Here is a 121,896-nt window from a genome sequence, read left to right as displayed (position 1 = left end):
CATCCTTCTAAACTCCAACAACTACAGACTCAGAGTCCTCAACTGTTCCTCATATGACAAGCTCTTCATTCCAGGGATCATTTTCATGAACTTCCTCTGGATCCTTTCCAAGGCCAGCATATCCTTCCTTAGGTATAGGCCCAGGACTGCTCACAATACTCCAAATGGGGTCTGACCAGAGTCTTATACAGCTTTAGAAGTACATTCCTGCTCTTATATTCTAGCCCTCTCGACATGAATGCTAATAAATGGTGAAAGAAAGATTTGCACCTGTATTGCAAGTTTACGTCATGCTGCTCAGTTGTTTGGATGTATGTGCTGTAACAAAATCCAGCATTGCTTTCAGGGGGATGATTTGATTCAATACACACCACAATATCCTTTATTCCACATCACAACTGTATATGAGAGAGATTAGTTTTCAAATCTATTAATCTCAGAATTTCATATTAAAATACTTCACATCTGGCATCAGGTAAGGTCTTGAAGTAGGATTTTGATGAAAGTTTGCAAGTTGCTCTGAAAGATTGTTTGGCACTTCAATAAAATTAACAGTTTTTTCCATTAATTAATGAGATCAGCTTGTCAATATTTAGGCACTGCACAAAACCCCAAGATGACATGTTCTTTTTTGAAATTCTGATTTCAGTCTTCAAGAAAATGAAAATAACTTTAATGTTTTGACACAAACAAGATGTCATTCAAATATGTAAAATTTGTACTTATAGTGCACTGCTTCATTAGAAGTTGTAGAATTGTCTCTAACTCACAGATCGATAATCAAGCAGCAATAATGAATACATACTGAGAGTGTGCAGCATTGAAACATCATTCTGCTATTAAATATCAATGTCCAGCATTGGAATTTGGAAAAACATTTAGTGTCTGCTGCATTTTGTAAATCCACTACTTTTTTACAAACATTCACCACCTTTTGACAGGATACACAAAACAATTGTTCAACTACTTTTCTTTATTGCATTTTACCATTAGGATCTTACAAGTCAAAAAGGTACACGGCTTTTGTGACTGCTCACATGTTATAATGACATCCCACTAAATTACCAAACAAATGAGATCCTTAGCATACATTCCTGTTTACAAATATTAATTACCATTTTTTGGCATTGTTTAAAAAAATTCAAATAAACCCAAGAAACCAATGAGCTTCTTCTACCGGAACCAGCACCAGTCTAAAATACTTTTTAACAGTGGCACATGGAATTGCTTTCACGCTTCCATTTTGGAAAGGAAAAGCAAAATGGGTGTTTCAAAGTCAGTAAGGAAGGACAGGGTGTACACTCATGTGGACACACATGTATACACAGACACACACACACACACACACACACTCAGACCTAAGCTTTTATAGTGTTCTCACTCTTTACAGGACCAATCAGAACACTTATGTCCCCTAGCCAATATTTTAAACTGCACAGTGTCCAAACAGTTTTAAAACAAAACAACAGATCCTGAATCACAAAACGTTACAAGAGCGAGCCCTATTCATAAACATAAACCTGTTTGCAGGCACTTTGGTTAAGGGATCAAGTCACTGTACAGTGAAAAGAAAGGCTCTTCATCAGTTGCTACCAAATTAATGCCTGACGATTTGGCTACAAAATTTGAATAATTTCTGTTACAGTACTTGAATATATATAATGTCTGACACCTCTTCCCAAATATGTCCAAATATAAATAGACTGTAGAGTTCGATTGTCCTGAAATATTCACACTGTCCTTTTTACAATAGCCATTTTCATTTTGCAGTTGAAAGTTATAGTTAGATACGAGGTTATTAAAGTCATTTTCTATTCAAGTTTCAAGTACACAAGTTTTTTTTCCTCTTCCTTTAAACATAATTCTCCACTTTTCCCCACATCCCCTCCCCCCAAACCAATATAACTGACAAGAACCATTTCAATTATATCTTGTGTCTGGTTATGGTCCTGCTGTAGAGCTGCCAGCAGCAAGAAAAAAGGTTCAACATTTCATTGCCCCTTCAGAGAACCCTTATTATCATCCCCATTAATTATGGAATGTTTTTATAAAAGCAAAGGAAATCTGGATATCACCAAAGTACTATAAACATATTCCCATGATCATACTCATTTTCAGTCAGAAAATAGTTTGAGTAAACAGTGTTTAAAATAAAACATTTGCCAACTAAGAATTGTTTTTAAAAAACGATCAAGGGAAATTACTCAATTCCTTGGAACCAGGTCAAAAGCCACAGATGTTTGAGGGTCTTCAGCATTACACATTTCAATTGTTCCTTTTATGCTCCACTTACTTAAGTCTATCCGGTCGGTCTTCCCAGCATGCTTCAGATTCAAATCCAAGTAATCATCAGCTCCATAAATCTAATTGCATCAGCACCATCTTTAATCCATTAGGTTGCTTAATTTTTCATTCAGTTTGGATGGAATGCTTATGCAGCAGAACATTTGTGGAAGGGTACGTTTTTATTATGAAATCACAAAAAACAAGAGTTCTACTCATTGTGTGAATCCTAGGAATGTTCGAGTGTTTCCTGTGCTTCAGCACCACAAACAAACTTCTCTTATATTAACAGTGGTGCATGCAAACCCAGCTATAAAGGAGGGAGAGGGAGCCCGCTATGAGGAGCAGCAGCCATTAATAGGGCCAGTCGGCAGTATAATCAGTCAGTTTAATCACAAGACAGTAACACGCAAGCCGGCTGCTACACAGCCTGATTCTGCACTACAGGTGATGGCTTTAATAGTTGAGCTTTGTGACTGGTCGCTCCCGGCTACCATCCACTTGGCTGATGACACGCTTCCGATTACGCTTCAATTTGAAATCTTTATCAAAAACCTCTCCTGAGCGTAGAGCCGAAACCAGGTCATCAAATTCTCCTCCCTCTTCACCACCTTCTTTTGCCTTTTTTGCTTTGCGCTCTCTCTCTCGTTGTTCTTTAAGCTAAAAGAAAAAATGTGAAAATCGTTTCAACCGAAGTTAGATGTTTCATAAATTATACATGTGCGTAGCAGAATGCAGTACTAATCCAATGCCTCACAATATACCTTGTAACGTCGAATATGTTCAGTAAAACGTAACCATTTTTAGGCGAATTTAATTTAATATTCACTATAGCAAGTTATAAGGTTAAGGGAGCCATTTTAAGTTGCACGTTGCATTCTGTAACCATTTCACACACTGTACTTTGTTGATCCTGTATTCAGACAGTCAAACAGATGACTAACAGTGCACCTCAACTGAAAGATAATTGACGATTTAATCATTAATTATCTTAAATGATTGGGTTATACTTAAAACGCAATTTATTTTTAAATTCCATTGTGCAGTTTCTGTAAGAAGGAATGTATAATCAAGATAAGGTGGTCAGCAGCGAGTTCACCAGGGCCTTGATCAAATCTTATTTGGAACTGAACAATGAATAGAACGTATGTACAAAATTAGACAGAATAGTTCCATTGTATTCCTGTCTGGGACAATTTTTATAAATGGCTGAAACTAATCAAATCAATTTAGTTATAAAAATTACCAAACATCAAGTTATAACAAAGCTTATTCAACCCAAGGCTGAGAAAGGCCCATTGCTAAGTGTGTATGGAGGTAAAGTATCCAAAAAGGCTCTGATCAGAATTATTGCCAAAAGGGGTACAGCAGGTTACGCTTCTTTGACCTGATCAACCAGACTCTCAAAAGTCTGCTTTGAACTGATCACTACTTTTTTCTTTCTGTACGGAGATATTTGTAATAAGAAAATTTTCTGACTAGAAAAGATAGTGAATTGATTTATTTGATTAAGAGTGCTTACTGGAATGAATCTCATTCACACCTTATACATACACGGGCTTAAATGATTTTTACATTTTAACTCTTAAGTATTTTGTTTAAATAAACTTCTCAGTTTGATATCAGGGTTCTGTTTTACCCTACAGGTTAAAAGTAATGTTTGAATGTTAATGAGTAAAACAAACCAATAGTGATTAGGTTGATTACAATTGGGCTCAACTGATATAATATTTTTCAATGAACACAAATTTCCTACACCGTCAAGTACAACGTTATATTTAAATCATTTATGAAAGATCTTTACAATTAATCAGTACGCACCCTATTGTAGAGGAAATATTATTGATATTGATCATAAAGACAAAACGGACACTTTTTAATTAGCTGATAGGAACCTCCCAAAAGAGACATCAAAAGATAGGTTGGGGGAAAATAAGACTGAATGTCTGATAGGAAACAATTTGAATAATACTGTCTCCAATTATGACTCATATGATGAGTTACCAGATTTGTTAGTTACTGGTATGGTTCATATGTCTATAATAAGACACAATTTCTGGCAAAGTTGAAATACCCTGTCTTTATTAAAAAGGATTTTCAATTAAAAGCAGATCTCCAAACTGGGAAACAAAAGAGATACTAATCCACAAATTTTAATCCAATATCAGCTAATGTTAATATTAGTATCCAGAGATCAAAACTGTCCTTGGCTACAAAATGCACTTGTCCAACATCAAATCTTCTTTGTCATATTGATAGGATAAGATCCACACCAGATCTACAACATTCTAAACTCAAAAATCTGAACCGCAATCATTTAGAAACATTTGGCTTTAGAACAATTTATTACAGGACCTTACCTAATTTTTGTCTTTTTTCTGCAAGTGTGATGCCACAAACACTTCAGTACATGAGGGGTGGTAAAAGTTTGAAACCCGCCCCCCCGAAAAATGGCAACTGATGTCAAGTCCAATGTTAATTACTGATAGATTCACGTTAACAAAAAGCATGAAGGGATATAAGGCAAAGTGAAGCTGTAGGTCAGCTACAGTCTCAAATGGTGCAACAGGCTTAAAAGACTAAATGGCCTACTCCTGTTCCTATGGAAATACTGTATCTGTTCTTCATAAATGCCCCCTTAACCATATGAAGAGTTTAGAAAATGGGCATTTTAACTGGAAACAGCAATAATTATTTCTTGTACATTGTTGATACAATCTGTCAATGTGTGTTCACTAAGTAATTCAGCAGCCTTTTGGTTGGTATTCTATCAGATATCATTGTTACATTGATCTAAAAGGCTGAAAAGCTGGGTGTAAAACAGAAGGATAAAACAATTATGACGACAATCATTGAAAAAGTATTAGGAAAATTAATGGGAATACCGGCTGACATGCCCCCAGGATGTGATGGGCTGCATTCTAAGGTCTTAAAGGAACTGCAGAGACACAGGCCGGAATTTTCTGTTGTTGCTCCAAATGAGGACGGAGAACTTGGTGCTCAGCGAAATTTCCAATCTCTGCAGCAGGACCAGAAAATCCCATTGGCGTGAAGGGTTGGGAAACTCCCCCACTGAATTCATTGGTTGCATTCTTTCAAAATTTCAATTCTGGAAAGCTCCCAGTGGATTGAAAAGTTACATACGTAGAAAGGAGAGACACAGCAGGAAACCAGGGGCCAGTTGGTCTAATGTCTGTCACGGCAAAATGCTAGCATCCCTCATGAAGGAGGCAGTAGTAAAATATTTTGAAAATCATAATGCAATCAGACAGAGTCAGCATGGTTTTGTGAAAGCAAAATCTTGTTTGACCAATTTATTCTTTGAGGATGTAACAAGCAGGGTAGATAAAAGGAGAATAGTAGATGTTGTGCATTTGGAGTTCCAAGAGGCATTTGATAAAATGCTACATAAAAAGATTACTGCATAGGAGCTTATGGTGCTGGAGATAATATATTATTAACAATGAATAATTGGCTAGCTAACAGAAAAAGTGTTGGATAAATGAATCATTTCCTGAGAGGTCCACACAGGAATCAGTGCTGGGCCTCAATCATTTACAAGCTATATCAATGACTTGGTGAAGTGATGGACTATATTGTAGCCAAATTTACCAACAATATGAAGATAGGTAGGAAAGCAAGTTGTGAAGAGGATACAAAAAGTTTGGAAAGAGATATAAATAGTATAAGTGAGTGGGCAAAAATTTGGCAGCGGTCATAGAATATAGGAACATGTCAGTTCTTCACTTTGGCAGGAAGAATAAAAAAGCAGAATATCTGAATGGAGGAAGACTGCAGAATGCTGCAGTACAGAGGATTCTGGATGACCTTGTTAGCATGCAGGTACAGCAAGTAATTAGGTAGGCAAATAGAATGCTAACCTTGTTGGAAGGGGAGTAGAGTATAAATATAGGGAAGCTTTGTTACAATTGTGCAGGGCGTTGGTGAGACCACACTTGAATACTACGTACAGTTTTGGCCTCCTTAAGGAGAGATGTACTTAATCAGAAGTAATTCAGAAAAGGTTCACTCGCTAAGTCCTGGGATAAAATGTCACCAAATGAGGAAAGGTTGAGCAGGTTGGGCTTATACTAATAGGACATTAGAAGAATGAGAGGTTATGTTATTGAACCATAAAAAGGTTAAAGGGATCTTGAATGGGTAGATGCTGGGAGGATGCTTCCTTTCATGGGGAATCCATTATGGGGAATTAGAGGCCGAGTTACCTTGGATAAGGGGCCTCCCATTTAACATGGAGATGAAGAAGAATATAGTGTTAAGAGGATTTTTCTTTTCAAAAAGAGTTTAGTTTTTGAAATTCTCTTTCACAGAGAGCAGGAGAAGCTGGCCATTGAATATATTCAAGGCAAGCTAGATCTTTGCCTGACAAGGGAGTCGAGGGTTATGGGAGAGTTAAGGCCACAATCAAATCAACCACAACTTACTGAATGGAGGAACAGGCTTAAAGGGCCAGATGGCCTACTTCTGTTCTTCTGATCATGTGAACATTACATTTGCAAATGAATTTTCAAAAAAATCAACTACGGACTGACCAAAGTGAAAACCACTTCAGGCCATGTGTGAAATGCACCCAGAAAATTGTAATCATAAAAACTTGTAATTTGTTATAACAGAAACAAAAAACAAATATAAACCAAGAAATACCACCAACTCAGCAGTTTTGCTGGAAATCTGTAAATGGTCCTTTGGACTTAAATATCTGTTACATCCTAACCTAAGCTGAGTTCACTTCATACTTCGAAAACAATAAGCCAGGAAGGAACAACTGTGCTTGAGGAAATGACTCAAATCTGTATGCCCAGTTCTCCAAGTACAGAATTTCCAAAGGCATTGAGGTAACTGCCAACAACAGAGCTATTTGAATAAAGTTGATGGCACTCTGTCAATAAAGAATATGGGAGCTATCCTCTGTGCTGCAGCCAACATTTATCCATCAGTCACCATCACAAAAAATCTGGTCATTATTACGTTGCTATTTGTGGGAATTCGCTGAGTGCAAATTTTTTTTTACTGCGCTTCCAATATTACAACAGTGATGACACTTGTTGCAAAGCATCTTATGGAGTCCTAAAGTTTTGAAAGGCACTATATAACCGAATGACCGTCTTTCTTAAAAAATGCAAAGACATGGAATGATTAGCAGAATATTAGAAGTCAATTCACTGGTAATTTCCAGATTGATTTAAAGAGCTTAGTAAGTACAAGCACAGAGCTTAAAATAATTGAAAGTCACTCCTGCCACTGCCTTCTAATGTTTTCCAAATATAAAACTAAAATAATGACTACTTAATCTGAAAGTGTGATATTATTTGATAATTTGTTGTAAAAATGAAAAGCATGCAGAACAGCAATGTCTGTGGCTATGAATAATCAATCATTTGCACACTAGAGTTTGTTTCTTTCAAATTCATATCTTCTAACCTGTGCTTCCATTTTTGCCCTGCGTTCCTCCTCCTCCTTTCTCCTCCTTATGTTCTCATTTTCTTGTCTGGCCTCTGTGAAAGCTTGGAGGAATTGATCAAACATCCCAAAGAATTCATCAGGTTGTATTTTGCCAGTTTCTTCTCCAAAGTGCTTTACAGCTTTTTTAAACTGGGAGCAGTGTGGTAATGGAGGAGAAAAACAAAAAAATTCTTCTACATCAATGTATAAAATAGCAAGCAGATTTGACATAGTTATGCTGTAATTGAAACTGCTCAAATAATACCTTCAAACAATCTTTCAATGGTACGATCAGAAAATCCAATTTATGATCAAGACACCAAATCTTATTTTTCACAGATTTCAGCTCAATATACAAACCTGTAATCTAATGCACTTGGACGAGCACCAGCGGCTAACACAGGATGTAATTATTTCTGATGACTATATCTATAATAAATTTCCCAATGGATAAATTTCACATTATGTGAAACAGCAGTGAGATTTCCTGGAGACCAATATTCAACACAGGAAACATTTGAAACTTCATAAATTTCTTCCTCATCCTAATTTTTAAGTTTTGCTGGAATTTTATCTGCCCTTGTATCAATCCCAAACTACATTCAATGTTATTCTGGTCTTCTGGTCAATCATTTGATATTTTCCAGCGCTCAACCTCTTCTGGGAGAATGACCCCATCTCCACCCTGCCCACCAATGTATCATCACCAGCTAGAGATCAATAAAATTATGGTAGAAATCCTAATACAGTATTTGGCACCATTCTGTGTCTTCCCAATCCAAAACAAAAGTTGACTGCTTGTCCACAATATTCAACTGCAATATTCCAGCAAAGTTCTAGTTATGCCAGAGTCTTCGAAGAGACAGTTTCATAGTGTGCACAGAATTGAGGGGGCAGGATTTCCATATTAATTAATATGCAATCTAGTTAGGTTAGTATCCTTTGTTGCTGATTTCAGTATGCCTCTTTAGCCGCCATCCATTCCCTCCTTAGTCTTGTTGTTCCCCTCATATCTATTCTTGCTTTGCTTAGTTGAGATCTAATAAAAGCAGCAGTAAAAAGAGTAATACACACTATGGTGCTCAGTAATTCTTTCTAGATCATAAAACTATAGTAAACATTTTATTAGTAAAACATTCATTTCTGAAGTTGCTTTGATGTAGCTTTTCTTTCCATCTTATCATACAGTTTCGCTATTAGTACCATCTGTACACATTTCTTTAATAGTCCTGAGGCTAACATATTCATTTTATTAAAACAGGAACCAGGCATGTAGTCAAGCATTCGCATAAGGGATGTGTAACCACAAAGTCCTGAGAACACCAGGTGGTCAAACATATATTGGTTACTGAGCTAATTTCTACATGGACAACATGTGTGTTCAGATATTAATAACAGGATTCTACAAAAGGCAGAAGCTTTTCACTTCCTAAATTGATATGGATGCAAACAGGCAACCCAAATTTATAGAGAAGCTTGCATCATAATTAAGTCTTTAAAATAAAGTACATTAAAAAAGCACTGATTGCCATTGAATTTCTAAAAATCTGTGCTTAGCAGCAGGGTCCATGAAAGCATTACTTCTTAATAAAATAACCATGTTCAAACATTGCAATAATAAAAAGCTATCATTTTGAATCAGTTCTTTTCCCATAGTGTCTTATACAAATTATTTTTAAATACATGTCCCATAAACATTTCTTTTGCATTTGTTGCATTGCCATAGATCTTAATCTGATGGATTCAGTTTTTTCTCCTATGTAAGCACTGCCCAGAAACAGCCACCTTAACTGCAATAATGCAGGAAACAAAAATGGTAAGTTATTTATACTGACCTTTCCAGCAAATATCTGGCTTGAGTTATGTAACTCTAAAACCAGTCAACAATAATGTCAGTGCTACATTGCCCAATGTTATTACCACATGACACCATGTGATAATAAGGTAGATATGGAAGGAGATCCCATTCCATAGTTTTTAATCTGAGTCAAAAGGTGCAAGGAAAGAAAGCCAGAAAAAAAAAGGCTCTGAGTTTATATAGTGGGGAATACAAAACTGAAAGGAAACTTAAAACTGTGCATGCTATTTACCAGATCTTTAGCTTCCGTCAGAAGATCCTCTGCATCAGAGAAGCTGAAACTTGCAACTGTGATAAACTGACTCACAACAGAGACAAACTTGTCACCAGACTGTGCAGGTTGTGATTTTTGGTATTCCAGCTCCTATGAACAGAAGAAAAGCAATAAAGAAATCTATTTTTCTAATAACCTAGTTTACAAATACGCATAGTTAAATATTTCCCCTTTGCACAGATCTTCACAGTTGTAATCACTGATCAGTGCTTACAAAACACCTTCAATACTGAGACCCAGGATAAAGAAGTTTTGGGGTGGGCTTAGAATGATAGCAGTCAAGTTTTTCTGTCCTTTTCTAGCTTTGGGAGACCACATTACATTGTGGATGAGGCACTTTTGCTGCAACAATTACTGGTAATCCTGGTTGAAGTGCATTCTAATAGCGTATTTTTTGTTTCTGTGAAATTCATAAATTAGGGATGTTCCTGGAATAATGCTGCTTCCATTTTAGTGTGGCTACTGTGCATTCTCAGTCCTTTTTGAAACCATAAAGCACTGCTTCCCCCCCCGCCCCCGCTGGAGCACTTCTTCTGGAACCCTTTTCTTGCTCGCTGCTTCCTCCTCTCAAATCGTTTCCCCTATCCCACTTGCCACTTCCCTCTACCAATTTTTCTGCTTGCTGGCTTCCTCCTCTCGAATGCTTATAGTGAGCAAGGCCTTGGGAAAGAGGTGACAGAAGACACAGAGCCAAGGAGAAAGTGGAAGTGAGTGTGATGGGTGGCAGGAAGTGGTAAGCAGGAGGGTCGGGCAGGCAGTTGGTGAGGGGAGTCGAGTGATAGCAAATGGAAGGCAAGCAGTAAGAGTAGGCAAGCTATCAAGAGTTCTTAAATTAGTACAAGTTAGGATTTTTGGATCAGCTAGGTTCAAAGCAACCAATAAGTTTTTAATGTAAAAATTACAGATCAGGAAATTGGCTCTCACTACATTGTTTTCTTAGACAAAAGTGATTTTGGTTTAACATGTTTTTGAAAAACAAGGAGAGCTAAACAAGGGATAGCTGTACATGACAATTGAACAAAACCACTTTTAAAAGCTGCATAATATAAATAGAGAACAAGCGTATTGTCTCTTTCCAAGTTTTTTTTGTGCTATCCTCCCACTCTGTCTTTCATCCTTCGCACTTCAAAGAAAACAGGAATAGTGCAAAGATCACAGCGAAGCTTGTTACAAAAAAGCCACCCGTTTTGAATAATGTGCACTCATTCCCATCTGTGATATAGTGATATAATTTTCAGCACAAATAACGTGGCCCTTATTTTAACTTAAAAGTCAAACTTTTCCTTTCAAAATACCATAACTGAATTCCAATGAAACAATGAAAGGGAGACATTACAATGTTACATTCTGATTTATTTGTCACAATACACAATTCTTATAAAACTCACTAAAATTTTAAAAGATTGTCTAATTCTCAAAACGCAAACTAATCTAGCTTGATAAAGTGCAATTAGATGATTTATCATATTGCATTTCATTATATTCTATAAGATAGTCAAGAGTATAGTTCAAGAATATAGAGAAGGACAAACCATCCTGAAAAACAAATGACAAATTGTTTCCCCCTTTTAAATGTGTGCAACAATAGAATTACACAGGAAAGCTAAAACAAACAAAAAAAGCAACAAGCAAAATCAGAGTTGGCCAATGTGCATCCTGCAGCTGAAATGTGAACGATGTACAATGTACAATCCCTGGTTAGCTCAAAGTGTCAGCACAAGAAAAACGCTGAAATATTTTGTACAAATATGAAAAAAACATTTAACTAGCAAACTTATTAAAAGGTGCATTTGATAAAAAGAAGTTAGGGTGTTCTGGTGCAGAAGTACACTATATGGGAAGGAATAGGTACATGTGTAGTATAACAAGGAAGGAAGCACACTTGATGTTAAAGGAAATAGGATAACACTAATGACTGTCACGGCTTCCCACCCTGACTTCCTTTGAATATATAAAGAAAACATCTAACAAGGATTACAACAAATAAAAGTAAAGGGAATACTTACATTCTCCACACACTTCAGACCACTTTTCAGACTATTGAATTCTTTTTCCAGCTCAACCAAACTACAAAAAAACACATCTTTGATAAATGGACATAATTTAGAGAACAACTTCTCAATTATTAAATTCAACTTTGCGTTTTAATTTCCACTTTCCCAAGTTTAGAGGTTGATATACTGACAAAGGCTTTTGGAATGGAAAATTAATTCTGAAATAGTTATGAACACACAACGCTTCAGCAACCCACTCATTTGAGCTGTCCTTTAATACAGCATTTATAAAGTTAGGCAAAATTAACTGCTTAACAGTCATCTCCCCAATTGAACTCTACACCACCCCACCAGTGTTATTAGATCATGGCCTCCACCACTAAAAAAAGACAATGGCAACAAGTGCATGGTAACACTGCCACCTAAAATTTTCCTTCCAAGTCATAATTTATTCTAAAATGGATCAAAATCACAATCTCCCTATCTACCAGCGCCATTGGAGCATCTTCACTGTGTGGATTGCATTAATTCAAGAAGATAGCTCACCAGTACATTCTTAACCAAAACCAGAGATGGGTAATCAATGGTGTTTGTGCTACTGGTACACATACCCCAAGAATTAAGTTAAAGGCATTGCATTTGATATATTATACATTATCAAACTGGCATGAGGAATGGAAGTCAAGAGCAGAGTTTAAAAATGTTTATTTATTAGGGTCACAAGTAGGCTTCACTGCAATGAAGTTGCTGTGAACATCTCCTAGTTGCCACACTCCCGCAGTGTTCAGGTATACTGAAGGAGAATTTAATACTTCCAATGCACACAACCAGTATATCTTGAATACTGACAAACTGTCATTATTACTGCAAAAATCATCTCTAGAAACAAGAAAACGTGTTTGAACTGGAGAAAACTAATGAACAGTGTTTAGGTGCGCCCTGCAATGACTTAGTTTGCAAACTTAATGCTTGTGGGACTGTGGGAGGAAACCAGAGGAAACATATGCAGGGAGAATGTGCAGACTCCACACAGGCAGTGACCCAAGCCGGGAACTGAACCTTGGTCTCTGGTGTTGAGAGGCTACAGTGTTAACCACTGTGCCACCATGTCATGAGAAGGGCTGCTGATATTTTTTCACTTGCATGAAACAAAACTTTTCACTCCTACAGCTGTATACTATCAAAGGTGACACCAGAACAGAAACGATGCTGCTCAGAACAGAGGGGCAGCAGGGAAAAAAAGAATCCCTTTTCCTTGCTGTCACCAGCACTCAAAAGTGGGCACAACGTGTGTCATTCTGTTACCAGCTTGATATGTAAAGATCAAGGGTTCGGATTCGCAGAATGTCTATAATTCAGTTGAATGAAAAAAAAAATGAGTTAACCAAAATAGATAGATATGGTTCAATCACTGAAAGATTAAACCACTTAACCAAATTTTCAAAGGCTTTTTCAGCAAGGATTTCCAATCATGTAACCACATGTCTTGAAAACTTACTTTACTTTGGCTGCATCAGGAATGCTATGCAAGTCATCATGTATGTTCACCACTTTCGGGTATTTCTTCTCCAAAATTGTTATCAAATAGTGCAAAAGAGTAATGTTCCTTAAACAAGAATAAGAACGTTCATTATTTTTAATCAGTCGAAAATACAAAGCAGCAAAAAATCTATGACAGCATCCAACAGAATCTTTGAAGTGATTTGTGATCTGCAATCACAAAACGGGCAAGATATTTTAATTCTTCTCAGTTTTGATTGAAGTATAATGTAAAAGAAACTCCAAACACAACTAGTTACCCTGATGTGTTTAACATTCAGTGTCTGAATGTTCAGAATAAAACAGGTACTTCCTTCTGGCGTAATCATCTTTCAAGCAACATCTGCTCCCTCTGACATTTAACCATTCTGGAGATATTACACAAGATGCACATTAAGACACAATGTCAGCAAGGGCAGATTGAGGTGTCATGAAATGGGCAGGGAGCGAGTGGGAAAGATAAGCAACAAATTTCAGTGGGAAAAATGCAAATTTGTGCAAGCTGTATTCTAATACAGGAGTATTAAAAGCACAAAAAGCATAGTTTAACTTTACAATGTAAAAACATTTAATTGCAAAGGGATGTAAACAGGCAAATGGAGTTCAGGTGTGAGGTCACGCATTTCAGATTCAAGAGAGAAGCAGTCGAGAGGACTAAAAGCTGAGAGAGAGTCAGGAAATTTAAGTGTCCATAAATGCAATTTATTAAAAGGGCACAGGTAGAAAAAAAAATCAAAAAGTCTAGTCGAATGTTGGCTTTTATCTCAAGGAAGTTGGAATTCAAAAGGCAAAAGGTGATGCTTCAAGTTCTACAGAGCCTTGGTCAAACCATATACAAAATGCCAAACTGAGTTTTGGGTGGAGCAGTTTAGAAAGAATACACTGACCTTGAACTGGACAAAGCAGTGATTTACCAAAATGATACCAGAGCTTAAAGGGTATAATTATGAAACCAAGTTGCATAAGCTTGGTTTGCATTCCTCCAAGTTTAAAAGGTCATCATGAAATCTAAAGTTATTTAAAATGATAAAGACTTTGATTGGGTAGGCATAGATAATTTCCTCTGGTGGGGGAATCCAAAAACAAGGGGCACTATTTTAATACAAGAGCTGGGACTTTTAGGACTGGAATCAGAAAACCATTTTCACAGAGTAGCAGAAATCCTGAACTCTTGCGTACCCTCCACAAAAAGTCATGCACGGTGGGTCAATTCAAATTTAAGCTGAGATTGATAGGTTCTTGTTAAGCAGACGCACCATAAGAGATATGAAGCAGGTGAATGGAGTACGAGCTTATGATATGGCAAAACAGGCTTGAAGGGCCGAAATTCAAAAGGAGTTGGGCTGCAAAATATTTTCATGAAAAGGTTATTGCAAAAGAAAATGGAGGCATATTTCCATAATACTCAAGACCAAGAGGATTGTTGCACTAATTTCAAAGATTAATGCATAAACTCTATCCCTGGCTTTGAACATTAGGACAACCAACCTCGAAGGCCAATTTTTTTTCAATTTTAACATTAGTGTTTTATGCTTTGGCTCTAGAGGTTAAAGAAAAATCATTGCATGAAACAGGGACCTGCACTGTCTCTAAAATTGGCAAAGCAGCAATGAACAATTTCATTTTGAAAGAGCAATGTCTTACTTTTCAATACTGGATTTGGTGTCTGCAATCTTGTTGAGACTAGAGAGTTTGAAACCATAAGCATTGCCTCTTTGTCCCTTGTTCATGTAATTGCCAAAAGCTAAAACCACCTCCAGCAGCTGCATCAGGTTTTTGCTTTGCAGAATTTCCTTGGAACTCAAATGAATAGCTGGAAAACAAGAAAACAAGTCACGTTAGTGAAAGTAGGTCTGTTACTAGTATACCAAATCCTAACTGAGGTACATAAATATTTAAAATCAAGTGGACTAAAGCTTTAAGCAATAAAATTGAAATTAAACTCAAAACATGTTCTGATGTTATTTAAAAATATGCAATAAGCAACAGTGGTTTTACAAAAATGGAAGGGTAAATTTACACCAGATTTACACCCTGTATTTTTACTAGTCGGTGAGTGGTTAAATTGAGTGCCATTCGATTTTTTAAACTTGTGCTGGTTAAAATTCATGCACTTAAATGCTTACATCAAAATCTGTGGATATTGAGTGAGGTTCTTAATTTAATACAAGAAGAAAGGAGTCAATTTTTCAACTATTGCACAAAGGATTTAACAATTACTTTCATGAACATTTTTTCCAATCAAACAAATGACTGAACATATTTTCACCCATTTCAACCTGCTTGGGATATAGTTAGCATGAATACAGTGCCCTACAATTTTGATATACTATTTAACCTAACTGGATAAAAGCATGGTTTAGACCAAAGGTCACGTAAAGCTTTAACCTAGTAGAGCCCTTTTAGCAGCTGTAAAGAGTGATTTTGTGTAGGAAGTTTCCATACTACATTTAAGGGCCCCTTGGTACAGGACTAATCTAGCAACTCACTCTCCTCAAGCATCATTCTATCATAGTGTACAGATGCTTCGTTTCCCTTGTGGCGATGTCAGCTTACCACACAGAAAACCCTAAATCTGCAAAGGCTTACATGTCGGATGCTTTGCAACAAACTTTGGACAATACTTAACCATCAACAAGCACTAAAAAGTTGAACTTCTGCTGGGGCTCTCCTGTTCAACCATAATGTGATGAAAGAGCCACGGACAATGGCATCTTTCTGGAGTTTTTGGAGGTCATCTGCCAAAGTTAATTCAGATGAATAGAAGCCCATGGAAAATCATCCCCATCATATACTTTAGTAAATAATTATACATCATTGCCACTGTGGTGGTAATGTTGATGTACATCAGAAATACACGAACGTGCAAGTTGCGAGACTACCTTCAGTGGACAGTTTTATACCTTGAGGTTCACACTAGGTAAGAACTTGACATGTCCGCAAACAATGTTTTAATTCTAATGTTTTGGGTACTATTTGTGGAATGCTAAAATTTGAGGGTTCTCAAATATTCACCACTTTTAGTTTTCTACAAGAGTGGGGGTTCATTGAGGTGGACAAACCAAAGTTCTAAGTACTTTATACTTTTTATCAGCATGTCGCCAGATAATTTTAGCGGAAACTTCCTCTAGTTAAAAAAAATTTCAAACATACTGAAGTTATAACTCTTGTATGGGCGCGGTATATTGGAGTGAACTAGTACCAGAAGAAAATTGGTGTAGCAGTACTTTGATAAAGTGTATTGTATTTACATGCACGAACCAAAAACCATTGAGCTTTTTCGCTGAATGTTGCAAATTGTATATGCTAAATAAAAATATGCTTATTGCAAGACTACTGGCAGTATTTTAACACATAGCTAGACAATATAAATAGCATAAGCTTGCCACATGCAACATTGAAAGAACGACAACAGTTTTTCATTGCTGATTTTAAGTCACGATGCTTGTTTTACCTTGTTTAAATGCTGACAGAGCTAAAAGCCATTGTACAGCAAGAGGATAAGAGCAAAAGATGTACCTTCAACTTTTGGTTTAACCTCTGCAACTCTTTCAGCAAATTTCTTCTTGAAATACAGGGTGTGTAATCTTTGCTGGTAGTGAGGAATTCTAATGAAATTGCAAAAAAAAACAATGTAAACATGAACAGAGTATTGACAACAATTTTCAGATGGAACATGTACTATCACTAAGCAATCAAATCAGATCATTCCACGTGAAGGTGCACATTCTTTCTACCAATGACACTTTACTTTAGGGCGTGACATCCTCAAACTTAAAAATGTATTTTAAAGCAAATACCTGCAAAACTAATATCCTTTACACACACAAATAAGGGAGTTCTAAAATCAACCTGTTACTTTCAGTTATTTATGTCTTTGGGTGTGAAATTCAGCTTTGATCACAAAATGAAATTAATCACACATGCACCCAAAAAAAATGTTCTTTCTTTCAACTTCAATGAAAAAGGAGAATGGGGGCAGGCTCTAAAACTGATAGCAATCTGTCACTGTTCATTTTCACCCCCACTGAAGCCAAATTTCACCCCTTTTGTACACAAGTCTATTCCTTAAAGTAATTTGTTTGAACAGTTGCCAGTCTCCAGTGTGTCAAATCAGAAATGTATCTAATGTCTTTTGATTTATAACATTACCAAATAAAATTACTATCTAACATATCAAGTACAAAAAACATTTGCTTCGGACTATAGTTCAGTTTCAAGAAACAAAACAAAGCCTTTGTGCATTTGAGCACTTCTATTGACTGCAGGAAGTTTTGACTTATTAAAAGAAATACAACTGCTTTAGCACATTAAATTTTTGCTCAGGTTCTTGAGAGAATCTGTGTTTTTAAATTTAATTTGTATTTTTTAAGACAGATCATAACTAAAAACAAACTGAAAAGGGAACAGAAAGGGAAAGAGCAGGGAAATGAAAAAGACACTCAGTTTCTAACAAAATGAAAACAAACTTGAAGTTTGGAAACCAAAATTTCTGGCAAATAGAACTTGTTTAAAAATTCATAGAAGAACACAGGTCAGTCTGAACTGGACATTACAAGTTGATGAGTGCAGGCAAGGTGAAGGAGACTTGAGGAAGGCAGTATCCAGATCCAGAAGCCTGAGAATTTGCTGCAGCAGTTGTTGTTTCTTCATGGTGACATTGATGGGCCTCTCTCAGATGAAGTCAAACAGGTTCTGCAGATGTGTGCCATTTATGGTGAAGAATGCGCCTATGGACCTTGCGTTGGTTATGCACTGCTGTTGGCTAGAGAGTAGGCCAATTGCTAAACGGACAGGAACTGAAATGCTTTGGGAGAAAGTGTGTGTTCAGGACTTTGAGAGTGAACACGATTGCAAAAATCTGAGTGGATTGCTCAATTAATTTGCAAAACATATTTTAGATACATCTATATTCAATCACAATTTGTCTATTAATTCATGTTTAACGCATCAATTCTTGATGTTAGCATGAAGGGTAGATAGTATTTAATGTTTCCTTTTTTAATTCTTATATGGAAAAAATCTTCTGTCTTAAACATTGGAATTTTGTGACTGTATTCTCCTAGCAAAGAATTAAGATTTTGAACGTCTACTTAAAAATGTTATTGGTCTCTACCAAGATCAAATCATTCCTTTAACCCGTCTTTTTCTTTTTCTCTGTCCAAAATGAAAAAAATTTGAACAGATTACAATTTCCGTGAAGCGTGCCCTGCAATTTACCTCTTTAGCTAACACAAAGATTTCCACTTGGGAATCTGCAGTCAAAAATACATGTCCTAATAGCATAGGGAACAGCATGTTGACACAAAAGCTCTGTGCCATTTAATTACTTTTCCTATGATTTCTGGTTGCATTGTTTTGATGTACATACCTACTCATTTCATACAAGAATCTGTCTGCTTTTGCCATGCGCTCAATTTCATGCTTGTGTTCCTCCAGCATATCAACATCACTTTTCTCAGGGACAAATTTCAGCAGCTAAAAAGAAAATCAAAATTCATTTCTGTAAAAAGTACAAATTATTTTATCAAAACCATTTATAACAGTTTGAATATCTCAATTTAGTTTTTACTAAGTTTGTGAAGAAACATTCAAAAAATTGACTGAGTTTCATCACAACAAAGAGCCTCTTCATCGTGAGAAAAATAGAACTGCACAAAAATCCCAAGTCTCATCCCCAAACACAGCACTTCCCATTTGCGCAGGGATGGGATGAGGCACATTTTATTCATGCACATTTTAGAGGCAGCTGTTTAAATAATCAGATGCGTTCACAGAAAAGGGATGATGATAGTCTTAGGGTGTAAAACACAAATGCACAGAATAGACCTGGTGAGAGCAGATCTGGACTTTGTAGATTTGTTTGGATAGTCAAAAGGAGTTGTCAAGGCATTTAAAAGTCCTGTCCTAATTGTTAAAAAAAACCTTACTATTTCACTCATCTGTTGAGGTAAACCTGAGTGTTTCCATTACTGGATTATTGCCAAGTGACTGATTTCACAACCATCCATTACCACAGTAGGGTGCAAATCATTTCACAGTTCGATTGATAGCTGCAAGTGGTTATAGATTGTTTAATGTTGCAATGCTTGTTATAAGGATTATGCATTTATAATTAAATATTTGTTACTTAGTTGAAAGAATGTAAATGTAGTAAATGGGTTTTTAATGAGTGTTTTTTCAATATAGTTAAGTCTGCAATAGGGAATTAGAACTTAATTTTATCTCTACATGATTCCCAAGGTCTGCCCATGATGGGTGGGGAACATGATTGATACCAAGATGGCACTGGATTAGAAAGGGCTATGGGGTGACAGTGGGAAGTTTGGCTTGGCACTGAGTAACGAGGGGCCACAAGATGTTGGTGGGGCACAAGTTGGGGTAAACGGGGATTGGAGTGCATTTGGTGAGTGGGAGGGGAGGATGTTTCATTTGTTTTTTCAAAATATTTTGGGCACAGTGTCATAGACTTGAGGTAGGCCTTCTGCCCAGCCCACTTCCACACCCAGCATTCTCCTCAATTCTTCCAAGATTGCCACACCAACTTCTATCCCAACCCGCACTCCCAAACCAAAAATATGACATCCAAATAACCATTTTGAGAGTTGACTTTGTGGAACTGGGAGTTCTCCCATCTCTGCTGCACCAAACCAGGAGCAAAAATCTAGGCCCGAGTTAATTTACAGAAATTTTAAGTTAAAGATCCAATAAGCTTCTTAGACCAAATGTCACTAATTCTTTTCACTTCAGAGTTGTATCAGACCCTTAGCACCCTCCAAAGGTTTTTTTTTACATCCGGAGTATCCCGAGTATAGATACGCAGAGAGACCTGGGGGTGCAAGTGCACAAGTCCCTGAAGGTGTCGGTGCAGGTGCAGAATGTGATGAGGAAAGCGTATGGTATGTTAGCCTTCATAGGAAGGGGTATAGAATATAAGAGTAGGAGTCTGATGTTGCAGTTGTATAGAACGTTGGTTAGGCCTCACTTGGAGTACTGCGTCCAGTTCTGGTCGCCGTACTACCGGAAGGATGTAGAGATCCTGGAACGAGTGCAGAGGAGATTTACCAGGATGCTGCCTGGTATGGAAGGGCTGTCTTACGAGGAAAGATTGAACGAACTTGGGCTGTTTTCCCTTGAGAGACGTCGGCTGAGGGGGGATCTAATAGAGGTTTATAAGATTATGAAGGGGATAGATAGAGTAAATGGTGGTAAGCTTTTTCCGCTATTAGAAATGGATAGAACGAGGGGTCACGGGCTTAGGGTGAGGGGGGCTAGGTATAAGACAAATATTAGAGGGCAGTTTTTCACGCAAAGGGTAGTGGGGGTGTGGAATGCACTGCCGAGTAAGGTGGTGGAAGCAGGCACGCTAGGGTTGTTTAAGAGTCACTTAGACAGCCACATGAGCGGTCTACATATAGGGGGTTATAACAGGCCTTACTAAACATTGTAGGCTTGGGATTACGTTTTTGCCTCAGGGATGTTACAGTCTTTGCCTGTTTAATAATGAATTTTTTGTTTCCACAGGCATTTAAGTCCACCTTGTTGACCAGCAAGGGGCATGCATGCGGCAGGTTGTAGTGGGCTGCTCTTGGATGTTGCTTCGGGAGTTGCCTATTGCTTCATGTCGTTAGTGTGCTTAAACTGGACCATCTCGAGGGCAACATGACAGCTCAGAGGCTCTCTCTGTTGCTGTGCGAACACATGGATTTGGGCCTGTGTCTGTGGGAGTTTGCGCGTTCTCCCCGTGGTTGCGTGGGTTTCCTCCGGGTGCTCCGGTTTCCTCCCACATCCCAAAGATGCGCTTTTAGGCTGATTGATTGGGTAACAAATTGTCCCTATATTGGACCTCCCTGATCCTCGCACATTAGGCGTAGACTAAAATCATGAATAGGTCACTGAGACAATGGGACGGCGGCGCGGGCTCGTTGGGCCGAAGGGCCTGTTTCCCGTGCTGTGTTGTTCTTTGTTCTTTATATAATCCAAGACTTTGGTTCAGACAATTTAACCTTAACTTGTGACCTTAATGATCTAAGCATCAGTAGATTCCAAGGCCCATAATACAAATATTTTACAAAAGAACTTAGTACTTGAAGTAGTTACGAAATTGCATTTTTCTCCAGTTACTTGGTTTGGGTAACTGGTAACAGTTGGTAGTGACTGGTGCTTTTTAAAGCCTTTCCTTCATCTTAAGGAATGAGGACCCTTGATCTGGACTATATTACAAAGCTCCCAATTCACGCAAGCTTGAAAGAACTACTACTTTATTTTGTTCACATTTTAAACCGTAACCAGCTGTGTCCACTCTGTTGCCTAATGGCAGTCAGATGTGGCAGCATGAAGCTGTATTGATGAAAGAGAAGTGATTAAGGTGCTAGGAGATTTCTATAAAATAACGAGCCAGCTTCTGTCACCCTAAAGCAATGTTATATATGTCAAACACGAACAGAAAAGCTGTCCATAGTTTCAAATAATTGTAAACCACATGCAATCCATAATCCACTACGCAAACATTTTACAAATCACTTATCTGTATTAAAGAGGTCTTGTATTTCAGATCAAAAGATTCAAACCCACCGTAAAGAACTTCTTTAAAAAAGTGCAAGACTAATTAAAATATGGTGTTAACCTTTTATTATCAACAATTTTCAAATTGAATGTATCAAATTTTGAAATGAACCTTAACGTACACATTTCTAAGTAACTTGGTTTATTGGCAGTTTTATTGCACATATTAGTTTTGGTACACAAACAAATGCAAAGAAAATCTTAAAATTGTCCAAACATACAACGTCAAGCAATCTGGCACTAATATACTTTAAAGGTTTGCCCTTAGTAAAGCGTGGCTCGCTTGAAATTTTAAGCTTAAAAAATGGCCCTTGTTTCCAACTTAAATTTTCATTATAGTGCCAAGTAATTGCTGGTAAGTTTTTTTAAAATAGTGTATTGCATGACATTTTACAATGCGACATTTACTCTGCTACCATGGAAGGGGTGATGTGCAAACACTGGAATGCACTTGCTTCAGTGTAATTTAGGACAGGCCTGCAACTTTAATGGATTTATAATAAAAAATCTGGACTGATACACAATCAACCGCGTCCAAATAAAACTCAAAAGGCTCTATATGGTGGCAAAGCTAATAAGTTTCTGTTGTGGTATGGAGTGGGAGGATGGTAGCAACTTTGCAAAAGTCCCTCAAATCAATTTCCTGATATTAGCCACACCACCTAGCATTTCCTTCCAAGAAGGAAAGCCCAGCTGGTGCGTCATGCTGTGCTATTATAGTGCACTTCCCAGTCATCAGCTTAATTACAAAGGCTTAGGCGTAGTTCAATGCATATAGTTCTGGTTACAAAACATTTGACACATCACATGGAGAGAATGAAAATACTTTTAATAAAGGATAGTTGTAAGCTGTTAACGCCACTCCATTTCACTTTTCCAAATTTTTATACTCTCCTCTTGCTAGAAATGTTTGATGGCCCTACACGGTCGCTGAAGACAACCTAATAAATGCCATTCCATAGAGTAGCACTACTAAAAATCCAAATGTGTTTCCTTTCCCCGAAGTGATGTTCATTTAGTCATCCCAATAAGAACATAGCTGAATAGACCTGAACATAGACACTGGAAAAAAGTTAAGTCAGACCACAGCAGCAGGAAAACAATTTTCTTAAAAGTGTTCTACTGTACCAATGCCAAAAACTAATTGGATTTCACAAATTTTCAGCATCTATTCCTTCCTATTTAAAAAAGTGGTATTTTTATAATAATGGATAGCATTTTCAATGATTACATTGTTCCAACCTTACAGGCTAGTAGCCATTTGTAAATAATTATTGTTTTATAAATAACAATTTAGTTACCAACTTCAAAATGCAGAACAGCTAAATTCTGATTTACAGTAACCATCATAGAATCATATAGCACAGAAGAAAACCATTCGGTTCATTCTGCCCGTGTCAGGTTTTTTTTTGAAAGGGCTATCCAAATACATCTCTCCCCCTACTGCCCCGCGCTTTCCCCACAGCCATGCAAATGTTTCTTTTAGAAGTATAGATCCAACCTCCTTTCCAAAGTTACTAGTGAATCTGCTTCCATCACTGTTTCAGGCAGTCCATTCTAGATCATAACTGTAAACTACTCATTTTCTGCTTGTTTGTTTTGTTAATTCTCAAATTGGTTGATGTCTGCTTATTTACACAGTTTCTTCCTATTCACTATAATTCTGCTAACTCTGCCCAGGACCTCCTCTGCCTTAGGTAGAAAACTCAGATTACAGAACTACTTGAAGTCCATTATCCCTGGTACCATTCTGATCCTCTGCAACCCCTCATGCCCATGATGTACCCAGATGTGGACGTGGTATTCCAGTTGAAGTCTAACCAGTGATTTATAAAGATTTAATATAATTTCCTTGGTTTTGACTCTATATGTCTTTTTATAAAGACAAAGATATGCTTTAAAAAAAATAAACAGTTGTATCAATGTGTCATGCCACTTCCAAAGATTCGTCAATCTGAACATCCAGGTGTCTTGGTTCTTGCATCCCTTTAAAAACTGTCATTTTAGTTCACTAACTTTCATTTTTTGTTCAAATCCCTCCACACTTTTCTACATTAAATTGCAATGACCATGTTCCAGTTCATTTTAAGTACATCTGTGACCTCTTGTAATGTCTGCTCCTATCCACCATTTACAGTGCTTGCACCAGCTTTAGCTCTCAAGCAGCCTAGGAATTTTACCTAAGTCAACAGGACATGACAGGAATTTGTTACAACATTGCCAGAAGTGGCTCAATCTTTAACCAGAGCCCACATCCAGCCTCAGGAATTTATGCTATTTCTATCTCCACCCACAAATGTTTTTGTAATATCTCTGCTGGTGAAGAGCTGGGAAATGCAGTAAGAAATACAGGTAGAAATGGGTTGGTACATGGGACACAAGTTCACTGATTACGGATAGGAAAAACATATGGCTGTTTGAAATGACTACAAATCTTCAGGGATATGTAGGAGTGTCTGGGACATTAAATAAACAAAAAACCAATTAGTAAATAAAAGACTAATAAAAGACTAAATTGTTGGATTTATTTTCTGGCTGTAACTATTTTCATTTACAGGTAGGGGAGGGGAAATTTTAATTTGAAAAGCTAAACATTACTTTATAGGACATACACAAACCACAGTGCAACAACCAAATTTATTACTACTATAAAAGCAATGTTCATTCCTTACTCAACATTTAACATTTCTAACACATGACTTTTCTATCTCTGAGCCAGCCAACAAGTCTCAAACTTCAATCACTGCTGCAACTGGATCTGATTACTTTCGTTAGCAAATCCAGTTCTATCAATCTTGTTCACAAGACATTTTTCTGCATCAACATGAAAACCAGTGTTTGAATGAACTTCTGCATACACGTGTTTTAAATCGAGAGAAAAAGATCAAACTTCCATTCGTGATTAGAGCAATGCAGATTGCGTCTTAGAAAAGTTAAAGTTTATTATTAGCCACAAGTTAAGACTTACATTAAAACTGCAATGAAGTTAGTGAAATTCCCCTAGTTGTCTCACTTCGGCACCTGTTCGGGTCAATGCACCAGCACGTCTTTCAGACTGGAGGAGGAAACCGGAGCACCCAGAGGAAGCTCACACAAACTTGGAGAGAACATGTGTCCATACAGTCACCCAACCTGGGAATTGAACCCAGGCCCCTGATGCTGTGAGGCAGCAGTGCAAACCACTGTGCCACCATGCCGTAAACACGTATTGGAGTGTTTTGTACCCTTTACATTGCTATTTAGAAGAAAAAATAAACATGGAATTGGTGATGATAATTCCTTTTTTGGAGAGAAGTTGAAACGGTATACCAGTGTAATGCAAGTAGTAAGAACCAGCTTGTTAACGTTTTTGATTCGGGGAAGCTGCAGGTACTATGCATCAAGGTGCTTGCAATTGTAGGAGTCCAAAACTACGAGTCAGATTTTGACTAATAAATTTAATAATTCAGGAGAAACTACTACACCCAGAGCATGGTTAGAGTGTGGAACGTCATGGAATAGTTGAGGCAAATAATTTGAATGCACTTAAGGGGAAGCTAGCTATACATGATGGAGGAAAGAACAGAAAGAAACGGTTGAATGAAATAGGGTGGGAGAATGTTCCTGATGAGCAGAATCACCAGAGGACAATTCAGCCAAATGGTCTGTTCTTTTTGTGTGCCATGAATGTTATGTAATAGCGATTGTTAACAGACCACACTTACTGCTCCAATTAATCTGGAAATAGGCTGGACCAATTGATTTCAGGCTCTAGCTTTTAGTGCAGTGATAGCATACTCACTCAGGTTCTGGGTTCAAACACCACTCCAGGGTTCGAGTACAAAAATTCAGGCTGACACTCCAATGCAGTATTGAAGGAACCCTGAATTGTCAAAGGTGCCATCTTTTGGGTGAGATGTTAAACGGGAGCCCCATCTATCTGTCTGCTTGGTAGATGCATTAGATCCCATGGAACTATCTTGAAGAACAACACAGGAATTAATCCTGGGGTCACAGCCAAAAGTTATCCCTCAATCAACCTCAGCAAAAAGATTTTGCTCCATTCACCTTCATATTCCAAACAAAAACACATTTCGACTTCTCTTCAGTTCTGAAGAGACATATGTGACTTGAAGCATTAACCGTTTCTCTTTCCACTGATGCTGCCGGCCCTGATCAGATTTTTCCAGCACCTTATTTTTGTTTTAGATCTCTAGCATCTGCAATATTATGCTTTTACAAAACATATCCAGACTCAAAACGTTGGCTCTATTCTCTCAGATTCCAGCATCCACAGTATTTTGCTTTTATAATTTTCTGATCATTTTCACATTGTGTGAAAATTTGCTGAGCATACATTTGCTGTCGCATTTCCTACAACAGTGACTGCACTTCAAAAGTACTTAATTGGCTGTAAAGCACTTTGAGATATCTTGTGGCTGTGAAACGCGCTATATAAATTCAAGCATTTTCCTTTCTCCAAAAGTCACTGAAGAAAAAACATTGCTCTGAGCTCCATGAATGAATGCCTCCAATCTAATTTCCACCCTTACCATAGTATATAAATAGCTTTGATCAAAGTCAAAAATAGCGACAGTAACAAAGGTAAATTATCTGTCCTAGTTCAATTTGCTATCTTGCAAGAGTCTATGACACAGCAGTCCACTCATCCCTCCTCCAAAGCCTTTCCATGATCAACCAACAGGGTGGGACTGCACTCAATTGGTTCCATTTTTGTCTGATCATAGCCAGAATATCATTTGCAATGGCTTTTCTTTCCACACACACAGCATCAGTTCTGGTGCTCCCCAAGGATCTATCTTTGGCCCACTCATTTCTTATCTACTCAACTGCCCCTTGGGAGATATTAAAAAGCATTGCACTAGTTTTCATATATGCTTTGACAACACCCAGCTCGACCTTGCCACAACCTCTCTTGACTTCTTCACTATTGCCAAGTTATCAGGCTGATAATCTGACAATTTTCCTCCAAATAAATATTTGGAAGACTAAAGCCATTGTCTTTAATCCCCAATGCAAACTTCACTCCCTAGCCATCAACTCAAAGTTGTAAACGGTCTGGTTCAGTCTCAGAAATTATCAGCTTGTCCGCTGCTGAACCCCTCATCCATGCCTTTGTCACCTCTGGACATATTCCAATGCACTCCCTGACGATCTATTTTTATCCTTTGTAAACTTGATGTCATGTTGAGCTCTGCTGCCCACATTTTCCTTCATCCGTCGCCCCTATTCTTGCTGAGCTCCATTGGATCCCAGTCAAGCAATGTCTCAATTTTAAAATTCTCATCTTATTTTTCATTCCTTGCATGGCCCTGCTCTTCATTTTCTCTGTAATTGCTCCAGCCCCACAACTCATATCTGCACCATCTAATTCTGGCCTCTTCAATCATAATGTATATAAATGATTTGGAAGGGGGAGTAGGTGGTGTGATCAGCAAATTTGCTGATGACACAAAGATGGCTGGATTGGCAGGCAGTGAGGAGAAGTGTCTGGCAATACAGCGGGATATTGATAGGCTGGTTGATTGGGCAGATACGTGGCAAATGGAGTTTAATCCGGATAAATGTGAGGTGATGCATTTTGGCCGGAATAATGTAGGGGGAAGTTATATGTTAAAGGGTAAGCCCATAAGGAGTATAGAAACGCAGCGAGACCTGGGGGTGCAAGTGCACAAGTCTTTGAAGTTGGCAGTGCAAGTGGAGAGTGTGGTGAAGAAAGCCTATGGTATGTTAGCCTTTATAGGAAGGGGTATAGAATATAAGAGCTGGAGTCTAGTGTTGCAGTTGTACAGAACGTTGGTTAGGCCGCATTTGGAGTACTGCGTCCAGTTCTGGTCGCCTTACTACCAGAAGGACGTGGAGACTCTGGAGAGAGTGCACAGGAGGTTTACCAGGATGTTGCCTGGTATGGAAGGACTGGGGTACGAGGAAAGATTGAAGAAATTGGGGCTCTTTTCCCTTGAAAGACGCCGACTGAGGGGGGATCTAATAGAGGTATATAAGATTACGAATGGTATAGATAGAGTAAACAGAGGTAAGCTATTTCCTATAATAGAGACACGTCGGACAAGGGGCCATGGACTTAAGGTGAGGGGGGAGAGGTACAACACAGATATTAGAGGGAGGTTTTTCACAGAGGGTAGTGGGGGTATGGAATGCTCTGCCAAGTAAGGTGGTGGAGGCAAACACGCTAAAGTCCTTTAACAGTAACTTAGACAGGCACATGACTGAGTTGGAGATGGGTGGATATAGGAGATCCTTTTAAATAAGGGTCATTAGCATTGGGGTGTCCCTGGTAATGTAAACAGGTATAGTAGGATAATAATGTTTTTTCTCTTTTCATTCACAGGTTTTAAGTCAGTCCACCTCATGTCCAACGAGGGGCATACACGCAATGGGTCATGCTGGGGCTGCTCTTGGTTGTTCGAGATTGGCCTAGTGCTTCATGTCGTTAGTGTGTGCCTAAACTGGACAAGATACTGGGCAAGACAACAGCTCAGTGACTATCGCTGATTGCTGTGCAGACACATGGATTTGGGCTGGTGTCTGTGGGAGTTTGCACATTCTCCCCATGCTTGCGTGGGTTTTCTCCAGGTGCTCCGGTTTCCTCCCACACCCCAAAGATGTGCTGTTAGGCTGATTGGCAGGAATAAATTGTCCCTAAATCAGTTTCCCTCAATCTGGATGGCCATAAAACATTAGACAGGTGTCATGGGTAGAGAGGTGGACTGGTGTTGAGATGGCGGCGTGGGCTTGTTGGGCTGAAGGGCCTGTTTCCCAGGCTGATTTTGTTCTTTGTATAGTGAAAATTGCACAAAAGTAGGCCAGCCATTCAGCCTACCCAGTCTATGCCACTTAATACAATAGCAATTTTGCTTGCTGCACTCCTTGCCCTGTGGCCCTTCAAAATTTCTCCTCCTTCAAGCATTTATCCAGTTTCCCTGTGAAATCCACAAGTGAATATGCTTTCACCACACTTCATTCCGGATTGTAACCGTTGGCTGCGCAAGTTCTTCATGTCACTTTTGGTTCTTTTGTCATTGACTTTAAATCGGTGTGCTCTGGTTTTTGATCCCTCTGCCAATGGAACAGTTTCTCTCCGTTTGGGCCTCTGATGATTTTGAGCATCTCTTTCAAACGTCCTCTCGACTCTCTCTGTATGGTGAAGCAGGGATGAGCCACACCTCCATGAAACAGAGTACACAGCAGTCTCAATTCTCTTTGGAAAGTGAATTTCCTCTCTGTATTCCTCCTACCAAAAACTACCATTTTGCACTTCTTTGCTTTAAATTTCAGCCACGATGAGTCCTCCCAATCCACCATGTTGTCTTGAAGACCATCTTTAGCCACCTCACAATACTTCAGAGCTTTGCTCATTAGAAATTTTTTTTAAATTATGCAGAACACACCTGTACTGATTGCCCCTTTTAAGGATCAATCTTCAGAGTAAAGGTTACGCGGCCCAGGGAAATACATCGAAGAGCAGGCTGGGGATCGCCCTAGTAAGCGTGGTTTTCTATACTCAGTCATCTTGGGCGGTGATTGCAAAGTTTGAAATGGAATGTTATCAATACAAAGGTAATCACGCTCCTGAATTCAGCAGGCATAAGGGAGTTGACTTTTTTTTGGTCATAGGAGAGGCCACTTAAGGCATTGTTGCAGTGCCAAGTCAGGACATAGAATCCCTACAGTGCAGGTGGTGGCCATTTGGCCCACTGACGTGCACTGACAACAATCCCACTCAGGGTTTATGCCCATGTATTTACCCCGCTAATCCCCCTACACCAAGGGGCAATTTAGCATGACCAATCCACCATGCACATCTTTGGAGTGCAGGAGAAAACTGGAGTACCTGGAGGGAACCCATGCAGATACGTGGAGAATCTACAAACTCCACACAATGACCCAAGGCCGGAACGGAACCCAAGTCCAAGTGCTGTCAGGCAACAGTGCTAACCATCGTACCACCTCGCTACCCTGAGTAGCTGATTAAACAATGCGTCATTATACAATGTAGAAGAGTCTAGCAACAATGATTTAAATAATCTCTCACTGTTTTCATATAAAAGAGGGCAAGATAGCCCCTATTACTGTAATGCTCTGGGTAAATGGGAAGTCTCTTAAGATGGAAGTTGATGCAGGGAATCAGCTACTGTGATAGTTGAGCATATATATCAGTACTTGAGAGGAGTCGTCCAACAATTCAATTAGAAAAAAGTACTGCAGCCAAATAAACAACTTATACTGGAGAAGCAATAAGAATAGTGGGCACTTCAATGCACCCGTCTGTCCAACTCCTAGTGATCATAGTGACAGGTGAAGGGCCAATTATTTTCGACCACGATTGATATAAGCAAATCAAGTTAAACTGGACTGAGATTTTCCAAGTGTGGGAAGGAGGACTGCTTGAACCAATAAAGAAATATGAGTGCGCCTTCAAGGATGAATTGTGCAAAATAAAAGGCCTGCATGCGAAGATCTGTGTGGATCCAGAGGCAACCTCTCAATTCTTTATGGTGAGACTAGTATTACTAGTACCAGTGGTGTGCCTCAGGGATCAGTGCTGGGCCCACTTATTTGTCATTTGTATTAATGATTTGGTTCAGAATATAGATGGTATGATTAGTAGGGTCGCAGACGACACCAAGTTTGGTGGCATAGTGCACAGTGAAGAACGTTATCTCCCAATTGCAACGGGATCTTGATTAATTAAGCCAGTGGGCTGACGAATGGCAGAAGGCATTTAATTTAGACAAATGCAAGGTGTTGCATTTTGGTAGATTGAACCAGGTCAGGACTTACTCAGTTAATAGTAGGGCATTGGGGTGAGTTACAAACAAAGATCTAGGGGTACATGTTCATATTTCCTTGAAAGCGGAGTCACAGGTGGACAGAGTGAAGGTGGCATTCGGCATGCTTGGTTTCACTGGTCAGAACATTGAATACAAGAGTTGGGATGCCTTGTTGATGTTGTACAAGACATTGGTAAGGCCACACTTGGAATACTGTGTCCAATTCTGGTCACCCTATTATAAGAAGGATATTATTAAACTAGAAAGAGTGCAGAAAAGATTTACTAGGATGCTACCAGGACTTGATGGATTGAGTTAAGGAGAGGCTGAATAGACTGGGACTTTTTTCTCTGGAGTGTAGGAGGCTAAGGGGTGACCTTATAGAGGTCTATAAAATAATGAAGGGCATAGACAAGGTAGATAGTCAATATCTTTTCCCAAAGGTAGGGGCATCCAGAAGTAGACGGCTAAGGTTTAAGGTGAGAGGGGGGAGATACAAAACTGTACAGAGGGGCAATCTTTTATCACAGATGCTTGAGTGTGTCTGGAACAAGCTGCCAGAGATAGTAATAGAGGCAGATACAATGTTATCTTTTAAAAAGCATTTAGATAGTTACATGGGTATGATGGGTATACAAGGATATGGGCCAAATGCAGGCAATTAGGATTATCTTAGGGGTTTAAAAAAAAGGGTGGCACAGACAAGTTGGGCCAAAGTGCCTGTTGCCATACTGTAAACCTCTATGACTCTACATGCTTTAGGAGAGAAAGTAAATACTGAAGATAAGAAGAACTGGGCATTATCCAATCAGTGCAGTTCTTGGAATGGGAGGCATCCATAGTTCCCATATTGAACTTGGACATTCAGCACTAGCCAGAGTAAACAAAGGAATATATATGGTTGTTTTTCTCCTGGAGGCTTAACATGTGAAGTGACTTCCCCTAATTTATAAGGTGAAGAAGTGTAATCCAAACAGTAAATGGTAGTTTTAGATTAAAATGAACCAATATATCTCTGTAAAGCGAGCTTCACCCATTCACATGACTGTGACGCAGCTAAATTAAACCCTACTCTGAAATCCCAGGGGACAATCCTAAAAATAGCAAAACTGCATTAACTCAGATTACAAGTGGTGATTACAAGTTAACAATTAATCAAGCTGGATAAACATCCAATCCCAAAGATTGAAAACCTGTATGGAAAGCTGGCTGGGGGTCTTAGCAAATGCAAAGCACTTAGCCACCTACTTTTACAAGAAAGTACCACAGGAAATTGTCATGCCATTGAAAGGTTTGGGCATGTTGCCAGTCTTGGTGAAGCAAAATAGGTACTGGACAAGTCGGGATCCACTTCTGTCCAAACAGACAAGATACTTACAGGTTGGTTCAATGAGCCACTTTCTAAAGGAATGAAATTATTTGTTACCTGCAAGGATGAATAGAGTTGCCAAGATGGCATCCTACTCTGGGCAGCAAGAGTGGTTGTCCCTGTATCAGGGGAAGTGCCATTTCTTGTGGAATTACACAGTGCTCATCTGGGCACTTCAAAGATGAAGATGCTCGGCAGAAGTTGTGTGACAGTGGCCTGGCATTGATGCCTGCATCGAGAGCCTTGTCAAGCACTGCAAACAGTGTCACTTGCAACAAAGGTTGCCTGCTGCAGCCCACTGCACCCTTCAGAACGACATGTACACAGTTCTGGTTACCACACCACAACAATACTTCCAGCAGCTCATTCGAAGTGGCATGGTAGAGATTAATCTATGCATGGTGGCCCCTCACATTCAAAATGTAAATTACCATGGAGGCGGCACCACTCAAGTGTAGGGAAGCACAGTGGTTAGCCCCACACAGCACCGGGGACCTAGGTCCGATTCCCGACTTGTCTATGTGGAGTCTGCACATTCTCCATGTCTGCCTGAGTTTCCTCCCACAGTCTCAAAGACATGCTGGTTAGGTGCATTGGTCATGCTAAATTGTCCCAACAGACGAGTGTGGCTACCAGGGGATTTTCACAGTAACTTCATTGCCGTGTTAATGTAAGCCTACTTATGGCTAATAAACTTTAAAGTACATATATATTAATACAACATGCTTCATGACCAATAGTACCTGTTCAAGCATGTCCTTCGGAAGGTCTTCTTGTTCATCCATTGTTAAAATAGCACGTTTTATCTCATCGTTGGATAGCTTTAGCCTAAGTAGATAATAGATACATAATTCAAAACAGTAGTGGTAATGTAATTTATCATATACACACTTTAGCTGGTTCAAAGAAAATAATTTATATTTCTACATTCATAATTAATTAGCAATGGTTCTCCATGCTAAACCTCCAATTGCCAACAACCTCAACTTTTTCCCCCCCTCGAACTACTTGTTAGATCTGTCACCTTTGATTGAAATGTAGACTAAAGCATATGCAGCAATTAGAATGTGGTACTTTCAAACTTGGAACCTACATTTAGAACAACCCTTGATTGATGGCTTTGTGTGCCACAATCAGAATGAGGTCTGGGAAGATCAAATCCCACTTCGAGTATGAACAAGTTGAGAGTATAATTCTGTTACATTCAACAACAACATAAAAGTCAAATCTGTCAACCAGATAGTCAGGAGGGAACCCATAAATCACCAAACCACTGGGCGCAATCTTTCCAGAAGAATTTTAAGTGTCATAAGAGTCTGAAAACTAGAGCATTTCATTCCATTCTTTTGGGCAGGTTTGACATTGCAATCTTCCTCCAGATGTTAATTTCTTTGATGGTTGGGAGTTTCACGCTGGGAGGCAAGGGTTTCCTGAACACATCTGGGAACTCTTGCCCTCTTGCTTTCCAATCGCCACTACAGTTCACTATCGCTGCAACAGGTCCATGGCAGATGCCATCTCCCTGGTGATACACTTAACCCGGGAACACTGGATAACTAGGACACTTACGTTAACTTCTGTTTATTGACAACAACTGAGCCTTCAATATCATTATTCCAACAAAACTACTAAGATTACTCCAATATTCTATTGGACTATGCTTCTGGCTGGTATCCCACATTCCAACATCTATAAACTTGAGGTCATGCAAAGCTCTGCTGACCATGTTTTAAGTTGTTCCAAATCCTATTTTATGTCTCAACTCGCACCAAGTCACATTCACCTGTCACCCCTATATTCCATAAGTTGCACCTGCTTCCAATCGAACTTCCATCCTAATTTTCAAAACCCTCCACAGATTCACCCTTCCTATCTCTGATCTCCTTCAGCACTACAAACCTGCTATCTGTACTGATCAAATTTTAAGCTATTGAACTTCATTTTGCATCATTCCACTTTAGGTGACCACACCTTCAGTTTGCCTAGGTCCCAAGCTCTGGAATTCCCTCACCATACCTTTCCACCTCTAACTCACGTCCTCCTTTAAAGCACTCGTTTAAAAAAAATCTTTGATCAACTTTGTCATCTGACTTAATGTCCAAAATAGCTCTGTCACATTGTGTTTTAAAATGCTCCAATGGACAGTCTTAGGAACACATCTGGAAACTCCTGCCCTTCCAGTCTCCCAAATTGCCACTACAGTTCACCTGTCACCACAACAGGTCCACGGCAGATGCTATCTCCTTGGTCCTACATTCAATCCTGGAACACTTAGATAACTAGGATACTTATGTCAGACCTCTGTTTGTTGAATACACTTATATTGATTAAAGTTGCTACACAAATGCGAGTTGTTGATTTACCAATGCTTCTTCCCCACCCCCTTCCCGGCAGAATTCAGTCAGCCTGGACATTTAGGGGAATGCCATAAGGATGGCTGGCAATGAAAAAGAAAGTTTAATACCAGTGCAGTAGAGGGTGCTGAAGGTTCACTGGAAGACAACATAGCCACATCAAACTAGTGTCACACAGAGTGCACGTAATGGAAAAGTACATATTTTCCAAAGACAGATAGCTCTGATTATGACATCCAAAAGGGTCACCATTTCAAAAAGGAGTTCAGCAATTGCCTGGCTTTGCTATAAAAATAGTTAGCAGCCCTTTTCGTTATTAAAGTGTAAGGCAGCTAGCAACAGGAAATTACTGTCCACATTTCCCAAAAGCTGTTATATTGGTAGACTAAAAAGAGAACTGGCATGAAAATATATGGATCATCATGAAGCTCCTGTACATACATGAGATCTAATTATTTAATCTGCCAGAAAAATCTTGGGTTAATCTGTTCCAGCGTAAGTATATGTTCAGTCTGATAAGTTTCAATTACTTTCAAACAATCTCTTTGACACTGACAATTAACCAACGGGTGCAGACTCTTATTCCTTGGTTTTAATTATTCTGACAGTAGTGAAGGAAAGGCAAAAGCAGCTGGGAGCTGGCTTCAGGTAAACATCAGAGTTTGGCCGCCACATTAAACCGTCATTTTCAAATAATAGCAAAACCAGAGGTTTGATGATGTTATAAGCAAATGAATACTCTGACAAGAATCATGAACTAGTGCAAATGTTCATGTTTTCATACTCATTTCCACAAAAAAAAAAGCTGCCACTATCCTCAACTAAAGCAAGAATAGGCAACAAAAAAAATAAACTTCTCAACAGAATACATTGATCATGCTAGCACTGGGCTAGGAGACAATCTTCTCCAGTCAAAAATATAATGGAGTCTGGTTGCTAGTGGTACCTAATTACCCAAGAGATTAATTGGTTTGCTTTATAATTAACAAATTTAAAAGGCAGCTAATATTGACATGTTTTGAAAAAATTAAGAGTTAACATTGTTATAACGTGTTTTAAGGCTCAATGAAAAATCATTTGCAAATGCTGAATATTATTACCAACCTGACCTACATAGATACAGCTTAACTGGCCATGACCTTCAGATGGTTGCATTTACAACAGAGCTATTACATCACGGAAACAAACAGAGCAGGATATTAATGAAATTGATGGGTCAAAACAGAAATCAGTGCCAAGCCATTTTTGTAAAACACACCTCTGTACAAGCGATGAATGTCAACTGATGAAACATAACGTAGTGAATATAACTTGATTATGTAATTTCAAAAATAAGTCTGGTCTAAAGAATGCTTTGGATATTAATTTACTCCACTTTCCCCCTCTTCAAACAGTCATTTTCTGAAAATGCAGTTTCAGGGATAAATAATAATACTGAAATAAAAACATACAACCTCAATTGCTCAGTCTAATAATTTTTATATAAAGATTGAATGTCTGCATATAGCTGAGAGATTATAACTGCTGGATATCAGAGGGAAAGGTCAACTACAGCTGTCTGCTATTTCATGGTTAACAGCTTCCTGATGAGGTGTTAATAGAATTGATAATTAAAATGCACAGATCTATCAAGTATGTCACAGTATCAAAAACCTATTGCTCCATACAAAATGCAGAAATTATCACATATATACCACAAATGCAACCATAACTTTACAATACTCCGACATGGAAGCAAACTAAAATTGTGACTTTCATTCTTTCAACAAACCAGCTGTTTAACCTATTTGCAGGTTTTGATTTGATGTCTACTATCAATACCACATAATGGGATCAAAGAGCATCAGCCGTCAACCAATGAGATTTTTTTTGCAGGTATTCCACAATAGTTTTTTTTGTTTTATAAATCAAGCAGCATCTCAAAAGCAAAAGCAAAAGAGGTCCATGTAGAATATTGCTTCAGTAATGTGACCTGGTGTGTAGCACACCGAAACAGAATTACAGTAATTTTAGTGAATTGTATTAATTGCGACTCATCATTAATTAAAACAATAATCACAAACAAAAGCATCATTAAATCTGTCCAAACAGATTGACATATACTCTCCATTTGCTGAGCCAAGATCTTGGAAATCCTTCCTAACAGCATTGCAGGTGTAACTACACCAAATAGATTGCAGGTATTCAAGGACAATTCAGGATGAGTAATAAATGACGATTTTGCCCAATACATCCACATCCCAAGAAAATTCAGCTATCATCCTCCTTTTTTTTTTTAATTGGAAACTTACACATTTTGGCCACTCAGCCCCTCAAGCCTACTCCACCATTCAACAGGATCACAGCTGATGCAGTTGTAACTCTAACACCACATTCCTGCCTACCCCCAGTATAGGGCTCTGCTCTCATTGCCTTTTGAGGAAGAGTGTTCCAAAGACCCATGACCCCAAGAGAAAAATATGTCTCCTCATTTCTGTCTTAAATAGGACATCCTTTATTTTTAAACAAAGGCCCCAGTTGTAGATTGTTCCACAAAAGGAAACATTCTTTTCACATTCAGCCTGCCAAGACTCCTCAGGTTCTTGTATGTTTAGATCAACCCTTCCAAACTCCAGCAGATACAAGCCTACTTGTCTAATAATTCCTCAAACATACAATAGGTAAGAAGAACTAAGCAATGCAGGTAGTCTAAATGAATATAGAAAGTGCATGGATGAAGTAAAAAAAAATCAAAGCAGGCATGGAAAAAGATTTGCAAATAAAGAAAACTCAAAAGGTATTTTAATTTAATGGTAAAAGGTTACCAAGAAAAAAGCAGGACCCATCAGGGATGAAGGAGGAAATGTGTATAGATGCAGAGAATGGGGGGGAAGATTTTAAATAAATATTTTGTTTCTGTGCTTACAAAGGAAAAGAATGAGGCAGATATCGTAGTCCAGAGGAAAACACAGATACTGCACAGGATAATCACAAGAGAGGGTAGTACTCGAAGGGTTGGAATCCTTGAAAGTTGCTAAATTGTCAGGGGCAGATGGAATGTTTCCAAGGCCGCTGGAGGAGGTTTACGAAGGAGATAGAAGATGCTCAGAGATTGATTTTCCAACCCTCACTAGCTACAGGAGAGGTACCAGAGGACTAGAGAAATGCAAATGTTGTCCCAATGCTTAAAAAGGATCAAAGGGAATGCCACTTACCTATTTTTGCCTACTCTTTCCTGTTCAGTAGCCAATATTCTATGCCAATATCTTTCCCCATACACCATGAGCTTTCATTTTCCACAATGAACTCGGATGTGACATCTTATCAAAAATCCACTATATCTACCTGTTCCCCTTTATCCACAGCACACTACTTGTTCAAAGAACTCCAATTAATTTGTTAAACATAAAAACTGTATTCAGACTGCCTGGTTATCTTCAATTTGTTGAAATGCTGTGCCATAACGTCTTCATTTAAATTTTCCCTATGCTCCTATTTCTTATGTTATGTTCATACTGTTCTGCAGTTAGAAAGGGCAAATTAATTCCTGGGATGATGGGATTGTCTGAGGAGGAGAGATTGGGGAGACTGTTGCTACAAGTGGACAACACTTGCACAACCAGTGGCCAAAACATTTACAGAAAAAATAAAGAATAATATTGCTGCAATTCTTTAATAGCCTCCAAAAACACTTTATAGCCAATTGTAGTCCCTGTTGTGTCTACACTCACACTAATTTCATTAACCTGTAATATGAGGATGATGCTTAAAGTTCAAATTGTGTGTTTGCAAGTGCAATACATTGCCAGTGCCCTGAAGAGGAAACATTGATAGAAAAGCAAGCATAAATAAACAATGTTTGTGCATTTTGAAATAAAGTAAAATGAGCAATGGAGTTACAGGTGCCAAGGATACATAAGTCTCAAGCTGCCAAATCTGGAGAAGGGGAATTAACTTCCCCATCTAAAGCTGGGGCTGGGAAGGCAAGAAGGGTTCTCCAAATCAGGATTGCAGTTGCTGGAGAGTGGGTGAAGTGAGTTTATACTATGTTCTAGAGTTAATGCATAAAAGCAGTAACACCTTGACATGAATATAAAAGAACATTCTAACAGCTTATAACCCTTTTAGGAATTCATAATAACGTGCAAGCTATTTGTTAACAGCTTTATGCTTTCTTGTATTTGTTATAAAACAATTACCTGGATAGAAGAATATTGCAATTCTGGGCTCTTCTTCCATCAATTACTGACAGTTCTTTGACTTTCTTGGTGGAATTAAACGCATCTTCATTGGCTTCTGTCTCTTTCTGTGGGCCGAAAAAAATTATAACAGTAAGCTGAATGCACCATGAGAATACTTAATTGCCTAGGTAAAGCTCTATTCATGGGCCACGTTCATAGCATATTTGTAAACAAATTGGGATGACAAATACAATGAGGCATTTAGATAGTTTATAAAAGTTTGAGACTTTAAAAAGGTAAAAATAATTAAAAGATATTTCCAAGCACGATTAGCTCTAAATGCAAATTTACTTTTCAAACAGAAAGATAGTCCCATTGATCAATGTATTCTCACTAAGGTAAAGATGATCTTAGTGCCCTGGCCTCATTACCCACGTCAGACCAAATATGTTATTATACAGGAATAATGTACCATAGTAGCAACATGCAACAAAATAATTCAATCTCTTTCACAACACGGCAAGGTGGCACAGTGGTTAGCACTTCTGCCCCTCAGTGCCGGGGTCCAAGGTTCAATTGCAGCCCCAGAATGTTTGCACGTTCTCCCTGTGTCTGCGTGGGTTTCCTCCAGGTGCTCTGGTTTCCTCCCACAGTCCAAAGATGTTAGGTTGATTGATCATGCTAGTGTCAGAGGGATAAGCAGGGTAAGTATGTAGGATTATGGGAATAGGGTTTGAGTGGGATTGTGATCAGTACAGACTCATGGGCCAAATGGCCTCCCTCTACACTGTAGGGATTCTATGAACAAATCAAGTTGGGCAGCACAGTGGTTAGTACTGATGTCTCTCAGCACCAGGGCCTGGGTTCGATTCCCAGCTTGGATCACTGTCTGTGCAGTCTGCCTGGGTTTCCTCCCACAGTCTGAAAGACATGCTAGTTAGGTGCACTGGTCATGCTAAATTCTCCCTCAGTGTACTCGAATAGATACTGAGTAAGGTGACTAGGAGATTTTCACAGTAATTTCACTGCAGTGTTAGCCTATTTGTGACATTAATAAATAAGCTTTATGTTCTCTGCAATCTGTATTTTAAAAAAAGGTTAAAGGCAATATCGGCACAATTTAGGGTTAGACGTTCTACAACAGGTTATATAATTCCTCAGTTTGACTAATTGAGTATCACATATGGACAACAACTAAGTTGTTGCTGCCAGTGTTGATGTAAAAACACAGTAATTTTTGTCAAATTTTAGCAAAATATTCCTCAAAAGAATTGAAACGTGTACACTGGTAAATAAACTATCTAATTGAAATTCAACTATAAAGACCACAAAGGTCTTTGGAGAACTCAGGATCATTTGGGAGGCAGAGACAGTTATAGATAAAAGCTACAGGGAGGTAGTTACTCCTAGAAATGAAGATACTTGGGTGACTGTTAGAAGGAGTAAGAAGCAGTCAGTGCAGGGATTCTCTAGGCACCAATGACATAGGTAGGAAAAGAGATGGGGATGTAAGGCAGAAATTCAGGGAGTTTGGGTGAAAGCTTAGAGCTAGAACAAACAGTTATCATCTCTGGTTTGTTACCTGTGCCACGTGCTAGCAAGGCGACGAATAGGGAGAGAGAGCAGTTGAACATGTGCCTACAGGGATGGTGCAGGAGGGAGGGATTCAGATACCTGGATAATTGGGGCTTATTCTGGGGTAGGTGGGACCTTTACAAATGGGATGGTCTACACCAGAACCAGAGGGCTACTAATATCCTGGGGGGAGATTTGCTTATGCTCTTCAGGAAGGTTTAAATTAATTCAGTAGGGGGATGGCTACCTGAATTGTAGCTCCAGTGTACAGGAGGTTGGGAATAGGAGGTCATAAATAAGGTCACAGGAGTGTACCGGCAGGCAGGTTTGAAGTGTGTCTACTTCAACGCCTGGAGCATCCGGAATAAGGTGGGTGAACTTGCAGCATGGGTTGGTACCTGGGACTTCGAAATGGCTACAACATCGGAGACATGGCTAGAGCCTTTAGCTTTGATCTTTATGTCGTCATTATCTACAAAATGAGTGCTGGAAGACTGGAGGATAGCAAATGTTGTACCCTTGTTCAAGAAAGGGAGTTGAGACAACCCTGGTAATTATAGACTAGAGAGCCTTACTTCTGTTGTGAGCAAAGTTTTGGAAAGGATAATAAGAGATAGGATTATAATAATCAGAAAGGAATAATTTGATTAGGGATGGTCAACATGGTTTTGTGAAGGGTATGTCTTGCCTCACAAACCTTATTGAATTCTTGAGAAGGTGATCAAAGAGGTGGATGAGGGTAAAGCAGTTGATGTGGTGTAGGATTTCAGTAAAGCGTTCCCCACGGTAGGCTATTGCAGAAAATACTGAAGCATGGGATTGAGGGTGATTCAGCGGTTTGATCAGAAATTGGGTAGCTGTAAGAAGACAGAGGGTGATGGTTGATGGGAAATGTTCATCCTGGAGTTCAGTTACTAGTGGTGTACCGCATGGATCTGTTTTGGGGCCACTGCTATTTGTCATTTTTATAAATGACTTGGATGGGTTAGTAAATTTGCAGATGACACTAAAGTCAGTAGAATTGTGGACAGTGCGGAAGGATGCTGATGGTTACAGAGAAACATAGGTAAGCTGCAGAGTTGGGCTGAGAGGTGACAATTAGAGTTTAATGTGAAAAAATGTGAGCTGATTCACTTTGGAAGGAGTAATAGGAATACAGAGAAGTGGGCTAATGGTAAGGTACTTGATAGTGTGGATGAGCAGAGAGATCTTGGTGTCTTTGTGCATAGATCCCTGAAAGTTGACACTCAGGTTGATAGGGTTGTTAAGAAAGTGTACAGTGTGTTAGCTTTTATTGGTAGAGGGATTGAGTTTTGGAGCTATGAGGTCATGTTGCAGCTGTACAAAACTTTGATGCAGCTGCACATGGAGCATTGCGTACAGTTCTGGTTGCCACATTATAGAGAGGATGTGAAAGCATTGGAAAAGGTGCAGAGGAGATTTACCAGAATATTGCCTGGTATGGTGGGAAGGTCTTATGAGGAAAGGCTGAGGGAATTGAGGCCATTTTCATTAGAGAGGAGGTGGTTAAGAGGTGACTTAGAGGTATACAAGATGATCAGAGGATTAGATAGGGTGGACAGTGAGAGCTTTTTTCTTCAAATGGTGATGGCTAGCACAAGGGGACATAGCTTTAAATTGAGGGGTAATAGATATAGGACAGATGTCAGAGGTAGGTTCTTTACTCAGAGTAATGCCCTGTCTGCAACAGTACTGGACTCGCCAACATTAAGGTGCATTTAAATAGTCACTGGATAAACATATGGATGATATTGGAATACAGGCTTTAGATTGGTTTTCACAGGTTGGCGCAACATCAAGGGCCGAAGGACCTGTACTGCGTTGAAATGTTCTATGTTCTATGATGGGGGGAGAAAAGTCAAGTTAGAATTCACCTCTGAACACTATCCACTGACCCTTGCTCAAAGCGTGCAAGGGTGGACACTGGATAGATGTCATAGATAACTTCGCAAAGTGCCTCTGAAGGCTAAGCAAGTAGATAAGAAGAATGGTTAAAGATTTGAGTAAATTCAGAAGAATCTGCACACATGGCTCTTTAATGCACTTAATTGTACATAAGGCCTTTTATTTGTTTAATATTGTATCCAATAGTTATACAATTATCAAAAATCAATATAAACTTATGATTTAATGTAGAACACAAGTCCAAATGTAAGAAATCAATTTAAAATGGTTGCATCCTTTTTCAGTAGATAAAACTACTGTACGACCAATAACTTATTCATAAAATATAGAACTTTTCAATTTCAGGTCCTTAAAAAATTTAGATGCAAAGCACAGATTTCATTATCTTTTAAAGAGTACTTAACGCAATTAACCGAGTCTTTGGATTTCAACTTTGTGCAGATTGTGTTAATACTATTACTGATCACGATGCATATTACCACAAAGAAAAGTTATTGTCTCCAATAATTTAACAAGATAAAATTAATCTGCACAACATTCTACTTCCTCTATTTTGGCAATGGGTAAAATTTCAAAATTATTCAAAACTCAGGCAGCAGTTATAACAATGATGTGGTCTTTGATCATAAATTATTCAGTCCCATTTATACAGTTGCAACGTTTTCACTTGATGACAAAAAATTGCATTAATTGACTCCAGATTACAATACAAATGTACAGCTGAGCATGCTCAATAAAACAGAAAGAAATCCCACAACACCAGTTTAAAGTCCAAACAGGCAGAACGCCCAGCCACCTGTCCCGAAAGTTTGTGGCTTTTGCTACAAATAAACCTGTTTGGACTTTAAACTGGTGTTATGGGATTTCTTTCTGTTTTACCCCAGTCCAACACCAGCATCTCCACATCATGCTCAATAAAACCAGTGACATACACTAACTTCAAATGTATACTTTCACCATTAGAAATCTCATGCTGTGATTTATATGCAAGTAGACTCCTTCCACTTTATTAAAGCACATGCTTACCTGCTTGGAATGATTGCTCAGAAAGAAGTCCTAAATGCAGGCCAAAGGCAAAAGGAGGATAACAGGTTGCATCAGTTAATAGCAATAAAAAAATTGCAGTTCAGCGATTGTTGCAAAATGCGAAACAAAATAATAGACACAGCACAATAATGTAAAGAATTTTCAAAACAAAAGTATGATTGGAGATGTATGCGCATCAAGCAAGAACCCATCTGCCAAAGATAACCCTTTCAACATTACAAGGAAGCTCAGGCACAGTAGAAGTTACAGATGAGTGCACATTCTATCAGAACTCAGATAACAACATCATTGTTGAAGTTATCAAATTACCTACATCCAATAGTGTGCGCACAGAATATCAAAATGGACATGAAATTAAAATGATCCTAAGGGACTATTTAAATTTGTAACACTTCAATCCTGTGAAAATTAATGCCATTTTGGTAATTTTTACTGGAGCTTGTAAACATGCCCATATTGCTGAAAGGGTTTAGAGTGTCTGAACGTGTTGGGTAATAAGCAGTAATGCTGCTCATCATAAAGCAACAAGCTACAGCATGCAAATCAGTGAATTTAAAAAAGTCAAACATTTCTGCAATACCAGTACTTTTTGCAAAACTTTAAAGGCGATTCGCACAATGCTTTTAAAATTTTAAGCAGAAAAAATATGCTGAAATGAATGGAAATGTAGCAACTCTAGAATAAAAGGAAGCTTTTGTTTTGCTTTTATTCCAATTCAACCCAATCAAGTCCAATTCAGAGTCTCAACAAGTTGAGACATTCCTGATCCAAGCTGACAAGACAGGGCTCTCACCTCCTGTCTTGGGCTTGATCTACATGATCCAAGCTGATTGAGGTAGGCATAGCTCCTCCTTCAAGGCTTGATCTCATTTTCATCTTGACCAAAAGGCTGAGACAGCACTTTTAAAAATTGCTTCAAATGAAGCTAAAATGTAACCTAATGACTTCAACCAAGCACAGCATGTCGATACTACACTTGATCTTCCGAAAGCAATACAAAACTAATTACAATTATCCTGTTCTCCGAGTAGCCCACTAGATTCTTTTGTTTAACTTTGTTCATTTTACTTTTAAAGAAAGGTGCTACGGTCACAAATATTTCATGCTCTACCAACTCTTGGGCATAAACAGGTTTCCTCTAATTTCTCTCTTTTTCAGTGAGGATCTTTGATTAATTACTCCTCATCAATGTATTAGCAGGCAGAGAACATAGCTTTCACAAGAACAGAAGAAATGTGTAGACCACATGGGTAGTCAAGTTCATGGCCAAACTTGAGCTTCAGCTCTACTTTCTCACCCACTCCTCATTTCCCTGCGAGGTCAAAAACCGGTTTATCTCAGCCTTCAATCGATAGGACATCCTCAGAGTTCCAAAGACTCTCAACACTGAAGTAATTTCTCCTCACCTCAGTCCTAAATAATTGGCCCCTTATTTTGAGGCTGAGTCCCTGTGTTTTGGTTTTCCCAACTGTCAGAAACAATCTCTCAGCGTCCACCCTATCGAACTCCCTCAGAATTTTGTACGTTTCAGTGATGTCACCTCATTCTCGTAAACTCCACGGAACAAACTCAATTTAACTGATCAACGGGCAATTCCTTCATCCCAGGGACCAATCTAGTGACCATTTGCTATATAGCATGTGTATCCAATCAAAAACAAACTTTAAAAAACTTCCACTGAACACAGTGGAGTAGAAGTAGGCCATTAAACCCTCAAGCCTGTTGAATCTCCTCTGCTTCAGTGCTGCATTGGTAATTGTCACAGTATCACAATATTGATTTGCTAACTGTCCTTTCTGATTTGCATTCTAAACAAAATTTAGATCATTTTGCTGATACTGCCACATTTCTGTGGATACAACAGAAGGGGCACTACTGCCTCACACTGCCACGGGCCAGGGTTCAATTTCAGCTTCAGGTGACTGTGCGGAGTTTACACAATCTCCCCATGTCGGCGTGGATTTTCTCGGTGCTCTGGATTCCTTCCACATTCCAAAGATGCGGTTAGGTGGATTGGCCATGCTTAAACAAAAATGCCCCCTAGTGTCAGCGGCGTTAATAGAGAAATATGTGGGGTTACGGGAATAGGTGGTGTTGGGATTGTCAGTGCAGACACAATGGGCCAGATGGCATCCTTCTGTACTGTAGGGATTCTGTAACTATTAGAAACATGCTGAATAATTAGTCCATCTATCACTAAGCTAAGCATGTTAGCTTAACTGCTAAACATTACTGAATTCAAGTAATGTACTGTTCCATTGCTAAAAGATAGATACTACATATTTCATAGTAATCCAATATGGAGGAACAAAGCAAGATAACCAAATATAATTGAATAATTCATTGATCGCTCATTCCTGCTTCGGAACTTCATTCATTTTAGTTACCTGTTGCCTTTGGTAAGCAGAAAATGTCTTCTCTATGTCTTCCAAGTCAAGTACTTTGAAAACATTCAAATCATCAATTTTATCCCAGATTGTTTCCTTAATTTTGTCCTACAAAAAGCAATTTTTTTTTTAAAGTTTATAAGAAAGGTTCAAAATGCAGATTATCATTGTGCAGAAATTATAAAACAGACCTCAAATTAAATGAACTTGCTGTTTCTTATAACATTTCCAATTTGTTGCTGAACATCGATCATGTAATTGTACACATATTTAAGCCTTATTTTAAAATTGGAAATATTGGGAAGATTAATTACTCTCAACAGCTCAATAAACTCTAAATTCAGTCAAAGTAAATAAAACAATTTTAGACAAGATTAAAACCAAAAATGGCACATCCTACTGTTTCTTATAACATTAATCGTGCATAACTCACCTCTGGTAACTTGGACCAGTTGAAGGATTTTAAAGCATTTCCTGGTTGTGGAATATTTTTCTTCTTCAATCCTTGACCCAAGGGGGCTCCAGGAGGTTGTACACCACCCAAGAATGCCAGGCCTGGAGGTGGAGGGGGTCCACCTGGGGGTGGGGGTGGGGGTGGGGGTGGAGTTGGCAGCAATCCACCAAGTGCTGGAGGTGCAGGTGGAACAGGAATATTCCCAACTGGAGGAAGTGCAGAAGGTGGTAGTGGTCCACCAGGGGCTCCAGGCGTTGAAAGGGGGCCACCAGGAACTCCAGAATAACTTGCTCTCTAAAATTCAAGCAAAATTGCAAAGAAAACGTTAAACGAAGAGCTGTCCATATTTTAACACTGAGCTCCAAACACTTCTGTGGTCAACTGTAGCATACTAATCAATATATTAATGTTCTCAACATCTTATCTCCAGGGCCAAATGTGGCTTTTCAACTGTGTACTACAATTAGCTAAAGTACCAAATGTGGTACTGTTTACATTTAACAAGTGGTAAAACATGCATAACTACATGTAGAAACTTGCATTGCTTAGATCCTGGATCTGGGCCATAAGATCAGCTGCCTGTTTCTTGGCAGCTTTATGCTCCTGAGATTCCCTTTCCAGTTTTTCTTTCATTTTATTCAGTGTTTGCATCATCTCCTCCTTTTCCTGCGTCTTAGCTTCACATTCCCGCTCTTTTTTCTCCAGTTTTTGCTGTAGCTCATTGTGCTCTATAATCAAGAGAAATCTTTTTAGATTATTGATCAGCAAAAAAAAAAACACCCCCCCTCATAGAAACAATAGCTCCCATTAATTAGATTTTATTAAAATAATGTTTGGTGTTGTTTGTCAAAACTAGATTAAAAAACCCAAGCCCTACCAGAAAAAAAACCCCATAGAGGATCCCAATTCAAATCCTGTTCTGTTCAAGGTTAGTTGATCTTAGATAGTGCAGATTTTACAGGGTCACACTTATCCTCAACAGCCTTGAGATACAGATAGGAAGAGAATAGTCAGTCATGGGGTTGTGCTTGTGGTTGCTATTCACTGACTGCTGCTGAAGGATTGCTAAAGAGCATGCATGCATATCACATTAGCTGTGAGGACCTACATGATGTATAGTCCACTCCTGTTCACAGTCTAAATTTATGCATGAAGAATAACTCGGAGTTATTGGGGGATATTCATGCCTATAAAATGGCAGATTAAGTAACAGTCAGCACCTTTAACAGAATAAGAAAATTTGGTGGGGGAAGCAGAATTACATTTAAAGCTATTCAGATCACCGAATACCCAGAGCCAAAAAAAAGTTAAAAACACTAAATTTCTCAAGCGAATAACGATCGTACCTTTTCGCATTTTTTCTGCCTGTTCCTTCCATTGTTTGACTTCATTTTCATTAACCAACCTATTTACATTGAACAGTGATTTTAAAAAGTCACAAAGTTTCAGCACACAATAAGAACATGATATTCTTCATAAGTAAAATTCTTCACAAATAAAATGTTCTAATGCTGTAATCCTAAAACAAAAACACTACAGGGACCCAGACTTACATTCTAACAACATTCTTCACATTGAAGTTTTCCAGAGGTGTAACGTCAGGATCATGCCCTTTATCATTCTGTAAAACTATCTGCTGCAATACTCGATCCAGTAGTAGCCAATACTGTACAGTGTTTCCACTTCGCTTATCTGGGGGAGGGTATTCAAAAGGAGGTAACTATTAAAGTGGAATGAAATCAGGAGCAGAATTCACAAATCAGTTGAAATAGCATTCAATGAAAATACTATGAACAACAAAGAAAAGTGAGGGTGTACTACTTAAAAATAAATCCACAACATAAACTTGAATAGTTATGTTATTGAGGCTTCTGCATGAGTACAATCAATTGAGAAAAAGATTAGGTATCCAACAGCATTAAGGATGCACATTGTTACAATGAAAATGTTGGTACTGTTCTAGCAGATTAAATGAACCATGTCATTTCATTTTAAACATATTTCAAAAATGTCACACTAATTTAATGGGTTGACCATATTTTCAGATCAAGTTTTATACTTCCTTGCATTTTATTTACTCTTTTTAGAAGCAGAGAAACCCCTGGGATTTAAGACTATTACAACAAAGTAGACTAGCCTATATATCATGCAAAGGTATAGTGTCTATGCAGACAATAATCACTGGTAGAGAATTCTGAAATAGTACTGTAGATTTAAAATGAATTTTCAAACGTCTTATAAGCATTGGCCAAGATGCAGCCTGCCCTAGAGCATAACGGGAAATGAGAAGAATTAGACAGGCCACATTCTTTGGAAATAATAAGGTATAGAATATTATTGGTAGGAGACCATGCAGCTGCAAGCAACCAAGGTTTTAAAATGAATGGAGTATTCAGCTTCTACTGATAAGATGTAGCCAGCCAAGAAATGACTCTCTGTTCCCATGATTTGCAGGTGATTAGGAACAGCCTTGGACCTGCCCAAGTTCAATGAATTTCTAATTCTGTTACAAGGTAGAATGCTATTGGCCAACGTAAATACTGTGTACTAACGTAATTGGATCATCCAGTGTAGGTGACAAGTTGGGTAGGAGAAACAAAATCTTCAAAAAGATATATCTGTTTTCCACGTGTACTGTAACGGAGAGAAGTTGGGTTCCTCCAGCTGTCTCTCTCCCAATGCATTTTGCTCAATAAAGAACGGCTTTAACTGCATACTGTCTTTCATGAGTCTGTGTTAGCTGAGTTCAGCTTAATAAATGGCGTCAGAGGGATGCCCCCAAAAAATCCCCTCACGTTCTTCAACTGAAAAAAAAATGAAGTTTGCAATTTAAAATGTTGTACAATACTCACATGGCATTTGGAGACAATGATGGAGAATTGACATAAAGTGCGGGTATGCATCTGTATAGCTGATCTTTTTCTTAACCAGTTCAAACAATTGGGTGGCACTCTTCGTGTCAATGTGGACCTGAAGTAATATGTTCAGTCATAAGTTAACAGGGCAAACTTTGTATTCATTTTCATACTTTGAAACTGTATACAACACGGACAGCAACTCATCTACTCACCATATCAAATCTTTTTGCTAATTCCAATTCGTCCTCATTTCTTAGCATCTCAAAGAAATCCAAATGCCTATCAAATAATTAAAATTAGTACAAGAATGGCACAAGAAAATTGTTTCAATTTTTGAAAATTGAAGTACACTCACCTATCTAAAGTTGCATTTTCATGTTCACGTAATTTGTCAATAACGGGTTGAATACCTAACATCAAAAATTCATATCGAAGATGTACTCTAAAATCCAAACTTTCCTATTGAAATGAAAGAAACAGCGCTGTAACAACAGATGTTCCTTTCTCCATGGATAAAGGTTTAAAAATCTAAATTGTTAATTGGGTGGGGTGGGAAGGAACTTGGCGATGGTATTAATGTGGAATCAGTCAATAACAAGTAATTTCACACTGCACTCAGAAGTTGGTGCACAATAGGCATGGACCTTAGTAAGGCTTTGATAAGGTTGCCCATGGCAGACTGGTCAGAAAAGTAGAGGTCCATGGGAACCAAGGCAAATTGGCCGAGAGACAAGAAGCTGAGAGCAATGATAATGGATGTTTCCAGTGGGGTTCTGTTTCAGGGCCTTTGTTATTTGTTATCACTTAAATATGATGAGTATGCAAGAAGTTAGTGAATGTCATGAAAATTGATAGGTTGGTAAATAGTGAGGAGGATACCCATAGACTGCAGGAGGATATCAATAGACTGGTCAAGTGGGTAGAGCAGTGGCAAATGGGATTCAACCTGGAAACACATGAGGCATTCCACTTGGGGAGGGCTAACAGGGCAAAGGATTATACTCAATCGTAGTACCCCAAAGTGCAGACATTAGAGAGACACTGGAGTGCACATCCACAGATCGTTGAAGGTAGCAGGGCAGGTAGATAAGGCTATGGGATATTTGCAGTTATTAGCCAAGGCAAAGAATACATGAGCAGGGAGCTCATGTTGGAACTATGTAAAACACTGGTTAGGTCACAGCTGGAGTACTGTGTATAGTTCTGGTCACCACATTATAGGAAGGATATGATTGCACTGGAGAAAGTGCATAAGAGATTTACTAGGGTGCTGGCTGGGTTGGAGGGCCTGAGCTATGTGGAAAGATTGGATAGGTTGGAACTGATTTTCTATGAGTACCAAAGGTCGAGAGGGGACCTGATAATTATACAAGATTGAGGGGCATAGGTAGGATGAGTAGGAATGCATTTTTTCCATTAGTAGAGGGTTTAATGAGCAGGAAGCATAGAGTTAAGGTGAGAGCCATAACTGTAACAGGTGAGTGGAAGAGAAACTTTTTCACCCAGAGGGTGGTGGGAGTCTGGAACTCACTGTTTAAAAGGGTGTTGAGATAAAAACTCTCATAACATTTAAGTAGTATTTCGATATTCTCTTGCATTGTCGTAACCTCCAGGGCTATGGACCAAGTGCTGGAAATTGGGAATAGTGTAATCAGATCTTTGTTTATCAATGTGGACACAATGGGCAGAATGACCTCCTTCTGTGCTGTCAACATCTACAAATGCATGAAATATCAACCCCCTGAACAATCGAGGTGAAATTACTTACCTCTCCTGACCCTTGACTTAGGACAGCATTAATGAAAGACATGACGGCAGTTTTTAGGTTCACTTCATCCTTGTATCTTCCTGTATTTCTGTCCAAGTCATTGACTAATGTCTGAAGGAGAGAACATGAACCACACAATTTGATAAGAAAACAATATAGTATGGGACAAGAAAATACACTGAAAAGTGACAAAACCACTTCCAGTTTCTATTACTGAGGTATCTAGTGTTTTTACTTTTTCTATGGTAATCTCAAATTGAAAAACAAATTCTATCACTCCTGAGGGATTGCAATTTAATCAAAAATCTAAATTCTGATCAACAAATTGTCCAGAATTCTCCAGTTGTTCGTGCTGATGGAACCTTCTAGTTCCACAGATAGCATATACCCTCCACAGGGTGCAGTCAATGAGAAATCCACCCCCTGCCACAAGAAACATATTACAGGGAGGCCAAAGAATTCTGTCCAGTCTGTCTAAAACATTTCTCCAAATCATTTCATCACCTTTGTATTGCATGAAAAAATCTGAATATTGATGTTGAGTAGGTCACTGTAAAATATATACTGAGGCTTTAATAAAGGGAAAATTACAGCACATATGATCAATTATCTCTTTTTCAATCTCCTAAAAAGAATTTTAATATTGCGCTGATCTTCTGAGGTGTTGCTTCATATCAATGAATTATTAACATTGTTCGCTCCTTTTCAATTTACTAATGTGTGACTAATCCTGATTGGGGAATTTGGAAGAGCAATAGTTGCCTCTTGGAATCCATAAAGTGTCAGAATCTTGATATGGAAATATCAAATTTGTTTCATAAACTAGATGTCATTACAATTGAGAGTACCACACATCTGCCACTGATTATTCATGCTTTTATGCCGATGTACAAAGTCAACAAGGCAATGTGTTTTTCCTCATCCCAGCTGATCCCGTCATATCCAACTCTACTTAGTATGGAGTAAAGAATTGCCAGCTTTGAATCAGCAAAAGAGATGGCAAACCTGGCCTCTTCACACAGCTCTCTGCCTGTAGATAGATGTAAATAAAGGTTCTTTACGCAACCTGATACATCTGACTTTCCTGATCATGTAGGTACAAATCATACTTGCTCCTACAAGGCATTTTTTTGATGAGATTCTGAAAAATATTTTTGCAATAGATAGCAAGTGCTCCTCACTTAGGCCCTTCATTCGATTGTCCAAAGTCACTTTTCAACATTGACATTTTTAACTTCATAAGAATTACAAAACAATCTATTGAATGGTCAGATCAGGAAAGTTGATGGAGAACAATTCATAAAGGCAAATTTTTGTAAAGGTATAATTTAAAGTAGAAAAGTTAAATACCAGATGGACCCTGTTGGAAGCATGAGTAGATTCTTACCTGGCATATTTATGTATTCACATTAGCACGTGGTACAATAATGTATTAAAAACAAAAGAACAACTATGTCTTCAATATCTAAATTACAGAACTAGAAAGTCAGACTGAAATTTCAAGCAAAACGTATCATTTACTTTTTTAAAAAGTAATTTGTGAAGTGGTGAACGAAAACTCACAAATTACTTCCATTCGTAGAAACTACACAAATCGCAATCTGGTAATAAAAGGCTTTATATTTATAAAGTTAAGGGATCTAGAGGTAAAACAATAATGAACAGCACATTTGTCACATTTTGATCAGTCTGCATTATATCTGAATAAAATGTCCCTGCTCCAATTGGCTGGCAACAAAGTTGAAAGGCAATTAGACAGATGGTTTTTTTTGCAGGAAGTCAGGAGAAACGGACTTAACCATATTCCTCAATTATTTTAACGGGTGGGTGTGCAGATCTTTAAATGATTTAGCATTGCCTTAATTCCATTTGACTTGAACTGCAAACTGAAAATGTACAACTTATGCACAAACTGTACCTGAAAGCGTGTTCTTTCACTTGCAAATTTCTGGTAGTGCAGCATTGCCTCCAATACCTTCTTGTGACCACCTGGCACCAAACAGACAGCACCCAAAATTTCCAGGACTGCTACTTTAGTCTTTATATTTTCTGTTGTAAGACTTTGAGCTATTACATTAATACTCTCTACATGAGCCAAAACATGAGCCCTGCCCTGAGAGTTGTTCATTAATGCCTTAATGCAGCCTATTAGTGAGGTATGTATTCGAGATTCTGATGTTTCATAGTCCATACTTTTCAGAAAGTTCAGAATGCATGTTAACCCATCCAAGTCAATGAACCGGGTAACAAACCTGTCAAACAGAAGAACATCAAATTCAAAAAAAGCAAATTACATAATCCAGTTGGTCCTTTATAACTTAAAACACACAATAGACTTGTGTCTTTCTAGATGAACAGTTAAAGTTATTTGCATCAGGAAAAACTATGCTTCTGGGTGGGGCAGGCGGGTAGAGTACTATTCATTTTCAGATAATTTTAAGCAACTAAGTAGTTTAAATGGAGGTTCCTAACAGCATAATGTAATTTTTCAGTTTTCATGATACAGCAATCTTAGTCAAACGAAATAACAAAAGTCACCTCTGAAAAGCTTTGTACTCCTTATACTGACCGGCCAACACAAATTGAACAGAGCAAATTAAGAGCCTAAATAAGCATTTTATCCACAAGAGCATGTTATAGAAATCAACTGCAACTAATTCAAATTAAAGTTCTGAATTATTTATTTAATACACAATCACAATTATAGATCAAAAATAAAATTGCCTCATTGGTTGTGTTCTTAGTGCGGTTTTCAAACTCTCAATGGTTTTATTCCTTTCTTCCTCATCTTCTTTTTCCAAAGCCAAGAGTGATTTTCTCTAAAAAAAAAGAAAATAATGGTCAGCTCACAAATTCTTCATTTTATTATTACAGCATGTGAAAACTGATGAAAATGAGCACATCTGCTGACACCATGTTTATCCATTTTTTGTGATAATTTTATGACTAACGCCTCTGCTTCTCAATCTCCAGGGTGAAATCATAGGAGTCTGTACTGCAATTCTGCACAACCATCAAGGTCACCTTGAATGGCTGATACAAGAAAGGTGTGTAGGGAAAACAAAACACCACTTTTTTCCAACATATAACCCAAACTTCTCCCTGACATTAAAAAGCTACATTAAATAACTTGGTCTAAATGGATCCATTTAATGCAACACAGCAGTAGCCAGCACAGAATAGCTCTGGGGGCTGAAACATGGCCACCAGCTTAAGCAGCACCGAGTTATCAGGAAATCCATAATGGAAGTGTCATGGTCATAAAGGTTTACAACACAGAAACAGGCCCTTCAGCCCAACTTGTCCATGCCTTTTGTTTAAAAAAACGACTAAGCTAGTCCCAATTGCCTGAATTTGGCCCATATTGCTCAATAGCCATGTTATTCACATAATTGTCTAAACAGTTTTTAAAAGACAAAATTGTACTCACCTCTACTACCATCTTTGGTAGCTTGTTCCAGATGTTCACCAGTCTATATGAAAAAAATTGCCTCTCTGGACCCTTTTGTATCTCTCCCCTCTTACCTTAAGCCTACGCCCTCTAGCTTTAGACTCCCTTATTTTTGGTAAAAGGTATTAACTATCTAGCTATCCCTGCCCCTCATTATTTTATAGACCTCTATAAGACCATTCGTAAGCCTCCTATGCTCCAAAGGAAAAAGTCCCAGTCTATCTAGCCTCTCCTTATAACTCAATCCATCCAGTCCTGGTAGCATCCAAGTAATTTTTTTCTGCACTCTTTCTAGTTTAATAATATCCTTTCTATAATAGGGTGACCAGAACCGTACACAGTATTCCAAGTGTGGTCTTACCACAGTGCTCCAATTATTTTTTCAATATCGGCATTATTTAGTTATTTAATTAAGACTTCTTAATACGAAGCATCTCTAATTTATGGGCTTGGGGTGGTATGGAAATGCAGAGGAGAGACAAATATCAAACCTAAGTAATTAGGTCACTTTCATTATTCAGTCAAGAGCAAATTAATGAGGGAAGTCAATTGGGATCGCTAACAAAATGCATTTTATTGGCACTAGGAGAACACATTTAGCATTCCATAAATAAATTCAAGATACTAATAAAAAAAATCATGGGGTGTGGGCATTACTGACAAGGCCAGCACTTATTCTCTATTCCTAATTGCTCTTGAATAGCTCTGGCTTTCAGGAGTCACATTGATATGGGTCTGGCGACACATGTAGGCCCAGGCCAGTTAAGGACTTTAATGAACTTTAGGGAAGAAAATCTAGTGAACCTGATGGGGTTTGACAACAATGACCATTTTATGTTCATCATTACAGAGGCTAAGTTTCAATTCTGGATTTATTAATTGAATTTGCATTCAACCAGCTGCCATAGTGGAATTTGAACCCACATCCAAGGGCTTTAGCCTGGGACTCTGAATTACTAGCTCAGTGACATCACTACTACACTACAGTCACCCCACATGCATTTGTTTCTTTGAAGACTGGAACAGGAACTGGCCATTCAGCCCTCAAAGTTCATTTCACTATTCAATTTGATCATAGCTAATTTCTAACCACTACATTTACCCACTTTTGCTCCATATCCCACATCAACTAATAGAAAAATTAATCTCACTTGAAGATTTCAATTAACTGTTTCTTTTCCAGGAACAGTTCCAGATTTCAACTGACTTTTTTCTGAAAACATTTCTGATTCCAGTCTAGCCTGGTTATAATTTTAAGAATATGGCCCATTGTTCTGGATTCCTCCACCTGCAAAACAGTTTCACTATATCCAACCAACAAATGCCTTTATCATTTTAAACACCTCAATTAGATCAGACCCAAACTTCCAACTGGAATGGAATGCAAACCAAGTTTATGCAATCTGCTCCCATGTTTTGCACCCAGGCATAATGCTAGCGAACCTGCACTTTACCGCTTCCAATACCAATACATCCTTCCTGAGGTTTGGTGCCCAGAAATGAATACAGTACTCAAATGTGGCCTTGTACAACATAAGAATTACATACTCAATTTTGTATTTCAATCCTTCTGCTAAAGACCAGCATTTCATAACCTTTTTAATAATTTTCTGAATCCGATCACTTGTGTAACAAATCTTTGCGCCAGCACAGCTTCAATTAAGAAATTATTTGGGATGACCTCACACTAAACTCCCACTTTCTATAGCTTCATACTCTCATTTGCTCTGTCTACATTTCTTTACTATTTTGTGCCCTAATCTAGGCAACTCAGTGCCTCCTTAGTATCATCTCAAACTGGGATATAGAACTCCCCATTGTTACCTCAGCCATAAAGCTGGGTGAAAAAAAAACAGGTCATTGGAGATCATTACATATGGATTTACAATTTGCTCATTTTTTTTTTTAATATTGTGAAGTGAAAACCATCATGTCCCAGAGGGTTGTACATCTTAAGTTCCATTATTTTCATCATTATTCTTTTATCCAAAATTTGTATTAATCCACTAAATGTCTCTCCTTGACTTATTTCTCAGTTATTTTGTACTAACAAGCGTTTTACGGCACTTAACAGGTTTAACACTGTGCCACATTAGGAGATGCAAAGGCAAGCGGGCCATAGGTGGAGTTTTAAGGAGAGTCTTAAATGGAAGGGGGTAGAGATGGTTTAGGGAGGAATTTCCAGGGTGTAGAGCCAGGACAGCCATAGCCATGGCTGCCAATGATGTGGTGATTACAATTGCTGGTTTGTGATCCTTTTCCTACAATATTCATTTAACTAGTATGTTGTTTCCTGTCAATTATAGTCTCACCTGTATCTTTAATGCACCCTTACCACTATTTTCTCATTTATTATAAGGATTTTGATATTTGCTCCAAAATCTTTTCATATTTCTTTTTAAACCTCATCCAGTCTGCTGAATTTCCAGTTTTCTGCGCATTTGAGAGCACTAATAGCTTATCTTTTATAGCTTGATAGCTTTGCTGTTGACTGTGATTGTCTAACTACACAAATAAAGCCTATATTTGTTGGAGACGAGTGCTGATTTTGTAATGTACCAAATACTTTGAATATTTCTTATCTGTCTGTGGTTCATTGCAGTTTGCTGTGTTCAAATCATTCCTCACCCCTTTGAAATTTAAAAGCTGACTTTGTGATTCCTTTCTCCTTCAAACCCAACCTTAAATTCAAGATCAGCAGCAAAACCAAGTGCCACTACAGTGCAGCATAAATGGAAGCAAACCCAAGGCATATCAAAATAATGTTAAAGTTGTACCAAGTGACGTCAAAAATAATCCATCACGATAAACATTTCCAGTGCAAATCTCATCGATTCTAGTTGGTGTACTATGCACTTTGATACAGGCCAGATACAACTTGGTAACAACCCAATCTGAAAACCATAACAAAAAGCATAACACTGGGAACCTGCAGTGGTTCAAACAGTTATCTAGTGGGAAGCTGGACTGTACCGATCAGGAAGGACTTGGGTTCAAACCATGATCTATACAGATTTTTTCTGATTTCAGCTGGTAGGGATATTATAATTGATTTTGCACCCCTGGTCTGAAAGGACAAGTCCAAATTTCTACTTTGTTTGATATCCAATGGCCTTTCCAGAGATGCATGTGCCGATATTGCACAAGGTCATATTAAGCTTGGTTTCTCCATTATGATTAAATCACTTATTGATACTCTTGGGCAAGGTTAACATATTTCTCAACATATTTTGAATGAGGCACCAGACGTATATTGGTATCCAAGGAATTCGACCCTCAATATTTTCAGGAAAGGAGAAAATTGTTTAGAAAAAAAATGTAGTGGTTAATTCAAGGAAAGCATATTTGAGCAATGGTGGTAAATATCTGCCGTTCACACAGCCAAGTGTGCAAAATCTACCCTTCAAGAGGAAGATTGTGTTAACCAAGTAGTTTTCAGCCCCAGTGCTTAAATATCTTGATCTTCTGACCCTAGTGAATACATTTAAAACCAGGAATATGAAGCAAGATTAGGGTTATCTTTGGGAGGTCAAAGCTCTTACAGCTTAAAGTTGAAGGTGCAAAAGTGCTCTAGGAATTTGAAAAAAAAGTTAATAGTGAGAGAAACTTAACATTTTAAAAATTGAGTTGCAGTTGAATAGTTGTTTCCCAGCCCAATTCATTCAAGGACTTTTTAAACAGCTTCTTTGTATAGCAAAATGCATTGCAGAAAAGTATTAACGGAGTGCGTCCACTCAATGAATAAATTAGTTTATAAACATAGAGAAACATTAAACAGGTACTCACGACTGCCATAGAGTTCAACTGATCGATGTAAAACTCAGGCCAGCTTGTGGCTCCTTTATTTTCTTCCTGTTCCTAAACAAAAGACAGATTTCACAAATTACCATCACATTCATACAAACTATATTTTGGAAGGGGAGGAATGGAAGAATTCATTATGAAAAGATTGAACTTTTCCCAATAATACATAGGGTAAATGTCACCAAGTATGCAAATTCCGGGATTGATCTCTGGTCTATGCCAAGTTAACCATTCTCAGCTGGCAAAGTTAAAATTGCAGCATAGTTCTGGACTACAATCAAAAACTCTACCAGGGCTGTTGTTCCCAAGTACTATCTTGTGTGATTAAATTACAATGAGAACAGAATCAAGCTCAGGTCTAATAACCATTTCAGTGACTAGCTAGCCAATACATTGCACAAACTATCAGGGAAAATAGCTACTACCTATCGGAGAACTATAGTTGGAAGACATTTGCACATTTGCGTTCCAATGAATTTAGCATTAGCAGTAAACAGAAGCCAAGATTGGGATGCTGATTGGTTAGAAGAACGGACAGAGGGCTGGAATTAAACCCTCATTAAACTACTTTAGAGAGAGAGAGAGAGAGAGAGAGAGAAAGAAAGAGAGAGAGACAAAGAGAGAGATCTCTTGCTCTTTTCAAAGCCAAGCAAAAATCTAACTGTTTTTCTCTGTAAACTTAGCTTCTCCCTGTCACATAACTCTGGCTCTCATCAATTAACCAAATCAAACCCTACTCTGAAACTCCAGGGGAAAAAGAATGCACATTAAAGAGTGCAAGCTAAGGATTGCATGTTATAGAGGCCCCTGAAGCATTCTTTGGTGAAGAATTGCAAATATTTAATTAGATGTTATTAGTGGTATTGACACAGATGCACAACCTAGACTGAATGTTGCAAAACGTGTAAAAATTGGATACTTAACAGGAGATAGCCTTTGCCTCTGGACAATTGCTAAGGGGGCTCTTGCCATGTGACAAAGTTAGAAGTTAATAGTAGGACACCTGCTAGGAAGTTAGCATTTGTGGAGGACATTGCTAGTTGTCAGGTGACTGTCATAGGTTGAGGATTGCTGTAAGAATCCAGAAGTGACCAACATAAATATCCCTGAGGTTAGGGTTTTCTGTACGAAATCTAGATCAGAATTAGAAACCAGAGTCACGTAATTGGAAGCTGTTTTTGATTTGTAAACACGAGAGAATGCAATCACAGTTATGAAACATGTTAAAGGCTAAAGCAAATAAGGTAAACTGGGAAATTAAAAGTTGAAGTCTTACAACTGTAAGAGAATTTGCATGATAAGTTGGCAAAGTTACAACTTCAACAAATGTCACAAAAGACCAAGTTCAAGGAACCAAGCGGCAAAGACCCCAGAAGTCCCGGGATCCAAGGGAAAGTGCGTCTCAGGCTATGAATCAACAAGTAGAAAGTTATGTATTAATCTTTGTTGTCCAATAAACCTTGTTAGTTTACATTCTAAATTAGTAACTTCTTTTTGCCAATATCAACTGACAAGAATTTTCTTGAGCTTAGCATGGAGTCAAAATCCCAAAACTAGTAGAATGGTTATGTTACAGTACTGGTAATCTAGCAGCCTTGATTCAGAGGAATGAATTCAAATCCCAGCATGGGAGCTGGGAATTTCAATGTCATTAAGCATATTTTGAATAAAAAGCTAGAGTACCAAGGGAGTGCATAAACTACCAGGTTGTCATAAAAAACCCAGATTACAACATTTCAGTAAAGGAAATCTGCCATCCTTTCCAGGTCTGGCCAAGTGTGACTCATGATGTGGAGATGCTGGCTTTGAACTGGGGAAAGCACAGTAAGAAGTCTCTCAACATCAGGTTAAAGTTCAACAGGTTTATTTGTAGCAAACGCCACTAGCTTTCGGAACTTCGTCAGGTGGGTGGGAGTTCGTCTGGACTGAGTGGAGTTGTGAGGCTTCTTACAAGTGTGACTTTCCAGCACTGTGGTTGATTCGCAAATGACCTCTAAAGTAGCCTAGCAAGCTGCTCAGTTAATTGTGATTAGAGATAGACAATAATTGCTGGTCATACTAGCAATGCTTTCAACCCATGAGCAAATTCAAAAAAGCTATAATTCCCAAATTCAGAGTTGATGGTATTTGTGCTTAGTAATACTGCTTCTATAAAGCGGTAACAATAAATGCATTGACAGAAAACTGGGCTTAGAAACAAATCGATGTGCTAAGTGTTCACATGCAAAGTAGAGACATTTTTGAAAATAATTGGAGGCACATCAGTTCTCATCACATTAAATGCCTGAAGGATTTTCTAAACTATGGTACAACGTCTGTGCTGATTAGGAGTGAAAGTTTATCTTAAGTGGAAACCTAGAAAACAAGACTTTAGGCAAAGTATTCTGCTAATGCAAACTTACAGGAGAACAACCTCTGACAAAAGTTCTGTAAAAACTCAATATTTTAAAGTTACCACTCCACTTATATAAATCATCCCAACACTAATCAAATCACCTGTGTGTGGTATTCCTGATGAAAGGCATCAAGACAAAAATCCTCATCACAGCTTATGCAATTTCAAACCAAGGACTCTAGATACTCTACAGAATCATCAGATTTCTGCCCATCTGTGATCTGATTGTTTATTTTCCATATTTGTTGACTGATTGAAACATTTCTACAGTTTCATACCAACGAGTGGGAGTTGGAAAGAAAATGAGCCTATGAGAAGAGGGTTAGGAAAGCACTATTGGAAGAAAATGGTTAAGGGTGAAGGGGCCTTTCATGCCACCCACCCTTCAAAAGATGAAGGTCGAAGGTGATAGATGGTTACGGCCAAGGTTTTTGATAGCAGAACAGGCACCCAAAAGGAAATTAAAATAAAGAAGAAGAAAGAGAGAGATACAGAAGAACGTAGGAAATAGCAACACAATGACAGTTACAGTTTTCAACTAAAAACATGCAATGTCATTGGAATTCAGCTGATGAACATAGTGGCCAAGATTCTCCCAAAACAAAACTAAGTGCTCAACGGGTGGGAAAACAGGAGTATTTACCACTCATTTTTTTTGAGTGTATTTACCAGAATGAATCTCTGACGTACTGTGTAATGCAGAGTACCTCAGTGTGATTCCTTCTGGAAAGCAGGGAGCCTATTCCCACTTGAGGCTGGCAGCAGAGTACTGAGCGGGCCACTGCATACGCACCGATCTGTCAGTGCAAACATCACAAAAGCACTCGCTATTGTATCTCAGCCTGTTGCGATGCTTGAGAGGCACAATGGGAAGGGGAAATCCTGTCAATTGCCCAGAGGACACCTTGGCACTCCCCATCAGGCATGGGGCAGTGCCAAGGAGGCAGAACCCTGGGGGATCCATCAATTTTTCTTCACAAACACAAGTTCCTTTCAGGAAAACGAAAACATGGAAGTAACCCAAATGTAATTAAAATAATTATTTTATAGACTGGATGATTTTTAACAAATTAATTTTTGTGAAGCCCACTGAAATCAATACTTCGGTAAAAGTTTGTTTTTATGAAAAAAGTAATGGAATATACATTTTACTCCCTTCACAACACTCACTTTTACTCCTTTGGCTAATCTTCACATCTTACCAACACTAACTGCAATTGTTGTAATGCTTAAATGAACCGCAACCAACATGTGGCCTCTCAAGGGAACTTCTTTTAGAATGGCAACAATCCAAGCAGTTTATTGACTGACTGTATGTTTGCCAGATTACGCTGAATAATACTCTTGAATATTCATAGTTCTTGACCAATTTTTTTTTATAAACTAAAACAATTGAACACCAGTAACCAATAGCAAATAGGTGCATATGTTAAAATATTAGAATGGCAAAATACAAACCAACTTAGAAATAAAATTTTACTTGGCATTTGGAAGAAAAACAATAATTGTATCACAGGTTTGAGCGCTATAGTTAAGAACTGAAAGATGGATATAATATCTATCCATACTGACCATGTCCAGTAACATACTTTTAAATTTAAATCATAATGTTGATATTTTCTTTTGTTTCCAACTTGTAATTAATTTTTATGTTCATAAAGAATTTATAATTTGCAAATCAAACTTAATTTACAGAAATTCAATAATAGCATGTATTTATATAGTGTCCTTAATGAAAGGAAATATTCCAAGGCACTTCAGAGGAACATTAAGCAGTATAAATAGACACCAAGCCATATAAACAATATTGGGGCAGTTGGCTAAAAGCTTGATCAAAAGGTAGGTATTATGGAGTGCCTTAAGAGGAGGAGAAAGGAAGGTAGAGGCAGAAGAGTTCAGGAAGGTCATTCCAGACCTTAGCATCTAGACAGTTGAAGATAACTGACAAAGGTGAGACAATTAAAATTAAAATCAAAGAGCTTAGGCAAACATACATCTCAGCATTGTGGAACTGAAAGAGATTATAGAGATAGGGAAAGGTGAGGGAAAGGTGATGAAGAAATTGAATACAAGATTAAGAATTCAAAAAAATTATGGCATTGCATGCCCAGGAGCCAACATAGGACAGTAAACCCAAGGGAAATGGGTGAAAGGGGCTTGACGCAAGTAACTATCCTGGCAGAATTTTGGATAGCATCAAGTTTACAGAGGACTGAATGTGGGAGGGCAGCCAGGTTTGTGTTAGAGGAAATTAAAATACTACAGATGGTGGAGTCTAAAACAAAAACAGAAAATGCTGAAAAATCTCAGCAGGTTTGACAGCATCTGTGGAGAGAGAGAATAGAGCCAACATTGAGTCAAGATGGCACAACTTGAAACCCTGGCTCTATTCTTTCTCCAGAGTTTGTTTTAGGGAAGCCCAGTCTAGAGGTAACGAAGCATAAATAAGAGTTTCAGAAGCAGATGTGTTGAGATGAGACAAAATTGTGTGATTCTACTGTAATGATACCATGCTTTTAAGAAATCTATTTGTGTCATGTTTCTTGTGAGATGTATGTTTAAAATTCAGTTCTGTTTTACATGGTGCCGATTTGTCAGCAAAGCAGGCAGCTCACATGCAGAGAATGCAGGCTTGATTTTTAAGCTAGGGATGTGTTTGCTTTAATATGAATTAATGTATTTTACTTGGTTTTCCCAGTAGGGTTTACATTAGGTTGACAGATAGAGGCAGTCATGTGGTTAAGAGGAGAAGCTAAAAATGATAGGGAAAAGCAGGTATTTACCACTAGGTTCTGACAGAAGCAAGAGATGCCTCCCTTTCTGAAGGCTGCAGTTTGGAACCTTCCAGGGGAATAGGTCCCCCTCTCTCTCCCTCCAGAGACTCAAGGACAGGCGACTCAAGTACCAGCACATAGGCCTGTGTGTTACTCACTGATTTTGAAAAGTTTAAGAGGAATATTGCTCACATTGGAACTAATGGAGATAAGATACAATTCTTAATTGTTAACCTGACATATTTAAGTATTTCAACTGGTAAAAGTTAAGATAATTCATTCATTAAACAGTTTTGTTAAAATAAAGTTTTTGATAAAAGCTTCCTAGTGCGTTAACAGAATCACACCTGGAGTGAAATACTTTACCCTCACACTAATGCCAAAGTAGAAAAACTGTTATTAACATTCCTCGAGCCTTTAGCTACCTTAGAGAGCGAGACAAAGAGAGACAAAAAGAGAGAGAGAGACAAAAAGAGAAAGAGAGAGAGATCTTGGTCTTCTCGGAGCCAAGCAAAAATCTGTTTTTCGCTGTAAACTTAGCTTCTCCCTGTCACATAACTCTGGCTCTTATTAACCAAATCAAACCCTACTCAAACCCCAGGGGAAAAAATGCACCAACTCAGATTAAAACAAATACCCCAATAACCAAAACCAATTATTCTCCTGCAATCCCAGCATGGAACTGCCTGGGGCAAACAGATCTGCTTAAATTTTAAATATACCCCTCAAGAAACATGTAAACACATTTCTTTTATGCATGGTAGCATTGTATATTCTGAAAATCTGTACAATTCTATTCCAATTATAAATACCCTAATCATACACTGTTACACATGACATAATTGGAAAATTGGAAGTAGAAGAATATTTTTGCATTTTAATAGCTTTTAACTATTACTGTAAAGGAAATACTCCATCGAGAACGCAAATACTTTTCATAGTATACACAACAGAAAATTATTAGAAGGTTGCAAAAGTAAGTAATGTAGCTTTGAACCACAGGAGTGGATATGGAAGTGTGGAGCACATTCATTAAACGATAAAATTCAAGTCAAAACAAATGGGGGGAAAAAAAAAATCATAGAAAGCTATTCAATTAAATGCTCCTTGTTCTGATTTCTTGAATAAATTGTCCAATTCACCACACTCCAGGGAAAATATGCAGTGATAAGAATAATCAAATCTTTAAATCTGAATTTTTATTAAACTCTGTAATTCTGTTTGCATAGTTAAAACCAATGAAAACAATAAAGAATTCCTGAGTTTCATTGGTTGAGCAACCCCCCCACCACAGTAACTGTATCGTAGTTCATCAGCAGAAAACTATCCAGAAAGACAAGTTTCCCCATCATCTGCTACCGAGTGAAATGCAACTCATCCATTAAAAACATTCATTGTAAATCAGCAAACAGACAAAAATTAGCAAGTTCAAATTGATAAATTTAATTGCATTTTAGGTTTTAGTCTGGTCATTAGCATATTTGCAATTAGCTTCACCAATGGAAAGGCAAAACATCTCTAACTAGAGCAATACTGCAACAGCAAACAGACCCAATAGAATCATTTTTTTCAACCATGACAACAACATGAAGTTGAGTAATTAGGTAAAGTGAAGAAAATTAAAATGAAAAAATTATAAAAACTCCAAAAAATAGCTCCCCAAAAAGCTTAACAGCATGCAGGCGGTATGTAACAAGCAGCTGTCTTAACTTAGCCAAGTATGCTAAACAACTGATTTTTCATTCCAAGGGGGAAAAAAACTAAAGTTCAGTTTTCTGCAGTAGCAAAATTGCTGAAGAGGATTTGAGTGCTGAAAGGATAATATTTATTTTCTAGCAGGTTTTTTGGTGCCTATTCTAATGGTCCCTTAGGATAGCACTTAATTGAATAGCCTATGATTTTTTTCTCCATTCATTTTGACTTGAACTTCATTCTTTAAATGAACATGCTTTACATTCCCATACCTTCTTCTCTGCTGCAAAGCTAAATTGTTTACTTTTGCAACCTTCTTGGTACCTTACCAAGCCAAAAAATAAAATTTTCTGGAAGAATTACAGAAATTTTTAAATTAAGTAATTTGTATAGATTGCAATATAATTCCTGTTCCTTACATTGCATCGAGGTGAGATTTGCAATGTTAAATTGTCAAGTGAAAGCTTTTACAACACACATCTCTAAACAATCCCAACCAGTCAAGCATTCTAGATATAAAGGTAAAACTACCTCTTCCTCCCAGCTGTTTAGTGCCCAGATCCCATAATAGAAGTAGTAACTGGATTAAGGGCATGCTGATTTAATTAGTTTAGGCACAATAGACTCAAAAAAAAAAGACAATTGGACTCCAGCTGGTCAGTCTCAGTAATACCACAATAGCTAACAGAAGATGGCGAGTGGTTCTATGAACACCCCCATTCTGAAAAACATCTGAGCACAGCACCCAAGAACAAAAGATATTGCAAAATGCCAAGGGCCATTTTGATCTTTTCTTCAGGGCCCATTACAGAAGCAAGCCTTTGTGAAAGACTGAGCACAATGTATACAGCAATGGTTACTGACTTCAGCAACACTCTGGCTGTAATGATACATGTGCTCCTGTGTCAAACTGATTCAGCATTGGCATTTATTTGACAAAGTGAAAAATTGTCCAAATATGTCCAGTCCACAAAAAGCAGGGCAATTCTATCTAGCAGCACACACACACACACACACACACACACAAACAACAAAACTACAGAAAGGGTTGTAAACATAGCTTTTGAGGTGCATTTACTCACCAACAACCTGCACAATGGAAAGTACTTGTGGTTGTTGGAAGCCAATCATTTCAGCCCCATGACATTGCTGCAGGAGTTTCTTGATCAGTGTTCCAGATACAACACTTTCAACTTCTACATCAATGACTTTCTCTCAATCACAAGGTGAGAAGTGGAAATATTCTCAGATGATTGTATTTCTCTGTTGTTCGCATATCAGATAACAAACCAGGTTATGCCCACATGCAGCAAGGTCTTGCAAACATCTAGCCTTGGGCTGATATACACGAGTAATATTTGCTCCCCCCTGAAGGGCCGGGCAAAAACCATTTCCAAAATGCCAATCCACCTAACTCCCTTTGACATTCAACAACTTTACTAGTGTTGAGGTCCCCTACCAACAACCTGGGGGTCACCATTGACAAAAACCTTAACTAGACCAACCAGATACATATTGTGGCTACAAGGAGAAGTCTGAGGCTGGGTATTCCGCAGCAAGTGACTTACCTTCGTCTTAGTAAAGCCTGTCCACAATCTACAATGCACAAGTAGGGAGTGTGATTGAACACTCTCCACTTGCTTGAGTGCAGCTCCAACAACACTCTCCAAGCTTTATACTGTTAGGACAAAGCAGCCCATGGATTGGCATCGATCCTATAAATTTAAACATTCACTCTTGCAACCACCAGCATATCTGGCTGCAGAAGCGTGTGCTTTCTAAATAACTTGCTATGGGTTCTTGCTTTAGCACCACCTCCCAAACCTGTGATCTCTACAGCCAAGAAACACAAGAGCAGCAGGCACTTGGGATCATCATCTGCAAACTTCCCACCTGTTCGACTTGGAAACATGTCAGTATTATGGGAGCATCTTCATTATTTGGATTACAATGGTTTAAGGTAGCGACTCACCACCACCTTCTCAAGGGAAAATTAGGGAGGGACAATAAGTGCTCATCTTGCAAGGGATGAACTAATTTGTGGGTATTTATTTCTACAATTTTCAAATACAATCAAGTCTCATTGCCTCCCTTATTAGGCCAAACCATTTGTTTGCTACCTCTGATGTGAAGTACTTTAATCTAAAGTATATCACTTTCTCGCTTTTAAATTTTCAGGCAATGCCTTCCTTTAGAGCCTGTGGCTACATTAAACATATTTACACTCATCCTTACCATACCATTTAGCATGCCGATGCTTCTTTCAGATCAAGTCTAATCTTCTCCAGTTTGATGTTTTTAGACTTTCTGAAGACTCTCCGCATAATTCAGATGTCCAGTCCCATCAGTTTAGTTACCTTTCATTGCACCTCAAACAATAACTAAAAGTTTTACACTTTGCAGTGACTGGAACAGCATACAAGATGTAGACGTTGAGCACTCTGTACAAACTCTAACACTGACATTTCAGACTATTTCTTGAAATAATTTTCCTTGAAGATAGGCAAAGTGCTTTAAGATTTTGTTTCAAAGAACAGTGCTCTGTTGAAGGATCACGGCTAACAAGATTGCATCTTTGCCATTTAGATATTGATCAACTCGTGTATTTCAAACTTAAAGCACAAGGCTAGAAATTTTGCTGGCAATAAGAGAAAGTATTATTTCTGATAGTCCTCTGTTTCGACTTTGAGGAGGCGTTAAAAAGCAAATCAGTACACATCTCCAATTATAATACTTTGTACTATTTATGATACATGTAATGACTGCTTTTGGACAAATACGAAGAGATAAAATATATATTTCCAAAAGACACACATATCAGGATATGGGTCTTCTGTTTGCCAAACATTATATTGCTTCAGAATGCATTGAGATGGGAAAAATGTGTTAAAAGGTTGTTCATGAGGGAACAGAGTGCTGCTGCAGATTAGAAGTAGAATAAGACCAGGCCAAGGTGATACAAGTCTTCCCTTATCAAATAACATGAATAAATTATCAGGGTTGGGCGGGGGGGGGGGGGGGAAGAAGCGCAGGATATAAAGAAAGCGAGCGAACGAGAGCGAGGGGGAGAGAGAGAGAGAGAGAGAGAGAGAGAGAGAGAGAGAGAGAGAGAGAGAGGAGGGTAGAAAGAGAGGAGAGAGAAGATGGTAGGAGGAGAGAAAATGAAGGGAGGAGGGTAGAAAGAAGGGGAGGAGGGAGTGCACCAATCTGAGTTTGCAATTCTTTTTGGAGGTGAACTGCAAGCCTATATTTGAAGACAGACTTGGTGTAATACGCAAAACAATCCTCCTCTTTGAAAATCATTTCCCATCCCGCAAGTCATTTCAAGACACGCACTCAAAGAGAAGGAAATACAACACTTGCTGTAAAAGCTCCAAAACAAGGTAAACAAAATTTAAAGCCTGTTCCAGGCATGCAAAGTTCAAATTTTGCTTCAGTTTTAAAAAAAACTGATCCACATAATTGAAAATGATGCAGGAAAACATTAGCACATTTCAGGCGAACACATGACATAACTCGGTTTGATTTCAAGAGAGCAATCTCAGCAAAAAAAAAGGTCAATTAAACATTCAAAATTAAAAGTCAAAGTTGTTGGACCAGTAGGCCACATTTAAGTGCATCTCCCAGAAATTCAAAATGTACTAACCATTACACTAAATGGACATTTTTGATTGCTTTACCAACATCTACCAATGCAAATGGAATGTTAGTTGATTTTAAATGGTTTCTTCCATTAAAGAAAATGATAGTGTAAAGTTCAGTGATTAATAGATAATATATTCTGTTATGTAGGGACTATGATCATTTTTCAGCCTTTTTCCCAACTCTTCAAATAATAGCTAAAGCCACTTTACCTCTTCCAACACCACTCTTTTTTCCAATTCCCATTGTTTGAAGGTTTTTTCCAATTTATCAGTATAACTAACTCCACCTACTCTTTTCTTGCTTCTTTCATTATAGGAGCATTATTTCTCTTGATGTAAATAACTAATGTAGTACCCCCACCTAGAAAACTTTCACCATTCCATTTAGAAAGGGAAATGAGGGAAAGTCGTCAAGTGGAGCCTTGAGTTACTACATTACAAGGTGAGGGGGAAGACATGTCAGAAGCTACTTCTTGAATGCTGTTCTCAGGCACACCACAAAAGCTGGTTGAGAGACAATAGAAACTGCAGCTCTGCTCTCTTGTTGCTTTTAATAGGAGAGAATAAAGGCAGGAACATTTGCAAAGGACAAACTCTCAAAATAAAGATGATTGTTCTTCCATTGTACAAATCAATAGTGACAAGTAATTTTTTTTTAGAAAAGATAATTCTCTTACCTTTTTCTTACTACAATATATCTGCCATTTCTTTTCTGCAGGAAGTGCAAACATGGCTTCCCTGTGCTTATCAGTAAGGTCAAGTTCATCCTGGAAAGATAAAGCAAAATGTTACTATCTTAGACAACACAATATGTACTGATAAACATTTATATACTGAGCCCCAGCTTTCATATTAGCCTCTTATACTCAAATTATGAACTGCCAAGGCTAATCAAATTAAAAAAGTCTGTCATCTATGTCCTTTTTTTCAAATCTTCAGCCAATCCCAAAGCCACAACACAACATATAATTCCATAGAAATTGACCAGAGCACTGAGGTCAGATGAATGGCAGGTGGAAGGTGAGACAGTACATTACTGAGAACCTGAAGTTCAAAGTATTAGGTATTTTTCTTAAAAAAGCAGCAATAAAATTTATCTAACTTGTTTTCCTTTAGGAGTGCATGCCATAATTTCACTTTGCAGTAAACTGATCAAGATGTTGAAACAAAAACTGCTGTTGCATGCCAAATGTGGAAAAAAACCCATCAATTTCCCATCATAGACACAACCGCATTTTATGGCAATTAACATAATCCACTTTAAAGTGGAATGGACATTCAATAGGTACAAAATCCACAAAACAAAACCCATGTGTCCCAATAATTCCATGTTCTGAAGCTGTTATTATGCCTGGGGTATAAACCAAGGTTGTTAACTTGCCTGTATAAAGTTAGAGGAGCCAATCAAGATTCTTAAATGGGTGTCACAATCCAAGTTTTTGGAGGGACGGCTAGTGGAAAAGAAAACCATGTCTATTTGCTTTCATGCAAAATGGTTGAAAAGAAAGCAGCTCATTTTCAAGTACTGTGTTACTATTCAAAAAGGAATGCTCATGCTTGGACACTGGACAAAGCCACAACTGAAGTGAGTAATGAAGTTCTCTCAGTAATTAGATTGATAATACTCAATACCCCCCACTCACTCAAATTATATCCAAAAATTCTTTTGGCATCTGTATTGTAAGATACAATAGTGGACAACTCCTTGAAAAAAGTAGAGTTCGAGTAGCACAGGGTACAGTTAAAAGAAAGCCAATGAAGTTTAATGTAGTTCAGGAGGGTTCCTGAAAACGAAGCAAAAAAAAAGTTCCTCAACTGTACAGAAAGAACATAAGCCAGACTCCATACTGAATCATTGGACCTGGTCATGTGACGATGCCACCATGTCAGGACACTTAAACGGAGGTTTGCTGTGTTTATGGAATGTCAAATTTCTCAAAATTAAAACATGATTTTTTAATTCAGGAAAGGTCAACTTCTGCTTAATCCTGAAAACATGTCTCAACCATTTATTCCACTCTAAGTGAAGGCAACATGGTTTTTACTTCCTGGCGCGTTGTCAGTGAGAACACTTCAACATGATTGGATAATTGCACTACTTGATATCCTGGACCCCTGGAAATCTCCTCCAATTGGTGCTAAATTCTAACCTTCAGAATGGGGAAATCTACCCCACAAAGATAAATCCTTCCAAACAGATGACCGCAAATGTAAAACCACAGGCTCAATGTTAGTTAGCATCACCAGAAAAGAGATGCCCCAAATTAATTTGGATCGCTTCTGTCCAGTCATTCTTACTCAGACTTCATGCACTTGGGTAAACTTTCAATGCAAAAGCGAAATACTCAATAGCTCAAGTATGGCAAGGATATCAAATCTAATTTTTGCTACTGTAGGTGATTCATAACAGCACCCATCAATGTGTTTAAACACAACTGAGCTGACACAATTAAAGTACTGAAGCAATTTACAAATTGCTGCATAATAAAAATGCATTAAAATATCATACAAGGACTCAGTAAAGACTATTTAAGAATACATTTCCAATTGACAAACTATTTGCATGTCAACGCAGTCCTTCAAGTCAGTAATGCTTCCCAACAAGTCTATCACTTTCTGAATACAAATAAAATAGTTTCGCAGTATTCATCATACTTTGCTCTTGTTTTTAAAAATAAATTTTTGGTGGGGTATCAAAAGCCTATTTTCTTCTGATCTGCAGCCAAACATCTGTCTTGGACAGATGTCACTGTTCTTCTTCAACACCGAGTCAAAATTCGGGAACACCAAGAGCCGTTTTACCACATGGACTACAGTGCTTCAAGTGAGTTATTCCCCACCACTTTCGAGAGCAATTTAGGAATGGGCACTGCCTTTGCCAGTGACACGTCAGAGGACTTTTTTTTAAAAAAGCCTCTGTTAATCTGCAAACAGCAACTTACTCAATTTTCTATTGGCAGTAATATGACTGGCATAGTTAGTTAAAGGCCTCAGCAATCAAATAGATTGAGGCATAAATATATTATAAAATAGTGCATCAAGTGACTTTCCTTGAGCAATGCAATGGAACCTAAATAGATGTCTATCTTTACGTTCTTTTACAGGCAGTCCTTGATATTATGCCATTTGAGTTACACTGAACAGCACTTCTGTTTATAAATTGATAGTGCTTCAACATTACAACATCAGTTTCGAACTTTATGACAGCATACCAGCTAACTGTTGCTCTTTACCAATTGTTCTGTTTCACCTTTCATAACCACAGAGGGGGCAAATTACTTCTCAGATATAGTGTAACAGTACAGTATTGCTGAGGGAGGTTTTTGAAAGTGTAGGCACTATTAGATCATGGGAAATACATTATTGTAAGGCAATCATACAGATTTCAAAAACTTTTCACAATTCAGTGAAAATAGGATTTCAAGCCTTGGTTCAAGAACCAATTCCACATTTATAACATTGTTCTGAATGAGAAAACTCGTTCCAACTTGTGATGTTTTGACTTGCAATGTGGTTTTCTGGAACCAATTGTGCTGCCAAGTCCAAGGACCAACTGTGTACATATATTTTTATATACATAAATATAGCAATATTCATCACAAGACGACAGAGAATGCACATGTACGTAAATAAAAACATGGCAGTGGACATATCTGCATAATTCTACAAGAACAGTTCTGTTGGACACCAGTAAAAATAGAATTTTATGGCAGTATTTTGATTAAATAAATAAGTAGATGTTGAAGCAACTGCAATAATTTGACCTAAAAAATTAATTTAGGGATTGAGAGGGTCAGAGGGAATAAAGATCAGCTCAGATCCATCTAGTGAACACCATCCAGCGACCTTTGCTGGATATTAAATGCAGAAGGTATTGGATGAAAAAAAAAAGGAGAACTGCGTTGATTGCGATGACCCCTGGTCAAATACTGGCAGTTAGGCTTAGATAACAATGGATATTTAGCGAAGGTAATGGATATGGTCCAAAACTGATGGAGCCATATAATGAGAAGTGTCAGTATCATACAAAGAAAGAAGAAAAAAAGGAAAATTTGGCACATTTAAATGGGATTAACTGGCTGAAGAAAACAAATTTTCCAAGTGAAAACTTGGTCTCATTTTTGTCCTGTCACCATTTCTTCTTTCACAATACAAGTGGCATGTTTTATCGGAAATGACAAAGCTTTTGCAGAACCCTTGTAACAATTTGCTCATCATTGGAACTTGTCATCACATTATTCACTTTTCCGAAAACAGAAAAATATTAAACAGCAGACTACAGAACAGATGTATAGCATTACATTATCTTGATCTTGAACAGCTGTTCTGATGTCATTACAGGAAAACAAACACCTTGTTTGAAATTATGTTATTCTGCTAAACAAAGCAACAACTTTTTTCCTAATCAATTTTGATTTTAATAATAAATGGAATTGCTGCTAAAGCGTCCACTGAATACAATGTTAACCAAGTTAGGGAATTGTGGGCCAACACCAAAATCCACATTTTGGAACACTGTAGACTTGATACTGCCTGAAGTGAATGCCTTAGGTACAGGGTACATCAGACATGCAGACAATTGTCTCAAGCCAAGTGCAGACCTTTGTATGAAAATTTAATTATTGAATTGGATAAATTATGCAAACATTGTATGATATCCCAAACCATTAAGAAATGACTGCTAAAAATGTTTGTTCACAAGCTACGTGACGCGTATTTACCAACTACATGTGACACACGTTTATAGTTCGAGTAGATTTTCCTGACCTAAAGTTGGATCCAATTAACTTGTCAGTTACAAAATTACAGTATCATGTCCATTTTGTTTAAATATCAAAAGTCTAATTCATTTCAAACAGTAACTAAATTAGCAGAGGGATTTCTCTGCCAAAAAATTTTACGTGTTGAATTCGTGGGAAAACTGGAGTAATTCATGCCTTTTGTCCCCCACAGTGGAAGTTCACATTAGAATCTCCCACATACTGTGCAGAGGCAACCAGCATGAATATCATTAAATTTCAGGAGCTCAGGAGGCTGAAACCAGCAGGCCTCTATGCATGTCTAATGGCCCTGAAGTTTGCTGACCAGTCCCGCAAGGCTGCTGCCTCCACAGCCTGACTGCGCACCACCCTGACCTGCCCACCCCCGTCTTGGACCACCCCAATCTCCAGCCTCCCCCTCCCTCCAACAGTGCCAATTCCCCATTCCTTCCGCCCCTAGGTGAAGTGCTCCTGGGCACAGGCTGGCACTGCTAGGGTGCCCATTCCCAGGGGACACCCTCCCCCATCCCAAAGGGGTCAGGAGGCCCAGCAGCCACCACCAACCCCCCCACCCCCCCAACCACCCCTCCACTCCAGCAGGGTTGGGCCGTTAGTTCCCCAAAAGTAAGGAGTTAGCATAAACCCTGCTGGAGTGAAACACACTAGCAGAGTGGGAGAGGCAAGCAAGGCTAGAGAATTCAGTCCCTGGCGCACTTATCACATTACAATTAGATTAAAATTCTAATTGGTCTTCCTGTGATCATCAGCATGGATCTGACAGCACCCAAGATCCAGGCTGGGATGTGCGTGCATGGCAGGAACATATGCGAGAGTCCCATGCATGCCCGGATGTGAGATTCTCCCACCTCACTACGCTGGAAAACTACCATGGCGGGGTGGAAAATCACCCCCAGAATCAGTGACAAGCACTTAATTTTTATTCACACGCTAATGTGAAGTAACTATTCAATAGACTACCTGAATCTGATCAAGTTGGCTGCATTAACTCTTTCCCAAGCATTTCACTTTATAGGTATTGTCTTTTTTTTATTTTAGTCCATTGAACAATTTTCAACACAAAGTTGACAGCAGCCTTTTGTTTTCATATTTCTCAAATTGGTAAATTAGTAGTAATCTTTTGAATTGTTGCAAACTCTCTTTATATGTGTTTAAGAGTGTGACATTTACTGCACAGTCCTGAAGTAGAGGAGTTGAGTGATGTATTGTTTTTGTGTAGTCAGTAATTGAATCCCTTTTCTCAGCAGGCCTTGCATAATCCAGTCAAAATATTTGCCACCCTAGCAGCTAACACATTGGCAATTAGGTTACTTTCTTCATTGTGGTCTCAACTGCCATTTAATAAAAATATTTTTATTAATCCCATCCTCTTGACCAAAATCTATTTTAGATTGTGAGAAACTTGCAGAGAGATGGTCAAGTCTCAATCTTAGTGACATACTAATGCACAGTGAATGATCATAACACAAACACATTAAAAAATTTAAAAAGGGAAGCAATGTCATTAACTATTTACAGGTAAAACAAAGTATACAACTTCAAAATCAGTAAACAATACTATGAATATTAACATTTGACTATTTCTCTTTATATCCATCAGTCTCAATCTAACAATTAGTTAGCATCTTCTGTATCTGATGGAAGCTTCAGGACCATGGTTAAAGAATATGCGGGGCAGGGGGTATTTTTTGTGGCCTCACAATATTAACAAAGCCTCAAAGACACAGTCATTGATGATTACTGAGCCAGAATTACTCACTGGGATTCCATTTTAAACCCAATTTTGATTACTAAAATATGTACACTGGTAATTTTGCTGTAGCACAAAAGATAAATATGAAACTGTCAAATAAATTAATTACTCTTTACTTACATGAGCACACTTTTAAACAACAATGCAGTATGTAAACGGATTTCTTTCAGATTTTAGAATTATGGCAGACATGAACTTAAATTACTCAAAGTGAATTACTTCAGCAATAGTGATGGGAAAGAAAATTTTCAGACCACATTGTGATGCACAACAGCTTGGGTCAGTTGGTAAGAAGCATGCTTTCAGGCAGGAGATCCAGCGCTGAAACCCCAATCCAAAGATTTAGCACATTATCAAGGGTAACAACGGTGGAGCAATTCAAACTGGGGTGCTCAAAAAGTAAGAAATCTCACAACACCAGATTGAAGTCCAACTAGCTCAAAAGGCCAGAATTAGAGAAGTGCACATATCACGGAAGGTGGAGTGTGTGCAATAGATAGGAAGGAGCAAAACCATGGAGGGATTTGAAAACAAGGACCTGAACTTAAAAAGCCAGCGTAGGCTAACAGCAGGACAAGTGAATGGAACTTGATGCAAGTTAGCGCACAAGCAGAGTTTTGGATGAGGATTTGGAGGGTGGGAAGACAGAAACCAATAAAATTGGCATTAAAATATTCAAATCTAGAAGATAAAAAAGGCATGATTGAGGGTTTCAGCAACAGATGAGCCAAGACAAGAGTAGAGCCAGGCAACATAACAGGTGTAAAAGAGAGTCTTCACGATGGCATGAATACGTGGTCAGAAGTTCACCTCTGGTTAACTATGGCACAGGTCATGATCAGACTGGTTCAGCTGCAATTGCTGGGGATAGGGATGAGTCAGTGGCTGAGGCAGAAACTATGACATGATTTTATTCTTGCCAGTGCTTAACTGAAGGAAATGTCTACTCATCCAGCACTGGATGTTGAATAAACTGTCAGACAACCTGGCAACTTGAGTGGAGATGTCAATAATGGCACTGGTGAAGTAGAACTGGGTTGCCAACACACAGTCTGACGTTACGTAGGTGGAATTCTCCCAATAGCTCACCTATGGATTTGATTGCAGGTGTTGGGGGAGAAAGTGATTGATGGCAGGCAGTCTGGAAATCAGTTTCACACCAGTATGAATTTATAGTGTCATCTTCCAATGGTGCCCACAATGGTGTGTCAGAAAACCCAGAGGCCAGCATGAAACTTATTTTTATTCCAGTAATGAGATGCAAACAAAGGCATATTTTTCTGCATGCCTCTCCAATCCCAATCCTAGGGCTTAGTCTTAGAATTAATGGGAGAATTCCCCCATATTTTTGGATGATACTGCTGAAGGGGCCACACAAAGGTGCAAAATAGGAAGATCTTTGGAGAATATTAGAGCAGGAAGAGAAGACACTCCAGATGCTAACATAGCTAAGATTAGATAAAACAGAAGAACCAGTCACACTCACCTAGATGATGATGGCAAGGCAATGGAGGACAGTATGGTCAACCATATCAGGGGCTACAGAAAGACTCAAAAAGGAATGAGGTGGGGCAATTTATCTGGTCATAGTCACTTCATAAAGTGAATGAACACAACAGTTAGGTTTTTATACAAAAAGCCTCATTAACAGGTTTACTAATGCTAGCTGTTTTTTTTAAAAAAATGCTGAAATCAAATTGCCATGGTGGGATTTGATCACTAACACAGTAGACAGATTGTCTCTCTGAAGCAGTTGCTCACTTACAGGTCCAAGAATTCCCTGTTCGATACACTTGCACTTAAGCATTTTTTCTGATTCTATATGCAGAATAAGAATTCAGCAAAACCAATATCCTGCAACAGTTCAATGTTACCTGAAAAGGCAAGTTTGGAAAGAGAGAAAGACAACTGCAATTTTGCATAATTTAAATGTCTATTTTGGAGCAGTGCAGGATGGGGTTATAACTCCAAGTACTGTACTTGAAATAATTTATTATAAATAACTAAACTATAAATATTGTACAAGACAGACAAGTTTATATACATATGTACTGTTCTGTTTCACTACCGACAGTCTGTAACAAGAGATATTCACAGCTGGTTAAAATATGTGCTTTTTCTCTTTCAAAATAACACCAAAAAAAGTTTGTTGTTTGGGTGGATCAACGACATGGAAACAATGCACAAACACCAACAACAATTTTCCAGTTATTCTCTTTTAGAAGTGGTTTTTATGTTTATACCAATTGAGTTGCTATGGAACTCCAATTATTGTACTTCAGTTAGAGCAGCTGTTTGAAAGGATGTGGTAATAAATATTATAAATATGTGAGCAAGTAAATAGTCACCATATCCTTGTCTTCATGCAAGACATTGAACCGAAGTTCTTTCCACCTCCCAAGATGGTTAACTAAGATCGCAGTGCACTATTTGGTGAAGGGGACAGAATTCTGCCAGTCTGCTGAACAATATTGATCCCTCATCCAACAAAGAGGTCAATGGACAGAAAAATTCTGCAATTACGACTGTAGAATCCTTGCTGGATCACATTTCCCTACGTACTTCACCTAAGTTATCCAATATACTGAGCTGTAACTACAGGACAATCTGCCACAAAATTGCCAAGCATCACACCATGTATAGCACGGTATGACAGAAAGCTGTCATGTGTACATTTTAAAGTGCTTACATTTTGATATTTGCACCCACTTCACCACTAAGCAAGTCCTTTGTGAGCAGTGGCTCCTGCTGTTAATCAACTGAATCTATGCCTGTCAGTTAAAAACAAACCTTTAAAATTGAAAATTACAAAGTTAGTTGTAGTAGGGAAAGACTGTGTTGCTAATTGAAGTGTATAAATGAAATGATTAATATTTAAATAGATTAGTGACACTTGCGAAAATCTAGAATAAAACAAACAGATGAGGTGCAAATTAATTAGCTACTGTTGCATCAGGATCATGAGATAGCGCACTGAACGCAAACCATTCCTTACATGATGTAGAGATCAAGTTACCTGCATTATTACATAAATATGTGCCAAATTATAAAAATCAAACTGACATCTGCTTCAAAAATAAAAAAGGCACAACCCCAAAATGTATGATTTTGACAAAATGAATCTGTATAAAAGTATCACATGCAATCACACTTGCAACTTAAACTACAAGTTCTGTCTTAGCCACTTTGTCACCAATTCAGGAATCATTCTAATAGTCAATACAAGTACTTTTTATTTTAAATTGTCACCAACTTTTTTTTAAGGTCGCCCATAACTGGGAGACAAAAAGTATTCTTCTTCTTGGCCAATATGGAATTGGAACTCCGGTTTAGATATCTATGTTACTTGTTCAGTTGTATACTCATGACAATCTGGTTTTACTGATTTTATACACGTGTACTAGACATTTGAGTATTTTTAATTTGAAATGTTCCAGACTTAGCCCACGTTGCCAAGAGGCATGGAGCATTTCCCCAGCTTTACCCTCTTAATACAGTCATATACTGGAAATGGTAAGCTAAATGGCGACAAACCACGCTAGGCTATTGCAGAAAATACAGAAACATGGGATTGAGGCTGATTTTGTGGTTTGGATCAGAAATTGGCTAGCTGTAAGATGACAGAGGGTGGTGGTTGATGGGAAATGCTCATCCCGGAGTTCAGTTATTAGGGTACACACAAGTCGTGATTCACACTATACTGCAAGGATCTGTTTTGGGGCCACTGCTGTTTGTCATTTTTATAAATGACCTGGATGAGGGTATAGAAGGATGGGTTAGTAAATTTGCAGATGACACTAAAGTCAGTGGAGTTGTGGGCAATGCAGAAGGATGTTGCAGGTTACAGAGAGACATAGATAAGTTGCAGAGCTGGGCTTAGAGAATGGCAAATGGAGTTTATTGTGGGGAAGTGTGAGGTGATTTACTTTGGAAGGAGTAACAGGAATACAGAGTACTGGGCTAATGGTAAGATACTTAGTAGTGTGGATGAGCAGAGAGATCTCGGTGTCCACGCGCATAGATCCCTGAAAGTTGGTACCCCGGTTGATGTGGTTGTTAAAGGCGGCATAGTGTGTTAGCTTTTATTAGTAGAGGGATTGAGTTTCAGAGCCATGAGGTCATGTTGCAGCTGTACAAAACTCTGGTGCAACCGCACTTGGAGTATTGCGTACAGTTGTGGTCGCCACATTATAGGAAGGATGTGGAAGCATTGGAAAGGGTACAGAAGAGATTTACCAGGACATTGCCTAATATGATGGGAAGGTCTTATGAGGAAAGGCTGATGGACTTGAGGCCACTTTTGTTAGCGAGAAGGTGCTGAAGAGGTGACTTAGAGGCATACAAGATAATCAGAGGATTAGATAGGGTGGACAATGAGAGGCTTTTTCCTCAAATGGTGATGGCTAGCACGAGGGAACATAGCTTTAAATTGAGGGGTGATAGATATGGAACAGATGTCAGAGGTAGGTTCTTTATTCAGAGAGTAGTAAGGGTGTGGAATGCCCTGTCTGCAACAGTACTGGACTCGCCAACATTAAAGGCATTTAAATGCTCATTAGATAAACATATGGATGATATTGGAATTGTGTAGGTTAGATAGGCTTTAGATTGTTGCGCTGACCTGTGAAAACCATCGAGGGCTGAAGGCCTGTTCTGCACTGTAATGTTCTAAACAATCTCCATCAGCAATATTATACCAAAATGCTCAGGAGTGATCCCGGAGTGCTCCAGTTCCTGTTCAGTCACTTCCCAGGCCTCAGCAGAAGCACCCCAAGACCTTTTCCCAGCTCAACTGCCTGAACTAGTTCTTGAAATTCTGGAATTCCATTTCTAGCCAGCTGCAGCTTCTGCTGTTACCCATAGTAGGCAAAGTGTATTCAGCACAACTTTCTAAATCAGTATGTTTTCTGCCCATAAAGGAAGATGTTACTGCTGGATCTATCTCTGGGAAATGAAGGGGAGGGGAGGAGGAAGGAGAGAGAAGAGGCTCAAATGGCAAGGTTTAGATTATTACAGCAATGGAGAAATAAAGAACCAAGAACAATCTGGACAAAAAAAAATTCAGAAACGCTATCAAACAGAAATGGAAATGAGATCTCCCCCCAGCCCCACACAGGTATGGCTCTCTTCCCTTTGAGCTCTGCACTGGAAGGTTTCCTCCCCAGGTGCCCACCTTGAGAAACAGGTGTGTGTGTACCCAACCTGTCCCTGCCACCTTTTTTTTTTTAAAAACCACTACGGTATTCCCAATTGGCCACATTTGGCCTATATCCCTCTATTCCCATCTTATCCATATAACTGTCTGAATGATTTTAAAAAGGCAAAATTGTATCCATCTTTACTATCATCCCTGGAAGCTTATTCCAGGCTCCCACCACCCTCTGAAAACACTGACCTTCTGAAGTCTTAACTTTTCAGAAAACGCCGTTTTATGTACTGCATGCCATTCAATGTTTCTAGACTAAAGCAACTAGTCATTCTATACAATTTAATTACCTCATTCTACTTCACATGTTCTGTACGAAAGATCAAATTCTGAAATATGTATTTTGCACAATTACAGTTAACTAACATTGTTGCACTATAACCCATGGTAATGATTTGCCACAGTAAAGATTCAATTAAAACAAAATTATAAGATACAAACTTCAACCCACAATAAAGTGGATCTAATACTATCAGTATGTACAGTCTATGCAAATTTCTGAATAAACTACAAATACTACATTGCGGTGAATGTTTGCACAGCATCAAGAAGAAATGAATGACACCAACTATGATCCCTTCCCCATTCACCCCTCATCTTCAAACTAACCATGTTTGGAAAGACAAACAAATAGCCTTTCACAGTTAACTTCTCAAAAGTTTTATTCTGCAGTTAAATTTCCAAAACATACAGCAGTCAATCTTTATGTCATCCATCCTAGTCACAATAGTCATCCAGGAGCATCATGCGAAAGAACACACGTAGTCAATTATAGGAATACTCAGATTAATGTCATTTTCCTTAATTAGTTGTGTGAAACACCCCTTATGGAATTGAATTATTTTAATGGCTGGTCTTGTAAAACGCTACCTCCACATTTCTAATGTTAGGTAACACATCAATTTAGTTTTAGTTCCTCACAACCTGACTGGTTAATTAAACAAGGCGGGACACTGACATCTCACCAAACTACATCTGCCCACCAAAAAAAGCACCACTGGTCATTTATAGGAATGCTCCAAGATTAATGTCATTATGCTTAATTAGCTCTCTGAGGAAATTAAATTTTTTTAATGATTGGTCTCAAAATGCTACCTTCACATTTCTGATGCTAGATAGCACACACCAATCTAATCTTAGCTCCTGGCAACCCAACTGGTTAATTAAAATGAGGCTAGGCACTGACATTCTGTTCCGTACCAAGGAATTTTCCGTAAAGGGAATTTTGGCAGTTAACCCAAGAGGATGAAATGCCAGGTCACAATTTCAAATTACTTTTTATTTCTTCAGCTTAAACAGCTTCAATTACTACAAACATGGCTTACAAAATGTCTGTTACCAATTCAATGCCATTTGCTTGCTTTTGAATTCAATATCTCTACATTGAAATGTAGGGTTGTATTTGTCTCGATTAATTTTGTTCTTTTTAAAAAGGCATGTTCTTCCACCACTAAAAATTCATGAATCACACCCCTAGGGCCTTCCCTTCCATTTTTACAAAATTTTCTCAAAAAACGTTTCCACCCTTAAAAACACATTTCCCGTCCAGAAGACAGGAAGGAAAATATATATTTATGACAACCTTTATAAAATTATTTTGTTTTAATAATGGACAGAGGCTTTATCCTGACAAGCCTGAGTAGCCATGACTCATACCAGAGGAATTTCTAGCTTTCAGAAAACCAGCAGGGACCAAGTTATCCTTAGAGACATTAATACCCCTGCGATCACAGAAAATCAAATTTCAAAGAAATGCACCAACAACCTTTACATCTCTAAGGCAAGGGCTTTTATATATTTGCAATGACAAAAAAGGACTCCAACTCCTCCATTAAACCCCTCAAGATTTCAGATCTGGAAAAATATACAGTGTACCACTGGAATCATCAGAACACTATCAGTGCCCATAAAAGATAAATTCATCTCTGCATGCCTTCTTCCAAATCCTCACTTCTGGAAAGATAGATCACCTTGCAACTGTTTCAGCCTGCTAACCTGACTCAATAGAGGTTTATAAGATGAAGGGGATGGATAGAGTGGACGTGAAGAGACTATTTCCTCGGGTGCATGTAGCTGTTACTAGGGGGCATAAATATAAAAAGTTCATGGTGGGAGATATAGGAGGGATGTCCAAGGTAGATTCTTTACTCAGTGTGGTTGGGATATGGAATGCACTGCCTGCTGTGATAGTGGAGTCTGACACTTCAGGAACTTTCAAGCGGTTATTGGATAGGCTCATGGAACACACCGGAATGATAGGGAGGAGTGGGATAGCTTGATCTTGGGTTCGGACATAACTTGGCACAACATCAAGGCCGAAGGACCTGTGCTATACTGCTCCATGCATACAGGTATGGGGCGACATGGTGGCAGTGGTTAGTACTGCTGCCTTACAGCGCCAGGGACCCAGGCTCAATTCCAGCCTCAGATCACTGCATGAAGTTTGTATGATCTCCTTGTGCCTGCATGGGTTTGCTTCTAGTGCTCTGGTTTCCTCCCAAAGATGTACAGATTAGGTTGACTGGCCATGTTCATTTGCCCCTTAGTGTTACAAGGCTTACCAGGGTAAATAGGTGGGGTTACAGGGATAGGGCTTGGGTGGGACAGACTTTTGATTGTGGACGCGCATGAAACCATAACTCATTTTTAGCACGGTCTTGCCGTGTGCGTGCACGTGTGGTGCTCACTCCAAACAGGAGAATTTGGGAAAAATGTGCCACCACTTATAAAAGGAGGAAAGCGAAGTTAAATAAATAGTGGCGATAGAAGAAATCAGGGCCGTTAATTAATTCCCCTCCTGAAATAGTGTTGAGTTCAGTTTGTCAGCTCATCTAAGCAACAAGGCTTGGATTATCAAACAGTACTGTACATAACCTTATTAAAATTTGAATGCATTAGAGACGATCATGAATTTTGGAGCATATTGTTGAGAAAGTCTTAAAGTTGGCATCTAAGTATTAAATACTTGCTTCAAGAAAAACCAGATATGTGCTTGTCGCTTACTCCCGAAAGACCTATTGGGCTCCAAAAGAGTCTTGCTTAGTAACGAATAGAGGCCAAAGCTGATTGGCAAGGAAAGTGGCCTGATGTCCAGATGCTCCAGGGCCTCTGGTCAAACAATACAAGTTATAGTTTAGCAGTTAAAAAACCCAAATGCTGCAAAGATGATTGGCCTGGAAGATGGTCTGAGGGCGATAGTATTCCAAGGACCTTGAGTCAGAGTTGTAAATTAAGGTTAGTGTGTTGTGGATAAGCAAAGAGAATTCTTCCTATTGGTCAAGAGTTGTAAATACTAGGTTAGAAGTTTGTGTCCATATTTAGGCTAATTGTTGCCAATGTACCTGCATAAAGGAGATTTAAAAAGGTACACCATTGAGGTTGTTAAACTTGCCATGGGTTTATCACAGGAAACTAATTTGGGAGCATTTACAGGGAGAGATAGTTAGGAGTGGATACTTACTAAGAAGTTTTAACATTGATAGGACGTTGCTAGTCAACAATTGTGCGTCACGGGCTGAAGGGATGCTGAAAGAACACAGTATTAGGCTTAACTGATGATTAAACCAACTAACCATTTTGTTAGAAGGCTGCAGATTACCTTAAAGATGTAATATTAACGATCAACAGATTGAGTACAGGGCTAAGTCATGCAGGGTGAGATTGTGGGAACACACAGCAGGCAGCTATGAAGTGTGGAAGACCGAAAGCTTCAGCAGTTAAGGCAGACTGGGAAGTTGTGGGTGAGATCCACTGGGGTTAATATCTTCAAACTGCAAAAGGCATTTGTACATATGTTAGAGTCAACTTGGCCAAGCCTAAACCTTGAAAGATGCCGAGGGTCAAGAGACAAGATTCAAGGAACCAGAGAAAAAACTCCAAAGGTCCCAAGATCCAGAGGGAAGACAGAGCAACACGTTGAACTTGTGTATCATGATATTATTCAGCTGTTGAAATGCTAAACAATCTTTATCGGCCAATACGAACATATGAAACAGGAGTAGAAGTAGATCATTCAGCTCCTTGAGTTTGCACCGCCGTTCAGTGAGATCATGGCTGATTTGTTTTTCAAATTCCACATTCCCAATTACCTCTGATAGACTCCCTTGCCCAACAAGAGTCTAAGGTTATGTTTATCTTAAAAATATTCAATGACCCTGACCACTGCATTCCCCCCCCCCGCCTGCTCGGGATCAGAGTGTTCCAAAGCCATATAACCCTCAAGAGTAAACTGTTCTCGTCTGTCCTTAAAAGGGTAATCCTTACTAATTTTAAAACAGTGCCTCCTAGTTCTGGATTCATTCAAGGGAAACACCCTTTGTGTGGCCACCTCGTCAAGACCATTCAGGATCTGGTATACATCAATCCAGTCATCCCTCATGAAACATGGAGCAGTATAGCACAGGCCCTTCGGCCTTGATGTTGTGCCAAGCTATGTCCAAACCCAAGATCAAGCTATCCCACTCCTTTTTGGAAATTTTTATATGAGCAGTCCTATGCTCTAATGTGCAGTCACAAGCCCCCAGAACTAGGCTACACAAATCCATACAACGTAAGCAATAATTTCAATAACTAGCACAAGGATTCCACATGCTATGCATTACATAACTGACAAGGATACGTACTCAGAAGCATGACAAAGCCTTGTAAATAAATATCATTTATCCACACCTGCAGGCATATCAAATTTAACCGCAGCTATTAGATTTTTACTGTTCATTCTTGGTTATAAGCCTTTAAAATGCTTTACAAAGCAGTTTGATCCTGCATGAACAAGCAAACCAATCATCCATAAAAAATCCTGTGGCAACATTTGTAAGTGTTCTTTCTTCTTTGAATTGATCCTGGGTTGAGCAAGTTGGCCATCTGTCTCCCACACAGACTCGTATCATTATCTTTTGTCCTCATCTTTAAATCCTCTGATGGCTTTCACTTCGCCAAATTTAATCCCCACATATAAAATGGTATTAAAAATCATCATACAACTGTTTTATCCTTCCTTATCCATCACCTTGCATCACTCAATATTAGTGACCACAAACCCGCTCCAGTGCTTCGCTTCTATTCTCCAGCTTCACTAAGACTGCCCTCAGTTTGCTGCATCAGATTGCTGTCAATGCTCTTTGCTGGAGCAAGCCAAGACTATTGCTCTTTTCCCAAAGTTATTTATCATGCTCTTCATCAGAACTTTAACCCATCGTAAACTGATACAACAGCTTTTACCCATCAGATTCCATAGAAAACAGTAATCATAACGAGCTGTATGAATGTGAAAAGCCCAAGAATGAATATACTTGAAAATACCACGTAAACAGGTTGCAAGTAAACTTTGCAGATATATTTAAGATTACAATTTCATGACAAAAGTTGCAGGAGAGTCTGGAGAATCTCCCTGTAATTCAGAATGACATGCACAAAGCCAAACCGCTGCTTCAAATCTGAATTGAAACTTTAAACCTTGGGAATCATTGAACTTTACAGGATGGGGATTTGTGGGGGCGGGGGGCCTTGGGGCAGCCACTCATCCACTGTACCTTTGCTGACATTGTAATAGACAAAATGAAATTTATGTACAAGGTGTATACTGTCAAAAAATATGATGAATCCTCACATAATCTAATATGTATTCTGATCACACATCATTAAACATTGCTCCATAACTATCTGGCTTTAACAGTGAGAACCAGATTTAACACTTTTAATGCTAATGTTCAAAATGTATAAAGAGCAATGCCAATTGAATTTGTTGCACAAATCCAATGATATTTAATAATCACAAATGAATCCTTCATTTGAATTACTGCCAAGTTACTTAAAAATGTAAGTTGTTTTCCAACTTTAACACAGCATATCTGCAATTGTACCAAGGAATTTACTAGGCTGCTCAACAGGCTTCAAAGTTAAAAGCTGAATTGAGCATTTCCAAAAATTTTAAACTTAAACCTATGCTTTATTTTCACCCTTTTATAACTTCAATTGATTTTTAAATTTCAAGCACCAACAGGTTTTAGCAATATCAAAAAGGTATTATTTTTCAATTCGGAGTGCATGCAGAAATAAACTACAGGTCTACATTTAATTTCATGGATCTTTGGTTATGAATCAGATAAACCAATGCAGTATTCCTGCTCAGACTGTAACAAGCCTAATAACCTGTAAATGTGTTAAATGATTTGGATTGGTTTATAAACAAAAGTACAAGTTTTATAGTTTTGAAACATTTATATGTTTATTCTATAGAGAATTGCTCTTTTTTATTTTTGAGATCACAATGGTACAACGAACTTGAATAATGCACAATAATTGACCAAAAGGGATATTTTTCCCTCTGTTTTCAACTCTGAATTGCAAACAAGATCCTTTTAGCCATTTTTTCACTAGAAAAGTCAGCATCAACGCTGTTCTTTTGTTTTTTCTGGCAAAAGAAAGAAAATACTATAAAATCATACTCATCAACCCAGCACAGACAGGAAATAATGTTCCTCAGATGTGAGATTTGCAAATAGGATCAGATCCTTATGAGAGCCCTAATAATACAGCCATACAACGGGAATTGCTAATTTATATGAACAGAGCTGGCAATCGTATGCATTAGCACTATTTCTACACTGACATTTACAAGCACAGTCAAGAATAGGTAATCAAACTAGAGGTTCTGCATTCCATGACAAGTTCCCTCTGATCAGCGATTTAAAACTCAACACAAAGAACCGCAATGTTTTAATCAAATCCAGTTTAATGTATATTTTTAAGAGGAGAATGTTGCAATTATTTTTCATAATACCGAGCTACACCAAAGAGAAATCTGAGCCAGTGCAGAGGTTGACCTTTTAAGTAATGATGTGTAAGTAGTCCCTTAAAAATCTCTGCAGGGTCTGTCCATTTAAATGAACAAGTTGTATGCTGCAAAGAAATGAAGACACATTGGTTACAAATACAGAACTATGTTACTGTAGTCTAGCTATACTGCAGAGACTAAATGTACATTTAGTATGAAAATGTGAAATTTGTATAAATTTATGCATGGAGGTATTTAAGCAGCTTTGTTCTCTTTTGCTTACATCCACCTTTGGCCTATCATTTCTGCCTGTCTTCATAGAACATTACAGCGCAGTACAGGCCCTTTGGCCCTCGATGTTGCGCCGACCTGTGGAACCAATCTAAATGACCCTCTAACCTAAACTATTCCAATGTTATCCATATGCCTATCCACTGACCATTTGAACACCCTTAAAGTTGGCGAGACCACAACTGCTGCAGGTAGGGCATTCCATGATCTTACTACCCACTGAGTAAAGAACCTACCTCTGACATCTGTCCTATAACTACTACCCCTTAATTTAAAGCTACGTCCCCTCGTGTTAGCCATCACCATCCGAGGAAAAAGGCTCTCACTGTCCACCCTATCCAATCCTTTGATCATCTTGTATGCCTCAAATCAGGTCACCTCGTAACCTTCTCTCTAGTGAAAATAACCTCAAGTCCCTCAGCCTTTCCTCGCAAGACCTTCCCACCATATCAAGCAACATCCTGGTAAACCTCCTCTGCACTTTTTCCAATGCCTCCACATCTTTCTGATAACGCAGCGACCAGAACTGTACACAATACTCCAAGTGCGGCCGCACCAGAGTTTTGTACAGTTGTAACATGACTTCACGGCTCCAAAATTCAGTCCCTCTACCAATAAAAGCTAACACACCATACGCCTTCTTAACAACCTTATCAACCTGGATGCCAACTTTCAGGGAGCTATGCACATGTACCCCAAGATCTCGCTGCTCGTCAACACTACTAAGAGTCCTTCCATTAGCCCTATATTCTGTACTCCTGTTATTCTTACCAAAGTGAATCACCTCACACTTTTCCGTATTAAACTCCATCTGCCACCTCTCGGCCCAGCTCTGCAACTTATCTATGTCCCTCTGCAAACTAACATTCATCCTCCCCTGTCTACAACTCGTCCAACTTTGGTGTCGTCAACACAACTCTCACAGCATGACAAAAGAAGGTTCTTAATTTAGATAAATGACAATTTCTGAGAAAGAATACAGATATGTCCTTTTAGTCAATTTGGATGATAAATAATTCAAAGTGGAACCAATAATCAGATCGGAAAAGCAAATTTACTAATCCATCCTTCTACACCCTTATCTAGGTCATTTATAAAAATGACAAACAGCAGTGGCCCCAAAACAGATCCTTGAGGTACACCACTTGTAACTGAACTCCAGGTTGAATATTTCCCATCAACCACCACCCTCTGTCTTCTATCAGCTAGCCAATTCCTGATCCAAACTGCTAAATCACCCTCAATCCCATGCATCTGCATTTTCTGCAGTAGCCTACCATAGGGGACCTCAAACGCTTTGCTAAAATCCATATACACCACGTCAACTGCCTTACCCTTATCCACCTCTTTGGTCACCTTTTCAAAAAGCTATTCCCTCTCCTTTGGCAAAAAGTAGCCTAAGTGACTAGTTTGCAAGTTTTACCCACAGGGATGAAAAAATGGACATGATTGAAAGTTCACTTAAGTTTTACTTCTCCCTATGTCAAGAAGTTACAATCTCATCCTAATATCTTAAACAGGATTAGCAACTTGGCAGAAAAATCACTGGTGTAAGAGCAATACCAAAAAACCACACCTGTTACTAATTTCTAGTCATTAGCACTAACATAATTATTCCTGTTTTATAGGGGGTCTTCATTCCTTTTCAAATTTGCAACAGGATTTCACAAATATTACCAACTTTCAAAGAAACTAGCTCAAGTCATATTGGCATATATCTTAAAATGAAGATTCATGTTTAAATACAGTGAAGATCATATACATACCACAAGTTCAGTGAACATGATATCCAGTTCTTCAATAGGAGGCATGGGCAATGCTGGCTCCATTGTTTGCAATGCAAAATTGCTATCATTTCTTAGTCTGTACGTGATCTCTGGGTGGTCACTCCCTCGAAAGCAGCAGAATATGAAGGAAAGACCCCGACCGTTTCTCTTCCGAGGGGCCATGTTCATATTTCTTTATTTACTTGTCACAACTAATGACTCCTAAAGAACTGAAAGAAGATAACGACACTTAGTACAGGAAGATTTATCAAAATTCACAAATATATACAGTTTACAATATTCAACATTAGTTTCTTCCTGTCAACATTCTAAATATTCTGTGCATTCAAAATACGATAAGCAACCTTTTGAAAGCTAGAATTAATAATGACCGGTTTTGAGTTATACATTCACTTTTCACTACAAAGTACTCAAAACATGTTTGTAGGAGCAACTTTAAGTATTTAAAAATAGCACCACATCAATTTCCACATATGACAAGCACCATTTATCTGCCAACTATTTCTGTTAAGTAATGTCACTGATATGTACTGGATCAGCTCAGATTGTTTATATCTGCCAACACAACTCTCTCAGCATGACAAAAGAAGGTTCTTAATTTAGATAAATGACAATTTCTGAGAAAGAATATAAATATGTCCTGTTAAGTCAATTTGGATGATAAATAATTCAAAGTGAAGCCAATAATCAGATCAGAAAAGCAATACAACTCAATTGCCAAAACCTTAACACATCGTTAATATATGCATCAATTTCCCATCGTGCTGTATCAGTCAATATTTTAGATAATAATTTTATTTCTAAATTTTCAGCAGTCAAGTAATAATTGCTGTAACTCTCAATGGTCTTAAACTGTATTTCAAGTGGTCTTTATTGTAAGTTTGGCTTCCACACAAGAAACAATGAACCCTTATTCCTTCAAAATCTTGTACAGTTAACTGTATAGGATTCAAAACATTTCAAGATGACAAGGGAGAGGAGCAAAAAGTATGATTTTGGTATAGACAAATGTGTCTTTTGAGTGTACATCTTAAAATAACACCATATCATTATTGAAAGTGAGTTAAGTAGTAGATTTCAAAAAATATATATTGAATGCATGTGCTTTTATTTTTCAATAGAATTGCATCCTTCAGCCACTTAAGCTACGAAGTAGATTTAATTTCATAAAAAACTCAAATTTGTAAAACACAAAAGGATGCCATTCCCCAATTCAAAAGTACAATACTCAGTCTTAAAAAAATCAGAATCATTGGCAGTATGTATACACAGTCACTACACAATACAGCTTTAGCATAAAATGACATCTTACAGCACAAAATATAGCCTCTGGGCAGTGCAGTCAAATGCACAAATCTCTTGAGGAATTGTAACTAAGCAAACTGAGACAAGGAAATAATATAGGAATTTACTAACTTTTATTTTTACTACAAAGCAGTGGAAGCCAATTCCTTGCAGTAAAAATTGTTGCAATTTTTCCTATTTTGAAAAACAATTAAACACCTTTAAGTTTGGAACTTTCATTTGCGTGTTTTCTTTTGCAACATCTGCTGAAAATATGGCACAGAATAAAACAGGACAACACGAGGCAAACAAATATTCTAACTGCTATGCTAACTGGCTGATAAGCACACACTGCACTTATTAACCAATGGAAATCAGGTCCTCTGCAATCTAGCATGAGTTTGGAATTTGAAAATCTCTCCATCTGCACTTCTAATACCCTTACAAATACTATTCAGAGCTCTGAAGAGCCAAACGGATTCAAAACGTTAACTCTATTCTCTCTCCACAGGCCAGTTGCGTTTTTCTAGCACTTTGTTTGATTTCAGCATCCACAGTATTTTGCTTTTACTTCATTATTGTTATAGACTAAAAATCATAGATCTCCTCTTGCTCATAAAAAGCTAACAGATAAATGGTATCACAATACCCTTGGCACAGGAATGACAAAATACTACATAATGGCATATTTCTTAAAGATGTTACAGTGGAGGAAAAAGACACAAGAAAGCAGCACAAAACAACAATTTTCCACAATTTGCCCAATTATCGACGATTAGAATAGGGATAACTGATCATAGACTTCCTAACCCACAGGCTGCACACAGTAAGGATAGGCAACAACACCTCATTACAACACAATTATCCTCAACACCAGCACCCTGCAAAGCTGTGACCTCAGCCCCTTTACTATACTGCTTTTATACCTATGACCGTGTGGCCAACTTCCCTCCCAACTCAATTTTCAAGTTTGCTGACGACACCACTGTCGTGGGTTGGATCTCAAACGGTGATGTAATGGAGTATAGGAAAACGAGAGAGATTAGTGCGATGCCAATAATGTCTCCTTCAATGCCAGTAAAACTAAGGAGTTAGTCATCGCCTTCAGGAAGAATAGCGGAGGGCACATCCCTGTCCACATCAACGGGGATGAAGTGGAAATGGTTGAGAGGTTCAAGTTTCCAGGTGTCCAAATCACCAATAATCTGCCCTGCTCCCTCCACTCCGATACTATATAGTTAAGAAAGCCCATAAACGCCTCTACTTTGAGGGGACTAAAGAAATTCACGTCTGCTACAACTTTCACAGATGCACCATAGAAAGCATCCTTTCGGGTTGTATCACAGCTTGTAATGGCTCCTGCTCTGTCCAAGACTGCAAGAAATTATAGAGTCATGAATGAAACCCAGTCCATCACGCAAATCAATCTACCATCTATTAACTCTGTCTGCGCTACCCACTGCCTCAGAAAAGCAGCCAGCATAAAAGGACCCCACATCACCCCAGACATACTCTCTTCCAGGAAAAAGATACAAAAGTCTGCAGTCACGTACCAACCAACTCAAGAACCGTTTCTTCCCTCCGTAATCAGACTTTTGAATGGACCCACCTTATATCAAGTTGATCTTTCTCTACACCCCAGTTATCACTAACACTACATTCTGCAGCTTCTCTATGAACAGTATGCTTTGTATAGCATGCAAGAAACAATACTTTTCACTGTAGATTACTATGCTATAGTAAAGCAAATTAAACTGTAATAGTATTAACAACACCCCTCCAAAACAGGTTCCAATATATTGCAATAAATCAAGATGCCTCTAAAAACAAAAGTTACAGAAATTCAGCTGTACAGGTGTGTCAATAATGCTGCAAAATTATAGCTTGGAAACTTGTGTCATTCCCACAAGAGGCTTTTTGACCTGTGGAGTGAGAAATGTTGGCAGGCAAGATACAGATCTGCCCTTTAGACTAAATAATTACTACAGCATGGTGATATGGAGTTTTATTGTGCACCATGTTGAACATTCAAAATAATCTCAACAGATTTTTGATTTACAAATGATTCAAGAGCTATTGGCGGACAGACAGGATATTAAACTTGAGGCCATGATCAGATCAGCTATGATCTTACTGAATACCAGAGCGGGTTCAAGGAACTGAATGGCCGACTCTGACTGGTGTTAAATCACGAATGTTTTGGAGCTTTAAATTCCAAATCACTGACAAACATATCAAAGTTAGCTCCAGATTCTCATGACACTCTTGCAATATACAAACACTATCCAAGTTCAATGTCTGTACTAATCCAGCTACTGTGCCTTTATCCTAGCCAATTTTCTGAATTAAGTCTTCAAGCCTCCGTATTTTGAAGAAAAATATTTGACAAACAAAACATAAAAAGCTTTTAGGAGATGGAAATTCCACGTCAGTATTAATAAGACATTTTCCAAGGCAACACAAGCATGTTTATAGAAATTAAGAAAGTTCACTGTGGAAAAATACAAGAAGAATACAAAGTAATGCACTTTATCACCATGGTCAAATACAACAACTTACTTCAAACACAAAACCAGAAACACGTCAAAGACACAGCAAGTTGATATGCATCAAATGCAAAATTAGGTCAGCAGAACGTACTCAAAAATGCAGGGTTCAACTACGAGATATTGGTTACATAAAACTAAAGCATTCTCAAAATGATCTGCATGTGTTTTAACATGTGATTATATCTCTGTGGTGCTATGATAAACTGGAATATGTCTTGCTCAAGTTAAAACAATGTTCTTAGTTTCCCATACATAAGTGGAGCTTATTTTATTGCAACATTTGTTTCTGAATTCAGTTACTATGTCATTAAATGCCACAAAATACCATTAAAAAAGTTACTAATAATTTATTAGGAAACCAAGTGATATGCAGCAACAAAATGTAGAGACTAGTACCTTCTATTTACAAAGCAGTAGTCTCCTTCTACAATTGCTGTGTGCATTTAAAACATACAAAGCAAATTCAGCTATCAACCTCAGGATTACACTTATGTACTCAGTTTCAGATCAAGTCTCATCTTGAAGCAGATAATGAAGCATGTTCCTTGAACTGCAAAGACATTAAAATGTTGAGAATGTCACTCAACTTGACTTGTTAATTTAACCTGGCCCCAAAGAAGGTTTTTTTTTAAAAAAAATCAAATGATCAACAAAATTATTGCTTGCAGTTGACAATTTCATCAACAAACATTAAATTTTGTTTTTCACCTGCAAAGTATGATTCACATTTACCAAAATTAGCACAGTGCCATCTTGGCAGTTTTCCCTTCTGGCAAAAGTTGAGATCATGTTACACAGATATCTGGCAACAACAGATAAAGCTGGAACATAGGCCAGGCAGCACCTGACGTTCAGGTCTGAGAGCCAACAGCAGGTCTTTCCATTGTAGATTTGTGTGATGGGCAGATCCAACATTAATTAACACAAAGAAATGTTTAGCATAACTAAACATTTAGCATCACACCGGAGATAGATAGCAGTTATGCAGAAGTACAGCATCTTAAACAATGCCTAAAGCAATGTCACGTTACATGCTAGGCCTTTAGCAGATCACATGCAGATTTAAAAGTGTGTCTTGGTTACCCATTCCATCCATTTGCGCTGCTGCCTTCCCAATCTGTGCCCAACCAACCTGGAACACGGCGCCTGAATGCCTTCAATCAAATTTCTGACCCTGTCACATTACCAAAATAAATCTTTGTTTCTAGCGACATCCTATGGTACTGTGACAATGGTAAACTAATTGCATGCATCACTCTTGGCCCACTGACTGCAGCCTTTGACACTGCTAATCATACCATCCTCCTCCAATACCTTTCTTCCATCGTTAGCCAAGTGGAGTTGCAAATGCCTTCTTCTTATCTATCTAGTCCTGACCATAAAGCCACCTTGAATTTCCCTTCCCTTTTCTGACATCCAAAAAACCAGAAGAAGAAAGAGGCTCATGACATGCATAGGCAGCTGGGATCAAGTGAATCTCTTGAAGAATATAGAGGGTGCAGGAGTAGAGTTGAGAGGAATCAGGAGGGCAAAAAAGGGGACACAAAATTGTTTTGGCAAAGGAGAATCCAAAGAGCTTTTACAAATATATAAAAGGGCAAAAGGGTACCAAGGGTGAGAACAGGGCCTCTTAAGGATCAACAAGATCATCTGTGTGGATCCACAAGAGATGGGCGAGATCCTAAATGAATATCTCTCATCAGTATTTACTGTTGAAAAAAAACATGTACATTAGGGAACTTGGGAAATTAAATATTGATGTCTTAAGGAGCGTACAGATTAGAGGTGGTGGTGCTGGGAGTCTTAGAGTGCATCAGGGTAGATAAATCTGCAGAACATGAGGTATATGCCAGGACATTGCGGGAGACTAGGGAGGAAATTGCAGGTTCCCTAGCCGAGATATTTGAATCATCGATAGTCACAGGTGAGGTGGCAAATGTTGTACCTTTGTTTAAAGAGGGTGGGATGGAAAAGCCTGGGAACTACAGGCCAGTTAGCGTCACATTGGGGTGGGTAAATTGTTGGAAAGTATTTTCAGAGACAGGATCTACAAACGTTTAGAGATGCAAGGACTGATTAGGAACAGTCAGCATAGCTTTGAGATTGGAAAATCATCTCAAATTTAATTGAGCTTTTTGAAGGGGTAATCAAGAAGGTAAATGAGGGCAGTGCAGTTGATGTTGTCTACATCGACTTTAGCAAGGCCTTTGAGAAGGTACCACATGGAGGTTGTTGCATAAAGTTAAATCTCACAGGACCCAGGGTGAGGTAGATACCTAAATGGATACAAAATTGGCTTCTGTCAGGGTGTCTGTACAGAGTTGCTTTTCAAACTGGAGGCCTGTGACCAGCGGTGTGCCTCAGGGATAAGTGCTGAGTGCACTGTTATTTGTCATTTACATTAGTGAACTGGATGAGAAGAGGGGGCCTGGTTAGTAAGTTTGCAGATGACACCAAGATTAATGGCATGGTGGATTGTGAGGAAGGTTATCTCCAATTGCAGTGGGATCTTGATCAATTGGGCCAGTGGGCTGACAAATGGCAGATGAAGTTTAATTTAGACAAATGCGAGGTAATGCATTTTGATAGATTGAACCAGGGCAGAACTTACTCAGTTAATAGTAGGGCGTTGGGGAGAGTTACAGAACAAAGAGGTCTAGGGGTATGTGCTCATACCTCCTTGAACAGAGAGTCACAGGTGGACAGAGTGGTGAAAAATGCATTTGGCATGCTTGGTTTCATTGGTCAGAACACTGAATACAGGAGTTGGGACATCTTGTTGAAGTTGAACAAGACATTGCTAAGACCACACTTGGAATACTGTGTGCAATTCTGGTCACCCTATTATAAAAAAAGGATACTATTAAACTAGAAAGGGTGCAGAAAAGATTTACTAGGATGGTGCTCTTTTGCATACTGAGTTATAAAGGAGAGGCTGGATAGACTGGGACTTTTTCCTCTGGAGCATAGAAGGTTGATACTTTGATCTTGGAGAAATCTAAAATAGTGAGGGGCATAGATAAGGTAGGTAGTCAATATCTTTTCCCAAAGGTAGGGGAATCTAAAACTAGAGGGCATAGGTTTAAGGTGAGAGGGGAGATACACAAAAGTGTCCAGAGGGGAATTTTTTCACACAGAAGGTGATGATGTCTGGAATAAGCTGACAGAGGTAGTAGTAGTAGAAGAGGTGGGTACAATTTTATCTTTTAAGCAGCATTTAGATAGTTACATGGGTACAACGGGTATAGAGGGATGTGGGCCAAATGCAGGCAATTGGGATTAACTTAGGGGTTTAAAAAATATAAGGGCGGCATGAACAAGTTGGGCCGAAGTGCCTGTTTCCATGCTGTAAACCTCAAATGACCAGATCAGCAGGAATACCCTCCAGTTAAGTATTCAGACTAAAAGCTATTATTTTTGGTTCTTGATCAGAACTCCCATTCTTTAGCTAATGACTCCATCCTTCTCAGTGGCAACAGTCCACGATTAATCCATTCTATTTGAAACGCTAGTTTTGCATTTCACTCCGTGATGAACTGCGACCTCATATTTGTGGCAACATGAAAACATTCATAATGTCATATGACTTTGTCTTAGCTGAAATGCTCATTCATGCCTTTGTTACCTCCAGATTCGATTAGTCTAACTCGCTCCTGGTGTGGGGGGCGGCGGGGGGAGATGCGGGATGATCTCCAACATTCTACCCTCCATACAAAAAAGGTCATCCAAAACTCTGACATCCGTGTTTTAAATCTCAGCAAGTCCTACATTGGCTCCAGATCAAGTAAAATCGTGACTTTAAAACCCTCGTTTTCAAATCTTGCCACAGCTTCGTCTCTCCCTATCTCTAATCTCCTCCAGGCACAAAACCAGATATCTATATTTTTCTACATTCTGATCCACTGAATATCCCCAATTTGAATTGCTCCACCACTGATGACTGAACCTTCAACTGCTTAGGCACCAAACTCTGCAACATCATCCCTACCCCAGTCCAATTTGCTTCTCTCCAGACATTCCACAAATTCTCTGACCAAGGTTGTGGTCATCTGACCTAATATCTGCTTATGGCCTTCACTATCATACATTGGTTTGCACAGTAAGAAGTCTCACAACACCAGGTTAAAGTCCAACAGTTTGTGTGGAATCACAAGCTTTGAGTGCTGCTCCTTCATCAGGTCAGTCCAAAAGTGGAGCCTCACCTGATGAAGGAGCAGTGCCCCAAAAATTTGTGATTCCACATAAACCTGTTGGACTTTAACCTGGTGTTGAGAGAGTTCTTAATGTGTCCACGCCAGTCCAACACCAGCATCTCCACATCATACTTTATTTTGTGATGCTCCTGTGAAATACTTTCAGAATTTTATGTTACAGCTTCTACACAAATAAATTCAAACACGTGTAAACAATAATTGCAGCAGGATTAGGCCAATCGGCCTTTCAAATCTGTTCCACCATTTTATAAAATCATAGCTGATCTGATAGTGGACTCAATTCCTTTCCTGCCCAACACCCACACCCTTCTACTCCCTTGTTAGTCAATGACTGAGCCAAAAGTTCCTCAAGTCCCTGCTTCTGCAGTTGTGTTTGCCTTGGATGACACTGGTGTTCACAAACTCCCACATTCCGCAGCTGCAATGCATCACTTGCCCTGCCATCTTTACATTTTTAATTAATGAATTAAAATGCCATAATCAGGAAAATAATCTCTAGTTCTGCCTATGCTTATTTACATTACTTCAATAAATGTGCTACTTATCCCAATTTAAAATTCACTATTTAAGACAGTAAATACTCACCAAGCATTCACCAACCTCCTTCCTACCAAAATAAACTCTTGGTCTATATAAAGCCCCACTGGTTTCTCAATTCCCAGAGTTGTTGTATTTGTTGAATCCCTCAAGGATTTATCTTCAGCCCTCTTTCTCTTCCCACCATCCCCCATCTACATACTCTCCTTTCATGCCATCATTCAAAATGTATCAAGTTCCATATATACAGAGGTGACTCCCATTTGTGCCTCTTCACACCCGTCTCAACCCCTTCACCATATCCAGTGAGACTACTTATCCAAGATACCGTATCAGATAAGCAGAAGGTTCTCTAACATATTGGGAAAGCTGAAGCTATCGGCTTCAATCCTTGCCACAAATTCTGCTCCCAATCACCAACTCTATTCTTTGTCCAAACAACCTCGGTGACAAATTTAAGCAGAGATGAACTACAAACCACATATCTGGATCACCACCAAGACTGCTTACATTCATCTCTGTACCACTGCTTAATACCTTAATACCTTGGCTAATTTGTTGCCAAAACCCTCATCCCTATTTTTGTTGCCTCGGAACTTCACTGTTCCAATACTCTATTGGATGATCTCCCAGCTTCCACTTTCCATAAACTCAAACGCAGCCAAAACTTCTCTATTCATATCCCGATTTGCACCAGTTTACCTATTATTCTGTGTTCACTGGCCAACACAGGCACCCAGTCCAGAGGAGCCTCAAATTTTAAAGCTATCATCCTTGTTTTCAAATCCCACTTCCTCGGCATCACCAACCTTTTTCAAATTAAATTAAAAATAATGTGTCCTTCATAGCGCGAGTGAGTGAGTGTGACAGTGAGAGTGTGTAAGTGTGTGCATGCGTGCACCAGTGAAGAATGGATCTTTACTTGGTGCACCTTCGTGGATAGTTGTGAAGGCTAATCCTTCAGATGCAGGTTCTGCAACAAATCACATGTGAAGCTGCCCAATGACAGTGGATTATTGTTTTCAGCAACTGTTGCGTAGCTGCAATAACCACTCGTCATAATGTCAGTCCAGAGGAGCTGCTGTTATTTCCCACTTTCCTCAGCTAGTGAATTCCAAGTGCAATAATCAATGTTTAGGGCCTTGGTGTCATGGTAAACATCCTTGGAAGTGAAACCTTCAGCAACCCCATGGGTCATCTGGGGTTTATCCAACATAAAAAAACTTCCTCGGGTATGCAGCTCTTTTCTATTGTGCAGATACGCTCGACCCACCGAAGCTGCCTCTGTTTGACTAGTGCCAACACACTTGGGAGTTTTGCCCGAGGGGACTGAAATATTCCTGATTTTGTCCATCAGGGTTTACCCTGAATGTGTCACAGACAGCAAAGATGGAATTTCTACCACTGACCGGAAGATCTCACTCAGTCTTTGTTTTTGAAGTGATACTGCAGAATATACTGCAGATATAGCCAGATGTCTGTTCATTAAAATTGAGACACTCTATTGGGAAAGAAAGGAGCAATGGAAGCAAGAGCCAAAACAAGGAACAATTACACCAGGGTGCCATGGGATTCTGAACCAGCCAACCAGATTCAAAAAAGGAATATGTATGTGATGTCTGTGAGAAGTAGCACAAACCAGGCTGACATCAACAGCAGTGCCAGGTGCTGCAGTTACTAATCCATTTGAAAAGGGGTCCCTTAACCACAAAAGTTTGAGGAGGACTGCTTTATACAACAGTGTGCAATTGATACACTCCTGTTTGCTATTCTACTCTGGATCCAAATGTTCCCATCAAAATATCACTACATGGCAGTACATCAGAAAACATGTATTAAAATGACTATTATTTTCCATACCAAGAATAAAAAGGTTCATTTACTCTAAAAGTGGATGATAGTTGCTCTTTAATAGAATACATCTCTAGTCAATCTCGAGTTATTTTAAAACTTCTGTTGATATGAAATATATATTCTACTTATCAAGTTACTTCTTCATTTTGATACCGGGTTTGCAAAGTAGCTAGCTCTCAGGCTAATATAAATTGAAAATTCCATATTGGCACAGGATGACACTGCCATTCAACATTTTGCTCACCATTAAAAAAATTTTATTAAAAGTTTCAACAGGTTTTGTTACCATTTCAAATCACATCGCTCATCTACATATACTCAGTTACAAAAACAAAACTCGACATTATCAGCACAAAGGTCTTTCAGAAGGACTGAATTCAGCAACTTAGAAAAATATCTAATGCAAACTGTGTGCTTATATTTTACCCCATCCAAAAATATGTCAGAAAGAGATTCATGCCATAGCCACAAAGCATGTTTTCACTCCACCACAGATCCTGAAATTAGGAAGTGGTTTTTTTTGGGGCTGCAGAAGTTACCTCCGAGCCATTCCCCTCAGAAGTTACTCTTGTACGCTAAAATAACTATTTGTCTCCTTGAGTTCTAAAATATTTTCAGTCCAGTACTTGCTCTTGGCCCAACCCCAAGCTAGTCATGTGCAATGTGCTATTTATAGGCTCAGCTATGCTGCAGTCTTTGTTTAACCCAAAACACTAAAGTGACAACTCCATACAATAATTATTATAAATTTCATTTGGAGACATAGACAATACAATAGCTGCCATTATACAGAGACATGGCAAAAGATGATAAGAACAGTTGAGGTTATTATCTCATTGCTGGGGGCATGCTAAACCTGTTTATATAGCCAACTAAAAATACAAATTCAGTTTCATTATATTAAAAACGATAGTGTACTGCAAATGGGTTCAAGTCTTCAGTAACCCAAAAAAGCGCAAGTGAGCGCTCAAAGAAAATCCCTGTTCTTCACTTAGGATCCATTTCAAGTATTTTTAGATCATGCCAGACAGATCAACAGCAACTATAGGTTTTCTCAAATTGGGAAAGTTTCCAGAGGATTGGCGAGTAGCTAACTTTGTTCCTCTGTTTAAGGCGGGCAGACAAGACAATCCAGGAAATTACAGGCCTGTGGGTCCTACATCAGAGGTGGGGAAATTATTGGAGAAGATTCTTGGGGACAAGATGTATTCAAATCTGGAAGAGAATAGGCTTATTAGCAATGGAACATAGAAAAACTACAGCACAAACAGGCCCTTTGGCCCACAAGTTGTGCCGATGATACCCAGGCTTACTAGGCTTACCTATGACCCTCAATTCTATTAAGTCCCATGTACTCATCCAGAAGTCTCTTGAAAGACCCTATCAAATTTGCCTCCACCACCACCGACAGCAGCCGATTCCACTTACCCACCACCCGAGTGAAAAACTTACCCCTGACATCTCCTCTGTACCTAATCCCAGCACCTTAAACTTGCGTCCTCTCGTAGCAACCATTCCAGCCCTTGGAAAAAGCCTCTAAGAATCCACCCGATCTATACCTCTCAACATCTTATACACTTCTATCAGGTCACACCTCATCCTTCATCTAAGGAGAAAAGACCAAGCTCCCTCAACCTATCCTCATAAGGCATGCCACCCAATCCAGGCAACATCCTTGTAAATCTCCTCTGCACCCTTTCAATAGCTTCCACATCCCTCCTGTAACAAGGTGACCAGAATAGAGCACAGTATTCCAAGAGAGGTCTGACTAGGATCTTATAAAGCTGCAACATTATCTCCTGACTCCTCAACTCAATCCCTCGATTGATGAAGGCCAGTACACCATACGCCTTCTTAACCACATCCTCTACCTGCGAGGCTGATTTGAGAGTCCTATGGACCTGGACCCCAAGGTCCTTCTGATCCTCTACACTGCTAAGAGTCTTACCCTTGATATTATACTCCTTCATCCCATTTGACCTGCCAAAATGGACCACTACACATTTATCCGGGTTAAAGTCCATCTGCCACTTCTCCACCCAGCCTTGCATCCTATGTCATGCTGCAACCTCTGACATCCCTCCAAATATCTACAACGCTACCAACCTTTGTGAAGTCAGCAAACTTACCAACCCATCCTTCCACTTCCTCATCCAGGTCATTTATGAAAATTACAAACAGCATGGCTGATGGAATCACAAACTTGATTGGAGTTCTTTAAGGAAGTGACAAGAAAAAAAATGGATGTTATATACATGGATTCAGTAAAAGGCTTTGATGAGGTTCCTCATGAGAGATATGAAGGTAAAGTTATGTGGGACCCGAGGTGAGCTGGTAAGGTGGATACAAAACTGGCTTGGGCATAGAAAGCAAAGAGTAGCAGTAGAAGGTTACGTTTCTAACTGAAGGTCTATGACAAGCGGTGTTCCACAAGGATCAGAGCTGGTTGTTTATGTACAAACGATTTGGAGGAAAACATTGATGGTCTGATTAGTACATTTTCAGATGATACAAAAATTGGGGGAGTAGTGGATCGTATGGAGGATTATCAGAAGATTTAGCAAGTTAAAAATCAGCTGGAGACCTGGGCCGAAAAATGGCAGATGGAATTCAACCTGGACAAATGAGAGGTGATGTGGTTTGGAAGGTCTACTGCAGAAGGAAAGTATACAGTAAATGGTAGAGCCCTTAGAAGTATTAGCATAGAGGATCTCGGCGTGCTGATCCACAGTTCTCTGAAGGTGGCAATTCAGATGATCAAAGTGGTCAAGAAGACAGATGGCATGCTGGCCTTCATCAGTTGGTGGAGTTGCGGGGGTCGGTTTGAATAGGAATTGGAAAATCACGTTGCAGCTTTGATTAGGCTGCATTTCGAGTCTTGTGTATAATTCTGGTTGCCGCACTACCAGAAGCGTGTCGATGTATTGGAAAGGTGCAGGAGAGATTTATCAGGATGTTGCCTGGTTTGGAGGATATGGACTAAGAAAAGGTTGAACAAGCTTGAATTGTTTTCACTGGAGCACGGAGGATGAGGGGGGACCTGATAGAGGTTCATAGAATCATAGAACCCTACAGTGTGGAAAGAGGCCCTTTGGCCCATCAAATCTGCACTGAGCACAATTCCACCCAGGCCCTACCCCCATATCCCTACATATTATATCTTCTAATCCCTCTAACCTACGGATCCCTGGACACTAAGGGGCAATTTCTTAGCATGGCCAATCAACCTAACCCGCACATCTTTGGACTGTGATAAGGTAACAGGCTTGGACAGTCAGTTTCTTTCCCCCCCACCGCCCCACAGACTCGAAGGGTCAATTGCTTGGGGGCATAGGTTCAAAGTGAGGGGGAAAGTTTGAGAGAGAAGGGGCAAATTTTTCCAAAGAGGATAGCGAATGCCTGGAACACCACCAGAGGTGGTGGTGAAAGCAGATTCTATAACAACGTTCAAAAGGCATCTGGATAGGTACATGAATAGGCGGGAGCGGGGGGATATGTACTACATAGAGGCAAGAAAATAGAGTGGCATGTGTCAACACAGACTTGGTGATCCGAAGAGCCTGTGCTGTTCTTTGTTCACAAATGTACCCTCAACATTTTTCTAAATTCAATTCCAAAATTAAACTAATGTTTTATATTAAAATATTGCTCTTAGGTTTGTTCTTAAATTATGAGATTATCAGTACCAGAGAACTAAGGATTTTTAGTGCTAATATTTGCATTAAATGGCATGTGCCAGTGACCAGATGAGTACAGCCCTACCCATTACTTTTCAATGCTCAAAACATGAAAAGCTGGGGAAATTACATTATTTTGTTTGTTGTTTCTCAGAATACTTTTTTCAACAGGAGACACACAATAGAAAGCCTAAAAGTTGTACAAAATTGGAGGCAAAAAAAAAAAAGGATCAGGGAGGGGGACTGGGTTGAAATTGAGGAGAACGGACATCAGGTGGTATCTGATTAACATCTCCATCACAAAGCAGCAAAAAAAAAATTGTCCCCCTTTGTGTTTAACATTAAAGGCAATCGTCACTATCAGTAGCCACGCAGCTGAAAACAGAACTAACCGACTAGTGCCCTCTAATTTCATTCTTTCTCCAATTATTTACAGTGAAGGTATATTGCAACAAGAACATTACTTCAAAAGAATTCACACCTCCCTACCCACCCTCCAAATAAATTCACTTTTTCCAATAGCACTTTCCCTTGCCTAAGGCACCTGGGAGACAATCAGTTCATAGATATTGTCCCGAAATATCCACCTGATCTGGGTCAAATCCTTCCATCACAAGTTTATTAACCATGTTTCCAATGGGGATGTTTGTGACAAGTCCAGTTGAGTCCCAAGGATGTTGTCATACAATATGAACATATAATGAAAGATTTCAAGAACTATTGTGGGATGTGGCATTTTGCATAACAAAAGCACATTTCTCGACAGATGAGACAGAAGAGGGGAAAACAGAAGCCTCTGTGCCCTATGAGGCAGGTATGTCAGTTGGAAGGATGCAATTATGTTGTGACAGATCTGACAAGCCAGATAATAGATCAGGTGACCAAACATTGCAAATCAAATAAGCTGAGGCCTAAGCTGCTGGAAAGAGGTAATGACTTGATATTGGAGGACACTTTGAAAGTAGCAACTGCATTGGAAGGACAATTTTACAACACGAAACTTGGTCCTAGATTTCGCTGTTAGCACAAAAGTTGAGTGGGGCAACAGAATCTAGGCATATGTAAATGCCTGAGAGAAAAAAAAGACAGACAGGGTTAGATTCTCTGATTTTGTTCATAACTACCCAAAGAATTTGGCTTTCCAGCCAGCAATCCAATCACCTCCAGCAGCAAAGAATCCCAGCTGCGAACAAGGATAGAGGTTTTCAGCCAGTGTTTCAGATGTGGCAATTTGAGGCACTATGGATGATGTCTGTGGTCCTGCCAAGAGAAAGAAATGCAGAAAATGTGGGGGCAAAGACCATTTTGCCAAGTAGTGCAAAAGCAAAGATGAACAAAGGTCAGGGAAACCACAAAGGAAAGAGAGATGAAAGTAGTGCAACTGTGTGACAAGCTGAAGATGCAATAAGGGCATGCACAGAAATTATGGATATATGTTTCTGTCAACAGGAGTAACCACAAGAAAGTTCTGCCACAACTTTCACCAACTTCGACAGATGCATCATAGAGGGCATTCTTTCTGGTTGTATCACAGCTTGGGATGGCTCCTGCTCTGTCCAAGACCACAGAAAACTAAAAAAAGTCATGAATGAAGCTCCATCTATCACTCAAACTAGCCTCCCATCCATTTTTTTTCCAGCAGAACTCTATTATACTGGCACATATAGAAAACATTTACAAACAGCGACCTCCCTTTCTGCGAGTGCTGCCTGACGGAATGGGAGTGACAGCCTCGATCTGGCCAATTTTCATCCCAGATCGAGCGAGCTAGGGCTCTGAGTTGACTGGGCACTGGGTCCAGAGGCTTTAATCCTGTTGCCTCCAGTGGCCTGCAGTTTGATGTGTAGCGTGGTGATGCCCAACTCCTTGCATCTCAGACATGCCCTGAGCGGCCAACATGGCAGCATACGGGGAGGACTCGTCTCTGTTTGCCTTCACCTTCCGGTGACACGGCAGATGGTTTCCTTGCCAGACAGGTCTGTGACATGGACAAAAGTATCATTGAAGGAAGCAAAGATGTGGCAAACTCCGAAAACATTCTCTCCCTCAGCCGCCTGGGGTCCCAGGCTAATAACAGCTCCTCATTCTTTTCTTTATCCTTACGGAGGAGCCAATCCGCCTCCCATCCATCGACACCATCTACACTTACTGCTGCCTCAGAAAAGAAGCCAGTAATTCAAGAACATCACGCACCTCGAACATACTCTCTTCCACCTTCTTCCGTTAGGAAAAAGATACAAAAGTCTGAGATCACATACCAACTGACTCAAAGACAGCTTCTTCTCTGCTGCCGAGACTTTTGAATGGACCTACCTTAAGTGGATCTTTCTCTATACCCTAGCTATAACTCTAACACTACATTTTGCACTCGCTCCAGTCTTTATGTACGGTATGCTTTGCCTGTATAGTGCACAAACAATACTTTTCACTGTATCCTAATACAATAATAAATCAAATCAAAAATTAAAGATTGCCAGTAGTGTTAAAGTGAACATGCTTGCAGATTCAGGAAGTGGCATTATTTTGACAACTGAGTAGAATCAAAATCAAAGAGAATCAAATATATATCTTGAAAATATGTCAAAAGCCCTATCCTTATCATTTCAAATCCTGCTTCAAACTGTTGTTGCCTCATTACAATTATGAGTGTTGGGGGATCAGAAGCTAGAGGTAAAAGAATTGTGGTGATCGATGAGGATACTGAGCCTACTGAGCCTCTTCTGAGCAAAGAAAATTAATACTGCAAAATCCGATGCAAAACTCAGGTGTTTCAAGGAATTGTGAAGTTACACAACTGTCAAGTAAGATTAACCACTAATAACAATGTGAAACCTATAACTCACCCTAAGTGTGGTATTTACATGCTGCGCTTGGTTGAAGTAATTAGGTTACATTTCACCTTCATTTGAAGCAATTTTTAAAAGGTTGCATCTCGGCCTTTTAGCTAAGATGCAAATGAGATCAAGCCTTGGAGGAGGACCAATGCCTACTCCAATTAGCTTGGATCACGTTGATCAAACCCAAGACAGGAAAGAAGAGCCCTGTCTTGTCAGCTTGGATCGGGAATGTCTCAACTTGTTGAGTCTGAATTGGACTTGATTGGATTGAATTGGAATAAAAGCAAAGCATCTTCTGTTTTGCAGGAGAAATCTGAGGCAAAGATTTGAATAATTGATTAACGAAGACATCACAGAGCCAAGTAAAGGACCAACATCATGAGTCAGTCTTGTCGTCATCATCAGGCTTAAACCAAATGGTAGCATTAGATTCTTGTGTTGACATGGGACAGGTGCATAAAGTTATAAGAGAACATCACCCATTTTACACTGTGGGCAAACAGTTGTCATCAAGGTAGTTTCCAAATTAGACTTAAAAGTGGGGATACTACCAGCTGGAGCTTCACTCTGGTTCAAAGGTAGTGGCAACTTCTGTCACTCATTGTGGACCTTACTGAAGCAAAAGATTGCTGTTTGGCATCAATTGCTACCATTTATAAAAAAAGGGAGAAATCAAAACACCTTCCTTTTTATGGACAGGTAGTGAGAGAAGTCAAGACTCATTAAAGTAATTTTCCCCCTGTCCGTTACGTGGTTTCAGACTAAGTCAGAATTCATTTAGCAGACATTTGCAGATTACATGCAAGTCACAGGCAATCATCATCACAGAGTAACCCCTATCTGGCCACAGGCAAATGGGGAAGTGGAATGACAAATCCAATCCTTAGAGAAATGACTAAGGATTGTTCAGGCTGAGGGAAAAGGAGGCATTGCTGCCACATGTACCTACCAACAGAGCAACTCCACACACTATGATGGCAAGAGTTATTTGAATGCAAAACACACATATACTAGAGCAAGAAGGCCGATCAGGAGATTCGAGATCATGATGGTGTTGATGTGATGTCCGGTGATGGACTACTGCTGAGATGGAAGCATCGAGTAAGATGGATGTGCCATTTTACCCCAAGCTATACACTGTCTATGCCAAGAAGGGAAATGGTGTGACCGTGCAGTTGCCAGAAGGAGTGCTGTATACAGAAATTCTTCATGTGTCAAAAATTATTGCAGTGACAAAGACACAGCAGCAGATGAACCAGATGTAGGGACTGAGGCAAAGTTGATATTCAGCAATCTAGAAGTCCAGACTAGAGGTGCTGATGGCTGGCAGATAACTTGTCATCCAGAGGGAAAAACATCAGTTCCAGAGGGATACACTTCCTAGTGTTACGATCCCAGCTGGTTTTACTATAAGACATGTCCTAGGGTGGAACTTAGAGCCTAACATTTATTTTTTGTTTAGAAACATGAGAGCAGCTACTGAACGGAGTCAGTCTGCTGATATACTATTAACAATAAAACTTCTATTAAACAAGAAGAGATTAACTATATTATATATCCCCTTCACCAACCTGTCTGTACCCTTTTGAAGTTTAAAACCATCCACCTCAGTTCAATACTTCAAAATTCTACATTAATCTGCAAACTGTGACATTGTGCCCTTTGCACCAAAGTCTTAGCCAACTTGGTTGCTGCTGTCACTTTTATTCCATGAGCTATAACTTTGATCATGATTTGTTGTGTGGCACTGTATCAGATGCCTTTTGAAAGTTCACGTATCCCATGAGAGTAGCAATACCTTCATCTATTACCTCAAAAGATTCAAGCAAGTTAGTTAGACACAATTTGCCATGAGCAATTCTGTGCCGGTTTTCCTAAATTAACCTCCATTTGACCAAGTGACTTTTAATTTTGACCCAAATTATCATTTCTAAAAAACCGCGCCACCACAGAGATTAAAACTGACTGACCTGAAGTACTCAGTTCATTCTTTAAAACTACAGGGTATCATTTGTTATTCTCTAGCTCTCTGACACCACCTTGTACTCAAGAAGGATTCAGAAAATTATCACAAAATCCCTACAGTGCAGATGGCCCTTTGGCCCATTGAGTCTGCACCGACTCTGACAGAGCATCTTACCCAGGCCCTCTCCCTGTCACCCCAGATATTTACCATGACCAAGTCACCTAACCTGCATAACTTTGGACTGGGGACAAATGCCTCCATAACTTTCACTTTTATTTCTCTTAGTATCCTTAGATGGATTTCAACCAAAATTGGAGACTTGATCTTTAAGTGCAGACAGTCGACCTAATTGTCTCCTTTTCAATTTTAAGCCCAAGTGCCTCAACTACCTAATTTTTCACCATTATGTGGGCAGTACCTTCTTCCTTGATAATGACAGATGTAACATTATCATTTAATGCTTTAGCCACGCACCCTGCCTCCATGGACAAATCCCCTTTTGAGTCCAAAATTGACTCTACTCTTCCTTTTACCACCCTTTTGCTATTTGTCTGTATAAGACTTCTGGATTCCCTTTTACGTTAGCTGTTTTCATAATTTTCTTTTGCCCAATGTCCCTCAAACTCCTACATGGAACTTGATTCTGACTTGTATTATCCAACTGACATGTCTATGCACCCTTTTTCTGTTTCATCTTATTGTTAATTTCTTTTGCCATTTGTTCATCCTATGCTTTCTCCTTCTCATGAGAAGGAAACTGAACCATCAAGGTACAACCATTTTAAGGCCTGTCAATCCAAGATTCCAATTTGAGAGACAGATTCATTCTTTCTTCATTGAAGTTTGCACTTCCTCAATTATTCTTGCTCAGCTGTTGAAGAGGGCAAGGAGCAATGCAAAGTTAAACCTTAAGATATAGTACAATGATCACTGCCCTCCAAATGTTCCTCTACTGACATTTCATTCACTTGGCCAATGTCATTCCCAATAACTAAATCTAGCAAAGTCTCCTTTCTCATTGGATTCAAAACGTACGGTTATAGAAAATTTTCCTGAGATACATTCTAGGAATTCTTGCCCTACTCTTTATGCTATCATTCCAGTAGCTTTAAGGAGAAATGAAGTCCCCCACAAATGATTTAATTTATAATTATTGCATGAACGATTGAGGCAAATTTTCCCCTCTACATCTTTCCCAATGGAACATACTGAGCAATGTAATGGTACCTTATTGTTTCTTAGTTCTAGTCAAATAGATTCCGTTCTCAACCCAATTGAGACATCCTCTTTCCAGCTTTATGTTTTGATCCCCTCATCCTTTCATTCCATTCCTTTCTTTTCTGAAAATCTTGTATCCAGGAATATTTAGTGCCCAGTCCTGTCCTTCTTTGAGTTAGTTTCCATTATCACCACAACATCATAACCCCAAACTAACCCATTAACTCCCAATTATGAAAAAACAAAGATTCTGCAGCCCATTTTTTTTAAATTCACTTCAAGGGGAGAATCGAGAATTTTTATTAAATGCAAAATGTTGGAACATCCTGCAATGTTTTGAAAGCATTTGAATAGCTTTTAAAATTGGAGTTGAATAGATGAAAACAAAACGTTAAAATGGACTAGGGAAACGGTTTAAAATGCTAACTCTTTCAGTAAGCAGTGATGCTATTACATTTATCTTTTTTATATATCTGTTCATAGGACGTGGGTGTTGCTGGCTAGGCCACTGTTGCCGGAACACCCACAGTGCAGTTAGAAAGGGACTTCCAGGTTTTGGATCAGCAACAGTGAAGGAACTATGAACTAATAATTTAATGACTCCTTAAATCAGTTAAGCACAGCTCCAAATGGCCACAGCAGCACAAAAGTTTCCTGAGGGGCAGGTTTGGTCATAATAGCAAGTTATCAAATTCTCTTCTAAGAGCACCTTATTTGATTCCTTGTCAGTGCTGTGATATGCAATCAATTTCAGAAGATAATGGCATTCTTCAACAAACAAAATAATTCTCGTTATCCAGCAGGTGGACTTAGCTCTACCGCCATTTCCATTTCAAGTGACAAATCTGAAGTATTGTGAACTGCAGGAGTAGCAGAACATGGAGTTGTGTGTGTTCTAATCACCTGATGGTAGAGCAGATTGAAAAGCGGTACATATGGGACCCAAGGCTTTATAAATGAAGACGGTACAAAAGGTGACTAATGATAGACTTCAAAAGATAGGCTGGTGGAATGGGTGGACACATGGTAATTTAAAGGAGAGAATTGTGAAGTGATACATTTTGGTTATAAAGAACAAAAAACAATATAAAAGTTAAGGATATAATTCTGAAAGGGTGCAGGAGGAGCGGAAGATGGGGTAGTGTGTGTTCTAATCACTGGTGCTGGTAGAGCAAGTTGAAAAAGTGGTACATATGAGGTCCAGGGATTTATAAATGGAGACAGAGTGCAAGAGTAAATAATGTTGAACCTTTATAAAACACTGGTTGCACCTCAACTGGAACATTGTTCCTAAAGCCTTCACATCCTCTCAAAAATATGGTGATCAGAATTGAAAATAGAGCGGAGAAGATTTACGAAGATGGTTCAGGAGGGGCTTCAGTTATTTGGATAAACCGACGAAGTTAGGATTTTCTCCTGGGAGGAGAAGCATAAAAAAGGAGATTGATAGAGATGTTCAGAATTATGAAGGATCTGGACAGAGTAGACAGAGATAATAAACTGCTCACAATGGTGGCAGAATTATGAACCAGAGAGCATTGAGACCAATATACACATGGTGAGCCAAATGCCCTGCAACACCTCCCCCCTCCACCTATCACAGAACTTCCCACTTGTTGCTCTTCCCATCTTCCTAAGGTGGATTCGTTTAACTTAAGTTTTTGCAGATTTGATAAGCCATAGACCCAAAATATTAATTTTGTTTCTCCCGGTAGACCTGCTGAATATTTAGAGCATTTTCTGTTTATGCGTTCTCCCATTTGCTCTCCCTCTGACAATGATCCAACAATGCAAGACACTCTCTTGCCAGTAAAGTATTATCCAAACTTTTATCTTCATGGGCAATTGAAGTTCATTCCTTGGAGTATTGTGGGCCATGAAAAAAAATACAATGAACTCTCCCTCAACTTTGATGCATCAAGCTGCTGAATAAACCTTTATGTTCAGATTTTGGATTTATTCACGAGTTAAGAACTTGTAGAAAGCCCTTTCTGAATTTCAAAGTCCATGAGATTCAAATAAGACAAGCCAGTAGGAAATTTAAGCATAAATAGAAAGGAAGTTGCCTGACCTTCAAAAGCTCAGGTTGCTATGACTGAGCAGCATATTAAGAAGTCTCACAACATCAGGTTAAGTCCAACAGGTTTATTTGGTAGCAAAAGCCACTAGCTTTCAAAGCAACGCTTCTTCATCAGGTGAGTGGAATTTCAGTTCACAAACAGGGCATATAAAGACAAACTCTGTTTACAAAATAATGGTTGGAATGCGAGTCTTTAAAGATACAAACCCAGACCAACGCCGGCATCGCCACATCAGAATAGCATATAACCAATGGATAATAATTTAAAAGCACCAGCAAATCCACCAGCTCAAATGCAACTAGCAACTGAACTTTTTCCTCAAGACCAGTGGAGCTTTTCATGAGCAACTTTTTGTACAATTATCTTAACCTTGAAAATAGTCCATGTGGTAAAGCAGGTTGTAACGAGATGTTTAAAATGAAGATTTTGTCCAACCAAAATTTTAACTTCCTGTATATGTTAACATTGAGAGGGTGTAAACCAAAAGTCAAATGAAGATGGGCAAATATTTCAGTTTGTGTTACAGCAAATTATACAAAGTTTGGCAATCATGCTGCATCATAAACTAAATGGTATTGCATTTTTATGAATTAAAACGTTATAGATTTTGTGGAACATCAACTGTAAATCTAAATTTGGTTCCACAAATCCACAGGCATGTTATATTCTTCATACAGTACCTATTAATAATAATTTAACAATTACTAGATGTTCTGTAAGCTCGATGAATACTTCAAAGTTTTTTTTAAAAATTGCATCATTTTTGAGATGTTTTCTACAACAGTTAACATAGTACGACCACGACAACATTAATGTTATCAAATAGTGAATTACACTTGACAGTGATGTTTCAATACTCTCCTGCATGAAATAGCCAACCTAAAAAGTACGTACAAGCAATTGGTACAAGTCCTCTCTTTCCCCCCACCCACCACCACCGCCATCATCTTCACAGGTATTGTCTCATGTTCAAACATATCCTCAATGTAAATTATTAAATTAATGCACAAAACTGTTTACTTGCCTAGCTATTTACAACCCAGAAAGGCAACTTTACATGGTACAGGTCTGGAATTGCAGCATGTTCATATAGGTTAATATATTTATAGTTCTGCAATCCTGCAGAATTATGGAAGGTGCTGGATATTCACACATCCTTGTTTTCTCACTCTTCACCATATATAAATAATAATTCATGTTAAGGTACAAGAAATTCTTTATTATCTAACTTACAAAGCACTAAGATGAAGTGAAAAAGACTCATTAACTACCTGCATCACCATTCGAAGTTCATGCGATCCCTGCCGGCCTTGATTTTCATTATTACCAGTTAAAGTATAAAAGTTCTCTTATACCTCATGCTCTGACATTACAATCCACTCAGCATTTACCTCCTTTGAATCTGTGCCATAAGCATTAAACTGACATTAGATGTTCCGATCAAATACAGTACTTCACTGCAGTCCTGACAGCCATTTTCTTCTGCAAAGAAAACAACAAAAAAAGGACCAAGACATCCACATCTGTTGCCAGTCCGTGAATAGCATGCAGTCAATAGGGACTGCACAGATGGGGTTCTATATTCACCCCACAGATAAACTGCAACTCCTTTCTCCAAATCACAGGAATTTCATCACAGAAAGTAATACAATTCTAAAGGCCTAGTTTTTTTTTTCTTTTCAGATCAAATGCACAGCCTGGAGGTGCAATCTAAATCAGGTTTAGTAATTCAATAAAACATTGTGCAGGAGATCAGGCAAGTTGAAGATTTCACAAGATTCAACTTGACTGCGTTCCTGTGGGGAAAAGGAAAATAAATACGTCAGCGCAAGCTTTTTCCTGTCTATTTTGCTTTTTTCATAGAAGTGTCCTTTACCCTGTTTAAATATCCAAAAAATACAACTTGCCTCCCCTTACTGTAATTGCTTTAAAACATTTCATTAAATGATCACAAATAAATAACATACTGATACAAATCATAAAACTCCAACATCATGCTCCTTCTGTGTAGCGCTGTAAAGGAAATGATGCAGTACTTGTCTGGTCTTTTTGCTCCATAAACAAAAATGATTTGATCAAATACGTTTTCATAAATTCAGTGCCCCTTCAAATTTTAATATACCTCCTTGTTAAAAATCAAATGGAGTGGCATAGAAACCAACTTAGATAAACAAAAACAAGTCTTGGTCCGGTAAACATTTCCCAATTCTACTAGACAAGATGCAGAACTTGAAATTGCAGATTCATTAAAAATATATAACCCACAACAGAACACATGCATGAGAATGAGTATTGTTAGTATACAATACTGTGACACTTTTCTGGGTGATGTAATTAATCCACCACAAGAAATGGTTTTCAGTACAACATCCACCAATACTACACACCAAAATATTCAATCCAAAATGTTTTCCCCAGGTAGATGCTGATTTTGACATAGAGCACATACTGCTTCATATTATTGTTTATTAATTAGCCCCACTGAAATCCTATTAACAGCACAGTAAACAGTGCAAGTGATACCTACCATTATTCCAAACAGAAATAACTATACTGGCTTTCCTATAGCAAATCGATAGAAGTCCCAGCTTCTATAGTTATCAACTTCTTGAACGATTTGTTATTCTCTTCTCACCTGCAGCCAAGTTTCTTTTCGAAATTTTTGAAATTGTTGAAATTGCGCTCCATTAAAATTTTGTCTTCTTTAAATCATAACTGCAAATTCCTTTCATCAGAAATTCCAGTATGAAAGTACTAATGGGCTGAATTCCTGTTAAACTGGACCAGATAGGGAGATTCATAATAAAAATGTAATCTGGCTTTCAATTACCATAAACAAAAAGAATTCACTGGTATAGCCTGGTGGAATACAGATTACAATCCTCAAAACACACTTAAAAACTCCAGAAAATACTGTAATTCTATGCAATAAAAACTGGATTCAACTTGTTACCATTAAACCAATTGGGCCAGATTAAAATAAAAAAGACTGGAACCCAGACTGAATCCTGGAACACCTATAAAAATCTTGTAATCTCATGTCATAAAAGTAGAATTCGACCCAGTCATAACACCGATTCTGGTCAAGGTGTCTGCAAAACTGATATCGCAACCAAGTTGTGCTACAACTATTCCAGAGGGAGGCAGCACATATTGAAATGCATGAACATATGGAATTTCTCTCAATACTGCTATAAATCTATTACTAATGATCTGAAAGCAACCAACTCCAAAAATATTGACATGAATTTACAATTGGCTTTAGAGGCAAATTTCTGGTGCTTTGAAAGAAAAACTGCAGAAGGAAAGCCTACCCAAGACCTTGGGCTTATACCTTTCCTGCTGACCGATTAGATTGTCAGCTTCATTTCATCATCAAAGATGGCCATTCCTTATACGTGCAGAATCATCTACCAGGTATTCTAAGGTGACTGTGTAGCCCAATTGCAGACCTACATGACTTTCCAAAATGTGGGCAAGAATGAATGGTCTTATTTTTGATGGGAATGTGTGGTTTGGATTTTGTTGTTATTTGCTGCCGGAGATTTCAGTTCAAAGGAGGAATAACACTGCCACTTGAAATTGCTCCCGAGGTAATTTTCTCCTGTGCATTTTCACCAAGTCTGTGCTAGACGTGTCACAGTTCCCAAGGTTCACCTTCAAGGAGTCCGAGATATAAATCTTGGCCTACCTCACACAGTATCAAAGTTCAAGTTTAATTTGTAACTACATTACACAACTGCCTTAGGGATTTTATAGTCAGTCATACATATTTTATCTCCACCCATTTGCCAGCACTTCAATTCCAGATATTTCTGCTCTTTTATGTAACTGTGTTATAGACTTGTCCTTCGATTTGACACCCTCAATCTTCTGAATGCATCTCATGTGGAATGTTTCCAAAGCTTACTATGTCTGGAGCAGGAGAGTCAGCATAACCACAGAAGCAAGGTTTTGGTGCAAGCCTTATAGCTTGATTCCACCTGTCTCTAGTCTGCATAAGTGGGGAAAATACTAAGTTTGCTGGGATGCTATTTGCCAACATGCTGTCAATGCAGACATTTCTTAAGATTATGCCTTTGAGATGGATAAAGTTATCTAGCCTTCAGGGTTGTGTCATTGATAATTATTGGTGACATAGTTAGAATTTGGTGACAGTTGACAGGAGGTTGTCTTCTTTGAACTGATGGCCAGCCCAGTCATTAGCTGTTATTGAAAAACAACCCATGATCCTTTGAAAGCCATAAACAGTGTGCATCGTCAGCTTAGTTAAGGATTTCAGATATCTCAAATTGGAAAGATTACTACTTGTGCTGAATTGGTATGTTTATTTCCATCAAATGCCCCAGAAAACATGGTAGCAAAGAATATATTGAAGAACAGAGGAGCCACGCCACAAACCTGCTTCACACTACTAGCTACCTCAAAAAGGGTCAGTGTATTCACTACAATCATCGACCTTTATTCCATCTTGAAACTGCTATATTATATTTGCAACTCTGTGAGGACATCCAAGTTTAAGACATTCAACACAGCCTCTCTATTTACTGTGTGAAAGGCACAATAGTCTCATCGATTCTTCACAACATTTCTCTCCCATTTGTTAAGGGCTGAAGATCATGTTGCAAATGCCTCTGCCTTTCCTGAACCCAATTTGACATTCTGGTAATATGCACTCAACTATGTGGCTATCAGTCTATTGTGCTGGACTTTGCTAGAATCTCAACAGTTTTAACAAACTGCTAGGCTCTTCTGTGGTTGTCACACAAATTTGTTTGCCTTTTTCCTTTGTACAACATGTAGCATGCTTTAACTCTTGAGGAATGGTTTGTGGATCTCATTTTTAGTGATATAATCGTGCAATCCATGATAATACAAACATCACAAATAATTTCAAATGCCAGTATTATTAGTGTCAACAAGTACAACACAAAACACATTACATCTAAGATTTTGAGCGTTAGTGTAAAGGCAGTTATTTCTAATTCAGAAGGGCCTAAGACTTCATTCAATGCATACTCAAAAAAGTTAATTATTTTTGTCCATTTGAACCAATTCTCATTTCATAGCTACATCACCCCACCCAGATACAAACCCAACCCCTTTTACAGTTCTAGTATAAAGCAGATGATAAATGAAGTTCTATGAAAAATATGGCATATTGCAGGTTACAACAAGTAGCTTCAAATCACAAAATAAATTCATGGAAGAGTGCTTAGAGGCTACATCATTAACGTTGACCCTGTTAAAACTAAATGATGGAATTGCAAAAACTAGCTGAACTTCTTCATAAATCTTTTAGCAAGTTTTGCGCAGAAGCCAATAACCAGCTGGTTGAGACTACCATATTGCAACATGAATAAATCAACACTTATATGTAATTATTAATTAGTGACCGAACATGTTGCAGAACACAAGTCCAAAGCACTTATCCCAAGCACTATATCTACAATTTACAGACTCAGTAATTAATGGTGCTGTTGATAATGCACTGCTTGTTAGTGATGTTGTCTCACTTGTTAGTGATGCATCTGACGTTGACGACAGCCTTGTCTGCATTTCTAGTTCAAGTATAGGTCAAAAATGGATTCAGTTCCTTCTCGTTTGCTTATTGGTTTTAGTCTCAATTTTTATGATCTTGGGGTTGACTCCAACAACTTTTGCTGGGATCCAGGTTTTCATGATTGGATCCTGTACACGTACAGTTTGTCCACTCAACAACACGAGCAACAATTTGCAATGCTGGAAGTGCTGACCTCCAACTACTACAAATCTTTCACCTTTCCAACGAATGAGAGTTTTTGAATAATATTCTGCAACTGTGAGATGCCATTTGATAGCATGCAAATAAATTGGTTCATACAATATGCCATTGTCTGGGTGATCATGAGATCTATGAAAGAATGAGCCTTTGGTCTGAGCCTTCTCTATCATTTGAGAAAATCATGACTAATCAAATTGTGGTAACGATTCCATTTTTCTGTCTGCCCCGTAGCTTTAGACTCCTAAATCAAAAATCCGTTTATCTCAGCCTTGAATATATTCAATGACGTAGCCTCCAATTTGCTCTGTAAAGAATTCCAAAGACCAATAACCTCAATTTTTTTCATCTCCATCTTAAATGGGAAACCATTATTTTCAAACTGTGCCTCCACAGTTCTAGATTACCCCTCAGAAGGAAACATTCTCCCAGCATTCATCCTGTTCAGCTTCTTCAGGATCTTATATGTTTCAATAAGCATCACAGGAAATAGCCAAGATATAGGAACATTGGAAATCGGAGCAGACCATTCAGCTCCTCAAGCCTACTCTGCCATTCAACATCATGGCTGATCTGTTACCATTTTCCCCACACCTCTCCCCTTATCCACTGATATATTCAATAACTATAAATCGATGTCTATTTTGAGCACATGCAGTGACCAAGTCTCTACAACACTGTGGGGTAGAGAATTCCAAAGAGAAATTCCTTCTCATTTCAGTTCTAAATGGCCTACCATTTATTCTGAGACTATGTCCCCTGGTTCTAGACGTCCCAGCCAGGGGGAACATCTTTCCTGCATCTACTCTGTCTGCTTTAAGATGGGTATTGGAGCAGACATTGAGTACAGTTTTTCAAATCTCATCATCATGAAAAGCACAAGATTGCAACACAGCTATGAGTGATGTGGCATCCTGGACACTTTTGTATGTGTAAGCATAACACTTTGAATGCTAACAATATAACACTTAGCAGTTTTGGCAGCAACTGTCAAGAGAAGCAAAAATTACAGACCCAAAATGTTAACTTTCATCAGAACTGCTGAAACAAAATGCTGCCAGACCTTGCAAGCATTTTCAGTTTTTAGTGAATGACAACTTGCCTAACCTGTAAGGTTAGTTTCTTACAGGATCCGCCCCACCTGACCTCCCTGAGACAACTATAAACATGGAAAGACCATCAGCACTTTCTTTTTAAAAAAAAATAAGGAAATCTTCACTAAAAATGTACACATTGCCTTATGTACACAACACAATTGCAAATAGTGCTTAGAATATCACAAAGTCTCAAGGCTTGTTTCACAGACAGTCTGTCTTCTTAACAGTTGTATCTGATGCATTTCTCATTGATATCAAGATCTAAGCAACTTATCCTCCACAAAAGACACTATGAAAAGTATTATCCCAAATTCTTTTTGCATTCCATCTGAAGTTCATATTCACATCACCTTGTTTTGATGATTCAAATAGCTAGCCATGACCATCTTCTACATCCTTGAACTTTATGAATTTGAAAACCAGTCACAACCCCATCTCAAATATGCCAGTCAAGCATTTCAGTTTTTTAAGCACATCCTTTCACCTACTTTATAACCTTAGAAACTACTCACTATACTTTTTCTAGGTCAGTTATATACCTATTGGGTTCCAATACGGCACACAATATTCTAAGTGGAGCTGGGCCATTGCTATTTATAATTGTAGAGTTAATTTTTTTGATCTATGCTCCATTTCTCCTTTTAATCTGAACAGATATCCTACTAGGTATCCAACAACAGATATTCATTTACATTACGATAAATCTCTTATGACTACCTGAACATTTTCCATGCCTTAATTTTCTCCAAAACAGACCACAAAGAGACTTTTCTTCGCATTTCTTCATATCATCCAACTGTAATTTGAGCTCAGTCACCCTTTCAAATAAAAGATAATGACAAGGTTGTTATGGTCACATCTGCATATCTTGTCTTCATTTACCACTGCAGTTATGTTCTTTCCTATCCCTATCATTCAGATCCTACTGGAATCTCCAAGGTGCAACAATTTGAGCCTTCTCAATCCCCACTTTCCAAGCATTATTCGCAGAACAACTTTCACTTGATCAGAACAGAATTAAGCCCTCCTCCCTGGGAGTACAATCTACACTGGCCTTTCTCCTGTTTCAAACCATACTCCAGTCTCAATTACCTTTTTACCTTCTGCAAGGATACCCACATGAATTATTTGTAAGACTATCACACCAGCACTTAGGAATAGCAAATAGTCACTATTCCTTGAATCTGAAAAGTCAGTTAGTTCAAAACTTTTCAGTTGCTTTGAACACAATGGGAAAGAGGAAACATAGCTCATATTTTTCATTATAAAAGTCAATGTACAATCCCATTCAACTACTTTTCCTCTCCATTGCAGTGGTAGCTGTGCAGAATTAGTGTGTATAGGGACACACACACAAAAAACTTAAGATGTACTCCTTTTACAATTGTCAAACTTTGTTACCACAGTTCCTCCACTGCAGCTGTTCAAGTGAGCAGAATCAAAGCATGATTGCATCCAGCAGCAGTCAATTAAAGCATTTATATTGATAGTCACAATTCAGGAACAACATGCAGTGGAAAGGTTTCGATAAAATAACCAACATCAATTATTTCACACTTACCAGGATCAATTGTAATTCCTAGCTTTAAAGTATATTCAATAGTTCAATATTATGATCTTAAATTTTACAATGAAGAACTTCTCAGCATAAAAGCTGACAGCCAAAAGCTTGCAGCACATGCCAAAGAAACTAATTAATTATGCATAATATTTGGAACTTCTCCCAGGGCTGCATCGGCTGCTGTAAATAATAGATGCAGCAAATATTGGAAAATCTGAGAAGCCAGAATGTAGCAACATAAAAGGAACATGAACTTCCAGACTAAGTAAATTCTCCCCTGTGAGACATTGTACAGCAGAAAATTTGTGATGGAGTCCAACTTAAATAGCTGGAACTTTACAAGATCCATCAGCTCACATCCACGCACTGGTACTCAAAAATAAAACTGTTTTCTCACGCTATAAATCCAATTCACAAAGTTAAACTTGCACTATGCAGAGATTGCAATCTTTAAGGTACAGGATGTTCCAATGGCTTGTTACATTGGTCCTTGCCTGGTGATAAGGGTGCAATCCTCGGAGTGTTTTGATAGTTTGAGACCTGTTCAAGGATCAAACGCTTCTGAAACAAAAACAGAAATTTCTGGGAAATCTCAGCAGGCCTGATAGCATCTGTGGAGAGAAGAACAGAGCTAATGTTTCAAGTCTGGGTGACCCTTTGTCAGAACTCAAGGCAGTTTCGGGGAGTCAGCAAACCCAGAAATATCAGACAAGGACAGAGTGGTCCTAGTTTTTTGTTTTTATTCCAATTCAATCAAATCAAGTCCAATTCAGAGTTTCAAAAAGTTCAGACATTCCTGATCCAAGCTGATTGGAGTAGGCATAGCTCCTCCTCCAAGGCTTGATCTCATTTGCATCTTAGCCAAAAGGCCAAGATGCCGCTTTTAAAAATTGCTTCAAATGAAGCTAAAATGTAACCCAATGACTTCAACCAAGCACGGCATGTCGATACTACACTTGATTTTAGTCATTAAACTGATAGAGAAAGGATTGTAGGGAGCAGACTAAGGGGCCCTTTGGTGCATAGTAACTCTTTGGAACAGTGGTGTTCTGTTTGCAATGACTACAGATCTGAAGGTGTTTTGTAAGCTTGTTACTTAGAAATTCAGGGAGAAGGAATCTTGGAAGAGCAGTTTGAAACCATGGAGGTGATCCATTGTTAAAGCCATCCAAGTGGGAGCGATGTTTGAAGAGAATTCCAAACTAGGGTCATAAGAACATAAGAACATAAGAAATAGGAGCAGGAGTAGGCCATCTAGCCCTTCGAGCCTGCCCCGCCATTCAATAAGATCATGGCTGATCTGTCGTGGCTCAGTTCCACTTTCCCGCCCTCTCCCCATAACCCTTAATCCCTTCTCTTATCAAAAACCCATCAACCCGCTTCTTAAAAATATTTAGCGAGGCAGCCTCCACCACTTCAACGGGCAGAGAATTCCAGAGATTCACCACCCTTTGAGTGAAGAAGTTCCTCCTCAACTCCGTTCTAAAACGCCTCCCCTTTATCTTGAGGCTGTGCCCCCTAGTCCTATTGTCTTTTTTGAGCGGGAAGAGTCTCTCCACCTCTATCCTATCCATCCCATTCATCATCTTATACGTCTCAGTGAGATCTCCCCTCATTCTTCTAAACTCTAACGAGTACAAGCCTAGTTTATTCAGCCTCTCCTCATAGCTCAATCCCCTCAACTCCGGTATCAGCCAAGTAAACCTCCTCTGCACTCCCTCCAGGGCCAAAATATCCTTGCGCAGGTGCGGCGCCCAAAACTGCACACAGTACTCCAGCTGCGGCCTCACCAATGCCCTATACAGCTGCAGCAAGACCTCCCTACTTTTATATTCAATCCCCCTCGCTATGAAGGCCAGCATCCCATTCGCCTTCCTGACCACCTGCTGCACCTGCAAGCTGGGTTTTTGCGATTCATGCACAAGGACCCCGAGGTCCCTCTGCACCGTTGCCTGCTGCAGTTTTTCGCCTACTCTAAATTCCTCCGCTTTTAATTTAACACTTTCCTTCACCTCCTTCGTTATCCACGGCTTATTACCTCTCTTCCTACTGTCCTTTTTAACCATCGGAATAAATTTCTGCTGAGCACCAAGAAAGATCTCCTTAAAGATCCTCCACTGCTCCTCAGCAGACCTACCTTCCAACACATTCCCCCAGTCCACATTCGCCAATTCTTCTCTCATCCTACCATACTCCCCTCTATTCAAACAAAGGACGCGTGTCCGGGAACCCACTTTCTCCTCC

General features: G+C 38.8%; 1 protein-coding gene across 1 annotated transcript; it reads right to left on the bottom strand.

The window, feature by feature from the left end:
- Positions 1–864: 864 nt before the first annotated feature.
- On the bottom strand, positions 865–89,196 carry daam1a (dishevelled associated activator of morphogenesis 1a). Its single transcript, XM_080202793.1, has 25 exons — positions 88,996–89,196; positions 69,104–69,193; positions 57,904–57,975; positions 53,391–53,485; positions 52,585–52,918; positions 50,667–50,777; positions 49,254–49,357; positions 49,111–49,177; positions 48,893–49,010; positions 47,594–47,732; positions 47,387–47,445; positions 46,581–46,768; positions 46,020–46,334; positions 45,587–45,694; positions 43,179–43,208; positions 38,670–38,776; positions 32,881–32,965; positions 18,783–18,889; positions 16,931–17,019; positions 15,056–15,224; positions 13,371–13,478; positions 11,885–11,945; positions 9,837–9,968; positions 7,726–7,896; positions 865–2,943 (listed from the first exon to the last, which is right to left on the bottom strand). The coding sequence occupies exons 1-25, from the start codon at positions 89,182–89,184 to the stop codon at positions 2,740–2,742; spliced, it is 3,252 nt and encodes a 1,083-aa protein (XP_080058919.1). The 5' UTR covers positions 89,185–89,196; the 3' UTR covers positions 865–2,739.
- Positions 89,197–121,896: the final 32,700 nt, after the last annotated feature.

This window comes from Carcharhinus amblyrhynchos, chromosome 14 (genome assembly GCF_965287045.1).
Source record: "Carcharhinus amblyrhynchos chromosome 14, sCarAmb.v2.hapA, whole genome shotgun sequence".
NCBI lineage: Eukaryota > Metazoa > Chordata > Chondrichthyes > Carcharhiniformes > Carcharhinidae > Carcharhinus > Carcharhinus amblyrhynchos.
The sequence above is the reverse complement of the archived record's forward strand: the minus strand, read 5'-3'. Positions and strand labels throughout refer to the sequence as shown.

Excerpts from the sequence above, each read along its gene's own strand:
- daam1a (XM_080202793.1), bottom strand. The coding sequence starts at position 89,184 with ATGAACATGGCCCCTCGGAAGAGAAACGGTCGGGGTCTTTCCTTCATA. Across the intron at positions 52,919-53,390 it reads CTAAGAACACAACCAATGAG|GTTTGTTACCCGGTTCATTG; the intron begins GCAATTTTATTT and ends TCTGTTTGACAG. Across the intron at positions 38,777-43,178 it reads TGAGCAATCATTCCAAGCAG|AAAGAGACAGAAGCCAATGA; the intron begins GTAAGCATGTGC and ends TTCGGCCCACAG.